The 144,179-nt window shown below is 36.5% G+C and overlaps 1 protein-coding gene across 2 annotated transcripts; it reads left to right on the forward strand.

Moving 5' to 3' along the window:
* Positions 1-29,449: 29,449 nt before the first annotated feature.
* Positions 29,450-112,241, forward strand: LOC111143016 (autophagy related 4C cysteine peptidase). Of its 2 annotated transcripts, none has more exons than XM_022496422.1 (11): positions 29,450-29,908; positions 53,092-53,229; positions 61,270-61,353; positions 71,453-71,686; positions 73,837-74,167; positions 76,161-76,231; positions 79,696-79,832; positions 86,430-86,508; positions 87,166-87,242; positions 95,526-95,645; positions 110,388-112,241. In XM_022496422.1, the coding sequence occupies exons 2-11, from the start codon at positions 53,154-53,156 to the stop codon at positions 110,553-110,555; spliced, it is 1,377 nt and encodes a 458-aa protein (XP_022352130.1). In that variant the 5' UTR covers positions 29,450-29,908; positions 53,092-53,153; the 3' UTR covers positions 110,556-112,241. The 2 variants fall into 2 exon arrangements, with proteins under 2 accessions (XP_022352130.1, XP_022352131.1); XM_022496423.1 differs by lacking the exon at positions 110,388-112,241 and adding an exon at positions 103,785-103,823 and having other exon boundaries at positions 29,720-29,908.
* Positions 112,242-144,179: the final 31,938 nt, after the last annotated feature.

The raw sequence follows: 144,179 nt of genomic DNA on the forward strand, positions 1-144,179 counted from the left end.
GTAAATAATTGTTTAATTTAATAAATTTAATAATAATAATTTAATAATCCAATAATTATTTAATTATTAATTATTTAATTTGTCATTTAGGTTGCTAACCACACCATCAGGGCAAGATGAAAACACTTCATCATGAAGTTCTCACTATTGTGAAAGATTCTGTTTTCACAAAACAAAACAAAACAGCACTCTTCTTAGCTCTAAATTCTACAGGAAATTTTCTTTTTAAGAATAAAAAGGAAATAAAAGGAGGAAAAAAAAGACATAAAAGGGACACAGTATTGCGATTTGTAAGTTCTGGTCTAATTAAAGTCCAGCAGTAAGTGAAACCCTCATGTCAGTGACCCTGGGCCTCTGTTCTGGTGTAGTATTTTGAGATAAGGAGAAAACTGAATATTGTGGTAAAAACCATATTGTGGAGGGACTTGCTGGCACTATAAAAGGGATAGATTAAAACTGGACCAAAAGTAGACATTTATATTTCACAAATTAAAAAAAAAAACTGTACTATTTATCACTGTGGTCTCGGCTGCTCTAATTTCTGATGCTCCTTTAATTTTTTTTTTTCTCTGAAATGCATTGGACAACATTACAAATTGTCTACTTCGCCAAATCTGGGTTCTTCCACAAAGATATGAATTTAGTTTTTCAGCAGTTCAAATATTTCCCCCCTTTTTCCTTCTGCCATTATGTCTGATAATGCTGTATTAGTTAATCCTCCCACTCAAAAGCAAAGAAAGACAATCCAAAGACTTCCTCCTCCAACTTACTTAGAGGAAAGAATAGAAACAATTCTATCAACTCCAGCTGGGGCAGCAAAATGCCAAGAAGCTTTTCTTAGATTTTTGAATTCTGTGTGACTGTCACTGTAGGTGCTTTCCAACAATTTGGTTTTATTTTTCTTGAATTCTGTTTTTGCTACAAAACCCTTCAATTGTCTAACACTGGTGACATTTAGTAATCTTAGCCAAGTTTCATTCCAATTCAGTCGCCTGGAAGGTTTCAGTGACCCTGGAATAAGCTTTTGTAAAACTTGTTTTGTGCAATGGGAAATTGCTCAAGGAAGTATGAGTCAGCCCCCCCCCCCCTTCCAGTAAAACAGATTGATTTATTTCTTTTTATTTCAAGATGGAAACAGAAAGCAAACCAAAAAAATATGACCATCACCCTTGCTCCTACTGCAGAACAAGTTAAATCTGCAGCATTGTAAAAAGCAGTGTTTGCCTCAGGGAAGTATCTGTCTCTGACAGTACCCAAGGTCATTGTAGCTGGTAAGCTGGCAAATTTTTTACTTTAAAAATTATTCCCTTAATATGTATTAAGAAAGTATGACAATGTATTAACCAATCATTTCATGGATATTATTATTTCAGATTAGGCTAAACAAAAAAGCTCCAAGAAAAATATGAAATAAATGATAACATGATTGTCATGCGAATCCTGAAAGTGGTACATGAGCAATGGTGTACAAACAGTTGATGGTTAAGAAACATTGTCCAATTAAAATATACAGGGATTTATCTGGATGGCTCAGTTGGTTAAACATCAGACTCTTGGTCTCGGCTCAGGTAGTGATCTCAGGGTCATGAGATTGAACCCCATTTTGGGCTCCGTGCTCTGCTTAAGACTCTCCCTCTGTCCCTCCCCTCCTCTCTCTAAAATAAATTAGTCTTAAAAAAGAAAAAAAAAAAAAGACGAAACTGTTTTGAAACCAGGATCCCTGCTAAGCTGCTCTGAGCTTTAGGCAAGTCCACAAACCTCTCTGAAACTCAATGTCTTCATCTGTAATTTAAGGAGAGTTCCTACCTTAACAGTTTTTTTGAGAGAAACCAGCTACTGAGTTTAAAGCAGAGTTTTATAGTGAGCATAGTGTGTACTCATTAAATGGTAGACATCTTTATCTGATTCCTCGTGACTCTGTTCATTGTCACTTATCTTAAGTAAAAATCTTGTAGCCACAAAGTCAGTAACCAGCTCTCCTGCCCAACATTAGTGTCAGAAAATACTGGTGCCCCTGAGAAACAGGGGACCTAATGAATAGGGCACTGTTTCAGGAATTGGGATATCTGGCTTTCATCCTGGACTTACTGCAGCCAGTGACTTAACTTACAAAGCAACTATGAAAACAAGCCTTGTGCCTGAAAAAATAAACCATCTCACTCTTTTCTTGATATGTTTGATTGCCATGGGATTGTTTTCAGAATTAGGGGAATATGGCTCAAGTTCAGTTCAGGTCCACAAACTTTTTTTTTTTTTTTCAGGACTTGAGCTGTGTCAGGCACTGTGCTAGTTCTTGGATATAAAAATGAATAAGGCAAGATTCTTGAGCTTTCATCCACTCATTCAATAAATGTTTATGGAGTACCTAGTACATAATAGAAACCTTGTAAGGCCTGAGGAATCAAACAAAAAGAGTTACTGTATTGAAGGAATTTATAATATAGAGAAAGTTATAGGCAGTGATGTATTAATACATGTTTAAGAACTAGCTCACTACGAAATAAATTTTAAAAGTGTGCATGTATTAAATTTTATTAAGATAAAGAATGTGTAGCCAGAATTTATAGATAATAATATACACTTTATTGTGAAGTCATTATAGCCAGTCAGTTCTCACTAAATGATTTTGTTGATTTTTGTAGAACTTTTAAATCCATGGCAGACCTATGGTTGTAATTGACAAATGAGTGTGGTTACACCTGAATGTTGGTCAATATTTTAAGTTAAAGATTAAGGTGAAGTGGAACAAAGGAGAAGAATGTCACTTGTTTGTCAATGACTGAGTGATTTCTTCTTGAATGAGATAATCGTTTTCAAATACTGAAAGAATATATACTCATATTTTTTTGTGCTATTGACAACCTAAATCCTACAGACAAAACACACTTTTAATTTTAATTTGTATTTTTTTAAAAAATTTTATTTATTTATTTATTTGAGAGAAAGAGTGAGCAAGAGTGAGCAGAGCACAAAGCCTGGGAAGGGGCAGAGGAAGAGAGAGGAGCAGACTCCCCAGTGAGCAGAGAGTCTGACTTGGGGCTCAATCCCAGGACCAAAGGCACACACTTAACCAACTGAGCCACCCAGGTGCCCCATTTTAATTTGTTTATACTATTAATATTCTTCTTTATCACTTTCTTTATATATATATATATATATATATTTTTTTTTTTTTTTTTTTTAGAAAGAGAGAGTATGAGAGGGAGAGAGAGAGAGAGAACCCTAAGCAGGCTCCATGCCCAGTGCAGAGCCTAATGCTGATCTCAATCTTACAACCCTGAGACCATGACCTGAGTTGAAACCAAGATTTGGACAGTTAACCAACTAAGCCACACTGGCACCCCTCTTTATCACTTTCTTAAGTCTAGAGAGAAGGAAAAGAACAATATTAACCCTTATTGTAGCATTTTCTTATATCTGTGATAAAAATACTGCCAGTATTGCCACTTTTTTTTTTTTTTTTTTTTAGTATTGCCACTTTTGCTTCTAATATGATTTTCCTAAATATGGGGTTGGAAAGAGATTATATATTATTTCCACCATATAAATAAGATAGAGATAAATAACTTCAAAAACATAAATAGTAGTAAAATTCACTAAAATAAGAAGTTAAATTTATTATCTTTTTTTTTAAGATTTTATTTATTTATTTGACAGACAGAGATCACAAGTAGGCAGAGAGGCAGGCAGAGAGAGAAAGAGAGAGAGAGAGAGGGAAGCAGGCTCTCTGCTGAGCAGAGAGCCCGATGCGGGGCTCGATCCCAGGACCCTGAGATCATGACCTGAGCCGAAGGCAGAGGCTTTAACCCACTGAGCCACCCAGGCGCCCCTATTATCTATTTTTAATATAATTTATTTCATTATAAGTTATAAGATAATAAGCATTATAAAGCCAACATTATAAACCCAACATGGGGCTTGATCCCAGAGCCCCGAGGTCATGACCCAAGCCAAAAGCAGACGTTTTACCCATTGAGCCTCACAGATGCTCCTTTAATTTAATTTTTAATAATGGTGTTTAAGGGGTCCCTGGGTGGCTCAGTGGTTAAGCTACTGCCTTTGGCTTGGGTCATGATCCGGGAGTCCCAGGATCAAGTCCCACTCAGGCTCCCTGCTCTGACCTTCCTCCCCTTTCATGTTTTCTCACTCTCTCTCTCTCTCTCTCAAATAAATAAATAAAATCTTTTTAAAAAATTGTGTTTAGGGGCGCCTGGGTGGCTCAGTGGGTTAAAGCCTCTGCCTTTGGCTCAGGTCATGATCCCAGAGTCCTGGGATCGAGCCCCGCATTGGGCTCTCTGCTCAGCGGGGAGCCTGCTTCCTCCCCTCTCTCTCTGCCTGCCTCTCTGCCTACTTGTGATCTCTGTCTGTCAAATAAATAAATAAAATCTTTAAAAAAAAATTGTGTTTAACAACTGGCTCACAGCATTTTAAAAAATAAAACCATCTATTCTTTTGAGCTAGTATAAGCTAGCTCCAGCACTCTTGGGAATGTTATAAGGTAATATCTTGAAATATTCATATCTGTGGGGTTTTTTTCTTTTCTATACTTTCTTGTACTTGATCTTTTCCTTGTAACTCAGAACTGTTGCCTTAAGAAGAAGCATGGCTATTTTAGTGAACAAGGAAAAAGGTCCTTATTATTCATGGTAGATTGAACACATGTGTTCACCACAGGTTTCTCTTGAAATCCCTATGAAGACATAAACAAGAAGAGCCAGAGAGTGGGAAAGGAGAAAATATAACAAAATTTGAAGCATGGAAGTAGATGAACAAGTGATGAACAAGTAGATGAACAAGTGAGAATAAATATTTCAGTCTAAAGAAAGTTAAAATCTGCAGAGGTAAAGTTAATAACAACAAACTGATTCATGGCTGTGGAATCCCAAAGGCTCAGGAATTTGAAGATAAAATTGAAGGAAATCTCTGAGAAAGTAGAATCAAAAAATAAAAAAGAATGGGAAATAGAAAAGAGAAGAAAATTAAAGACAATTCAACATCTAAATAATAAAAGTTTCAGAAAGGAAGGATAGAGAAAACAGAGGGGGAGATGATCAAAGTAGTAATTCAAGAGCAATTCCCACAATTGAAAGACATGAGTTTCCAGAGTAGGAGCACTCATTAAATGCTAAGCACAATAGATTTAGAAAGACCCACACCAAGGCATCTCATATGAATTTTTATTTACAAGAGACAAAAAAAAGTTCCTAAACATTTTCAAAGAGGGAAAAGGGAGGCCACAAACAGAGCTAGAATTAGAAAGGAATTGTCTCTTTCCAGCATACAGAAGACAACTAATCAATGTCTTCAGAATTCCAAGGAAAATAGTTTCAACCTACCATTCTATACTCAGCCAAACTTTCATTCAAGAGTGAGGATAAAATAAAGACGTTTGTAGATGTCCACGTTTTTAAAGATTGTATCTAACATGTATACTGCAGAATGTGTTCCACAAAGCAAGAGAGCAAAATAAGGAAGAAAGATATGACACCTAGAAAATAGGAGATCCAACGTAGGGAGGAGAAAGAATCCTCAGGACAGGGTTGGAGATCCCAGAGCCATATTTGAATATTGGTAGGGAAAAATCTATTCCTGTTGGGACTGGAGAGCAGAAGGCTTCACAAGGGATGTTGCCATGAGATAAATAAATAAAAAAAACCCAACCTGATGCATTTGAAAATTATGAGAGGAAATTTATAATTCTGGAGGAATTTTTGAGCATGAATTAGTTATAGGAACATAGAAAACTGAGCAAACAATAAAGATAATTATTAATTCCAAAAGAAAAAATTGTAGAAGAAAGGAAATACAATCATGGATGTTATTTAGGAAGATGGAAACAAGTACCAGAAGAATATTCAGCTACCATAATGGAAAAAATGTTTTGTTTTATTTTATTTTTTCTATTTTTTATTTTTTAAAGATTTTATTTATTTATTTGACAGAGATCACAAGCAGGCAGAGAGGCAGGCAGAGAGAGAGGAAGGGAAGCAGACTCCCTGCCGAGCAGAGAGCCCGACTCGGGACTCGGTCCCAGGACCCTGAGATCATGACCTGAGCCGTAGGCAGCGGCTTAACCCACTGAGTCACCCAGGCGCCCAAAAATGTTTTGTTTTAAAAGTGGGAATTGAGAGTAGTGGAGGAGGAACAATGTAGTGTTTTACTTCATTGTAAGTATTATAGCAGTATTTAATTTTTAAAGCTCGGTACAAAAATAAGCTATTGTTTTAGTTTTTATTTTATTTTTTAGGTTTTATTTTATTTATTTATTTGAGAGAGAGAGAGAGAGAGAGTATAAACAGGGGGAGGAGCAGAGGGAGAAGCAGACTCCCTGCTGAGCAGGGAGCCTGTTGCCAGGCTCCATCCCAGAACCCTGGGATCATGACTTGAGTGATCCAAAGGCGTACGCTTAACTGACTGAGCCATCTAGGTGCCCTGATAAATTATTGTTGTAAATAAAAAAAGTAAGAGGCACCCAATTGTCTTCTTTTTGTTTTTTTCAAATAATCTTTTTCAATTAGCAATAATTACGCCTCAGATAAATCTCATTGGCTACGATACTGCCACTGCACAAAGCTTGAAAATAGAATTCTATTTTGAAAATAGAGAGAATGCAGTGAGGAAAGTGATAGTGGCGTGTGAGGGAAAGCTTCAACCATAATGGTATGGTGTACTGGAGAGTGATAATTACCACCACTGTTACAAAAATAATCATACCCTTCACTGTTACAAAGAAAAACCAGAAGGGGTTGCCTGGGTGGTGCAGTTGGTTAAGTGGCTGACTCTTAGTTTTGGCTCAGGTTGTGATCTTAGGGTCATGAGATCGATCCCCGTATTGGGCTCTGCACTCAGCATGAAGTCGGCTTAAGACTCTCAACCAGGGGCGCCTGGGTGGCTCGGTGGGTTGAAGCCTCTGCCTTCGGCTCGGGTCGTGATCCCAGGGTCCTGGGATCGGGCCCCTCATCGGGCTCTCTGGGCAGCGGGGAGCCTGCTTCCCCTTCTCTCTCTCTCTGCCTGCCTCTCTGCCTGCTTGTGATCTCTGTCAAATGAATAGATAAAATTAAAAAAAAAAAAAAAAAAAGACTCTCTCAACCATATGGTTCCTGGGTGGAGAAGTTGGTTGGGTATCTGTCTTTAGTTCAGGTCATGATCCCAGAGTCCTGGAATCGAGTCCCAAATCAGGCTCCTCGCTTAGTAAAGAGCCTGCTTCTCCCTCTGCCTGCCACTCTCTTTCTCTTTCCCTCTGACAAATAAATAAATAAAATCTTAAAAAAAAAAAAGTTTCCTTCTTCCTTTGCCCCGCTCCACTTTATTTTTTTTTTAATTTTATTTATTTATTTGACAGAAAGAGAGATCGCTAGTAGGCAGAGAGGCAGGCAGAGAGAGAGGGGGAAGCAGGCTCCCCGCTGAACAGAGAGCTGGATGCGGGCCTCAATCCCAGGACCCTGATATCATGACCTGAGCCTAAGGCAGAGACTTAACGCACTGAGCCACCCAGGAGTCCCTGCCCCACTCCACTTTAAAATAAATCTTAAAAAATTATGAAACATTTATGAGGTACTAGTATTTCTTTAAAAAAAAAAAAAAGAAGAAAAACAAGGGGGAATTGTGGACCCTTATAATAAGGGTACTCAACCCCCTCTGGGGTTTGTGGAGGATTTCCATACAAGCTTACAGTTCAGCCAAAGAGACAGATTATGAGCAGATAATTTCAACACAGGTGGTAAGTAGAAATGATAGAAGTATACATAGAGGGGCTTGGAGCACAGATTGAGCATTTAGCCCAATCTGCATATATCAGGGACTTCTGGAGGAAAGAATGATTAAATATGTGCAGGAGGGTAATGAAAGATGTGGAACAATCATCAAATATTTCTGAAAGGTTTTGAACCTTTACATGCATAAGTTGGAAGGTTCTAGACAAATGTTTTAACCCGATAATCAGAATCATATATGGCTTTAATATTTTAATATCTCTTTATAGATTTGGTAAAAAGGGGAAAAAAAGATCAAATAATAGTAATGTTTATAACTAACTAGTACGGAAAAACCTCAATTTATTTGAGCATTACCATATTTCTTTCTTTCAAGTTATATTCCTTCTCTTGCCCTGGATTATAAGAAAGTAGGAGAATGCAGGGGTATTTGGAAATTTTCACCCTAATCATATTCTTTTTTTTTTTTAAACTTTAAGGCATTTATTTTAACCTTATTCACTTATTATATTTCTTGGAATGGGGATATATACATTATTTACCAATAAATTCTTTTTTCTTTTTTTTCCAATAAATTCTTAATGCCTTAATTTATAATTACCATTTATTTGCAGAATTTTGAAAACCATTCCAATTAAATGGAAAAAAAATGTACAGGGGCGCCTGGGTGGCTCAGTCATTAGGTGTCTGTCTTCGGCTCAGGTCATGACCCCAGGGTCCTAGGATGGAGCCCAGAGTCACCTCGGCTCCCTACTCAGCAGGAAGCCTGCTTCTCCCTCTCCCGCTCCTTCCGATTGTGTTCCTTCTCTTGCTGTGTCTCTCTCTGTCAAATAAATAAATAAAATGTACAAAAAATTATCTTTCTTTTGCCCTTATAATTCAAAGTACATTCAAATTAACATGGTGGGTTTCTTTTCTTTTCTTTTTTTAATATATAGAGAGATTGCACATGAACAGTTTGGGGGAGAAGAAAGGGAGAGAGGAAGAGAGAGAATCTTAAGCAAGCTCCGGGCTCAGCACAGAGCCCAACCCGGTGCTCAATCTCATGACCCTGAGATCATGACCTGAGCAAAAAACAAGAGTTCCATGCTCAACAGACTGAGCTACCCAGGTGTCCCTATAGCAATCTTTTTAACTAAAAATTCAGTGGCAGTTTTGTAAGTTTAACAAATGGCCACATTCTTAAGTTTAATTCCATTGGTAACACTGACTCTTCACACTAGTCTGATTGAACTGAGAAGTAATAGCTGCTAGCCAATGAAAAACATGTTAAAAGAACTCTAGTTGTGTTCGTAACTATTATCCGGGGCGCTCTAGGTTTCCTTCAGTCTGGCTCTTTATTCAGATTCCTTCTCTAGCAGCTTCTGGCCTTTGTCTCCTCTTTCTGGTCATGTGTTTCATTGCCTCCTGGACTTGATGAAATCTGCCTTCCTTACTTTGACCCCTGGCCTAGAATCTCACTGAGGCCAGCCCCATGGAACCATGGGAAAAGACTTCACTCTCTTCAACCAGTCACTTGCTCAAGTTTGTTTGAAGATAATCTTTAGGGTTTGGAAAAATATAGTCTACCCATAAATCCATATGCAGTGGAATTGTTAGTGATTCTTATTCTTTTTTTTTTTTTTTTTAACTTGTTCTTGTATTTCCCTAATAAACATGAGAAGGAGCAACAGTAACATTTTAAATTTGTATGATGGGCTTCTGCCCTTCATATCGTCTTCAACCAGGGCAGTTCGACTTCTCTGTGTTTTATTTCTTAACTTCCATAGTAAGATTTTAACAAATGACTCCTTCGTAAAAACAATGTTTTTCAGATCACATGTGCTTTGAGTATTTAATTTAATCCTCAAAACAACCCAGCAGGGCTGATAGTTCATTTTTTAAAATCCTACTTGAGAGATAAGGATATGAAAGCAACAAAATATTGATTGAACCTCTTTTATACAGCTAGTTAGTTTTACATCTGGCATTAGAATTCAGGGCAGAAGCAGTTATGGTGCAGGTTGCCTGGGAATTCACGTGGTAGTTTCTTGTGGTTGCCAACATATGAACACCGAATTAGATTTTTTTTTTAAGATTTTATTTATTTATTTGAGAGAGAATGAGTGAGAGAGAGTATGAGAGAGGAGAAGGTCAGAGGGAGAAGCAGACTCCCCAAGGAGCTGGGAGCCTGATGTGGGACTCGATCCTGGAAGTCTGGAATCATGACCTGAGCCCAAGATAGTCGCTCAACCAACTGAGTCACCCAGGCGCCCCTCAAATTAGATTTTTAATATCCACAATATTCATATCTCTCCTCAATTCTGCTGGGGTCATCAATACCACATTACCCTGCCAGAGGATCAATTGTTCCAACTCTGATGCTTTGGTAATTTTTAAAAAATTAATAATTGGGATTTGTAAACTAGCAAAATATTTTTTTAATTTAAATGCATGAATTCATTTATAGGAAAAATCTTGCAGAGACATAAAATTTAAAATCCAATAAAGGAATGACCTTTATTGTGGAAAAACAAAAGAAAGGAAAAAATCAGGTCTTTTCTGGAAAATCTGGGACATCAAATTATTAGGCATAAAATGTTTCTCCCTAGGGACATAGGTCACTTTCAATATTTGCCAAAGCATTAGATCAGCCAGGCACTGGGAAACATTTGTAAGCTTTAATAACTGAGCTGTTTCAATGTGTTTTGGTAGAAGTTTAAAATCTCTCTGGCCCCATTTTATTAAACATATACCTTTGGCTATACAACATCTCTCTCCTAGGATATTACTGAGAGAATAACCATCTACTTAACACTTTTTATTGTGCCTGCAGTATATGTACATTTGTATAGCTGTTACATTGCACAAATGCAATGATTAGAGCTCTGGAAAGGGAGCTGGAGAAAGAGGAGGAATTTGTAATCTGAGCAGGATAGGACTTAATTATTTAACTGGTTAAAAGTGTGTCAATCTCCTCTGCTTTGCAAATAAACCGGAACCCAGAGGTAAACTTTAAATAAAAACCAGAAACTCTGGAGTCAATTAAGGAGACATTTAAGGAATTAAAAACAAATAGTTGAAACAAATTTGTTGTAGAATAATCAGAATATACAGGTACTTTTAAAAAAAGATATATTGATTTTATTTTAGAGAGTGTGAGCCAGGAGAGGGGAAAGGGAGAGGGAGAAAGAGAACCTCAAGTAGACTCTGCACTGAGCATGGAACCCGATGGGTTCAATCCCATGACCTTTAGATCATGACCTGAGCCGAAATCAAGAGTCGGACACTGAGCTACCCTGGCGCCCCTGTACATATACTTTAAAAAAAAGAAAGAGAATAAAAACTACCTGAACTCTACCAACCAGAGATAAGAATTACTAACATTTTAAGATGAATCTTTCCACACTTTATATGTGTATATATACATATGTACAATAAAAAGCTATACATACTGGTATATAACTTGCCTTTTAAGATTCATCAATATCATAAACATATTTCTATGTCAAATAAGAAACTAAAATGTCATGTTAGTTACTATGTAGTATAGTATTTCATTAGACTATTTTATGAAAATTTGCACAATCTTTGTCTTGTTACTCATTTTTGAGATTTATTTATTTATATTTTAAAAATATTTTATTTGTTTATTTAAGAGAAAGAGTGAGCAGGGGGAGGAGCAAAGGGGGAGAGAGAGGAAAGAGAATCTTGAGCAGACTCCCTGCTGAGTGAAGATCCCCCCCCTCCACCTGGGGTTTGATCTCATAGCCCTAAGATCATGACATGAACCAAAATCAAGAGTTGGATGCTTAACCTACTGAGTCACCCAGGCACTCCTCATTTCTAAAATTTATAGACATTAACATGATAGACATTTTCTTTTTTTTTTTTTAAATGAAAGTCATTCTTATAACCAAAATCTTTGGACTCCTTTGTTAGTTCTTAAAGATAAACTCTGGGAAGTAAAATTATAAGGTATATTGGTTAAGATTCTTTGGTTGTAAGCAACAGAAATCTGGCCACAACTAGCTTAAGGAACAGGGAAGAACTGACTGACTCACATTCATCCAATAATTGTTTAAAAACCTTTAGAAGCTTTGTTCATTGGAAACTATAAGGATACATTTATCATCTATTTCCCAAGTTGGAACACACAGGCTTAAAGAAAACTATAAATATTTTTGTTTATTTCCACCTTAGTTCCTTATATCCATACTCTGATCAATACTAAGCTAAGCAATAGAGGTAGACCTCTCTAGATCTTCAGAGTACACTCTCTGTGCAATAATCTCTTCTTTGATATGCTGCCCTGAAAACTCTAGCCACCTTGTTCTCTCATGGCCCCAGCTCTATCTTCTCAACTCAGAGAAACCATGAGGTTCCACCTGGCTTCCCCCTCTTCGCAGTGCGGTATGGAACTCTCTCCAGACAATAAGTAGGGATATTCATAAGGCTCACTTTGTTTATTTCCTCCCTTTAGAAACCATACTGTTTTTTTTTTTAAGATTTATTTATTTATTCTAGAGAGAGATAAAGAAGAGGGAGAGAGCAAAGGGAGAAGCAGACTCCTCGCTGAGCACGGAGCCTGACATGGCTCAATCTCACAACTCTGAGACCATGACTTGAGTGGAAATCAAAAGTCAGATGCCCAACTGAATGAGCAACCCAGGCATCCCCCCCACTTTTTTTAAAGCAATCTCTACCCCCAACATGGACCTTGAACTCATGACCCAAGATCAAGTGTTGTGTGATCAGGTGCCTGGGTGGCTCAGTGGTTTAAAGCCTCTGCCTTCGGCTCAGGTCATGATCCCAGGGTCCTGGGATTGAGCCCCGCATTGGGCTCTCTGCTCAGCAGGGAGCCTGCTTCCTCCTCTCTCTATGCCTGCCTCTCTGCCTACTTGTGATCTCTGTCCGTCAAATAAATAAAATCTTAAAAAAAAAAAAAAGTTGTGTGATCTACCAACTGAGCCAGCCAGGTGCCCTGAAATCATACTGTCTTTTATCGCCTGATGTCCAGTGTCTAAAAACCATTTTTTCCTTATATTTTGTCTGCTTTTTTTTTTTTTATTGTTTTGGAAGGAAGTGTGAATGTGGTCCCTGTCACTTCATATTTGTCCAAAGAAAAGTCTCTATCTCAACATTTTTAGAACACCTGTCATGTGCCAGCACTTGGGATCCCCAGTAGAACACATGACCAAGCTACAGAAAGGTCAGAATTTGAGCTGCCTCCATGGAGAGCAGCGCCCAGGGATATAAATTCTCTCTGATTTTAAGATCTCTGTCTCTCCATCTCTATTTCTTCCTCTCTTTCCATATCTTATGTCTCTATCTTTTTGCACATTGGTGTTAATTTTTCCTTTAGATGTCTAATTCATAAAGATTAACAGGCAAAGAGACTTGAAATTGTATTCTTTCAAGCTTAGTTGTTTTAGAAAAAGGTAAACCTCTTTTTCTCAGCTTCATTATGAAGACTCTCTAGGAAGGAATAATAAACCCATCCCTTGGATAAATCACTCTGACTAGGGAAGTAAGGAACTTAAACTGACCCAGTCTAGAGCATGTGCCTTACATTTGTGACCAGGGATCTGGAATCTCTTACAAAACAGAGTCACAGGGGACTCATCAGGTGAAGAGCCATCACAATTTATGTCTATAATCCTGGGTATATTATTTTTTGTTTTGTTTTGTTTTAGAGAGAGATAGAGAGTATGAGTAGGGGGAGGGGAAGAAGGAGAGAGAATCTCAAGCAGACTCTGTGCTGAGCAATGAGCCAGACACAGGGTTTGATCCCACAACTCTGACTGAAATCATGACCTGTGCCAAAAATCAAGAGTCAGACGCTTAACTGACTGAATCCCAGGTGCCCCAGTGGTTATACTATTTTTTGATATTTACAAAAAACTACTTTAAAATAATTTCCGGGATGCCCATGTGGCTCAGTTGGTTAAGCATCTGCCTTTGGCTCAGGTCATGATCCCAGGGTCCTGAGCTTGAGTCCTGCATCAGGCTCCTTGTTCAGTAGGGAGCCTGCTTCTCCCTCTGCCTGACGTTCCCCCTGTTTGTGCTCTCTCTCTCTCTCTCTGACAAATAAATAAATAAAATCTTAAAAAAGAAAAGTCCAACTTCAACACATTTGCCAATGGGTAGCATTAAAGAGTCAGATGCTTGTCTAGTATAGTGTATAGAGAAGCTAAGTTAGAAGGACACTTAACATTTGATTAGTGAATATGGTTCAGAAAAGCAATACACTACAGAAAAGCATATGAGGGTCTGGAAGAACAACAGAGAACTCTAAAGGGTTTCTAAAAGGAAACATTTACAAAGGTAGTTAGAGGGACACCTGGGTGGCTCAGTTGTTAAAGTGTCTGGCATCGGCTCGGGTCATGATCCCATGGTTCTGGGATTGAGCCCCCATTGAGCTCCGCATCGGGCCCCTTGTTCGGGGGGAAGCCTGCTTCTCCCTTCTCCCACTCCCCCTGCTTCTGTTCCCTCTCTCGCTGTCTCTTTCTCTCTCTGTCAAATAAAAAATAAATAAAAATCTTAAAAAAAAAGAGTAGTTTAGAAAACATCCAAAAAGAACTTTATGACAAGGTAGGGAAATCTTTCTTCATTTTCTTTCTACATTTCTCTCATGTACCCATCCAGGAAATTCTTAAGACATCTAGGTTAACGTGTCAAAGTTGGGCAAGAAAAACTTTAATCTTGGAGTCATCATCTAGTCCCTCAGCTTATTATTCTCTCAGCCAATTAATTATCAAGTCCTATTCATTCTCTCCACACTCTTTGGCCTCTCCTTATTTAAGTCATCTATCGCTTGGATTACTGCAAAGGTCTTATAGCAGGCTTTCTTAATCACAACTTGCTGCCTATGATGGGATGCTTGTGCTTACTGCCCAGCAGCCATTTCTACTTCTTCTCTGTAGCTGCACCCAAAAATCTCCTTTTGGGAAAAATTCTTCTCTCTTACTCTGAACCATATAATTTTTATTTTATTTTATTTTTATTTTTAATTTATTTTTAATTTATTTTCAGCGTAACAGTATTCATTGTTTTTTGCACCACACCCAGTGCTCCATGCAACACGTGCCCTCTCCAATACCCACCACCTGGTTCCCCCAACCTCCCACCCCCCGCCCCTTCAGACCCCTCAGATTGTTTTTCAGAGTCCATAGTCTCTCATGGTTCATCTCCCCTTCCAATTTCCCTCAACTCCCTTCTCCTCTCTAACTCCCCTTGTCCTCCATGCTATTTGTTATGCTCCACAAATAAGTGAAACCATATGATACTTGACTCTCTCTGCTTGACTTATTTCACTCAGCATAATCTCTTCCAGTCCCGTCCATGTTGCTACAAAAGTTGGGTATTCATCCTTTCTGATGGAGGCATAATACTCCATAGTGTATATGGACCACATCTTCCTTATCCATTCGTCCGTTGAAGGGCATCTTGGTTCTTTCCACAGTTTGGCGACCGTGGCCATTGCTGCTATAAACATTGGGGTACAGATGGCCCTTCTTTTCACTACATCTGTATCTTTGGGGTAAATACCCAGTAATGCAATTGCAGGGTCATAGGGAAGCTCTATTTTTAATTTCTTGAGGAATCTCCACACTGTTCTCCAAAGTGGCTGCACCAACTTGCATTCCCACCAACAGTGTAAGAGGGTTCCCCTTTCTCCACATCCCCTCCAACACATGTTGTTTCCTGTCTTGCTAATTTTGGCCATTCTAACTGGTGTAAGGTGGTATCTCAATGTGGTTTTAATTTGAATCTCCCTGATGGCTAGTGATGATGAACATTTTTTCATGTGTCTGATAGCCATTTGTATGTCTTCATTGGAGAAGTGTCTGTTCATATCTTCTGCCCATTTTTTTATATGATTGTCTGTTTTGTGTGTGTTGAGTTTGAGGAGTTCTTTATAGATCCTGGATATCAACCTTTTGTCTGTACTGTCATTTGCAAATATCTTCTCCCGTTCCGTGGGTTGCCTCTTTGTTTTCTTGACTGTTTCCTTTGCTGTGCAGAAGCTTTTGATTTTGATGAAGTCCCAAAAGTTCATTTTCACTTTTGTTTCCTTTGCCTTTGGAGACATATCTTGAAAGAAGTTGCTGTGGCTGATATCGAAGATGTTACTGCCTATATTCTCCTCTAGGATTCTGATGGATTCTTGTCTCACATTGAGGTCTTTTATCCATTTTGAGTTTATCTTTGTGTACGGTGTAAGAGAATGGTCGAGTTTCATTCTTCTACATATAGCTGTCCAGTTTTCCCAGCACGATTTATTGAAGAGACTGTCTTTTTTCCCTGTATATTTTTTCCTGTTTTGTCAAAGATTATTTGACCATAGAGTTGAGTGTCCATATCTGGGCTCTCTACTCTGTTCCACTGGTATATGTGTCTGTTTTTATGCCAGTACCATGCTGTCTTGGTGATCACAGCTTTGTAGTAAAGCTTGAAATCAGGTAACGTGATGCCGCCAGTTTTATTTTTATTTTTCAACATTTCCTTAGCAATTCGGGGTCTTTTCTGATTCCATACAAATTTTAGGATTATTTGCTCCAGCTCTTTGACAAATACCGGTGGAATTTTGATCGGAATGGCATTAAAAGTATAGATTGCTCTAGGCAGTATAGACATTTTTTTTTTAAAGATTTTATTTATTTATTTGACAGACAGAGATTACAAGTAGACAGAAAGGCAGGCAGAGAGAGGAAGGGAAGCAGGCTCCCCGCTGAGCAGAGAGCCTGATGTGGGGCTCGATCCCAGAACCCTGGGATCATGACCTGAGCCGAAGTCAGAGGCTTTAACCCACTGAGCCACCCAGGCGCCCCCAGTATAGACATTTTAACAATGTTTATTCTTCCAGTCCAAGAGCATGGAATGGTCTTCCATCTTTTTGTGTCTTCTTCAATTTCTTTCATAATTTTGGAGAGATTAATTTCACCTACAGTTCCAGAAGTGGATTCTTGTGAGCTTAGCTACTTAGTGAATTTCTATTGAATTAATAAAATTATTGATTCACTTACTGAATTAGTGAATTCATTTATTTCCTCTGATCATACTGATTACCTTAGGCCAATGAGACTCAGTGAAATATTTGTTGGGGCCTCTGGAAGCTAACATATTTTTCCTTTGAATCTCTGTAGAAAAGTCATTTTCAAAAAAAAAAATGTCATTTTCATAGAGACAATTTCCCTAATTTCACAATTTCGGTTATCCTCCCGTTATACACTCCTGTAACTACCTTATGTAATACAAATACATTTGTAATTGTTTAAAATTTGCCTTCCTTTTAAAGAATATACACTTCCTGGATGCAGGGTTTTCTATCATACTATCATTCTATCATTGGTATATTCCCAGAGTCTAGTGCAGGGCCTGGGACCAAATACACGGTGAACAAATCCATAGACCGAGAATTAACATGGAGCAGAGAGAAGGCAAGAAAGTGTATTTTAAGAAGAAATGAGTATTTGACCAAACCTAATTTAAACATCAACCTAAAGTTACCTGATATTAAAGAATCTGAGTATTTGGGGCTAAATTCCAATTTAGACTGAGTTGAGAGAAGAAATGTGAAATCAGAGAGGCCAAATATTGTGCCTTTCAAGTAAACTTTTTTTAAGTTTTCTTGTTTGTTTGTTTATTTATTTATGAGTAGGCTCCACACCCAGTGCAGAGTCCAATGTGGGGCTCAAACTCACAACTGTGAGGTCAAGAACTTAGCTGAGATCAAGAGTCAGACACTCAATTGACTGAGCCATCCAGGTGTCGACCCAAGCTTATTTCTTTTTCTTAGTAATCTCTACACCCAGCGAGGGGCCTAAACTCACAACTTGAGATCAAGAGTTGCACATTCTTCTTCTTCTTCTTCTCCTTCTCCTTCTTCTTCTTCTTCTTCTTCTTCTTCTTCTTTTCTTTTTTAAGATTTTATTTATTGATTTGACACAGAGAGAGAGAATACAAGCAGGGGGAGTGGGAGAGGGAGAAGCAGGCTTCCCGCTGAGCAGGGAGTCGGATGAGGGGCCTGATCCCAGGTCCCCGGGACCATGACCTGAGCCACAGGCAGACACTAAATGACTGAGCCACCCAGGTGCCCCAGGACTTGCACATTCTTCTGAGCCAGCCAAATGCCCCTCAAATAAACATTGACTATACTTTTCTTAATGAGCTCTGTGAACTCATCCATGTCTATGCTTGTGCATTGTCTATCATTTTGGTGTTTTGTTACTCATTAATTCAATAAACATTTATTCACTATTTCCTTTATGTATGCACTGCTATAGATGCTAGAGATGAATGAGTAAAATGTGACCCTATAAGGAATTTACAGTCTAATTAGAAAGATAGATGTGTAAATAAATAAATTATAACATTGTGGTAAGTGCTGGAAGAAGAAATTAATGATTATTGCTTTCTTTAAACATATGGTATTATTAGTCAGGGTCTTTCAGTTGCAAGTGACAGGACCCCAATATCAGATGGCCTAAGCAGAAAATGGAATCTATTGACTTTTATAATTAGGAATTCCAGAGAGAGAGCTAAGCTGAGCTACTCAAATAATATTGTTGGACTTCTCTATTTCTTTCTGGGTTTATGTCCTGCTGTTTAAGCTTCATTTTCTTTTTCTGAAGATGGACTCTGAGATAGATCGCTGTGGTGCACTGCTCAGATGCCACCTTTAAGATGGAAGCACTGACTTCTCCCTGGCTTTTGGCAGTGTTGGCTGCTGATGGCTCAAAGCTGAGTCTCTCTCTGGGAATTGCTCTTACACAAAGGGAGCACCTCATTCCATCTCATTATGCTTCCTCTCTTGGAGCAACTTGTGTCCAGGCTGATCAATGAAGGGTTCCAAAGCCTGGTCTCTTGCCTTGATTCAAGACATTTCTGAAGGGCCATCTCAGCTTTAAAGCTATCCATGTGGTCAGTTGAAGAGTCCGAGGAACTTGAGAAGGTCTGACACTTGGCCGATCTATTCTATGAATAACAGGGTTGAATTTATTTTTAAATTCTGGTTATAGAGGAAGAAATGGAGAGAAGTAAAGAGGAGGAAATATGAAGTAAAATCAAAAGACGGTTCTAATTAAAGACCCAAGAGCCTTGCCCTGTGACTTCTCCTTGATATTCTCCTTGATATTCTACCTTCAATAAGTGCTTCTGTGTAAGTGGGTCTTTGTGAAAGTAATGAAGAGACTGGGCTTCTCCCTGGACTTGCCCAGGATGCGACAGAACCATAGAGCACAGGTATATTTAGGAGTTTAGAGACATCATCTGAAGAAATAAGTTCTAAAACTTTGCAGAGACAGTGAGTAGAGCTATAAACACTATATGTTATAAGGTCTAACTGGTGAATATCTGAATATATCTGTCATAGCAACAAATACCTTATAGGATAAAATATAGCTTTATTTCCCAAACACTCAAGGAAATAATAACAAAATAAGTTCTAATAAATCATAATAAAAGAAAGATAAAATGTCATAGCGATGAAAAGATCTTAAACAGCCAATATATTATAGAAAAGTTGGCTTTTTAAAAAGATTTTATTTATTTATTTGTCAGAGAGAAAGCATGACAGCGCACAAGCAGGGGGAGTGGCAGGCAGAGGGAGAAGCAAGTGTCCCACTGAACAAGGAGCCCAATGCAGGACTTGATCCCAGGATCCTGGGATCATGACCTGAGCCAAAGGCAGGTGCTTAACAGACTGAGCCACCCAGTCTTAAAAAAGATGGATTTTTATAAGTCATTACTTGACTGTTATTTTAAAAAAATGAGATAACAAGAAAAATTAGAAGCTCATTTTCCAAGAAAAATTTAAAAAATAAATTAGGTTCATCCATGTATCATGACATGTAAAAATAATCTAAATTCTTATCTCTGATTAAAACATTTCCCAAAGTGTTCCTTGAGGTTTTATTCATTAAACAACAACAGAGGCACCTGTTGGTTGGACATCAGACTCTTGGTTTAAGCTCAGGTCCTGATCTCAGGGTTGTGAGACTGAGCCCTGTGATGCTCTTTGAGCTTAGCATGGAGTCTGCTTGAGACTCTCGTCTTTCTGCACCCCCTCTCTCTTTCTCAAATAAATAAAAATAAATCTTAAACAACAACAACAACAACAACAACAACAACCCCCCACAACTATCCTCCAAAGAGGTACCTTTGCAGATGAATACAGTTGTGTATTTTAAGTCCTTCTAGAAAATAGACAAATGAATTAGATAATTTCTGGGGAACCATTCCTACCCCGTTACTGGGATTTTTTGATGGTTGTAACTTGACTGGGAAAAATCACAAAGCTGAACTGAAAATAAAACAGCAAATTAAGAGAGCCATCTACTGGCAGCTCATTGAAATCTGTTTAATTCATTAGGTTTTTAGGCTGAAGATACTTCCTAAGTTGATGATACACTTTCTTGGATAAATTTAATCTGACCAACTTTCATGCTATATTTTGTATGAAGGAGGATATCTGTAACATAATAGTTATAACCTGAAATACAGATACCCATGTTTAGAAGTTATTCTTTGAAATTTAGCCAACTTGGCAATTAAACGAAGAATGATGATGACAAGGTATATGATGTTTAGTATAGTGAGTATAATAAGAACAGACAATATAGGTCTAGCACTGGTCCATGGACTTCCCTTATATTAATTTTTATAATCTTTGCAACAATCTTATAAAGTAGGTGTTATTATTATCCTCATTTTGTAGATGAGAAGACTGAGTACAAAGAAGTTGGGTAGATATGTGGCCCATAAGTCAAACAGCCAATAAGCGTCAGCACTTGGAATAGAACTCAAGTAATTTGGCTGCTCAGTCCATACTCTTAAGTGTAACCAGATACAAAAAAATACTGAGTTCATATTATGTAATCAGCATTGTTATGCTTATAGAGAGACTCCTGAAATTGAGCTACAGATACAATTCCTATAAAAATTTTAGCTGAAGGATGCCTGGGTGGCTCAGTCAGTTAAGCTGCTGCCTTCAGCTCAAGTCATGATCCCAGAATCCTGGGATTGAGTCCCACATCGGGCTCCTTGCTTGGTGGGGAGCCTGCTTTTCTCTCTGCCTCTGCCGGCCACTCTGCCTGCTTGTGCCTTCTCTATCTCTCTCTCTCTGACAAATAAATAAATAAATACAGTCTTTAAAAAAAATTTTTAGCTGACTTTTTTTTTTTGCAGAAATTGACAAGACGATCCTAAAATTCTTAAAGAAATTTTGTAAGCAACTGGCAATAGCAAAAACAATTTTGAAAAAGAACAAAATTGGAAGACTCACATTTCCCAATTTTGAAACTTACCACAATGTTACAGTAATGAAAGAAAATATGGTACCAGCATAAGGATAGACATATTTCAAAAGAATATAGGGCCTGGCTGGCTCAGCCAGTGGAGCATGTAGGGTTGAGCCCCACGCTGGGTGCAGAGATTACTCAAAAGTGAGGTCTTTAGGGGCTCCTGGGTGACTCTGTCATTAACCATCTGCCTTCGACTCAGGTCACGATCCCAGGATCCTGGGATGGAGCCTGGCAGCCAGCCGGCATCGGCATCGGGCTCCCTGCTCCTCGGGGAGCCTGCTTTCCCCTCCGCCTACAGCCCTTTCTGATTGTGCTCATTCATAGGCACGTGCTCATTCTCTCTCTCTGACAAATAAATAAATACAATCTTTAAAAAAAAGTTTAAAAAAAGGAATAGAATTATGAGTCCAGAAATACGCTTAACATATTTATGGGCCAATGGATTCTCAACAGGAATGCCAACACAATTTAGTGGTGGAGGCATAGTCTTTTCTTTCCTTCTTTAAAAAATTCTTTATTTAGGGGCGCCTGGGTGGCTCAGTGGGTTAAAGCCTATGCCTTCAGCTCAGGTCATGATCTCAGGATCCTGGGATCGAGCCCCACATTGGGCTCTCTGCTCAGCAGGGGCCTGCTTCTCCCTTCTCTCTGCCTGCCTCTCTGTCTACTTGTGATCTCTCTGTCAAATAAATAAATAAAAATAAAAATTAAAAATAAAAAAAGATGTGTCTCCAAGGGCAAAGGGAACAAAAATGAAAATGAACTTAAAAAAAATTCTTTATTTAAATTCAATTTAGTTAACATAGTCTGTATTATTAGTTTCAAGTATAGGAATAGTCTTTTCAACAAATGGTACTAGGACAACTGGAAATCCACATGCAAAAGAATGAAGCTTTACCTCCTATTATATACCAAAAGGAACTCAAATGGATTGAAGTTCTAAATGTAAGACAAACAAACAAAAACAAAAAAGCTCTAAATGTACAAGCTAAAACTGTAATGTTCTATCTTCCTACCTTGCCAAAAAATACTTTTATAACAATAAACTGAAAATTTTGTTTAAATTTATGGTTTTATATAACTGAATATCATCCAAATATCAAAGATGATTGAACTTAATTACTATTATTGGACATGTTTGTTCATCCTGTTGATGAGTTGGGAATATTTGATTTAGTAATAAAAAAAATACATAACTCATAAATTATTGTATGCTGTATTAGCTTGCTAGGGTTGCCATAATAAAGCACCACAATTTAGCAGTTTAAATAACAAAAATCTCTTGTCTCACACTTCTGGAGGCAGAAGTCTGTGATTGTTTGAGTTGCCAGCTAAACTGGATAGTTTTTTCTTGAAACACCATTTTAACATGAAAGAGTAACCGGCAAAATATGTTTATTCAGACTTGACAGAATGAGACTATGTTACTTCAATAAAAACTACACAATATTTTCTGCTGACAGTAAAATTTGAGATTTTAAGTGAAAATTAGAATGTGGGAGAACTATCTGCCACAGTGAGCTTGTCAGCTTCTAAATACTTAAAGATATTTCTGACTAGAGAAGAGCACAGGTAAAGGCACATTTCCACCTTAGGGTTTTTATACTGCCTGTTCCCTCCATTTAAATACTCTTCCCTCCTATATGCTTGCCTTTCTCTCTTACTTCCTTAAATTTTCATTCACATGTCACCTTCTAAATAAGGTCTACCTCCAGTGCCATATTTAAAATGATAATCCATCCCTCAGGACTCTTGAGCTTTTCTCCTATCCTCTGTTTTTCTTCCTCTCTTCATCTCCAAAAACTCACCACCATCTAACATTCTACATAATTTACTTATTTTTTCATTTTTTGAAAGTTTATTTATTTTTGTTAGTAATCTCTACACCCAATGTGGGGCTGAAACTCATAACCTCAAGATCAAGAGTCACATGTTCTTCTGACTGAGCCAGTCAGGTGTCCCTATTTTATTTTTTGTTTGCTCTATCTTAACCAACTAAAATGTAAGCTCCTTGAGAAGAAGAACCATTGTGTTTGTTCATGGATATAACCCAAGCCCCTAAAATAGTGCCTAACACAATGTAGGCAATCCATACATATTCAGTATATTACCAAATGTTTGTAATAGTATTTTATGTTAATATATTCATAAAAAGCTAAGATTATACATCAAATTCTTAGAGGTCACTATCTTCATTGTAGTATGTTTCCTTAGTATTTGAATTTTTTTTATCAAAGACTTAGATTATTTTATTTTGAGATTTCATTTATCTATTTTACAGAGAGAGAGTACGCATCTGTGCACACAAGCAGAGGGAGAGGGAGAGGCAAAGAATCTCAAGCAGACTCCATGCTGAGTGTAGAGCTCAATGAGGGGCTCAATATCATGACCTCATGATCATGACCTGCGCCCAAACCAAGAGTCAGATGCTTAACTGACCGGGCCATATAGGCTCTTCAAAGATCTAGGTTATTTTAAAAATCAGAATATATATGTAGAGGAGTGCCTGGGTGGCTCAGTTGATTAAGCGTCTGCTTTTGGCTCAGATCATGATTCCAGGGTCCTGGAGTTGAGCCCCATATCTGGCTCCTTGCTCAGTGGGGAGTCTGCTTCTCTCTCTCTCTCTCTCTCTGCATTTCCTCCTGCTTGTGCTCTCTCTCCCTTCCTCTCTGTCAAAGAAATAAATAAAATATTTTTTAAAAAGAATATATATTTACATAAACATGTACATCCATGTATACACATAGATACAAAAGTGCACGTATATGTATATTCACACATGCATATCTATGTTCAGCCCAGCGCAAATTATCATCTACCCTGATATGGAATTTATTTTGAAGATTTATTCTTATTCTATGCCACAATAAGACTTTGTCTTTATTAAGTCCTATTCACATTCTGCCTTGTTTTATGATTTATGGTATATATTCTTGTCTCCCTCAAAAGATTTCAAGCTTTTCTACGGCAAGACAATGTCATGCTCACATAGGCCCCTGGCCAACTGAGTTTTTAGCCTTGCCTTAAAGACCAAACATTTTCAAAACTAGAGTAAATTTATTTTGAAAATGGCATTTGTCATTTAGTGGTACAAATTTGTGAACTTAATAAATAAAACTAAGTACTGGGACTTAATAAACACAATCCTTTCCAGCTTTTGTGTTTCTGTGGAGAAGTAAAAAAGAATAAGTATCAAAAGGAGTTCTCTTCTGGCTGCTTTTTACTTTAAGATATATCAGTCTAAGGTTTTTATAACTTTATAAACTACAGCTTTTGTGATATCAAGGTTTACTATTAATACCAACTTATTATTATTCTTAAATGAGTAACACCTTTATATTTATAAAATAAAATACAGGTTGTAGGGCACCTGGGTGGCTCAGTTGGTTAGGCTGTTGCCTTCGGCTCGGGTCATGATTCCGGGGTCCTGGGATCGAGTCCTGCTTTGGGCTCCTGGCTCAGTGGAGAGCCTGCTTCTCTCTTTCCCTCTGCCTGCCACTCTGCTTAATTGTGCTATTTCTCTGTCAAATAAATAAATGAAATCTTAAAAAAAATACAGGTTGTAAATCATTTGTGAAGTGTAGAAAGCTGTAAGAAAAAAATTATTCAAAATTTCATCATCTAAATACAACTGCTATTGATATTTTAATCTGTATATCTTGATATCTTTTCTTCTAAGTGTAGTTTTTCATTTGTTTAAAAGAGTTGTGATTTTTTTTTTAATTTTATTTTTCATAAACATATAATATCTTTTTATCCCCAGGGGTACAGGTCTGTGTATCGCCAGGTTTACACACTTCACAGCACTCACCATAGCACATACCCTCCCCAATGTCCATAATCCCACCCCCCCTGAGTTGTGATTATTTTACAAACATAATTTTTTATCCAGCTTTTTTCACTTGCCATTAAAACATAAAACACATTTCCATGTTTTTTTTAAAGATTTTATTTATTTATTTGTCAGAGAGAGAGAGAGAGGAGCGAGAGTGAGCACAAGCAGACAGAGTGGCAGGCAGAGGCAGAGGGAGAAGCAGGCTCCCTGCAGAGCAAGGAGCCCGATGTGGGACTCGATCCCAACACGCCGGGATCAATACCTGAGCCGAAAGCAGCCGCTCAACCAACTGAGCCACCCAGGAGTCCCTCACCTCCTGTTCTTAATGAATGCTGACTTTTCTCTGGATTTGGTCTCTCTGCAACTTTCTTGAACTTCTTTTTTTATTGTTTTTGTCGTTTTGTTCTCATTTATTCATGCACACCAGTTCCAGAGACAAGTTCAGCTCTCTCTCCATTCTGAAAATCCTCTGCTTTTATGTAAAAATCTGTTCCTTGAAGGATTTCAAGACAATTGTATATACCATTCTCTCCCTTACCTCATTCCTGAATTATAAGCTTATATCCCTATCTACGTAGCTCACAATCTTATCCATGCCCAGGGATGGCTGGTGGTTCAGTCGATTGGGCATCTATCTGTCTGTGGCTCAGGTCATGATCCCAGAGTCCTGGGATGGCGTCCTGCATTGGCTCCTTGCTCAGTGTGGAGCCTGCTTCTTCCTCTGTGCCTGCTGTTTGCCCTGCTTGTGCTCACGCTCTCTCTCTTTCTCTCTGACAAATAAATAAATAAATAAATAAATCTTCAAAGAAAAAAAAATCTTATCCATGCCCATGTTTTTTTCAATTGTCATCTGAAGTCAATTACTCCCAAAAGTATATATTGAGCTCAAAGTTTTCTCTTAAGCTTCATATCTAACTGTCTCCTGGATATAGCCATCTGGGAACTCTAAAGCATTTCTTTCTTATTTTTTAAGATTTTATTTTTGGGCGCCTGGGTGGCTCAGTGGGTTAAAGCCTCTGCCTTCGGCTCGGGTCATGCTCCCAGGGTCCTGGGATCGAGCCCCACATCTGGCTCTCTGCTCAGCGGGGAGCCTGCTTCCTCCTCTCTCTCTGCCTGCCTCTCTGCCTACTGTGATCTCTGCCTGTTAAATAAATAAATAAATAATTTAAAAAAAGATTTTATTTTCAAGTAATTTCTACACCCATTGTGGGGCTCAAACTCACAGTTCTGAGATCAAGAACCACATGCTTTTCTCACTGAGCCAGCCAGGTGTCCCAACCATTCCTAACTCAACATATGGAAAATTGGAAAAGCAGAAACCTGGGGGTCTTTCTTGATTCCTTCACCCCCCTCATACCTCCTCTTGATTCTATTATCCTAATATCCTAATAACTCTTGATCTCAAGGTTGTGAGTTCAAGCCCCACATTGGGCGTAGAGATTACTTAAAAATAAAATCTTTTTAAAATATCACTATTTACTTCAGATTTCCCATTTTAAAATGTGAATTATGAAAACAGTATCTTAACTGTTCTTTTCAGCCCAAGACATTCTCCATACCACTGCAGGCTAAAATGCAATCTAATTATGCCATTCCCTAAATGGTTCCCTATATAACCTGGTTAAAGTCCAAGATTCTTAACATAGTACACAAGTCCCCTTCAGGAAATAGCCCCAGTCTGTCTTTCCAGCCTTGTATCGTACCACTCCTTCACTCTCATGTTCCAACTGTAATGAATTTATGAGTTATTCTCCATTGGTTCAGCCACCTTCTTCTGCAGTTGGTTAATTATTTTTGTCATTTAAGTTATCTCAGGACTTTCTACTCTAAGGTCTCTCAATTTGAGAATAAGTGACATGCTTTATTCTCTTAATACCTTGTCCATACCTCTATCATAATGTTTATTACATTGTATTGTGGGACCATAATTTTCTTATCTGAAGTCTCTTCATATTTCCAGGATTTAGCACAGTGCTGGGTATTTGGTAGACATAGGTTGTGACTAGATCGTGTGTGCCATTTCAAGACTAAGGTTTACCTTGCTGCACTTGCTGAATGTGGCTATGTAATGAAAAGGAGGAGGGAATAATATTGCATTTAGGAGGGAAGCTGAACCCACTGAACTTGCTTTCAAAATTATGAGGATTCTGTAGCTAGTCTGAGGTACAGAGGGCAGTAGAGAAATAGAAAGAGATTGAATATGCAGGAGAGGTGACAGAAATAAGGTCATGTGGAAAGGAGGAAAGGTTTTAAGATTTCCTTAAAATAGGGGTGCCTGGGTGGCTCAGTTGTGAAGCATCTGCCTTTGGCTCAGGTCGTGATTCCAGGGTCCTGGGATTGAGTCCCACATCCAGCTTTTTGCTCAGCAGGGAGCCTGCTTTTCCCTCTCTCTCTGCCTGCTGCTCCCCCTGCTTGTGCTCTCTCTCTCTGTCAAATAAATAAACACATAAAATAGCTTATATTAAAACTACATAGTATGAATAAGAAGGGAGTTTCAGGGCCTCAGACATCACTCTGAACTCCCACAAACACTTATGGAGAGGGAGTTACTCTGAACAAAGTGCTGTGTGAGAGCTGAGAGGGACACACATATTTAAGATGTGGTTCCCGCCTCTTAGAAGTTATATTAGCTAGTCTAGGGTTCCAATGAACCAAATGCATAAGTGATTGTTAGTAGGCAATGTTACACATAGTTTACTTTCTGTTTTCCATTCTAATAAAGCTCTCTTATCTTCTTTTCATCACCCTTTAAAATCTTTCCTAACTATCAAAACTATCTGTGCTTCAGACATAGATGGTAGCGGCTAAGCAAAGTGCTTTGTCCCTAGCAGCACTAATTGTGTATTTGTTGAACTAAATTGAGTATCTTGTCCGGTTTTAACTCTCTTGTGCTTGGCAATTGGCTGAATTGGAGAGTCAAAGACACATTTAAAAATGAGGACAGAATATTGCTGAGTATTGCAGCTGCCAAGAATCTCCTTTCAAAACCTGAAAAGTCTGTTACATAAATTATGTACTCTTTTAACTCTCTTCCACTTTCATTTACACAATTGATCATTGAACTACTTTAGAATATGCATATCAATTATTTAGCATATTTTAAAAGCTTCCTTAATAACATCTTTAATAAGTGGATGCAATTATTTATTTATTTACTGCAAACAGTTATGAATAACAGATAACCTAATTATAGTTTATCATTACCTCTAACCATTCCAACGGAAAGGTTTCTCTCACTGTATTCATATTGTTGCTGCATGAGTATGGAAAGCAGCAGCTTGTTTTCTGTGATCATAGATTTTAAATATTTACTCGCTAGTGCTGCATAATTTAGCACACTGTAGTATGGTAGTGGATGCTTTGTCGGTGTTACAGAATACAGTTTCCCTCTGTGACTTCTATGTGAGATTGTAAAAATGGAAAGTATTCTACTTCGTTTTTCTAACCAATTAAAATCTGTTTAGCTGTAAATCCATAGAAAACTAATGTTTATAGTATATTTCAATTTTATTTTGTAGAATTACTATGTAATTTAAGAATTCAAGCATTGTTTTTCATGGGCTACTAGTGCACAATATCAAAAATAAAATATATTCATTCTTGGTAATGTAAATCTTTTTTTTTTTTTTTTAAAGATCTTATTTATTTATTTGACAGAGACAGCTACAGAGGGAACACAGTCAGGGGTGAGGGAGACACAGGCTTCCAACTGAGCAGGGAGCCCGTTGTGGTGCTCCATTCCAGGACCCTGGAATCAAGACCTGAGCAGAAGGCAGATGCTTAACGACTGAGCCACCCAGGCTCCCTGGTAATGTAAATCTTTATGAAACTAACAAAAAGGAATCCAGACAGCTTGTTTGATTCATGGTATCTGTCCTAGGAAATCAAAACAAAGTTCTGTATTTTAAAATATGGAACCACAGGCTATTTAATGAGGCAAGAAAAGTTATTTTGTTCTGTTCACACTAATAAATGTTACATTTATGATCCTGCCATATTCTTTGTGTGATTGGTTATTGGTTGCCTTACCACATAATAGAAAATAAATAGTTCCAATTACCTGTTTTTGTAAGAATAACGAAAATAATCCAAACTATTAGCACGTTAAAAAAGTGAAAAACACTTTAAAGTTTAACTTTGAACTTTCAACTCGGCATTCTGAACGATTTCCTTTGCCATGTGGGTACACAGTCCGGCAGTACAGATTGTTAATTTTTCACTTCCAGCTCTTACTATAATTTCTCATGCAGTTCAGGATCATGTCTGGTAGTCCTTGCTCCAACAGTCTTTCAGTACTGCAAAACGATCTAGGATTACACTTTGCAATAATTTATTATCATACCCCTTATGAATGTGGATAAAAATTTCCATTTCATAAAAAAGCTTTATACTGTCCTGGGTTTCAATCCTTGAAAATAACGGGAATATAAAAAGTGCACACGTTCCTTAGTATTTTGTAAGTATTTACCTACAGTCTCAACTACAGCTTGGCTTAGGGAACCTTCACAACAAGACAGTAAGGAATAGCGGCATTTTTATCAAAGTGGGTCTACATTAGTCCAAGGAATTTAGTGATTCCTCTGAAAGAACCTCTCTGCTCTGTGGGTATCAAGAGGAGCGAGAAGAAGGGGGCGCAGTGCATACTGGGTCTTGTAGTTCCGGCGCAAAGGAGAGGGCATGGTGTTGCGTAGCACTCTGGGAGTTGAAGTCCACTTGTCCAGTGGGAGCTCAAAGAAGGCATAATGTGAATTGTCCGTCAGAAACACCAGATACAGAGTGATACTTTCCCTTGGCTCTGCGCTTGCCGTATTGGTGACCTAAGGGCTGGGGTGGCGAAGAGTGGGGAAAAAGAATGAGGTGGCGCATGGGTCTGTGGGCTGCAGATATTGCTACAACAAATCAAAAGGCTTTCGTGCCCCGGAAGTGGCTGACCTACTCGGTTCGAAGGGGAGGCCTTTCCTCTTACTACGGTGGCCGGGGAGCTCGGGTCCCTGTGGCAGCGGCGCTGAGGTCGGAGCGTTTGCGTGTGTACTGGCTGCTTTTGGGGCGGCTTCTGCTAGAGCTGGAACATTTCCCGGGTTGGTGGCTCCTGCACATTTTTTACACTTTTCCAGTTCTGTTTCGGTGAGGGGCGCTTTGAGCCTGGCGGAATCAGGAGAAGGTTGGGACTTAGTGTTTCTGGTCCCCAAATGACCGGATTTTGGGGGGACCCTGCCCTCTCTGAAGATCCTGTGGCTAACCGTTTAGGCTCTCTCTTGAGAATTTTGGCACCTCCCTCATCTACCTTCTAGGGTAATTTGTCTTCTGACCCCCCCGTTCTTCCTGGGCTCCAAAGGCTAACCGTAAGCCTTCCTGTGGGCAGCTGTTCCCCTCTCCTTGTGGCTTTTCTTGGTGGTTCGAGATACGACCTCTTGTCCCCTAAGCTTTCGCAGCTGTTTAACTTTTTCCCATTAAAAAAAAAAAAAAAAAAAAAGAAGAAGAAGAAGAAAAGAAAAGAAAATCAAAACAAAAAACTAGATTCTCAAGATGTCAATCTTCTCATTCCTAAAACCTTTCCTCCTTTTTGGCCTTTGTTACTGCTGCGGACCTTAACACAGTCGCTCTGAGTATCTTAATATCTTTCCGTCCATACACTAACGTTCACTCACTTTACTGGGTTCTCACTCATCCTCAACGCTTCCACCTCCATCCACATCTAAGGGCTTTATAGGTTGAAGTTCGAATACATTCTTAGGATGACTGGTGAATCTGAGAGACGTCAATGGTCAACTCGGCATGCTTCTGCTTAGAGAGTTTATATTTCTTAAGATTTCTTTGGCTTGCATTTTTGTTTTGTGTTGATTATTTTCCCACAAGGGGTTGGCTGCTAGCTTATAGTTAGAGGAGAATACCTTGTCCTACGGTTCTTTGTATCTGAGTTACTTAGGTGGGATATTCCCCACTCTATTCGTAGTCGGAACATGTGTCCCCTGTGGAATTTGCAATGATTTTGTATCGGTTAAGAGCAGATAGACACAAGGGAATGCTCTTTCCTTATTGCTTGCTTGTGATTTGTAATTAGATTATGAGTCATTGAAAGTACCCAGAGGGATTGGAAAAGCTTTGAAAGGAAAGTCTATGTATGTTCCAACTTACAAATTAATAAAGCTTCTTTCCTGAACAAGGAAGAGTTTCTAATTGGTACAATAATCTCATGCTATATTGATTTATCAGTTCATTCTCTGTAAAATTTTGGGGACGATTTAAAGTTAAAAAGTAGCCAATAAAAAAAAAAAAAAAAGTAGCCAATATAAGGAATTATATAATGTAGTAAAAAAAAGTTTGAAAACCATTTAACTAATGCTCTTTTTCTGTAAAATGGAATGCAAATATGTTGAAAATTTTATTTGTTGTAATTGTGTATTTTTTTAAAATTTTTATTTATTTATTTGAGAGGGAGAGAAAGAGAGAGATAGCAAGAGAAAGCACAAGCAGAGGGGAGAAGGGAAAGGCAGGCATTGTGATTGATCCCAGGACCCACTGGGTCACGACCTGAGCCTAAGGGAGATACTTAACTGACTGAGCCACCCAGGCGCCCCTATGGTGTATTGTTATATATTTTGATAAATCTGGTAAAACTACATTGCATACTATTCACTAGTATTTTGTAGACAGAAATTTTTTTTACTTCCTGGCGTTTTGGGGACTGTGTGACTCAAATAAGTTTGCAGCTTTTCTTTTATTCTGATTATTGCTCTATGGAAATCCTAATAGTAAAACTTCATTCTTCCGTAAGCATCAAATATAATCTATACATGTCAATAAAATATAAATTTTTTTAAAGATTTTATTCATTTTTTGAGAGAGAGAGAGATCACAAGTAGGCAGAGAGGCAGGCAGAGAGAGAGAGGGAAGCAGGCTTTCCACCGAGCTGGGAGCCTGATGAGGGGCTCAATCCCAGGACCCTGAGACCATGACCTGAGTCGAAGGCAGGGGGGTTAACCCACTGAGCCACCCAGGTGCCCCAGTAAAATATAAATATTAATACCTGTACCCTGTTAAATTGGACTTATTCCTAATTAGTCAGAAATGGTTTCAGTCATGCTTATGATTTGGAGCTAAATATATATTTCAGATTTAATTCACTCATAGAATTCTTGACAGGATAGATGATAAGAGGCTAGATATTACACAAACTTTTTATATTTTTCCTGAGATTTTATTCATTTTGTAAGCATTTATTGAGTATGTCTTGCTACTTAACTATTGTAAGAAAAATCATCAGAATATTTATTGAGAGCATCCTCTTGTCCTCAGCTCTGTACTAGATGCTGTGAAAGCATTATTGCGTTTAATCAGTATAACGACTCAGTGAGATGGTGAGCATTATTTACATTTAGCAGATCAAAAAACTGAAGCTCAAACAGTTTAAGTCATCCAGTTCATTTTGACTCTTCCCACTCTACCACAGCTGCAAAGATGTGTTCTCTACCCTGGAATCTATAGAGAACATTAATTCAATAAGTATTTTTTGAAGTAGCTGTTATTTGGTACATGATATAGGTTATCTGTTGCTGGAGATATAACAGTGAACAAAAGACACAAAAGTCCCTGCTCTTGGGAAGCTTACAGTATAGCAGAATGTATGGGATGTAAACCTTGCCTTCAAGAAGCAGCAAGTACAACCAATATGCTGTATTAGATTTTATGTGTTTTAGAATGTTAAAGTTGAAAAGAGAAATAAACTAGGAAAGATTTAATGAAGAAGATGAGATTTAATCTAGAACTAAAGTAGTGACTAGGTTTGGTAGGTGGAAATGGGAGGAAAGTGATTCTAGCTTGAGGCATAAAAAGAAGAAAATTCTGAATTTTGGGGGCAAGAAAAGAAAGGGAGGGACAGGTAACTGGACTGCTTGTATCTTCAGTTCCTTGTACACACAAGTGCTCAGTGTTGGTTGAATTTGAAACAAATATTTAAATGAATGAAGCTATGACAGGAGTTCAGATATGAAGCAATGAGGAATTAGATAGATCTAGTATTATAGTGGGACTGGGAGAAAGGAATGGATTTGATAGCTGTTGGTGAAAGAACCACTAGGTTCTGTTAATTATTGAATGTTGGGAGTAGAACGGTGGCCAAAGGAGAAAGGGAGGCTAGATTACCAGGTTTGAACTGAGTGGACCAGGTGTGTTGTTGATTTACTTATTTCATCAAATAATGAGATTTAAAAAAAAAATTCCAAGATGCATCTTTGTTTTGTGAACAAACAGAAAAAAATATTGCCAATTTAACAAAGATCATCAACTCTAAGATGTATTTATTTTCAGAGTTAAAATGTAAATGTATGATCTAGAAATGATGAAATAAAGTACTCCTTATGGTTGGTGGACCTTATAACCAATTTTTTTTTCTCTTTATAAATAAACTTGCAGTCTTTGACATCAATTCAATCATTTAGCATTTACTTATTAACTGGGCACTCTCCTAGGTCACAATGATGAAATGGTGAGTAAATACAGTTTCTACCCTCATAGAACATATTGTATAACTGGAGAGGCAGACATAAATCAAATGTTCAAAGAAATTTAAAGTTCCAGTTATTTTAAGTGCTATAAGAAAGGACTTGATGTTCTACAGAGGAAAAACTATTTATAAGAGGGATAGCAGGGTAGATAGGGAGAGGCCAGATGAAAGATGATATCTTGGGCAAGATGGTGATGAAGATAAAGTGGGTAGATTAGAGATATTTAGGAGGTGGAAGTGGGTGATAGACCGGATGTGAGGAATGAGGGAGAGGAAGGTGGTGCCACTGCTAGCTTTTTGGCTTATGTAACTGGATGGATAGTAGTACAGTGCACTGAGAGAACACTGTAAGATGACCAGGTTTGGGGGACATGGTTTGTTTGTTAATTTTTTTTTATGGTGGCATCAATTTTCAAGGTTGATTTCTTATTTTTTTTCTTTTATGTCATTGTTTGAATTAAGTATACTTGAGGAATGTTGTACCTGAAATACATTTTTTTCAGGTTTTTTCTTTTTTAAGATTTTATTTATATTGATATGAGAGAGAGAGAGAGAGGGAGAGAGCACAGAGAGGCAGAGGGAGAGGAAGAAGCAGATTCCCTGCTGAGCTGGGAACCTGACAGGGGCTCCATCCTAGGATCTAGAGATCATGACCTGAGCCAAAGGCAAACGCTCAATCATCTGAGCCACCCAGGCTCCCTCCCCTGCCTTTTTTTCCTTGAGTGAGCAGGGATAACGTTCTAGATGAAAGCATTTGGAAATATGTTGGTATTTGTTTTGAATTTATATGTAACATATTCAGTCATACATATGAATAGGTATATGATCTTTATTTTCACATGCGATTATGGGCAATAAATTGGGCATCTGGTTAAATTCTAACTTCTTTCAATTAGTGTTTATGTAAATTTAAATGTGTATTAGGGAAGAAAGAAATGCTCTTGATTTTTCCTTGAAATGTCTCCTTTGTGTAAATTTTGATCGATATTGAATTAATGCAATCAGTTTATTTTTTAAATTTTATGTTTCATAGTAAAGCAGAAGAATGTGTAGAGCAGAGAGCATGGCCTCTGGAGTCAGACTGCCTAGATTCAAGGTGTGTTTTGCTATTTATTAGCAGTATGACCTTGTAGAAGTTATTTAGTCTTTCCAAGCCTTTTTCCCCCTTAATCTATAAAATGAAGATAATAATAGTATCTACATTATAGAGTTGCTGTAAGGATTAAATGAGATGATACATGGGCCTAGGTTAACAAAATTCCTGGTACAGAGTTTGTGTGTGTTTTTTTTTTTAAAGATTTTATTTATTTATTTGACAGAGAGAGATCACAGTAGGCAGAGAGGCAGGCAGAGAGAGGAGGAAGTAGGCTTCCTGCCAAGCAGAGAGCCCGATGTGGGGCTCGATCCCAGGACCCCAGGATCATGACCTGAGCTGAAGGCAGAGGCTTAACCCACTGAGCCACCCAGGCGCCCCTGAGAGTTTGTGTTTATTATTGTTATAGATATATGGCCTGAAATTGTCTGTATGTCTGTGATGACGTTTTAATTATAGAAATCCTTATAAACGAAAAGATCTCAAGTGGAGAAAAAATTTCCTTGGTTAGTCATATTTGAATTTGGAGTAAATATTATGTAAGATAGTTTTGCTGATTCATAATTGTCATGAGTTAACACATGTCCTCTTTTAAGCATTTTCATCAGAGATTGTGTTTAGTCTACAGCTGTAATAGGAAACTAATGGTGGGTTGGTTTGTAATTACGTATTATTTGTTAGTATTATTACTTTTATTTTTAGCCGACCTTTTCTGAACTTCACACTTGCTTTTAGTGCTTATGGATAGGATAAAAAAGTAGTTAGACTTAATAAAATCTGATCAGCTGCTTGAAAGTCAATTTAATTTCCACACTAGTTTTTTCTTTTGAAAGTTTCAAACCTAGGGCCCCTTGGTGGCTCAGTCAGTTAAACGTCTGCCTTCAGTTTAGGTCATGAACCCAGTATCCTGGGATTGAGTCCTGCCCTGGGCTCCCTGCTCAGCAGGGAGCCTGCGTCTCCTTCTGTCCTTCTGTCCCTCCCCCGCAACTTGTGTGCACATTCTCTCTCTCTCAAAAAAAAAATCTTAAACAAAGTTTCAAGCCTATTAAAAAACTGAAAGAATAGTATAACAAATACCTGTATATCTTTTACTTAGATTCAGTAGTTATTAACATTATATCTCAGTTGCTTTCGCTCTCTCTAAATACACACACATGGCATGCTTTCTTTTTCTTGCTGAACCACTGGGAACTAAGGTGGAGTCATCCTGACACTTCACTCTTAAGTTCTTCATTATATATCTCTTAAGAACCAGGACATTCACCTACTTGGCTATAATGCTATGTGCACACCCAAGTAATTTAACAGTGATTGACAATACTATCTGATGTATAGGCCATATTAAAAAAATATGAATTTGCTCAGATGTTTATCAGTAATGTCCCTTATAGCTTTAAAAAAATACTTTAAAAATACTTATAATTTGGGCACCTGGGTTTCTCAGTCAGTTAAGCATCTGACTGTTGGTTTCTGCTCAGGTCATGATCTCAGGGTCCTGGGATTGAGCCCCACATTGGGCTCTGTGTTCAGTGTAGGGTCTGCTTGTCCCTCTCCTTCTGCTCCCTCCTACCCCCTGTTTGCACTCTCTCTCAAATAAATCTTTAAAAAAAATAATTCCAATAAGAGATTATGAATTTTCTTAGTTGTGTCTGTTTTTGTTTATCTAGAGCAATTCCCATCTTTTCTTTTTCCTCCTTCCTTTTTTGTTTTTTTGGTCTTTCAAGACTGACAATTTTGAAGAGTCCAGGCCATTTTGTTTTGTAGAATGCCTCACAAAATGAATTTGTCTGATTGTTTCTCCACAATTTCAGGTTAAATATTTTTTTTTCCACGACTGTTAAGTAGGAGATATTGTAAACTTTCCATTTCACCACTTCGGGAAGAATATAATGGCAGTTTGTCCCATTATTGGTAATGTTAAGATCAGTCACTTAGGTTAGCCAGATTTCTACATCCTAATGTTATCTTTTCCCTTTTGAATTTAATAGTTAATCTGTGGGGGTAATACTTTCAACAGTGTTTTTTTTTTCCCTGTCCTTGGTTTTAGTAGCCATGGATCATCCTTACCTCAATCAGTCATTGCATTGGTGGTTGCCAGATAGTGATTTTCCAGTTCTCTCAATCCTGCATGTTTGCTGGCTATCTTCTCTGAAGAAGAGCTATTCCTCCTCTTTTCTTTTATTTTAGTGTCACTATGTACCCAAGGATTCTTTAAAAAAAAAAAAAAATTACCGGCTGTAAATCTATTGCCATTCTTCTTTTTATAAAAGATTTATTTATTTACTTATTTATCACAGAGAAAGCACAAGTAGAGGGAGTGGCAGGCAGAGGGAGAGGAAGAAGCAGGCCCCCTGTGGAGCAAGGAACCCGATGCAGGGCTCAATCCCCCTGGGATCATGACCCGAGCTGAAAGCTGATGCTTAACCAACTGAGCCACACAGGCGCTCCTTCTTCTTCTTTTTTTTTTTTTTGAAGTAGGCTCCATACCCTGTATGGGACTTGAACTCATGACCCTGAGATCAAGAGTTTCATGCTCCACTGACTGAGCCAGCCAGGTGCCCCACGATTATTCTTTTTTTTTTTTTTTAAAGATTTATTTATTTATTTGACAGACAGAGATCACAAGTAGGCAGAGAGGCAGGCAGAGAAAGGAAGGGAAGCAGGCTCCCGGCTGAGCAGAAAGCCTGATGCGGGGCTCAATCCCAGGACCCTGAGAACATGACCCGAGCCGAAGGTAGATGCTTTAACCCACTGAGCCACCCAGGCGCCTCACCATTATTCTTTTGATGATTAAATTATCTTAAATTTGATTAGTCAAGTTCAAGCCAGTTTCTTTGGCCTTTGCCAAAGGAACTGGCATTCACATTGGTATCTGGGCACATTCTTATTTTTTTTTGTACAATAAGAAGTTCCGGGCTCACCTTGTAAATTCCCTGCTTGAGACCTGGATTAGTCATTTTTACCATGGAGTCCTTGTTCAGTTTAGTGGGAAATGGTACTCAGAAACAAGATTTGGGCATTGAACTCATTGCTACTGGAGTACATTGCTTTTAGGATACACACATGCACACACACACACATACTTCTAAGATACCTTAATTCATACTCAGAACCACAGAATTCATCTTCACCTTCTGGCAGTTCATATTTTATCTCCCTTTTCCTACAGGGAATTCTGATTCAAAACCATATCAGTATATTTACTCATCTAATCTCTCCTATAAAACACTTAAGATAGTTTTGGTATTACTACTCTGGTACTCTCTCCAACAACAGATTTACCAATTAAAGATTTCTTTGCCATTTTATGTCCTTAGACTATATCCCACTAAAGACCTAGAGTCAAATTATGTGTTCAAAGTTATTTATATTATACTTTCTGTGTGATTTTGTTATCAGCTTAAAATATAAAGTTCCTACTAAACTACATTTTAATACACTCTGTAAAATAAGTTATCCGGTAAAATGACTAAAGTACCCATAGTAATTTAAACCTTTATCATAATATGTATATTGCTATAGGGAACTCTATAACAGTTATATCAAGTAGAAAATACGCATTTTTAAAATCTTTGTAAAGCTTTAAACCCTTAGCTTTATTTTCAAATTGATATACTTTGTTTAAAATTAGAAATGGGAAAATGACATCAAACAATTCCATTTGTAAGCCAAAACAATTGTGTTTGTGAACATTTTAAACAATGCTCTTTTGACCAATGATACAATTCAAGCATTAATCTTTAACAATAGACATAATTGTTGAGGGTACTTTAACTCCTTCCTAAGAAATATGCCTAGTGTTAGCCTTATTTACACCCAGAATAGTAAGATTTATATTATTTGTGTGTCCTTGGTCTTTGTATTTGAAGAATCCCAGTTGTGACTGTGTGTGATATTTTTCTTGTGTGAATATTCTCATTGGAAAGGGGAAAAATATTTTCCAGTAATTTTAACATTTTATATTTCTACTGTGGGACATAACCATATTACAACTGAAGTTCTGGTTAATTATAAACATCTTGCATTTTAGAATGTAAATTTAATGGGGACAGGAACTGGGTCTCATGGCTCATTTTATCTCCCATAGTGCCTTACAAAAGTAGCCACTCAAGTACTTGATGAATGAATAAATGTGATACTTTGTGTTTAAATGAATTATAATTACTAGTCTCAATAATATGGATGCACCTTTTTGTAGCAGAAGTAACTAATGGAATGGGACTTGAAAAAGATCCTGTCCATATTTACTTGTTAAACAAACCTCAAAATCACTATGTCATACTGAATTGATGTTGCTAGTTCTACCATCTCAGCTTGCTGTTTATATCTCATTTTTTATATCTCATTTCTTATCCCTTTATCTGTACCCTGATTGAGGCCTCGTTTCCACTCATTTGGCAGTCTTCTAATTGAAGGAATTGAGAATATTTAATGTGGAGAAGAGATGGTGCAGCGGGAGTGGGGAAGATATTGGAGGTCTTTATTTTTTTCCTTTTTTTTTTTTTTTTAAAGATTTCATTCATTCCTTTGAGAGAGAGACGCACTTGAGAGAGAGAGCATGAGTGGGAGGGAAGGGGCAGAGGGAGAGGGAGAAGCAGACACTCCCCGCTGAGTGGGGAGACCAATGCAGGACTCAGTCTCAGGATCCTGGGATCATGACCCCAGCCGAAGGTAGATGCTTAACCAACGGAGCCACTCATGCGCCCCTGGAGGTCTTTAAATACCTGATGGGTTATCGAATGCAAGGCAGATTAGTTTCAGAAGGCCCAACCAGGAACAGTTGGTGGAAATTCTAAGGACACAGATTTTTGGTTCCATGTCTTTTAAGCAACTGAAGTTGTTTAAAATTAGGTGGAATAATGTAGTGATGTGGATACTCTAGAACAGTGATGTTAGTGAAGAAAAATAGTTTAAAATCGTATCAGGCTTTTAAACTTAAACAGCTGTATTTTTAGCTCAGTACAGAGCTCATTAAGTACTGAACTTCCTGTTTTGGAGGCGTTCACTCAGAGGCTTGGTCAGTGCACTTGGCTAGGACATTGTAAAGGAGATCTTGCTATTATACGGGTGGTTGAACCCAATTAATAATTAGTGAGTGAATTTGAACCAGATAGCAGATTAGATTCCTGGGGATGGGAGTGATATATTTTTTAATCTTTTAAATTTACACATTTTCTTTCACTGCTTTCTTTCACTGTTCATAGGAGAGTTTAGGGATAGATTGGAGTGTATTATATGGGAAAATGGATAAAACCTGTTATTAATACTACTACTTACTGGCTAACTAGATACTTTGTAAATTCCCTTTCAATCCTGAGATTCTGACATCCTTCAGTTCTTGTAGAGGTTAGGTTAATTTTGTTAATGATTAAATCATTTGACCCTGTATGCTGCTGCTTATGCAGACTGCGTGTTTCACCACTTGCAAAGTTGCTTTGGAAGCTCCAAACATTCATAGTTATGTTGGACCAGTCAGAGGTTACCTGACATAATGAAAATTCATTTCTCAAGCTAGAGTAAATATTATATGCTTCTTAGAGATAAGATCAGGGAGATCAAGGAATGCTTAAAACAACCCAGATACCATTAATACCTCTCACTATAATTTTAAGTAAGTGATTGAAGTCACTTAAACTCTTTATATCCCATTTAGATGGTTATGATGACAACTTTATAATCTGTGAATGTGTAGTACTCCCTGCTGCACAAATGGAGGTTTTTTGTTTGTTTGTTTGCTTTAAGATTTTATTTATTTTGACATAGAGAGAGCACAAGCAGGAGGAGTGGGAGAGGGAGAAGCAGGCTCCCCGCTGAGGAGGGAGCTCCATGAGGGGCTCGATCCCAGACTCTGGTATCAGGACCTGAGCTGAAGGCAGATGCTTAACTGACTGACCCACCCAAGCACCCCTCTAATGGAGGTTTTGATTGTAGGACCTTGATACAAGTCACATGTGAAGGTAAATGAATGCTCAGTACTTAGTTTCTTTTTTTATTTAAGAGAATAAAGCATAAGTAGTACATATTGAGTTATCGTTGTAAAGATGCTGTGTATTGATTTAGTGTTTTTAACTGGAGGGTGTATTCCTGAGGAGTTTTAAGAATGTTTAGAAGCTATATTCTTGAGGCAAAACTATCTCATTAGTCCCTTATTAATCTTTCTGCTATAAGCTCTTTTTATCCCTCTTTTATTTTTATTTTTTTATTATTATTTTTTAAAGATTTTATTTATTTATTTGACAGACAGAGATCACAAGCAGGCAGAGAGGCAGGCAGAGAGAGAGAGAGAGAGAGAAGCAGGCTCTCTGCTGAGCAGAGAGCCCGATGTGGGGCTTGATCCCAGGACCCTGAGATCATGACCTGAGCTGAAGGCAGAGGCTTTAACCCACTGAGCCACCCAGGCGCCCCTTTTATCCCTCTTTTAAAAGTCAGTTTCTGAAGATGTGAGTCCTGCCCTTATTATGTTGCTGTTCCTTTGCTCAACTTTTTAACTCTTACTGCCACATACTTTGCCTAACCCATAGCTCTGAAAGAGGACAATTCAAATAAATATTACCAGCATTCTCCCTTTCTTCATATTTGTGACTTTTTAAAAGAGATAAACATTCTGGGTTTACAAACAACATTTTTAGACAACACATTCAGTGTATGAAGATGGAAGACTGGCAAATGTAGGAAAGGAGGGAAAAAGAAATGGATACAGTAATTGATGTTTCTGCAGACAAAGAATTGAGATGGAGAGAAATAAGAGCTGAAATGACAGACCAACATATTGAGAGACATTCAAGGTCAGACAAGGGATTAATATTTGTTACTAAAAATGCAAGCAGGTAGAAAAGGTTACAGTAGATGAAAATTTAGAATGGACCTCACAGTTCATTTTATTTGATGGTATAGCTAAAAGCACATAAAAATTTTTAAATCAATACCTATATTTCATCTTGCTGCAGAATACCATTTGGGGAAGATGCTCAAGCATACGCAAATCCTGTAAAGTCTGCAGTGTTTTTGTCGGGTGTACTATGTGACTGAGATATATTCTGTAGAGTCAGTCCCTAAAGTTCTGTCAGGAGCTTTTTCTTGGCTTTAAATTCTCAGTGGATAAAATATTCTTCTACCTATTGCCATAAGGGAGAGGCTGATTACCTTCATCTGTCCTTCGAGGACATTGATTTGAGTACCCTTTACATTTATCAGTTTATAATTTATTGATTGTCTTAGTGCATGGTTATGGTTAGAAAAGTGACTCTCTAAAAATGACATCTGGGTCTCAATCAATGATTTTCATATCAAATGTAGCTCTGCTTTCCAAAAGAACTCTGCTCAATGTTCACTCTGCTTTTCACATCATTAAAATAGTAAAATTTAGGAATAAACCTCATCTGGTAGCTTTATGTTTACTAAGATAAAATACAATAGAGATTTCTCCTCTTTATTGCTATTTTTTAATTAAAATGGATTTGTCAGAAGACAAGCAGTGAACAGAAATATGGGAATGGTGGATGGTAAGATTTATTGTAGTATCATTAATAAAGAAAGTCTACTTGAAAAAGTTACTAATTTCTCTAAGGTTTAGGAAATAACCATAAATCCCTTCTTAAAAAAAAAAAAAAAAAAAAAAAACCAAAACCCCCCCCCCCCCGCCTTTTTAAACCATAAATCCCTTCTTAAAAGTGTTTGGAGGGGCACCTGGGTAGCTCAGTCGGTTAAGCGTTTGCCTTCAGCTCAGGTCATGATCCTGGGTCCTGGGTTAGAGTCCTGCATCGGATTCCCTGCTCAACGGGGAGTCTGCTTCTCCCTCTGCCTGCCTCTCTCTCTCTCTCTCTCTGTCAAATGAATAAATACACTGTTAAAAAAGTGTTTGGAAGTTGCGAAGAATGTTACTTTGATGGTTTTCTAGACTAAGGTTCTGACATTATATAAACTAAACAAGAATTCTGGCGTATCAGTTTGATCACTGGAGCAGTGAAACCAGGTATTTCAGGTAACAAAAGAGACAAATATACTAGGTAATGGGTAAATCATCACTTCACTTTATACCTGATAGAATGAATTTTAATTCATTTTTAATTTTTTAAAAATCAAGAAAGCTTTTGGAAAGGGAATTTCTGGGTGAGGATGGTTTAGATTTTTTAATGGTATTACTATTAAAGTGCATTGTGGTTTCGTTTGTATTTTTTGCTAATTTGTAGTTAAACTAAAAGTACTGTTTGTCTTGCCTTTCCTTGGCTTATTTCACACAAGTATAAAATACATTTTAATAGACTGAATGGACTCAATTATTAATTTATTCCTTTTCCTCTTTCCAAGTCTTAACTACTATTTCAAGGAGAAAAAAAAATATGAATTAACTAAGGATATCCTCCCAGTCATTTTATTCAGCCAGAGCTACCCTAGGGAATTGCATTGAGGAAGTTACGTTTTCTACATGACTAAATAGCTGAATCTGATGTCTTTAAGAACCGGAAGAATAAAATTGTTGATCTTAAAAAGGAAAAAGCACTGGCTCAGCATTTTATTTTCCTTAGAAGCTGCTTAGGATTTTGTAATAGAATGTGTTCTCAGTAGGTTTCTTAGTCAAGCAGTTTTAGGCACGTTTGTAATTTCCTGTATTGTTTTTAATCTGAGCAATTTATTTTTGAATATTAATGTAAACAATAAATGTAAACAATTTAAATAAATAGAAGTAAAAAATAAATAAAAGATGACATTTCATCTCTTAGTTCCACTTTTAGCATGGACTTCTAGACATTGTTTTTGCATATTTGTGTGTGCGTGTGTGTGTGTGTGTGCAGCTCTATATACATATATAGTATATACACATACAGATATGTAAATTGTATTCATGCTATTCTCTCTTCCTTTTCCTCACCTTCTATAAAGTTAGTAAACTTTTATTTTTTATTTTTATTTAATTAACTTCTTTATAAAAAGATTTTATTTATTCATTTGAGACAGCAAGTTAGAGAGAGCATGAGCAGTGGGAGAGGCAGGGAGAGAGGGAGAAGCCGACTCCCCTTTGGGCCCAGGACCCAGATATCATGACCTGAGCCAAAGGCAGATGCTTAACCATCTGAGCCACCCAGGTGCCCCTAAACATTACTTTTTTAGAGCAGTTTTGGATACATAGCAAGATGGAGCATACAGAGTTCCTATATCCCTCCTGTCCCACAAAATGGAGAACTTTGCCCACTATCAACATCCTGTACCAGAGTGGTACATTTGTTACCACAGAACCTTCATTGACACATTGTTATCACTCCAGGTCTGTGGTTTATATTAGGGTTGACTTTTGGTGTAAATTAATGTATGATGACATGTATCTACAACTGTAGTACTATATAGTTTTATTGCCTAAAAATCCTCTGTGTTCTTCCTGCTCATTCTTTGCCTCTACTGCCCCATCCCTCAAAAACACTGATATTTTTGCTATTTCCATAGTTTTGCCTTTTCCACAATATCATTCTGTTGGAATCATACAGTTTGATTAAGATTGGCTTCTTTCACTTTGTAATACACACTTAGTTTTCCTTAATACCTTTTTATGGCTTGATAGCTCCTTTCCTTTAAGTGCTTGAGTTAGTTTGTTGTCTGGATGTATTATAGTTTATTTATTCATTCACCTACTGAAGGACATCTTAGTTGCTTCCAAAGTTTTGGTAATTATGAATAAAACTGCTATAAACATCTGTGTACAGGTCTTTGTGTGGATTGTTTTTATTTCATTTGCATAAATACCAAGGACCACAATTGCTGAATCATATGCTTAAGAGTATGTTTAGTTTTGTGAGAAGCTGCTGAACTGTCTTCCAAAGTAGCTGTAACATCTTGCATTCCTATCAGCAATGAATGAGAGTAATTATTGCTTGACATCCTTGTTGGCATTTGGTATTATCAGTGTTCTGGATTTTGCCCATTTTAATAGGTATGTAGTGTGATCTCATTGTTTTAATTTGATTTCCTTGATAACATATTTGGAACATATTTTCATATGCTTATTTGCCCATCTTTATATCTTTTTTGGTGAAGTGACTCTGTTAAGGTCTTTGGCCCATTTTAAAATTAGGTGATTCATTTTCTTATTGTCGAGTTTTAAATGTTCTTTGTGTATTTTGAATAGCAGTCCTTTAGCAGATATGTCTTTTGCAAATATTTTCTCCCAGTCTGTGGCTTGTCCTTCCATTCTCTTGACATTGTCTCTTACAGAGAAGTTTTTAATTTTAATGAAGTCCAGCTTACCAGTTGTTTCTTTCAGGAATTGTGCTTTTGGTGCTCTATCTAAAAAGTTATTGCCATGCTACAGGTCATTTAGGTTTTCTTCAATGTTATCTTCTAGGACTTTTATAGTTTTGTGTTCTACATTTAGGTCTATGATTTTGAGTTAATTTTTGTGAAGGGTGTATGATCTATTCTATCTCCTTTTTTTTTTTTTTTTTTTGCATGTGTATATCCAGTTGTTCCAGCACCATTTATTGAAAAGGCTGTGTTTGCTCTGTTGTATTGCCTTTGTTCCTTTGTCAAAGACCAGTTGACTATATTTATGTGTATCTATTACTGGCCTCTCTATTCTGTTCTGTCAATCTCTTTGTCTGCTCTTTTGCCAGTATCAATAATGTCTTTGTCTGATTTTGATAGTAGGGTAATGCTGACCTCATGGAATGAGTTAGGAAGTATTTTCTCTGCTTTTATCTTTTGGGAGACATTGTAGAGAATTGGTATAATTTCTTCCTTAAATGTTTCATAGAATTCAGCAGTGAAACCATCTGAACCTGATGCTTTCTTTTTTGGAAGTTTATTAATTATTGATTTGATTTCTTTAATAAATATAGGTCTATTTAAATTGTCTATTTCTTGTGTGAGTTTTTGGCAAACTGTCTTTAGAGGAATTGCTTCATTTCATCTAAATTACCAAATTTCCTCACATAGAATTATTCATAATACTCCCATATTGTCCTTTTAATGTCCATGGGATCTGTGGTGATGGCTCCTGTTTTATTTCTGATGTTAGTCATTTGTACATTCTCTTTTTCTTTGCCTGGCTAGAGGCTTATAGATTTCATTGATCTTTTCAAAGAACCAGCTTTGGTTTTGTTGATTTTCTCTACTGATTTCTTTCTTCCTGCCTTAATTTTTGTTACTTCCCCCCCCTCCCTTTTTTCCTGGCTTCCTTTAGATTTAATTTGTTCTTCTTTTTCTAGTTCCCTAAGGTGGAAGCTTAAATTATCAATTTTAGATCTTTCTACTTTTCGAATATATGTATTCAATGCTATTAATTTCGCTGTAAATTTTAAGAGAATTTTCTGCATCTCACAAATTTTAAATTGTATTCTCATTTTCATTCAGTTAAAAACTTTTCTGAATTTCTCTTGAGATTTCTTTTTTTTTTTTTAAAGATTTTATTTATTTATTTATTTGACAGAGAGAGAGATCACAAGTAGACGGAGAGGCAGGCAGAGAGAGAGAGAGAGAGAGAGGGAAGCAGGTTCCCTGCTGAGCAGAGAACCCGATGCGGGACCCGATCCCAGGACCCTGAGATCATGACCTGAGCCGAAGGCAGCGGCTTAACCCACTGAGCCACCCAGGCGCCCCTCTCTTGAGATTTCTTATTTGGCCTTGTGTTATTTCAAGTATTTTATTTAATTTCCAAGTATTTGGAAGATTTCTAGCTAACTTTCTGTTATTGATTTCTTGTTTAATTCCATTTCAGTGGGAATAATATTGTATGATTTGTATTCATAACATAAATGACAAATTTAAAAAATTTTGTCAAGAGGTGTTTTATGGCCCAGAATCTTGTCCATCTTGGTGAATATTCCATGTGAACTTGAGAATAATGTGTAATCTGTTTCTTTTGAGTGAAGTAATCTGTCAATTGTGTCTAGTTGATTGATGGCGCTATTCAATTCAACACTGTCTTTACTGATTTTCTGCATGCTGGCCCTGTATTTCTTTCTGTTAGAGGGGTATTAAAGTCTCCAACCTTAATAGAGGAATTATCTATTTCTTCTCACAGTTTTAGCAAGTATGTTGATGCTCCCCGGATATCTTTTTATGGTAATAAATATAGATCTATGTCATAATATGTGCATACCATAGTTTCGTCATCAGCAGATACTTGTGTCTATTAGCACACCTGTGTGCTGGTGTAAGGATACAGTAGTAAACGAGACATATTCTCTGTACTCATGGACTTTATTATTTGAGAAATTATTATGTAAAATACTTGTTTCTTCAGGCTCACCAATTTCATCTCTTATGATGATGAAAAAATATGAAATTCCTTTAATGTGCATTATTTAGTAAGTTTGAAAATATTTTCCCCATTTTTATTTGTCTTTTTCTTTTAGAGTGCCCAGATTTTTTTTTTTTTTTCTATTTGGTTGTTTTTTCCCTAATTGATTTATAGGAGCTTTTCATATATTAGAGACTTTCAGTTCAGTTTTGGGGGAGTCAAAAGTTACATGTGTATTTTCACTAAACAGGGGGTCAGCATCCCAGGCCCTGCATGTGTATTATTCAAGGGTCAACTGTGTATGAATTATTAAACTAGCAACAGCTTAACTAGTTTGACATTATGATAATAATTTTATTATTCTCATCTACCCTATGTACAATGGCAATAAAAGTATTCTTATAGCACAGTCAAGGATATGTTACAAAACATTTTCAATGTTTCATGTTTGGGGGGTATCGTTATTTGGAGTAAATAGTCAATAAAGCAGGAATTTTGAGGAAAAATAATAAAGGTATAACCTAACAATTTATTCTATTCTAAGTTCCTTGAGGTTTGAAAATTTTTCTAATTAATTTCTGAATCTGTCACAGCATCTTACCTTGGCTAGCTATTTATTATTTGTTTAGGAGCCATTGTCTAAGGTACAAACTTTTCCCATACAAAATATCTTTGTCTTTATGTTCCTCCCACCCACATTAACAGATCATTTTTACATTCCTTTTAAGGACTGTCCAGGGTATTTCTGTTAACCAGTGCTGCAAGCTTTTTGAACCAAAGTCTTCCCCATGACCTACTTTCTTTCTGATTTAGAAAGAAAATACATGTGTGTATATTCTCTTATTTTAAATATTTTGAATTTAGAAGACTTGTGGTTGGTGGCTTTTTTTTTTTCGAAGAAGATGTATTTATTTGAGAGAGAGAGAGCAAGTAAGGGGAGGGAGGGGCAAAGGGAATGGGAGAGAGAGAATGTCAAGCAGACTCTCCTCTGAGTGCAGAGCCCCATGTGGGACTCAATCCTATGACCTTGAGATTATGACCTGAGCCGAAACTGAGAGTCAGATGCTCAACCAATTGAGCCACCCCGGCACCCTGGTTGGTGGCTTTTTAACAATAAAAATTTTAAATTCTAGGGGCACCTAAGTGGCTCAGTGGGTTAAAGCCTCTGCCTTCGGCTCAGGTCATAGTCTCGGGGTTCTGGGATTGAGCACCGCATCGGGCTCTCTGCTCAGCGGGGAGCCTGCTTCCTCCTCTCTTTCTGCCTGCCTCTCTGACTACTTGTAATCTCTGTCTATCAAATAAATAAATAAAATCTTAAAAAAAAATTTAAATTCTAAAAATTACATCTGTTCTTTGTATAAGATTTGGAAAAGGTGGGCAATAGTGTTGTAAAAATAACCTCACACAATTTTACATCCAGAGAATCTTGTCAATTTTTTATTTCTTTCTAACTCTTTCCCTGCCACTTCTCCAGCTAGAATCATGATGCATAATGTTTTAGATTCTCTAGTGTTTCCCCATTATCACAAACTTTTGGAGACTTTATTTATTTATTTACTTATTTATTTTTAATGAATTATTATTATTTTTAAAAAGATTTTATTTATTTATTTGACAGAAATCACAAGTAGGCAGAGAGGCAGGCAGAGAGAGAGGGGGAGGCAGGCTCCCTGCTGAGCAGAGAGCCCGATGCGGGGCTCCATCCCAGGACCCTGAGATCATGACCAGAGCCAAAGGCAGAGGCTTTAACCCACTGAGCCACCCAGGTGCCCCAATGAATTATTTTTTTAAAAGATTTTATTTATTTGAGAGAGAGAAAGAGCAAGTGCAAGCAAGGGGAAGGGGCAGAGGGAGAGAAGGAAGCAGACTCCCCTTTGAGCAGGGAGCTTGATGCAGGGCTCGATCCAGGGTCTCAGAGATCATGATCTGAGCCAAAGGGAGATGCTTAACTGACTGAGCCACCCAGGTGCTCTGGTGACATTTAAAAAAAAAAAAAAAACATTTATTTATTGGGACATCTGGGTGGCTCAGTCCCACATTGGTCTCCTCACTCAGCAGGGAGCCTGTTCTCCCTCTGCCCATCACTCTCCCGACTTGTGCTTTCTCTCTCTGACAATTAAATCTTTAAAATAACCCATTTATTTATTAGAGCAAGAGGGAGTGAGAGCACACAGCAGGGGAAGAAGCAGAGTGAGGAGGGGAGAGAGAGAATCTCAAGCAGACTCTCTGTTGACCATGGAGCCCAATGCAGGGCTCGATCTAATGACTCCAAGATCAAGACCTGAGCTGAAATCAAGAGTCAGACACTTAACCAGCTGAGCCACCCAGACACCCCTCTGAAGACATTTTTAATGGATATGTAATCAGTCGTGTGGATGCACATTTTATAAACCTTTCTCCTTACTTTTCCAAATTTTGTTAAATTATGCAATTTTCTGGAGGAAGATTTTTCTTTTTCTTTTTAAAAAATACTTAATTTATTTATTTGCCAGGGAGAGAATAGGAGAGCACAAGTGGAGAGAGGTGAAGACAGATGCTTAATTGACTGAGCCACTCAGGCACCCCTGGAAGAAATTTTCTTTCCTTTTCTAGGTGTCAGTGAAAAAATTTCCAATTATTGATAGACTTTTACACCTTGTTAGAGCATTACTAGTGATATACCTTATTAATTTATCTATTCACTGATTCATTGAGTAAACATATTTTGAGAACTAATCACATGCCAGGCAGAACTCAACGACATGCCAAAAGTTGACCACCTAGTGTGTAAGAGGTAAGAAGTAATGATAATACAGTATGATGAATGCCATGATAGAGGAGGACATAGAATCCTATGGGAGCTAATAGCAGGACATCTGTTTTAATTTGAGGTATGGAGGTGCGTAGAAATCTTGTAAGTCTGACCAGAGGAGGTGAAACTTAAGCTGGGTCTTAGGGACTCATGATAATAAGGTAGTCAAAATTGAGGGTGAGCAGGGAGGGCTTTTAGGTGGAGGGAACAGCACATGCAAAGACATGGAAGCATGTCCAGGTTAGGAAGCTTTAATATTCATATTAAAAATGGCTTCAGTGAATGGTGCATGTGAGGGAGTGGCAAGAGTGGAAGCTACATAAAAGGGCAGATGTAATTTCTTAAAGGGCCTTGGATATTCTCAAGGCTGAGGTGTAAACATAAGGTAAAGTCATTGAGGAACATGTTTGTAGCTCTGATTCTCATTTATACATCAGCATTTCTCAAATTAATAGCTCTCACTCAGACCTCACCTTTAAGCTCCAGATCTATAAATTCAACTGCCTAGTTGGCCTCTCTAGAATATAGCAAGAGGGTAAGCTCCATGAGAGCAAGTATTCCACTGCTTTTGTCCTAAGCTGTATCTGCATTGCCTTGAAGAGTGCCTGGCAATAATTTCTTGAATAATTAAATAAATGGATGATTCTTTAATATATCTCTCAGATATATCTCAAACTACATATAAATTAAATTCATGATCTTCCGCCTCTAACCTGACCCTCTTCTGATGCTTCCTATTTCAATGGTCGGCACCTTTTATTTAGTTTCACAAGCCAGGAGTATGGGTGTATCTCTGGCAAAGCTGCCTTTCTTGCCTTCCATATTCATTTAATCACCAGGACATTGAATTTTTGACACATTTCCTTATAGGTCTAATTCTCTCCCTCTCTGTTCCTCCCTTTGAAGCTATTATCATCTCTCTTCTAGTCCTGGACAGGACTAGTAAACTCTAATGTACTCTTGTCCTTTTCAATCTATTCTTTTTGCTGCTCTGGGAGCCAAACCCACAGAATCAGATTCTAATATTCCTGTTTGAAACCAATTGTTCTTAGGATAAAAAAAATTCTTAGCATTGTGTACAAGAGTATGTGTGCTCTGGCCCGTGTCACAACTCAAGCCACAACTCAAGCCCCCCTTTTGGATTTATTGTGCTGTAGTCACACTGACTTTAAAATTTTTCCAACAGATCATGCTTTCTCCTGCCTCGACTCTTCTGTATAATTAGTAGCTTTTAGTGCATACTATAAAATGGAATGTCTATTGTTAGAGAATTAAATGTATCTATACTTTTGAGTAGATATTTATAACCCTAAAAGCGCAATGTTCTGTGCAGCATTCTTTTTTTTTTCTGTGCAGCATTCTTTTCTTGAAAAGTAAACTATCTGAATTATTGCAAAAAAGCACAAGCATTTTAAGATATAATTTGTTCCTCTTTCAGATTATATTGCACATCTCAACTTTCCCACAAGTCAGTTATAAAACAAATATCCGTGAGCTACATTTATTCTTATTTTAAAGTAAAAAAAATCTTGTAGATTTAAACCATTCTATTTTTTTTTTTTAAAGATTTATTTATTTGTGAGAGAGATGGGGTATGTGAGTTGGGTTGGGGGGAAGGAAGGGAGGGGCAGAAGGAGAGGGAAAGAGAGAATCTTAAGCAGACTCTGCTGAGCTCAAAGCCCCATGTGGGGCTTGATTTCAGGATCTGGAGATCATGGCCTCAGCTGAAATCAAGAGTCCCATGCCTATGGCGAGGATGTGGAGAAAGGGGAGCCCTCCCACACTGTTGGTGGGAATGCAAGCTGGTGCATCCAGTCTGGAAAACAACATGGAGGTTCCACAAAAAGTTGCAAATAGAGCTACCCTATGCCCCAGCAATCACACTACTGGGTATTTACCCTAAAGATACGAATGTAGTGATCCGGAGGGGTATGTGCACCTGAATGTTTATAGCAGCAATGTCCACAATAGCCAAACTGTGAAAAAACCAAGATGTCCATCAACAGATGAATGGATAAAGAAGATGTGGTATATACATAAAACGGAATACTATGCAGCCATCAAAAGAAGTGAAATCTTGCCATTTGCAATGACGTGGATGGAACTAGAGGGTATTATGCTGAGCAAAATAAGTCAATCAGAGAAAGATAATTATCATATGATCTGATATGAGGAATTTGAGAGGCAGGGTGGGGGTTGTGGGGGGTAGGAAAGGAATAAATGAAACAAGATGGGATTGGGAGGGAGACAAACCATAAGAGACTCTTAATCTCACAAAACAAACTGAGGGTTGCTGGGGGGTGGGAGAAGTAGGGATAGGGTGGTTGAGTTATGGACTTTGGGGAGGGTGTGTGGTATGGTGAGTGCTGTGAAGTGTGTAAACCTGGTGATTCACAGACCTGTACCGCTGGGGCTAATAATAAATTATATGTTAATAAAAATAATTAAAAAAAAAGTCCCATGCCTAACTTACTGAGCTACCCATGTGCCCCTAAGCCATTCTATTTTTAGCAGCATTTACAAGATGCTGCAGTATTGGGGCGCCTGGATGGCTCAGTGGGTTAAAGCCTCTACCTTCGGCTCAGGTCGTGATCTCGGGGTCCTGGGATCGAGCCCCACATCGGGCTCTCTGCTCAGCGGGGAGCCTGCTTCCTCCTCTCTCTCTCTGCCTACTTGTGATCTCTGTCTGTCAAATGAATAATACAAAAAAAAAAAAAAGATGCTGCAGTATTGACATAGGGAGGAAATGCCTTAAAAAACAAAACAAAACTTTAGGTTTTATATGAAAGTAGGGACTTAATCAGTTTTAAGTGGAGTCCTCCATTCTGAAGATAGTTGTCATTTATTTTTTTAAAAACTTATTTATTTTTATGAGAAAGAAAAAGAGAGAAAGAGCACACGCAGGGGGGAGTGGCAGAGGGAGAGGGAGAGCAGACTCTCCTCTGAGCAGGCAGCCCGATGTAGGACTTGATCCCAGGACTGCAGAACTACAACCTGAGCAGAAGGCAGATGCTCAACCAACTGAACTGCCCAGGTGCCTGACAGTTGTCATTTCTTGAGAGACTTAAAACCAACTTCCGTCATTACAAATAAAACAAATCTTGAATAGTCTCACAAGCACCAAAGCAGAGTTGTTTCACTAAACTAACATATTGTTCTCAATTGTGAGTACTTGGAAGAGGTTATTGTTTGGTTTTGTATGGTAATTTTTATTGTGTATTTGGTATTTGATGTTTTTTGTAATTAAAGTGTTCATAGAATATATATATATGTATATATATATACATATATATATATTTAAGATTTTATTTATTTGACAGACAGAGATCACAAGTAGGCAGAGAGGCAGGCCCAGAGAGAGGGAGGAAGCAGGATCCCCACTGAGTAGAGAGCCTGATGCGGGGCTCAATCCCAGGACCCTGAGATCATGACCTGAGCTGAAGGCAGAGGCTTTAACCCACTGAGCCACCCAGGTGCCCCTGTTTATAGAATATATTATATCCTGTTATGTAAAATAAGAAATTGGTTTGCTCACTTGCAGTTCAAATTGTATTCAAATTGTATTAATCATATATAAAACTAAAGCAGTAATATACCATATAATATATACTCATGACTTATTTTTCTTTAATTTTTTTCTTTTAGCACTAAAGATAACTTTACGGAAGAATGCAATCAAGTGATGGCTTTTTCTTTAGAATTTGAATATGGAGGCCACAGGAACAGATGAAGTTGACAAGCTAAAAACTAAATTTATATCTGCTTGGAACAACATGAAATATAGTAAGTATCATTCGAAAATTGTATAAATCTCAAGAAATATTTGAAGACATGTATCATCTGCCTTATTAAGTCACTCACAATTGCTTAAGTTTCTTTTGAATGAATATAAACATTGAATTTGGAAAACTATGGACACTGATTTTTTAAAAATTGAGATATAATTTACATACTAAAACATTTACCCTTTTATGATTCATTGGTTTTTAATATATTTTAAGATTGTGCAACCATCATCACTATCTAATTCCAGAACATTTTTTCACCTCCAAAAGCAATCCTGGACCCATTAGTAGCTCCCTACTTCTCTCCAGCCCCTGGGAACCACCAGAAAGCACACAAGAGGCAGAGAGGCAGGCAGAGGTGGAGAGAGAGGCAGGCTCCCCGCTGAGCAAGGAGACTGATGTGGGACTCAATCCCAGGACCCTGGGATCATGACCTGAGCCGAAGGCAGCGGCTTAACCCACTGAGCCACCCAGGCGTCCCAATGTGGACATTTCATATAAATGGAATCATACAACTTGTGGCCTTTTGTGTCTGGCTCCTTTCATTTAGCATAATGTTTTTGAAATTCATCCATATTGTAGCATGTATGTATCACTACTTCATTCCTTTATGTGACTGAATAATATTTCATCATTGAATAATATTTCATATGGCCATACTACATTTTCTTTACTCACTTACTAGTTGATGGACATTTGGGTTGTTTTTGACTTCTTGGCTAATATGAATAGTGCTGCTATGAACATTGTATATGAGTTTTTGTGTGAATATATGTTTTCAGTTCTCTTGGGTATATACTTAGGAGTAGAATTGCTAGATCATATGTTAACTCTTAAGTTTAATTCTGAGGAACTACCAAGCTGTTTCTCAAAGTGGCCTCACCATTTTACATTCCCATCAGCAGTGTTCGAAGTTCTGAATTTCTCTGCATCCTAACCAACATTTTCTATTGTCCATCCTTTCTAAAATTAAGTATTTTATTTATTTAAGTAATCTCTAAATCCAGTGTGAGGCTCAAACTCACAAACTGGAGATCAGGAGTTGCATGCTCTTCTGACTGAGCCAGCCAGCTGCCCCATATTGTCCACGTTTTAAAAAACTTTTTTAAAGATTTATTTTAGAGAGAGAGCATGAGTGGTAGGGGCAGAGGGTGAAGGAGAGAGAATCTCCAGCAGACTCTGTGCTGAGTACAGAGCCTGCACACAGGGCTTGATTTCACAACCCTGAGATTGTGTCCCCAAGCAAAATCAAGAATAGGATGCTCAACTGACTGAGCCACCTAGACTCCCTGTTCATCTTTTTTATTAGAGTCATTCCAGTGGGTGTGAAGTATCTCACGAAGTTTGATTTGTATTTCCTTGACGAATAATGACATTAAGCATCTTTCCATATACTTATTGGCTATTTTTATAATTCTTTGGAAAATGTTTATTTAAATCCTTTATACCTTTTTAAATTGGGTTATCTGTCTTTTTATTATTGAGTTATAAGTGTTCTTTGTATATTTTAGATACAAATCCTTAGCAAATAAATGTATGGTTTGTAAATATTTCTTCCCATTTTGGGGTTATCTTTTCACTTATTTGATAGTGTCCACTGAAGCACAAAACTTTCAAATTTTGATGAAATCAATTTATATATTTTTTTCCTTTGTGCTTTTGGTATCATATTTAAGAAACTTTTGCTTAAATCAGGATCATGAAGATTTGTACCTATGTTTCTTTTTAAGAATTTTATTATTTTAGGGGCACCTGGGTGGCTCAGTGGGTTAAAGCCTCTGCCTTCGGCTCAGGTCATGATCCCAGGGTCCTGGGATCAAGCCCCGCATCGGGCTCTCTGCTCAGCGGGGAGCCTGCTTCCCCTCTCTCTCTCTGCCTGCCTCTCTGCGGACTTGTGATCTCTATCAAATAAATAAATAAAATCCAAAAAAAAATTTTATTATTTTAGCTCTTATATTTAGATCTGTGTTCCATTTTGAATTAATTTTTGCTTGTGATGTGAGTTATAAGTCGAATTCATTTTTGTACGTAGCTATTTAGTTGTCCCAGCCCCATATTTTGAAGACTATTCTTTCTCCTTTGAATGATCTTGATACCCTTGTCTGAAATCAGTTGACTGTAGATGTAGAGATTTATTTCTGGACTTGCAATTCAGTTCCATTTATCTACACATCTGTCCATGTGCAGGTACTACACTCTCTTGATTACGTTAGCTTTTTGTAAAATTTAAAACTGGGAAGTGTGATTCCTCCAACTTTGTTCTTCTTTTCCAAGGTTGTTTTGGCTATTCTTGGACCCTTGCATTTCTATATGAATTTCTTGATCATCTTATCAATTTCTATAAGAAATCCAGCTAGGATTTTGATATAGATTTTATATGGAATCTGTAGATCCACTTGCAGAGTATTGTCATCTTAAAAGAGTATTGCCGTATTAAGTCTTCCAATCCATGGACATGGGATATCTTTGCTTATATTTAGGCTTATAATTTTTTTCAGTGACATTTTGTGGTTTTCTACATATAACTTTTGCACTTTTGGGTTAAAGTTATTCCTAAGTATTTTATTCTTTTTGATGCTATTTTAAAATGAATTGTTTTCTTAATTTTATTTTAGTATGTTTATTGCTGGTTTATAGAAATACAGTTGTTTTTTTGTAATCTGATCCTGTGTCCTGTAAGCTTGGTGTTCTACTTTATTAGCTCCAACAGTTTTTTGTGTATTCCTTACCATTTTCTGAATGTAGGATCATGTTCATCTGCAAATAGAGGTTTATGCTCTTTTTAAGCCATTTAATCTGGTGAATAGGTTGTGTGATGAAGATTTCATTTGTAAGTTGAAAATTGTCATATAGGGGGGTGCCTGGGTGGCTCAGTGGGTTAAAGCCTCTGCCCTCAGCTCAGGTCATGATCCCAGGGTCCTGGGATTGAGCCCCGCATTGGGCTCTCTGCTCAGCAGGGAGCCTGCTTCCTCCTGTCTCTCTGCCTGCTGCTCTGTGATCTCCGTCTGTCAAATAAATAAATAAAATCTTAAAAAAAAAAAAAAAGAAAATTGTCATATAGGTACTAGATAGTAGTTCAGGGTAACTAAGTGTTCTAGATAGCTTCAAGTTATGAAGTAGTATTCTTTGTTTGATTTTATTGGTGAAAATCATTCTAAAATGTTTTATGTATTTTCCTTGCTTAGAGTTTGTGTAATATGGGTGGTGTAGGAAGAACTAACATTGATTGAACACCCATTAGCATATTAGCATTTTGTAGATAATTTATGTACCTTCTTATGTAAATCTCATATATTTCTTTCTGGTGGGGTACCTGGGTGGCTCAGTGGGTTAAGATTCTGCCTTCGGCCCAGGTCATGATCTCAGGGACCTGGGATTGAGCCCCACATCGGGCTTACTGCTTGGTGGGGAGCTTTCTTCCCCCTCTCCCTCTGCCTGCCTCTCTGCCTACTTGTGATCTCTCTCTATGTCAAATAAATAAATAAATAAACTCTTAAAAAAACTGATAATCTTTCTGGGATTTTTTTTTCATTAGAAAACTGAGATTAAGGGACATATTCATGGTCATATATCTAAGTTATAACTCTTGAAACTGATATTCAAACCCAGCCTCTCTTGCTTCCCCAGTCTTGCTGTTTTCTTAATACAGTAAACATACTTAGGATTATTTATCAATGTCAGTGTTATGAATTGATGAAGAAAGAACTAGGAATGGCATAGCACTTAAGACTTAAAAGACTGTGGACTTCGGGACGCCTGGGTGGCTCAGTCAGTTAAGCCGCTGCCTTCAGCTCAGGTCATGATCCCAGGGTCCTGGGATCGAGTCCTACATCAGGCTCCTTGCTCGGCAGGGAGCCTCCTTCTCTCTCTGCCTCTGCCTGCTTGTGTGCTCTCTCTCTCTCTCTGACAAAGAGATAAAATCTTAAAAAAAAAAAGACTTACTTTTTTGTAAAACTCATTTTTTTTGCTTTTTTCCCCGCTCCCCCCTTTTACTTACATGACATTATGAGGTATGTAAACTTGACTTCCTTTTTAAAATAGTAATAAGTAGGGGCACCTGGGTGGCTCAGTGGGTTAAAGCCTCTGCTTTCAGCTCAGGTCTTGATCTCAGGGTCCTGGGATGGAGCCCTGCATCAGGCTCTCTGCTCAGTGGGGACCCTGCTTCTCCCCCTTTCTCTCTGCTTCCCTCTCTGCCTACTTGTGATCTCTGTCAAATAAGTAAATAAAATCTTAAAAAAAAAAAATTGAAAAAAGTTAAAAAAATAGTAGTAAGTAAACCATCCTTCTGTGTGTTTCTGATCCTCCAGAAGATCATTGTCATCTGTTATTTCTATATTCTTTGGCTTGTTTGCATCTTTTAAAGCCTTGTGATTTTCAAGCTGCTGACTTAATGGACTATAAGGTTTTTTGTAATATTCTGTTTATGGTAGCTAGGCTCCAAAGATGGTCCTTAGTAAGGATCTTTAATCACATTTGTGTTGTTTCTTTTTTTGTTGAGTCTGGGCTGGCCTATGCTTTATATTAACCAATAGAATGAGACAGAAGTGAGGCTCTGTCAATTCTAGGGCTGGTCATTAAGAGGCAACTTCTTGCTCTGTTTTGGAGCTCTGAAGTCTTATGTAACCAGCTTAGATATTCAGCTGGAGAAATCGCATGGAGAGGCCACACAAAGAAGAAAGGCCCTGAGACTATATTAGAGAGAAAGCATTAGCCAATGCAGTGTCTCAGTTGAGCCTCTCCATCTGATTTTTATGACATTAGAGACTCCAAGCATGACCAGTGGGAGAACTGCTCAATTGAGCCCAGTCAACCCACAGAACTGTGTGATATAAGAAAAAAAGTTGTTTCAAATTATTAAGTTTGGAGTGGTTTGTTAAATAGGAACAAATAACTGAAACACTGTTCTAGTTTATCTCTTGATTTCTTTTTGTAATTAAGAGAAAAGTAACAGTGAGATGAACAGATCATAAGTATATAATTTGCAGAGTATGATACATGTTTATATCTATGAAACTAACAATTTAATCAATATATATAAATTTCCTTCACCCCAGAAAATTTCTTCATTCTTCCTTCTGGTCAATGCTCACCCCTCATAAACAGTAACTACCTTATGTCAACTTGTTTAATGGCTTTTTGGCCAAACTTACTTACTTTCTTAATTTATTTAGTTTTATTTAATTAGTTTTTATTTAGAAATCATAATGACATTTAGTATGTCTCTGTCCCACCTCTCTGCTGCTATAAATTGAGATTTAGAGGTAAAAAGTAGGGGAAATTGAAGAATAAAATAAAAATATATACTTGAGTATGAAGAATTCTGATGAATATATATTTTAAATGTATGTGTAAGAATTTATTCATAATCATATTTCTTACTCATGGCTCTTTCCTATGCTCCAGGCTCTGTTATCCTATACTTCTATGGATTTTACATCCTTCATTTTTCCATCTCTGTGTGCCAGAGAGTCCTGGTTCAGCATCAACAAGCTAGGTTAGAGATTGTAGTACATTGCTTACAATGCTTTTAAAAAGAGGAAATGAAAATTGGTCAGCTAAAACTAAATAATCAAAAAAAAAAAAAAAGAACTTAAACTAGTTACTTGGCATACTGGTCTAATTCAGCTCTGACATGCCTGTGGAAAAACAGAGGAAAATGGCTGGGCCTTATCAGAAGTCCTGAGTCATCTTTATGTACCTAGCATCATGGAGTATTAAAGGAAGTCAGTCAGTCTATTATGAGGGTTAGGTCCTGCCAGGATTTGCACAGGAAATACAAAAGTAAGAGTATGTACCATATGAATGATGGTTGAGCTTTAAAGCACTGTAAATCTGTGCTCATGTAAAATGTGGATCCTTGCAGTGCCCCAGGCTCTCAGAAACTAGATTCGCAACTTCTGTTTTCTTGAGGAAGGACTGGTAACTTTTTAAAGAGGGGTAGGCAGAGGTTAAAGCATAGAAGTTCCTCCTTAAAGATTATTTCCTTTTATTTGAGGTTTTTGTGAAGTTCTTCAAATTTGCCTTAGAAATGCTGTTGGAGGGGAGGGAGTTATTAGTATTTTGGGGATTAGAATTATTTCGGTACAGTAGTAATAATATTTCTAAGACATAATGTTTGTAAAGTACTTGGTCTAGCTCCTGGTATACAGTAAGTGGCCAGTGAATACTAATTTCCCATTAGAGTTCAGAGAAGAACATCAAAGCCAAGCGAGAAAAGGAAAAAATGGCTTAGAAGTGCATCCACGAGCCAGAAGAAGTAGGATTTAGATAGACTGATGTTGAGGAGGACATTTTTGTCATGGTAGTATGACCCACATAGCAAGCCCCACTTTGAGTATAAGTGAAAAGTAGTGGTAAAGATGGCTGTAAAGGTAATTTGTATCATATTTTGGAAACTCTTTAGTATTACTGAGAAGTTCATAATAAATCTGTTAAGTAATGAGTCACTGAGGATGGTTTTTGGGCTGAAGAGTTACCTAATCAAAACTGAGCCACAGGGAGATTAATATGGCAGTGACATGTGGCATATGCTAGAGTGAAGAAAGACTAATGGCACAGAAATCATTCTGGAGAGTACTGAAATAATCCAGGCTGCAGGAAAACCCGATTCCTGGGTTTGATTTTCCATTCTGTTCTCCAGCAAATGAAAATACTTGCATCATCTTTATTGTGAATACATATTTTTATTTGTTTTTTTGTATTTATTTGCTTTATAGCACTTTGCGGAGTACTTTCATGAGACTTACTGATTTTAAATTTTCTATCAGTTCTTCAATATGAATGGCAGATAGTCTACCTAAGAGTAGACCTGTCCGGCAACCCTCTTGGGTCCCCTCCCTCTTCAGGAGCTTTTTTTTTTTTTTTTTTTTTTTTTTTTAAAGATTTTTTATTTATTTGACAGAGAGATCATAAGTAGGCAGAGAGGCAGGCAGAGAGAGAGAGGAGGAAGCAGGTTCCCTGCCAAGCAGAGTCCAATGTGGGACTGGATCCCAGGACCCTGAGATCATGACCTGAGCCGAAGGAGAGGCTTAACCCACTAAGCCACCCAGGCGCCCCTCAGGAGCTTTTCTATTCAGTAAACTTTACTATCGCTCAATAAACTTTGCTTTGCTGGCCAAAAAAAAGAAAGAAAAAAAAAAAAAGCAGACCTAAGTTTGTTGACTCCCAATTTCAGATTCTGTTTATATGCTCTTGCATTTCAGAAGTGGCTCTTAAGGCTACCATTAGCAGTCAGGAATTTCGTATACTTGGGAATATTCAGGAATGTAATGGACAGGTTTTTTTTTTCAGGAAATCGAGATCTACTAATGGTACCATAAAAAACCAAGAGGAGGGGCACCTGGATGGCTCAGTTGGTTGAGCAACAGACTCTTGGTTTCAGCTCAGGTCATGCTTTCAGGGTCATGGGGAAAAAAACAACCCAAGAGGATACTCCCTTTTAGACACATACAGTTTAGTAGGAAGAAAATTGGAAGGATATCTGAAAGATTTATTCACTATTTCAGAGATCCTCAGGTGGCTGACATGATGGGGTTATAACATTTTCCCAGGAAACTTCAATACACATTTATCAAAAGCACTGGTGTATTTTGTTACCTTGTCCCTAAATTACTCCATTGGAATACTCAATTTCTTTAAATATTTTAATTATCTAAGATGGAAGGAAATATAATAAATTGGTAATATTTGTTGCATTTGGGAAAAGAGATTGATGTCAGAGAAACTGGAGTAGAATTTGTACTTTTAAGTTTTATACCATAAGAACATTGTGACCTGTTTGAAAAGAAATTAAAATTAAATTCTTTTCTTTCTGTGTCCTTTTTGTGGATAGAATATATATAAAATACTTGACTGTATTTGAATGTCACATAAGTGGCCTGTATTTTCAGTTCATTGTCCATATATTTTGCTATTCTTGCAAAAAAGTCATGTCCATAGTTGAAAATTAACGATTTGAAATTAAGAAAAAGGAAATGCTGCTAGACTCTTAGTCTGAAATCCTTTAATTGCAAAACAACTTTTTTCTTTTCTTGTTTAGGTTGGGTGTTGAAAACAAAAACATATTTTAGTAGAAATTCCCCTGTATTATTGCTTGGAAAATGTTACCATTTTAAATATGAAGGTAAGTGCTAAATTTGTAATCCATTTAAAAATCTTTGTAGAAATTCATTGTGTAACTGTTTTCATTGTTTTATTTCCAGATTAATCTACTTTTGGCATATTTCTTTTTGCTTCTTACTTATACTTTTTTTTATTGTAGCAAAATACACATAAAATGTACCTTCTTACTGATTTTTAAGTATACGGTCCAGTAGTATTAAATACATTTATAATGTGGTGCTAATAACATTACCACCACTTATCTCCAGAACTTTTCATCTTGTAAACTGAAACTTGACCCATTAAAAAAATAGCTCCGGGTTGCCTGGGTGGCTCAGTGGGTTAAACCTTTGCCTTTGGCTCAGGTCATGATCCCAGGGTCCTGGGATCGAGCCCCACATCGGGCTCTCTGCTTCCTCCTCGCTCTCTGCCTGCCTCTCTGCCTACTTGTGATCTCTTTCTGTCAAATAAATAAATAAAATCTTAAAAAAAAAAAATAGCTCCCCAACCTTTTCTTTCCCTCAGCCCTGGCAACCACCATGCTACTTTTTATGCCTGTGTTTTGGCATATTTCTTTTAAGAACCTGTATTTTATGTAACACAAAATATATTGCCATATGGTTTGGGTTTCTATTGAACTCCTTGAGGATGAAAATCATGACCTCTTTTGTTATATCCTTCATAGTTTTGGACTTATGATAGTGTGAATGCTAAGTAAATATTATTGATATCCTAATATCCCTATCAAGTTCTCAGATAGCTTTAAAGTATAGCTAATAATTAAAAGTAGCATCTTAGTTAACCTAATAATGGTAGATTTTCCAATTCTTTTTTTTTTTTTTTTAAGATTTTATTTATTTATTTGACGGAGATCACAAGTAGACAGAGAGGCAGGCAGAGAGAGAGAGAGAGAGGGAAGCAGGCTCCCTGCTGAGCAGAGAGCCCGATGCGGGACTCGATCCCAGGACCCTGAGATCATGACCTGAGCTGAAGGCAGCAGCTTAACCCACTGAGCCACCCAGGCGCCCCAGATTTTCCAATTCTTAAGGATGCTCCAATTTCTGAAATTAATTGACCTTATTTGATATTTTTAAGTTTCCACATATACTCGTTCTCTTAATAATTATATGTTTTCTTTTAATAATTATCATATATTTTCTTTTAATAATTTATGTCACTTAATGAGCACCTTCTATGTGTTAGGCATAATGCTAAGCTCTTTGTGAAATGTCTTTTATTCTTACGAAAGCCTACAATGTTGATTCAAATATCCTTACCTTATGAATATGGAAACAGGAGCTTAGAGAATTTAAGTAATTTGTCCAAAGTCACACAGGTATTAAATGGCAGAGCTAAAATTTAAACCAAGACTATGTCTCACTTTATGATGGATATTTTTCCTACTATATGTCTTTGCTTGGTTTTGTGTGTATGAGTGTGTGTATTTTGTGTGAATGGGTGTGTGTGTGAGTGAAAGAGAGAGAGAGAGAGGGAGAGTAGAGAAAGAGAGAATGTATGTGAGAGTATGTCATTATCAAGGCTATTATTTTTGGTTGACCTATTTTGGCATATCATTTATCAGCAGTTTTCTAAAACCCTGTAAATGTCTTGTAATAATAACAGCTACCATCTTTTATTATGTGCTAGGCAGCATTTTAAGTAATTTACATGTTTAACTGATTGAATCCTCATAGCATTCTTAAAGGATGAATAGGAAGGTGATGGACAAAGAAGGGATGCATTTTAGTAAATAGAATGGCACAAGATATTAGAGAGTATATTTCAGAAACAGAGACATCTAGTGTAGGTATGGTGGGAGAGGATTCTGAAAATAATCAAATTATGGAAGGGTTCTTGAATGCTATACTAAAAAGTTATATCATTTGTTTATAGGCAGAGGAGAATATGGGCTTTGGGGTCAGACATAAGTGCTTTGAATTTGGCTCTTTTTCCTAATTAGTTGTTACTTTAGGCAAATTATTTATTCTTCCTAAGTATTAAGGATAACTGTTTCATAAGGGTTTAGTGATGTGTCTGATACATATGAGCATCCTAAATAGTATTATTATTCATGATATAGGAAATTGGAGAAAAAGTTATTAAAATTTTTAAAATTAAATAAAAAATTTTTAAAGTAATCTCTGCACCCAATGTGGGGCTTGAACTCATGACCCCAAGATCAAGAGTCTCATGCTATACTGACTAAGCCAGCCAGGCACCCTTTATTAGAATTTTTTTTTTTAAGGATAGCATTATAGATTTTTTGGAAGAAATACTTTGAACAGATCCTTGTAGTGGGCTCTTGGAGGCCCTCAACTCAAGAGACAAAAAGTAAATAATGTAGGAGGTATGAATGAGACAAATAGAAGACTATAGTTGACTCTCAAACAATGGGTTTGAATTGCACAGGTCCACTTATATGTGGATTTCTTTTTTTTTTTTAAGATTTTATTTATTTATTTGACAGACAGAGATCACAAGTAGGCAGAGAGGCAGGCAGAGAGAGAGAGAGAGGGAAGCAGGCTCTCCGCTGAGTGGAGAGCCCGACGTGGGGCTCGATCCCAGGACCCTGGGATCATGACCCGAGCTGAAGGCAGAGGCTTTAACCCACTGAGCCACCCAGGCACCCCTATATGTGGATTTCTGCAATAAGTACAGTACGGTACTGTAGATATATTTTCTCTTCCTTGTGATCTTCTTTTTTTTTTTTTTTTTTAAAGATTTTATTTATTTGACAGAGAGAGATCACAAGCAGGCAGAGAGGCAGGCAGAGAGAGAGGAGGAAGCAGGCTCCCTGCTGAGCAGAGAGCCCGATGCGGGGCTCGATCCCAGGACCCTGAGACCACGACCTGAGCCGAAGGCAGCGGCTCAACCCACTGAGCCACCCAGGCGCCCCTCCTTGTGATCTTCTTAATACTTCTTTTTCTCTAGCTTGTTATAAAAATAGAGTATATACTACATATACAAACATGTGTTAATTGACTATGTTATCAGGTAAGGCTTCTGATCAGCAGTAAGCTATGAGTAGTTCAAGTGTTCAGGGACTCAAAGTTCTGCATGGACTACAGGGTTGGTATTGGAGCCCCTAATCCCACATTGTTTAAGGATCAACTGTATTTTGCTTTGGTTTAGGAGTGGTGATAGAGAGAAGGAGAAAGGTGTGGGGATCTGCAGGGAGAAAGGAGAGGACCTAGAAAGGTGGTAAGAGGCTGCATGTCCATTGAGACATTCCCTGTTGACATCCTCTGATCTTTAAGTAAAGTTGGGTCAGCTTATGAAGTGCTTGTTCTAAGAGGAGTTCTTTTGGAAAGGGGATAAATTTGACATGTGGAATAAAGAAGACAACTCATATTGTAGTGGCTGGACACAGGGAGGACCATTAAAGCTAAAGCTATGGAGAATTAGCAGAAATCTTGGAGGCTAGGTTTGGACTCTTACAGGTCACAGAATTTTTGGCATGAGCAAGTTGTCTACATTTTCAGAGAGATAGTGGGGTGCCCAGTTGGCTTCCTAATTACAGTGATTGTTACTTTCTTAGATTTTTGAGCAACAAAATGCCAAATTTCATGAAATTATTTTCAGTGATTATATATTGAGAATGTACTGGTTAGGACATTGATCTTGCCCAGAATGAGCACATAATAATCATAACTAATACATGCTTTGGAAGAATAACTGATAGAAGAATGATTGGAAGTCAGTTAACAGGCAAGATACAGTGACTCTGATATAGGGTAGTGGAAATGGAAAGGAGGGGATGGATTTGAGATATTTTAAGAGAGTATCAACAGCATTTAACATGATTGGATTTAGTAACATGAGAGACAGAAGATAAAGAAGACTTAAAAACTACTATCTTGGATGATAGGTAGTATTAGTAACCAAATGTGCTATACTAAAGGAAGCATGGGTTTGAGGGTACATGTAGTATTTGAAATACAATATTTAGAAATGGACAGTCTGAGTGAAGTTGGCTGTTTAGAATTTATTTGTATTTATTTTCAAAGAGGTGGCCTTTGAGGCCAATGGGTAAAGTCATATTGATGGAAAGTATAGGCAGAGAACATCCATCTTGAAGGATATCCTGATGAGGAAGAATTAGTGAATGAAATTAAGAAGGAATAGGCAATATATAGGACAAAACCCCACAATGGTATATTATCAAAGACCAAAGGAAAGAGATTTTCAGAGAGAAAGAGTTGGACAAAATGTTTAATGCTCAAAAGAGGTTGAGTAGGAAATAGCCTCAGTAGAGGCTCTAGGATTTAATTGCTGATGACTTTTGAGAGAGCAGTTTCACTGGAGTGGTAAAGATAGAAAAGTAACAGCGGCTAGCCTGCATTTACTCAGCATGGGTATGATATTTGGTAGAGAAGAATTTTTTTTTTAAAGATTTTATTCATTTATTTGAGAGAAAGAGAGAGACCGAGGGATCATGAGCAGGGGTGGGGCATAGTGAGAGAGACATGCAGATTCCCTGAGTGGGGAGCCTGACACCAGGCTCAATCCCATGACCCTGAGATCATGGCCTGAGCCAAGGTCAGATGCATAACCGACTGAGCCACCCAGGTGCTTCAGAGAAGAACTTCCTATATAAAACATAACATTATAGGGGCACCTGGGTGGTTCAGTGGGTTAAAGCCTCTGCCTTCGGCTCAGGTCATGATCCCAGAGTCCTGGGATTGAGCCCCACATCGGGCTCTCTGCTCTGCAGGGAGCCTGCTTCCTCCTCTCTCTCTCTGCCTGCCTCTCTGCCTACTTGATCTCTGTCAAATAAATAAATAAAATCTTTAAAAAAAAAACACATAACATTATCACCTATATAAGAAAATATTGATCAATTTGACCAAATACAAATTTAAAATATCTATATGACAGAAGACACCATAAACAAAATTTCATAGCAAGCAAGATAGAGAAGACATTTACACATACTCTTTCATTCTCTTTTCATGTGTGTAGGTGTCTTATCTGTGTGTGTATCACATGATGATCTTTCTATCTCTCCATCTACATCTTAAACAAAAGGTTAGTCTCCAAAGTAATAATGAACTACAAATTTAATATAAAGCACATAAACAATCCAAGAAAAAAATGAGCCAAGAAAATCAACAGGCCAGGTGCTTTTTAAGTAGAAATTTGAACGGCCAAATATGGAAAAGTGCTATGCCAATAATAAAGGGAGTGCAAATTAAAATGAGATGACTATTTCTTCTTAGTCATCGGATTTTCAAAAATTGAAAGGTTTCATGATATCAAATGTTAGCAAGGATATGAAGAAATAAAAATGCAAGCACGGGTGATGAGAGCGTAAATTGGTACAACCTCTTCATGAGAAATTTGAGAGTGCTTAGAAAAATTGAAAATATATACAACTTGGGACCCAGAAATTTGACCTTTAAGTATTTACCATAGTGAAGTTCCCCATATGTGTGAAGAACACACGTACAAGGGTGTTTATTGTAGCTTTATTGAAATAAGAAGTTGGAAACAACTTAAGTATTCAGTAGTAGGAGGTTTGATTAATAAGGTTATTTATTTATTCCACAACTATTTATTGAGAGTCTTATAATGTGCCAGATGCTGGAGTTGATGCTGAAAGTATGATAGGCACAGTCTTTACTGTCAAAGAACTTACTGTCCAGCAGATAAGACATTAAACAAATAAGTACAAAAGTCATCCATACCATTATATTTGTGATGAAGCAGAAGTACAGGCTGCTATAAAACTACAGAAGGAGACCAAATTAGAAAAGTTGCTAATGGATGTATTTCAAAATAGTTTAAAAAATAAGGGGATGTATTAACATACACAAGCAGAAGTCCCATGTAGGGATGGCTTTAGGTTGGTTAATTCAGGGCCTCTGTGACATCAAGGACTCATATTCTGTTTATCTTCCTACTCTGCTAATCTCAGCATGGTGGCCTTATCTTCACCTACCACTCCTTAAAGTATCAAGTGTCTGTTTCAGCACCAAGCTAGGATATATGACCAAAACGACAGAATCCAGTGGAAGAAAGACTTTTTCTTTGTATTATTTCTTTATTACAAATATTGAGTTATTTTAATAATTTTATATTAAATCTTTAGAATTTTGAAATTATGAATTATTCACACATAGAGAAGATAAAAACCTTGTGTATATACTTTTAAGGAGTATAACAAAACTGAACTCAACACAAGAAATATAATATTATTTTATTTAGCTTTAATTTGATATGACATAACACTGTATGTTAATTATATTGTAAGAATTCTACTTGCTCTTATGTCACCATTACTTGATATTTTCCTTTTTTATTAGAGCTACATTTTGATTTTAATTTGCATTTCTCTGATAACTAAAGGAATGAGCCTATTTTCATAAACATTTTTGCATTTGCATATGTCTTCTATTAGATTCTCTTTTACTTATTGATTCATTCCTAAGTTTTCTTTATGTATTCTAGATGTGAATCCTTTTTTGAAAATATCTGTAGGAAATGTCTTCTTCTAATCTATTGGTTACTTTTTCACTCACTTAATATTATCTTTCAAAGAACAGTAGCTCTTAATTTTAATATAGTCTGGTTAACTATTTTACCTCCTTACATAGTTACTGCTATTGTGTTCTGTTTAATAAATTCTTGGTTACCTTAGGACAAGAACATGTTCTCGCCAGTATTTTGAAGCTGTCATTTCTTTGTTCTCTCTGGTTGTTGTTTTGTTTTGTTTTGTTTTTTGAAAGATTTTATTTATTTATTTGACAGACAGAGATCACAAGTAGGCAGAGAGGCAGGCAGAGAGAGAGGGAAGCAGGCTCCCTGCTGAGCAGAGAGCCCAATGCGGGACTTGATCCCAGGACCCTGAGATCATGACCTGAGCCGAAGGCAGAGGCTTTAACCCACTGAGCCACCCAGGCACCCTCTCTCTGGTTGTTTTCAAGATAATTTTTTTTTTTTTTTTTTTTGGTCTTTCATGTGAACTTTCTTTTACTGTACTTGGAATTCATATCTTTCTTAAAATCTGAAATATTTTCATCACTTTTAATTTATAGCTGTTCCCCATTCTTCCCATTCTCTCCAGCATCTCTGATAAATCTTTGTTAGATTTTTTTCGAGTCTCTGAAATTCTTTGTTTTTTTTTTTTCACATATTCTATTACTTTGTCTCTCTGTGCTGTATTCTGAGTAATTCTTTAGCTCTTAATTCTGGTTTCTTTTTTTTTTTTTTTTTAAAGATTTTATTTATTTATTTGACAGAGAGAGATCACAAGCAGGCAGAGAGGCAGGCAGAGAGAGGAGGAAGCAGACTCCCTGCTGAGCAGAGAGCCCCATGCGGGGCTCGATCCCAGGACCCTGAGATCATGACCTGAGCCGAAGGCAGCGGCTTAACCCACTGAGCCACCCAGGCGCCCCTTAATTCTGGTTTCTTAATGATCTCCTGAGCAGTATATAATTTTCTGTTTAATCTTACACCAAATTTCCATTTTTAGTTATTATATTTTTCATTTCTAGCAGTTCCATTTGATTTTCTTTCCTATGTGCCTGATTAGTTTTAGTAGTCTGGTTTTAGTTATTTGTCTAACTTTTAATACTCTTCTATTTTTTAAACATATGCATACTTATTTTATCCTGTACTTTGATATTTACAAGAGCTGTAGTCTTTGAGGGTTCATTTTATAATTTGCTTACTTATAATTATTTCTCATATTAACTTGTTTAATTGTGATAGTCAGCCTTGATTGAACCCTCAATGTTAATAGCAGTTCTCTTCTGTTTCCTTTATCAGCTTTCATTTCATTCTTTGTTGTGGTTCTTTGAGATTTTCCATGCTTCGTAGAGCTCTGCTCTCACATCTCTCCCATCATAAAAAACAAAAGCAAAACAAAAGTTTAAAAACCCCTCTTCCTGGGGCGCCTGGGTGGCTCAGTGGGTTAAAGCCTCTGCCTTCGGCTCAGGTCGTGATTCCGGGGTCCCGGGATCAAGCCCCGCATCGGGCTCTCTGCTCAGCAGGGAGCCTGCTTCCCTCTCTCTCTCTCTGTCTGCCTCTCTGCCTACTTGTGATCTCTGTCTGTCAAATAAATAAAATCTTTAAAAAAAAAAAAAAAAAAACCCTCTTCCTTTGGTTCCACTTATCTTACGTTCACCTGACAAATGTTTATTGCATCCATTATGAACTGAATGAACTCTCTGCTAAGTCCTGGAGCTTTAGGGGTGCAGAAGAAAGCATTCCTTCTCCTCTAGTGTACTTGAAATTTGGAAAGAAGGCAAATGTAGATAAATATTATAGATTAATTAAGATTGTGAAAAGAAAAGCCAGTAAAAGAATGGAATAGTAGGGGCAGGATTACTATAGTGGAAAGTCAGCAGGACAATGAAGTTCATTTAGTATTGGCAATTTTCCAATAATATTTAGAGTAAATTTTTTTCGGGGGCAGAGTGGGGTAGGGGCAGAGAGAGGGAGAATCCTAAGCAGGTTCCACGCCCAGCATGGAGCCCTAGTAGGGTTCATCTTCTGACCCTGAGAACATGACATAAGCCAAAATCAAGAGTCAAAGGCTTAACTGACTGAGCCACCTGGGCACCCTGTAAATTTTAAATTTAGAGTAAATTTAGAGAATAGATCTTTTTTTTTTTTTTAAGATTTTATTTGTTTATTTGACACACAGAGAGAGAGAGAGTACAAGCAGGGGGAGCAGCAGAGGCAGAGGAAGGAGCATACTCCCCGCTGAGCAGGGAGCCCAATGTGGTACTCGATCCAAGACCCTGGGATCATGACCTAAGCCGAAGGCAGGCACTTAACTGACTGAGCCACCCAGGTGCCCTAAAGACTAGATCTTAAAAGGATAAAGAATTAATCACTTCATCAAGGTAGGAGATTAGGCAAGCCACAGGATGAGGGTGTGAGAGTTATGTACTATTGTATCAGATTTCAAACAAATTTAAATGTCTCTAAAGTAGAAATTTTGGACATATTTGTGGGGCCTTGTTAAATTTCTAGGCATTTCTATTTGTAATTAACTTCAAATATTGAGAGAAATTCATTGATCATGGGGGTTTGGTAGTCATTCTTTTTATTGTCATTGAATCTGTATGCCACAAGTTACCTTCATTAAGCTGAATATTATGAAGTTCAGGTGACTGTGATTTTTTTCAGAATGAACTTGAAGGAGGATAGGTGCAACAAGAATAAAGAATAAAAGCATGATAAAACTGCTTTAACATCCTGCAGAAGGGCATTGGAAATTGAACTCCTTGGAATTGAGAGTTGTAGGCAGATTTATCTCTTCACCTGTCCACTCACCTAAACCAAGCAACGTTTATTAGGATCTACTTGTTTTAGACACTGTGCTGCATGCTGAGGTTGTAAAGGTGACTAAGATATTCTCTCTTTTTCGTTTTGAGAGAGTAATCAAGGAATGTTAGTTCATTTGAGCCTCAGTATTTTGTAAATTATTGGGCAAACAGTGACCACAGTTTTCACATAGAAATTGTATTATAGATAATCAATTTGAAAAGGCTTTTTAAAATGATCTATGTGGGTCAGAGCAGTTTTTAAAAAATTGTATTTTAACATGAAAGGATAACTATATAGTTAAGAATTTTATATTCTTACTCTTCAGCTTCTTAGTTTTGATTTTATAATTTGAGTATAAATATTCGTGACAATAAATACAATGTGCACCTTTTATTTGATTTTAAGAACGAGTTAATGTGATTACATTCAGTCTTACATATTGACAAATCATGATATTTTATTTGCAAATCTCATTTTAGAGAGCACTAATATGTATATCCTCAGCCAAATGAGGCAAAAAGAAAAGGTATTTTTATATTATCCCCTCATAAAAGAGTTGATTATATTTGGAATATAGGATATTATTATTAACAGTATTATTGATGATACCTTTTATTAGCTAGTTCAAGAGTGTACAAAACATTTCAGCATCCATTCGCATTTTGATTTTCATAATAGCCTGATTAGGCAGAATAACATTTATCTTCATTTAAATTGAAAAAAAAAACTATTAGAAAAATTTTAATATACTCCATATCTAATGGACAGTAATGGGGACATAATACCATTATTGACATTTCTTTGTATATATTTAGACTATAGTTTATATTTTTATTTTGTAGATGAGAATAAACTGTTACCTGCAAGATCAGGATGTACAATAGAAGATCATGTAATTGCGGGAAATGTAGAAGAATTTCGTAAAGATTTCATTTCAAGAATATGGTTGACCTATAGGGAAGAATTTCCTCAAATAGAAGGCTCGGCTTTGACAACAGACTGTGGTTGGGGCTGTACATTAAGAACTGGCCAGATGCTATTGGCTCAAGGACTCATACTACACTTCCTTGGTAGAGGTAAATAAAATCTCTGTTTTTGCACGGAATTTTTGTTTTGGGGAGCCAGGGACAGAGGAAGAAGGAGAGAGAGAATCTTAAGCAGGTTCCATGCCCAGCGCAAAGCCTGACGTGGGGCTCAATCTCAGAACCCTGAGATCATGACCTGAGCCAAAATCAAGATTCAGAGGCTTAACCGACTGAGCCACCCAGGCTCACCTGTTTGTTTTTTTTAATTTGAAGTCCAGCTTATAAACTGTGTAAAATTTTGTATAGTTAATTTCTTGACTTCCTTATGTCTTCTAAAGGTTGTAACTAATCTAGCATATTCCATCTTTATTGAACTAGGGTGGGTATGACTTACATGTATGAGTTTTTAGTAGCCTTTGGTTTTTTTTGTTGTTATTATTTAGGTTTTTTGATTGAATTATCTGGATTATCTCCAGTTCAGTAAATCTTGAGCAGGTCAATAGCAGTGACTTTGAGCAGGTAGTTGATATTTGTATATTATTTAAATCTTAAGAAATTTAAGGCATTTCTTTATTTTCTCTCTACATATCAATAATGCATTAAAATGTTTTTATCTTTACAAATATGATTATAATGAGTTAACTTGATTACGCATATTCTTAATAAGGTTATCATGCTTCATCTTAAGGTTATCATGTTTCATCTTTTAGACTCTCAAAAATATCATTGATACTTCTTACATATATCTATTTTTATTTTTATTTATTTTTTTTTCATATATCTATTTTTAAAAAAGAAAAACCTTTCTTACCATTTCTGTTAGTCCATTTTTTTTATAATTTGTACATTTGTAGGAAGATTTTAGTTTGGTATTTTAGCCTATCATATATGGTTATTACTAAGTATTATCATATTTTTAAAGTGTTAAATAATTTCCCTGCATTGCATGGCAAATATTTGGTAACCTTTCTGTAGGGATTATTGATGAGATTATTTAGAGAGAATGTTTATTCAAGAGTGGTATGGATAATACAAAGAAAAAGAATTTTTAAACTTTCTCTGAGATGATTTATTTATAGTCTTGTGCAGTCATTGGCAAGAATTGGGATATTTTTCACAGTCCTAATTAGTTCTCTGAGTCTACGACTCATTTTTTTAACCTAAAGTTACATGTGTGCTTGAAACTGTCTTATCATAAAAACTGTGAAGTAGTGAATATAGTTGGTTTGGGGGGGATCTTTGATCTTTAATGACTTCTGTTTATCAACTTTTCATTTACTAGAAAATTGATATTACTCTCTAAACAATGATTATTTTGAAAGGATTGTTTGAGAAAAAAACAAAAGAAATTTAAAACTTCCATGGTTAGACTTATATTTTAACATATAATCAAAATCCTCTTTCTGAAGTTATTCTCTCATTAATGTTAGTGATTATGTTTATTGTGCCTTTGGGTAGTCAAGACTGGATATCTGATAAATAGTACTGGTAAGGGAGTACAGATGTCCTCATTCCATTTCAGCACTGTCAAAGAAAAGAAAAAAGAAAAAGAAAAGCATTTTCTGGAGTTGTTTATTTGTACCTGAGTTTACTACTTTTTAAAAATTAATCTCAATACTTTTTTTTTTTTTTTTAAGATTTTTTTATTTATTTGTCAGAGAGAGAGGGAGAGAGAGTGAGCACAGGCAGACAGAATGGCAGGCAGAGGCAGAGGGAGAAGCAGGCTCCCCGCCGAGCAAGGAGCCCAATGTGGGACTCGATCCCAGGACGCCGGGATCATGACCTGAGCCGAAGGCAGCTGCTTAACCAACTGAGCCACCCAGGCATCCCATCAATACTTCTTTTTAACATATCTCAAAGCTTTATTGAGATATAATTTATATAACATAAATTCACTCAGTTAAAGTGAACAATTCAGTGGTTTTTGGTATGCTTCCAGGGTTCTGCAACCATCACCATCACCGAATTTTAGGACATTTTCATCATCCCCAAAAGAAACCTCCTATCCTATGACAGTCACTCCCAATACCCTGCTTGCCATATGCAACCAATCTACTTTCTTTCTCTATAAATTTTCCTACTTCTGAGTTTACTATTTTAGTTTAGTAATCTATATGACTTTAAATGCTATCTACTTATTTTAGTAGAATTGTTAAAATCTATTTAAAAGATCTGAACACCTTGCTTTGGAACTACTATAGCTTGGACGTGGCCTGATGCTTTGAACATTGAAAATTCAGACTCTGAATCATGGACTTCCAACACTGTAAAAAAATTTACTGCATCATTTGAAGCATCACTTTCAGGGGAAGGAGAACTCAAAACTCCAACAGTTTCTCAGAAGGAAACAATCAGAAGATATTCTGATGATCATGAAATGCGAAATGAAATTTATCACAGGAAAATCATCTCTTGGTTTGGTGATTCCCCTTTGGCTCTCTTTGGTTTACATCAACTAATAGAATATGGAAAGAAGTCTGGGAAAAAAGCCGGAGATTGGTATGGACCAGCTGTGGTTGCTCATATTTTAAGGTAAAATTGTATTGAAATCTTTCATCTTACGACAGAGGTCCTTAGGCTTAGAGATACTGATTTTTGCAGTGCATATATAAAATTGGCAGTTTTAAAGTCTTACTGCTTGAGAATATTCACAAGGAAGCTTTCATTTGCTAATAAGGAAAAAACAAGACCTTGCAACTCTAGTTGCATTTAATTTATCTATGACAAATTTTTCTTTTGTTCATTGGTATAGATACCCAGGGTTTCTGTCTAACCAGGTTTTCATTAGACCATCTTATTGGAATGTTCTAAAAACTAACAACTCTTTCAACCTTGGAACATGCATAACATTATATATATATATTTTTTTAATAGTGTAACCTGGGGCCTGTAATGTACTGATAGTGTAATGAAATGTCAAGAGCTAAAATTGATGTTTTCAGCATTTCTTTGCACACATCAAATTCTTGTGAATTGTAAATGTAGGGGACTATTAATATTATAATTATATCATAGTAAAAGTAAAGGGTCTGTGACATTCAGAGTAGTTAGAAAAAAGTCAAAAGTCAAATTTCACTGTACCTCAGCCTTTTATGTGCCATTTGTTTAGATATTGCTTGATTTAAAAAAAAAATTGTCTTATTTGTTGTGTGTTCCATTGTTGTAAATGGAATCACTAATATATCATCCAGATATAGTATATTATAGTAAGTTTACTCCATTTAAAATCATATATAAATTAGAAATTATAAATTTTTTTGCATATTAACAGGCTTTTATATTTTATAGGCCAGATGCTTACAAATGGAAATGTATTTGCCTAATGTTATTAAATGGATTGTTAATAATAATATCAAGTCCTGCTTGGTATGATATTTATAAAAACATAATTATAAAAGCTTAGTTTCTACTCTCCATGATACTATGTTCTGACACCAGGGATCAGAACACTTTTTCTGTAAAAGGCCTCATGGTAAATATTTTAGGCTTTGCAGGCTATAAAGGGCTCTGTTGCCTACTTTTCTTTTCTTTTTTTGTTTTATAACCCTTCAAAACTGTAAAAACCATTCTTAGCTTACGGGTTGTACAAAAACAGGCCACAGGTTGTATTTGGCCTATGGCCCATAGTTTGCCAGTCTCTCTTCTAAATTAACACATGCAAACATAAATAATAAGTCATGTGAAATTAAAAAATTATAAAGATACAGTTAAATAAAAATATTTATATTTTTCCAATTTGTCTAATTTCCTTTTACAGATATTATTGTGGCTTTTTTCAAATCATGTGTGCCATTGAGAACACAATACTCACTCAAATATTTTTCAGCTTGCAATTTTACTTATAGAATTCTAAGACTCAAAATCAGGAAATTCATTTGTTCAGGTTACTTAGGTTTTGTTTTTTTTTTTTTTTTTTTAAATTTTATTTATTTATTTGACAGACAGAGATCACAAGTAGGCAGAGGCAGGCAGAGAGAGAGGAGGAAGCAGGCTCCTGGCCAAGCAGAGAGCCCGATGCGGGGCTCGATCCCAGGACCCTGGGATCATGACCTGAGCCGAAGGCAGAGGCTTTAACCCACTGAGCCACCCAGGCGCCCCAGGTTACTTAGGTTTTTGAGTGAAGGGAAAAATAGTCATGCTTGCATTTATTTATCTATTTATTTTAAAAGATTTATGTATTTATTTGAGAGAGAGAGAGAGAAAGAATCTCCAGCAGACTCCCCACTGAGCATGAGTGCATTTGGGGCTTGATCTCATGACCCTAAGATCATGACCTGAGTTGAAATTGAGTCCAAGTATTAACTGAGGTGCCCCTGTAACTTATATTTTAATGTTCTTTGAGTAAGTTAGTGTAAGGATTGACTTGATTTAGATATCATTCAGATAATAGTTTTGAGAGCAGACACTATAGGTTAAATAAGAAGGTTAAAAAAAAAAAGATGATGGCTCTTTCCCCTTAAATTAAACCTTTAACTATTAACTGAAAATGTTAGGCTTTTAAAGGATGATATATGTTGTTTTTTAGAAAAGCAGTTGAAGAAGCAAGACACCCTGATTTACAAGGAATAACTATTTATGTTGCACAAGACTGTACAGGTGAGGAATATATATAATTCTAATGTTTATTATCTATTATCTGGTTATACTTTTTAATTTAGATATAATTGACATATAACATAATAGTTTCAGCTCTACAATATTATTTGTATATATTGTAAAATGATCACACAGTAAGTCTGATTAACATCTGTCACCATATGTAGTCGCAAAAATCTTTTTCTCGTGATAAAGACTTTTAAGATCTATTCTCTTAGCAACTTTAAAAAAAATATTTGAGAGAGAGAGGGAGCACACAAACGGAGGGAAGGGCAGTGAGAGAAGGAGTGGGACAAGGACAAGCAGACTCCACACTGAGCAGGGAGCTGGATATAGGGCTTGATCCCAGGACCCCAGGATCACCACCTGAGACCTGAGCCGAAGGCAGATGCCCAACCGACTAAGCCACCCATGTGCCCCTCTTAGCAACTTTCAAATATAACAACAAGGTATTATGAACTGTAGTACCCATGCTCTACATTACATTCTCCTGACTTATTTATTTTGTAGCTGGAAGTTTGTACCTTTTGACTCCCTTTACCCTCTTCACCTTCTTCCCCACCCGCTGCCTCTGGAAACCAGCAATCTGTTCTCTGAAGGTGAAGCTCATTTGATTAAAGTATATATATTAGTACAAGAGTCAGAGATAGGGATGGTCATGTGTGTGCTGCCTCAGAAAAATGAGAGAACTTAAAGGTTTATAATGAGAAGCCATTACTGAGTAGTTTGGAAAAAGTGAGATGATAGAATTGAAACATGAAAAGAACTCTTGTTGCATTTTTGTATCTTTGGTTTAGATTGACTATGGGAGATAGGGAAACTGCTGAACAGAAGAATTTGGTAGCTCTTAACCTAAATTTGAAATTTAAAGGGAAGAAGTCGGGCACAAGTAGTAGAATTTGTTAATTAGCTAACTGTGCAAAAGCAGAAGAGTTTGGTTTTCTTCAAACAGGGAGTTTGAAGAAAGCTGTTTTGTAGTTGTTAAACAAAACAAAATAAAGTTTTGTCTGTATATGATTCTACAAAATCCCTCCATTTTCTCTTGAAGTATTCTACTTAGGCTGTCAACACCCATCACTCTACCCAGACTGCTCTTAGAATAATTTAATCTTGCTAAAAATCCAGGGGTCACTTCTCAGTCCTCACATTACATAATTTACCAGCAGCCTTTGACACAGTCGACCACTTTTTCCTCCTTGTAATGTTTTGTTTACTTGGTTTTTAGAATGCTGCTTTTCAGGTTTTCCTTCTATCTTGTCTACTCCTTCACAGTCTTCTTTGCTGGTTTTCCTTACCTTGGTGATCTCTAAAATTGCACTCGGCCTTTAGACCTCTTCTCCTGTACACAGATTTGAATTCACCTGGTCTCATGGCTTTGCAGAACCATCTGTGTGCTATCAACTCCCACATTTATAGGACCTCTCACCAAATCCAGGCTTTTATATCCATTACTGCCTACTCATCCTCTCTGCTTGCATGTTTAATATATATCTGAGACTTAGCATGTCTAAAACTGAATTCCTGATTCTCCTCTTCTTTCCCCTCCTATGGTTGTCTATAGTATGTCTTTGTAAATGGTATGTCTCTTACTCTGTTTACTTATACCAAAACCATTCAAATCATCTCTGACTCCCTTTTTCCCTTCTCCCATCTTGCCTTTAACATATTAAGGAGTTCTTTAATTTACTGATCACTTTTAACCAGCTCCAAATGACCAGCCCATGACTAGTCCCTACCTTCACAATTACTGCCCTTGTTTGAGCCACTATCATCTCATGTTAGATTACTGCAATTCCTTCCTTCCTTCCTCTCTCCCTCCCTTCCTTCATCTATTTCTTTTGTTCTTTCTTCCTTTCTCTTCCTCCCTCCTTCTTCCTTTTCTTTTCCTCCCTCCCTCCCTCCCTCCCTCCCTCCCTTCATCCCTCCCTTTCTTCCTCCCTCCTTCCCTTCTCTTTCCTTCCTTCCTTTCTAGATTCATTTATTTGAGAGAGAGCATGTGAGCATGACGGGGGAGGGACAGAGGGAGAGGCAGGGAGAGAATCTCAAGCAGACTTCCCACTGTCTGTGGAACTTGACACAGGGCCTGATCTCAGGACCCTGAGAGCATGACCTGAGCTAAAATCAAGAGTTGGATGCTTAACTTACTGAGCCACCCAGGTATCCTATTTTCTAACTGTTCTATATGCTTCAGCCCTTGTCCCTACAGTCTATTATCAACACAGGAAACACAAGTAAAGTGTAAGTCACATTAGGACATTCCTTTTCTAAACTCTTCAGTGGCACGCTATGTCACTCAAAGTAGAAACTGCAGTCTTTACAATGACCTTTAAGAGTTCACCCAGTCTTGTGCTTGCTTTGGCAGCACATACACTAAAATTGGAAAGAGTTCACCCATTCTGGGTCACCTAGGTGCTCAGTCGGTTAAACGTCTGCCTCTGGCTCAGGTCGTGATCCCAGAGTCCTGGGACTGAGCCTCACGTTGGGCTCCCCGCTCAGTGGTAAATCTGCTTGCCTCTCTCCCTCTGCCACTCAACCTCACTTGTGCTCTCTCACTCTTGCTCTGCCCTCTGTGAAATAAATAAATAAAATCTTAAAAAAAAAAAGAAAAGAAAATGAGTTCGCACAATCTGTCTTCATTCTCCCCCAGTGTTTTACTTTATCTCCTAACCTTATTTCCTATTATTTTACCCCTTGCTAACTTCCCTCCAGAGACACAGCCCTCTTGTACTTGGAATGTGCTGGTTATGCTTCTGCCTTAAGGCATTTGCATTGATTGATCTTTATACCTGGAATGCTCTTCCTCCAAGTTCTGACATTCTTGATTTCTTACTTTGTCTTGACTTCACTGTTAGGTTTCTCATAAGGCCCTCCTCCCCACCTTATTTTAACTCCCACCCCCCACGCCTGCATTTCCTATCCATCTTTCTCCCTGTGTTTTTCTTCAAAGCACTCATCACCATCTGACGTATCTTTTTTTTTTTTTTTAAGATTTTGTTTATTTATTTGAGATAGAGAGAGTGTGCATAAGTGGGAGGGGGTCGCTGAGGGAGAGGGAGAAGCAGACTGCCCAGTGAGCAGGGAGCCTGATGGGGCCTGATGGGATCATGACCTGAGCTGAAGGCAGACGCTTAACCAGCTGAGCCACTCAGGGGCCCCAAACCATCTGACATACCTTATATTTTACTAATTTACTGTCTGTTTCCTTATATTAGAGTATATGATCTATGCGGACAGGGTTTTTCCTCTATATTGCTCACTGGTGAAGTCCTTGGTACCATATAGTAGCTACTCAATTAAGTATCTGCTGAATATATAAATGAGGTAGACATTTTTTAACTCATTGAGACCTTGATAGTGATATCAGAAATCAGATGACTGGACAATGGGGAGGAGGGATGAGAGTAAAAATGTTTCTGAAAATCATTTTTATAAAATTTAATACATATTTATTATATTTTTCTCAGTTTACAGTTCTGATGTAATTGATAAACAGTGCACTTCCATGGCCTCTGATAATACAGATGACAAAGCCGTTATTATTCTAATCCCCGTTAGACTTGGTGGGGAAAGGACCAACACCGACTACTTAGATTTTGTAAAGGTATGAAATAACTAATTTTTTTTAACATAATGAGAGATAATATGAAAAATACAGAAGATTTGCAGTCTTTTTTCTATGAAATGGATAGTCATGTACAGCTTGGATTTTAAATTTCAGTACTGTAAGATCAAATATGATTTAAAGGGTATGGTGTTCTATGACCAAGTAAAAAGCAGCAACAGTCATAATATGTAATATGTCTACAGTTCCCATTACCCCTATTTGTGATTGTTTAGTAAAGTATGTACCTTTATTTATAAAACCCACATTAAACTATTTTGAGATAATGATTGAAACAAACTGAGTTTTCTATTATTGCTATATTATCTCTTAACTTGTTTCCTGTGCCACCAAAGGTCAATAAGTAGAATGACTGTTTTATATAGACAGAAATGATGAAGATAGTATGGGGGAAGGTTCCACCTTGGTTTTTTTAATATTAGCCAGTTAAAAATCTGTTCTGTTTGAGAACACATAATTCTTTCTTCCAGATGAACCTGTCTAATTATGTTATCTTGTTTTGGGCAACAAGACATTCACTTGTCACAAAACTTTAACTTAAAAGAATTTTTTTTTTTTATTTGAGTATAGTTGACACACAATGTTACATTAGTTTCAGATGCACAACATAGTGACTCAGCTTCTCTGTGTTATTCTTGTACTCCCCACACCGGTAGCTACCAACTGTCATCATAAAACGCTAACGCTTTTACCATATCATTGACTATATTCCCTATGCTGTGTCTTCTTTTTTCTTTTAGTTTTTTCTTTTTTAAAGATTTTATTTATTCATTTAAGAGAGAGAGAGAGCACAAGCAGGGAGGAGGGCAGAGGGAGAGGGAGAAGCAGGTTCCTTGCTGCAGGCTCCCCACTGAGCAGGGAGCCTGATGCGGGGCTTGATCCCAGGACCCTGAGATCATGACCTGAGCTGAAGGCAGTTGCTTAACCAACGGAGCCTCCCAGGTGCCCTATGCTGTGTCTGTTATTGTGACTGTGACTTATTCGTTCCACAACTGGAAGCCTGTATCTCCCAGTCCTCTTACTCATTTTGCCCATCTCCCCCACATCCCTTCTCTCTGTTTATAGGTCTGATTCTGCTTTTTGCACAAAACTTTAACTTTTGAAATACTTAATTTTGGTTAAGATTATAGTATTTATATTATTTTCATAGTTTTAATAAAGTTCTCATCTTTTTAAGGCCAGAGATGGAATTCCTCTTTGAATGGAGTGTTATGGCATATAGTAATCTTGAAATTTGTCTCTTGTGTTTCAGTAACAATTTGTTCCCCACATGAAGCATCATGGTCCATGTGTATATGAGTGAAACATATATCCTCACTGTAGATTGTGCTGTTTCTAAAAATCTAGAGCAGTTGTTTTCAATACATGAGATATGGAAGTTTTCTAGCTGGTATATTGGCTTTTCATAATAGTTACTAAAATTCTGCAGGCATACCTGTTATTAATAATACCAATACTGTACTATATTGATTACATATGAATTCCCTAGGTAGAAGTGGGGTTTGCTTTCTAATATGTGGGCTCTTTAGTAAAGTTAATGGTAGAATGTGGGAAGTTATGAGCCATTTGATCTAGCAAATCCATTGAAGGTTTTGGGACTTCTGGCATGTTGCCATGTCTCAATAGGTTGTAATCACGTTTGAACTGGATTCTCTATGTCTTTTCTATAACCATGAAAAGATTAGAAACTGAGACAATCTTGAAATTGACTCCTTTAGCCAAACCCCCATTTCTGGTAGAATGGGCTGCAGATGGCTTCAAGGCATGTTTCATATAGCTGAGGGCTTTGCTACTTTGTGGTATTAATATTTCTTATCAGGTGGCAGGATTGTCTCATGCTATTGAATGATTCACAGGAGCCTGAAGTGTAGTGAAACAAACCATGGTTAGCTGTTAAGAGTGATCCTCAGTACCTAGCATATAGGAGTTGCTCAACAAATACTTGTTAACTCTCATATTTGTGTAACACTTTTAATACAGATATATCTCATTTTGCCTTCACAACAGCTGGGAACTATCTTATCTTCATAAAACAGAAAAGAGAGATGTCAAGTCATAAGTTTAAGTTCAGATAACTGGTAATGACCACAATTTTTGTTATTTTCATATTTTTCCCTAAAATATGGACTTTTTAAAAAAATGTTTTATTTATTTATTTAGCATGAATGGGGGTAGGGGCAGAGGGAGAGAGAGAATCTCAAGCAGACTCCCTACTAAGTGCAGAACCCAATGTGGGCTCACAACCCTGAGAGCACAACCTAAGCCAAAACCAAGAGTCGGGTGCTCAACCAACTGAGCCATTCAGGTGCTCCTAAAATATGGACTTCTAAAAATGTAATTTTTGTTTAATTTTTACATTTTATACATTTTAACTTTTCAGTTATCAGCAAAAAATGGCTGAAATAGCTAAGTAGAGTAGGTTATATGCTATGTGTCATGTTTGCTTGGGTTTGGTTGGGTCAAAAGCCAAAATGATAACTTATAAAGAGGCATTCATTTGGAAGTGAAAAAATAGAGTGATAGTCCTGAAAAAAGAATAATCTTCCTCTTCCATTTCTTCTTCCTCCTCTGCTCCCCTTTCTCTTTCTTCACCTCCTCCTCCACCACCATTCCATGCTTCCTACTCCATCTCCCTCTCTCCTTGCACTTCCTCCTCCTTCTTTGTCAGCAGTTGTCTTTTTTCCTGCCAAACCATTGTGCATTGTACTCTCTACAATTCACCACTCAGTTCTATTTTTCAAATTTATTAATCAAGGTAATTCCAATCTTTCAGAGATGGTACCATCCCCTGCTACATTCTCTGAGTAGAAAGAAGTTTGGTGTGGTGCTTTGTCAGCTCTTAGCTCAGGAAGTTTATATATATATATATATATATATATATATATATATATATATATATTTTAAAGGACCTGGGATGGGGAAAATCTAATATGTTCTTCTCCAGCAAGACAAATTAGGACTTTTCTTTTTGACTGATTACTTCAGTCTTATTTATTGCTTCCTGATTACAGCTCAATAAATTCTCACCACTAGATAACCGTGAAGAAGCTTTTTTAGGAGCTGAAAAGTGTTTCAGGTTTCCAAAGGTGCAGTCTTTTAGACTTTTTTTTTTTTTAAAGATTTTATTTATTTATTTGACAGAGAGAGATCACAAGTAGATGGAGAGGCAGGCAGAGAGAGAGAGAGAGAGAGAGAGGGAAGCAGGCTCCCCGCCGAGCAGAGAGCCCGATGCGGGACTCGATCCCAGGACCCTGAGATCATGACCTGAGCCGAAGGCAGCGGCTTAACCCACTGAGCCACCCAGGTGCCCCGGTGCAATCTTTTATATGTAATGGCATTCTAGTTCCTATTCTGCTTCTAAGTGTTTATTGCTAAATGTGCTCTAGACTGTTGTAAAGGAAATATAGATGTCAGGAACCAAAGTCTTTATTCCATTACTTGGAGTCATTCTTTTTTTGCTGAGGAGAGTCACTGATGATGATTCTTGCTATATATTTTTTTTTCTTCTCTTGGCTATGAGGGACTTAGAACTTTCACTTCCTGGTGGCTGTCTTTGTCAGAAACATTGTGTGTCAGCTGATCAGACTGCTTCAACTTGAAGTAAGGCACTCTCTAATTAAGGATTTTTATTTTAGGGGAAAGGGACAGAATAATAGACTATTAATGGAATAATAAAAATAGAATAATAATATTTTATTGTTCATTTTCTGTATAATTTCATCTTAATTTGTTAGCTCTACAATTTTAACCTATAATATGTGTTCTTTATTATATTTGACTTTTTTAGTTGCAGTTCTCCTTTCCAGAAAAACCTCTATATTTTCACATGACTGAAAATATACAAAGTTGTTGTTTTCTCTAAAGGTTTATTTATAACAGTGAGGACCTGGAAACAAATATTCATAATGGAGATTTTAAAGCATGCTGTGCCATTTTCATAAAATTGAGTATTTTACAGCCATTAGATATTGTATTAGTGATCTGTATTTATTGGTAGAAAAAGATGTTTATAATATAATGAGTGACTAAAGTTAAAACAGCATATGTAGTGTGATGCCACATACATAAGACTGTATTCAATAAATCTTTATGTGAATATATGTAACATAGATCGAGTTCAAGAAGGTGTTTCCCAAATATTAATAATGATGAGCTCTTAGTGTTAGGGTTTGGGGAAATTGTTCATTTTTTTTTTTTTAAAGCTAGTTTATTTAAGTAATCTCAACACCCAATATGGGACTTGAATTCATGATCCTGAGAACAAGAGTCACATGCTCTTTCAACTAAGCCAGCCAGGCACCCAGGAAACTTTTACTTCTTTTTTTTATTTTTTATTTCTTTAAAATTTTTAAAATATATTTTTTTAAAGATTTTATTTATTTATTTGAGAGAGAGACAGTGAGAGAGAGCATGAGCGAGGAGAAGGTCAGAGGGAGAAGCAGACTCCCTGTGGAGCTGGGAGCCTGATGCGGGACTCAATTCCAGGACTCCGGGATCATGACCTGAGCTGAAGGCAGTCGTCCAACCAACTGAGCCACCCAGGCATCCCAACTTTTACTTCTTTTTTAAAGTAGGCTCAATGCCGAGTGTGAAGCCCAAAGTGGAGCTTGAACTCAGGACCCTGCGATCAAAACCTGAGCTGAAATCAAGAGTTGGATGCTTAACCCACTGAGCCATCTAGGCCCTCCCAATTTTTACTTTTTAAAATACATCTATGTTTTAAAAATAACAACCACATATTATTATTTTTTAAAGATTTATTTTATTTATTTATTTTAGAGAGTGTGCATGTGTGGGGAGGGGCAGAGGGAGAGAGAGAGAGAATCTCAAGCAGACTCTGTGCTGAGCATGAAGCTCAATGTGGGGCTCCATTTCACAACACTGAGATCACAACCTGAGTGGAAACCAAGAGTCAGGCATTCAACTGACTGCACCCAACCACATATTATTTTTAAGAAAATAATTTTAAAAATACTCTATGGTTCGATTACTTGTTAAAGGGAAAAAAGCATTAGTTCATATACTTTGTATTTTTATTAATTACTTAATTTTAAAGATTTATTTATTTTGAGAGAGAGAGAAAGCCATGGGAGGGGTAGAGGGAGAGGAAAAGAAAGAATCTGGAGCAGGCTCACTGCTGAGTGTGGACCCCAATGCGGGACTCCATCTCACAACCCTTAGATCATGACAAGAGCCGAAACCAAGAGTTGGATGCTTAAACAACTGAGCCACCCAGGTGCCCCATGTACTTGTTATTTTTATATCTTCTAGATTTCAAAACATCCTGTCGTTTAAGAGAAAGAAAGTTTATTATTTAATACTTTGTGGTTTTATAATGTGCATTTTATCAATTATTAGTGTTTTCTAACTTTATATATATAAATAATATATAAAAATATATATAATATATATTATATATTATAAAATATAAAATATAAAAATATAAAATAATATATAAAAATATATATAAAATATAAAGTTTATATATATAAACTTTATATATATATATATATATATATGCATAATATAAGCTAAACTATTTACAAGACTTTACATGATTCCACTGGACATGTGTTTTAAAAGGTTCAGAATTATTGGGGCACCAGGGTGGCTCAGTTGGTTGAGTGTAGAGCTCTCGGTTTTAGCCCAGGTCATGATCTCAGGATTGTGAGATCAAACCCTATATCTGGCTTTGTGCGCAGCTTAGAGTACATTCCAGATTCTCTCTCTCCCTCTCAGCCCCCCCTTCCCCCCCCCATATAAATAAATAAATAATAAAACACAAAAATAAATAATCTTTAAAAAAGATTTAGAATTATTTGGCCCACTTAAATAGAATTCTACTTAGAAGTGGATCTGAGGGACACACTAAATAATTTATTGAAGTATCCTTGATATTTTATAATGAGTGAATTGACATTAAATATAGTAACAATTATTATTTGCCTTGGATTAAATTATTTTCATCTTTGTTTATTCCAATAAATTTATGAAATAGCATAAAAATGTGTTAAGTGATAATGATGTACTGTATGGTGACTAACATAACATAAAAAAAATGTGTCATGTGAATGTTGATTAGAAAATTGTTTGTAGTCTAAGACTCGAGGTTCACTGAAAACAGTAGTAAGGTCTAAGGACTATTTCTAGTATTTCAAAAAGTGTGATGAAAATACTGTGTTGATCATGATAAGCCTGCATCAGCTAACTGAAAGGTCAAGTGCTTGGGCTCTGGCAGGAGTTTTATTGCCTTTAAATGCTGACCTTATTTATTTCTGTATCTGGCACACAGTAGTTGTTAATGTTGTTGAATGACATGTTGATCAGAATAGTTGATTTAGTCATGTTAATGTTGAGTGATGTAAAGAAAATAGAAAATAGTGTGGTAGATGAAAGGATTTTAAAATATGGAGCATATGTAATAACCATAAAACTGGTGGTGAAATTTGGAAACTGCTGGTGGTGGAAAAATTTGGGAACTGCTATACATATTAATACTGCTAATAAAAGTTTGGTTGTTTTGAATAATTACCATTTTCCTCTTGACTCTAAATCTGAATTAATTTTTTTTGGCAGGGTATTTTAAGCCTTGAATATTGTGTGGGTATTATTGGTGGCAAACCTAAACAGTCATACTACTTTGCTGGATTTCAAGGTCAGTGATTTAATAAAACATATTTCTTTATTTTTTCTTTTAAAAGTCGGAAAGTTAATTTGGGATCATTTGGAAACAGGATGATTAACAGAGCAAAATGAGTACCTTATAAATTCATCAGTCCTACCACAGCCACTCATTTGTCATTTGGTCCACAACATAATTGGATTCTGTAAAATGTATGTTTAATTTCTGTTATTGCATAAACAGGCATAATTTATTGGTTTCACTAAACTTCAGAAGACATTGCTGCCACATTCTGGCAGTTACTATTTACATATTTACTTTTTACCAGTTTTAGTGGTGCTAGTTGATGATAAAATGACAAGCAATATGTTCTTCCTGTCAGGATAAAGTAGTGCAATACATTTTTCATATGCAAACTGTAGAATATAATTGTGTGTTTGTGAAAGTAATTTTATGACCAAAAATTAAATGACAGTCTCATCACTTTATAAAAATTCTGCTTATACAAGCATATTTGATTATGCAAAAGTTAATCTGTCCTGTGCAAACCTATGTTTCAGTCAATGAGTATCAGTCTGGCAAGCTGTTATTTCCAGGTTTTTTTCAGCTATTCTACATAGAAATTGGATTGTAAGCCGTGTAATAATAAGGTGTTTTTTGAATTACTTGTCTTCTGTTTTGTCCTTGTAGATGACAGTTTGATTTACATGGATCCTCATTACTGCCAATCTTTTGTAGATGTCAGCATAAAGGATTTCCCTCTTGAGGTACTATGGATAAAGAGCTGGTACTGTTTTCTTACAATATGAAGCAAACTCAAGTATGTAGAGATGTGCTAGACAGCTATGCTTTTATGGTATTACAAGTTAATAATATTTTACTGATTTATAAAACCACACTCCACACAGTAGTCAAAGGTTAAATAATTTGTTGCTGAATTTTAATTTATGACACACTTTCTTCTTCATTTATCTTTGTCTCTAACTTGTTAGATATCCTAGCCCTACCAAAATAAATGATCAAGCCTCTAAGTTATTTTGTAGATAAGCAGCTGAATATTACTGAAAAATTTAAAATATTAGGTATGTTTAATAAAAAGAAAAAGGGGGAAGAAAAAGATGATGGAGATGGGTTAGAATGACAAAGTGTCTTGAGACTCTCTGTTGAATTATTTTAAGTATAGTGGTTGAGGCTTAGCCCCTAGCTAAGTTTTTCAAGAGCTAAGTTGTGTTTCTAATATTTGTTTTAGCTCTGATTTTTTTTTAAGATTTTATTTATTTATTTGAGAGAAGGAGAGCATCAGTTGGGGGGTAGAGGGCGAGGGAGAATCAGACTCCCTGCTGGGAAGGGAGCTGGAATTGGGGCTTGACCAAGCTGAAGGCAGACCTTTAACTGACTGGGCCACCCAGGTGCCCCTGTTTTAGGTCTGATTTCTTAACATATTCTTTTCCTTTATGTTGGGTCATTTGTGATCCAGTATTTTATTTTATTTTTAAGTTTTATTATTATTTAAAAAAATACTTATTTAGCAATCTCTTTGCCTACTGTGGGGTTCAAACTCACAACCCTGAGATCAAGAGTTGCATGCTCTACCACCTGAGCCGGCCAGGCACCCCTGTGACTCAGTATTTTCATTCAGAAAATTTTGAGAGTGCATAAGTGAGGTATGTAATTATTATACGGTTTTGGTTCTTGTTTTCTCAGTTGTTGCTTTTACAGACTTTTTTTTAAAAAAGATTTTATTTATTTTTTTTACAGAGATCACAAATAGGCAGAGAGACAGGCAGAGAGAGAGGAGGAAGCAGGCTCCCTGCTGAGCAGACGCCCCTTTTACAGACTTGTAATATAACTGTAATCAATTGAGGGGCATGGATCACTATTTCTCAAAGGCTTGACAAATCGGAAATATGGTTTAATACTTGTTTTAGTAATAGCATCCTAGCTAATATTAATGTCTAGTGGTATTTAAATGATAGGTTATGAAAATAAACTGTAAGATTAAAATCTGGTTTTGAGGGGCGCCTGAGTGGCTCAGTGGGTTAAGCCTCTGCCTTCGGCTCAGGTCATGATCCCAGGGTCCTGGGATTGAGCCCCTCATAGGGCTCTCTGCTTAGCAGGGAGCCTGCTTCCTCCTCTCTCTCTCTCTGCCTGCCTCTCTGCCTAATTATGATCTCTCTCTCTGTCAAATAAATAAATAAAATCTTTAAAAAATAATAAAATAAAATCTGGTTTTGAAGGGCGCCTGGGTGGCTCAGTCGGTTAAGCATCTGCCTTCGGCTCAGGTCATGGTCCTAGGGTCCTGGGATCCAGCCCTATGTTGGGCTCCCTGCTCGGCAGGGAGTCTGCTTCTCCCTCTCCCTCCACCCGCTGCTCCACCTGCTTGTGCTCATGTGTTCATGCGCACTCTGTCTCTGTCAAATAAATAAATAAAATCTTAAAAAAAAATCTGGTTCTGAAAGATACATTATAAAACATCCTAGTGTTCTTTGTTAACTATTACCTGAACTAAAAGTACAAGTATCTTGAGGCCAGAGATAAGGTTTGCTTTCTGTTTTCTTCCTTCATAGTATCTTGTATGTAAACCTTAATTAATATTTCTAGTTGACTGACTGATACTGTGGGAGGCACGACAGAATTGTGCTGTGTGAACCATGTTGTAATTCTCTTTCAGCTGTGTGGTGGTGGTCCTGTGGCACTGATTCCTATGTCTAAGTTACATTTCCACTGTATCTGTGCCACACTAACTCCTTAAAAAAGTAGATATTTGAAACTCAGATGGAAAATTATTCATAGCATTCTAGTATTATCTAAAATAGGCAAATTAAAAGATTATAAGTGTTGATTGTTCCAACCAGTAGAGAGAGACTGTTCATCTGATATTTTGACAGATTCTACAAAGAAACCAGGTGAGTGAGTATCCTGGTTGTGTTTGCACTAGCAATGTTAGGAAGGCTGCAGCTCACTGTGTTGGGAGGCAAGTGCAAAACTTCCCAGGTGCATCAGTATAAGCTTGACGTAGGGTGTTGGTGGTGAGAATGGAAAAGAGGAAATGATCTTAAAAGACTTTGTAAAGTCTGGTGAAGTTATGTAATTTCTGAAATGCACAGAAGCATTTATTTCTTATACAGTAGGACACTGAGAAATTGGGTTTAGATTTATATATATATATAAATATATATATATATATATATATGTATATTTTTTAAAGATTTTATTTATTTATTTGACAGAGAGAGATCACAAGTAGACAGAGAGGCAGGCAGAGAGAGAGAGAGAGAGGGAAGCAGGCTCCCCGCTGAGCAGAGAGCCCGATGCAGGACTCAATCCCAGGACCCCGAGATCACGACCCGAGCCGAAGGCAGCGGCCCAACCCACTGAGCCACCCAGGCGCCCATAGATTTATATTTTTGAGATGCTGGTAGAGTATCTCCACATGTCTGGGTAATTCCTCTGGACAGTTTTTCATTTTTCTCAGCTTAGGGATGTATCTTAGGCTATTTAGTGAATAGTATCATTTATTTTTCTATGAGAGTATAACATAAAAACTATAGCAAAGGGGCACCTGGGTGGCTCAGTGGGTTAAGCCTCTGCCTTCAGCCCAGGTCCTGATCTCAGGGTCCTGGGATCAAGCCCCGCATTGGGCTCTCTGCTCAGCGGGAAGCCTGCTTTCCCCTCTCTCTCTCAGCCTGCCTCTCTGCCTACCTGTGATCTCTGTGTCTGTCAAATAAATTAAAAAAAAATAAAATAAAAAAAAAAACTATAGCAAATTGCTTGTGTACAGAAATGAAATTTCACTTTTTGCTTTTTAACATATTTTAAGCTTAAAATGCTCCAGGTGAATGTATTTTAACTGCCCTATATTAGACATCCTTGGCTTCTTATGTAGGTTGTGTGTATTTATGCTACTGAAATTTTGCAGTTGATTGACATAATTATACGAGCATTCTAAAACCACGTTTATACCTCAGTGATCAAAATTATTTTTTTAAAGATTCCATTTATTATTTGAGGGAGGGGGGCAGAGGGGAGAGAAAGAATCCAAGCAGGATCCATACTAAGCATGGAGCCTGACATGGGCCTCACTTTCACAACCCTGAGATCATGACCTGAGCCGAAATCAAGAGTCAGTTGCTTAACCAGCTGAACCACCTAGGCACCCAAAATTATTTTTGAAAGAAACTTTTTTGATCAATACTTGTTTTTGGTCAGTAGACGGGGAAATTAAAATCTTAGCTCTTTTATTCAATTCCATGTAGTAATCACTGGTAGTCCTGATACTTTGAGTGAATGCCTTGAATCCAATAGGATTATGAAAATTTAAGGAAGTAGTATGATATCTAAATATTTGAGATTGAAGAGGAAATTTAGCAGATTACATCTTTTTTCTTTTTTTTTTTTAAAGATTTTATTTATTTTATTTGACAGATAGAGATCACAAGTAGGCAGAGAGGCAGGCAGAGAGAGAGGGAGGAGGAAGCAGGCTCCCTGCCGAGCAGAGAGCCTGATGCGGGGCTCGATCCCAGGACTCTGGGACCATGACCTGAGCCGAAGGCAGAGGCTTTAACCCACTGAGCCACCCAGGCCCCCCTTGTTTTTCTTATAGTATTGAATTCCTACATATTTAGAGTTGAACTTTTAAAATATTGAAACCAAATCAGACCAAGTATTCTATTTTATTTTTATTTTAATTTTTAAATTTTATTTATTTGAGCTAGAGTGAAAGAGAGAAAGAGAGAGAGAGAACACAAGGCGGGGGGCTGGGAGAAGGAGAAGCAGACTCCTCAATGAGCCGGGAGCCCAAGCGGAACTTGATCCCAGGAGCCGGGGATCACAACCCAAGCCGAAGGCAGATGCTTAACCAACTGAGCCACCCAGGCACCCCTCTTTTTTATTTTTAAAAAAAGATTTTATTTATTAGGGGGGTTGGGGAGGGACAGAGGACAAGGGAGAAACAGACTCTCCACCGAGCAGGGAGCCCAACATGGGGCCCGATCCCATGACTCTGAGATCATGCATGACCTGAGCCAAAGTAAAACACTTAACTGACTGAGCCACCCAGGTACCCCCCAAGTATTCTTTTTTAAACTGCCATTTATTGAACTCTTTCCATATGCAAGGCACTCTCCTAAGCACATTAGTTAGTTGTTTGTTGAATTGTTTTCTTCCCTATAGTTCCAAATGCTTTATGTATATATTTGTACTAATTTTCCATTCTTGTGGGATACTTTCTTATAAAATATATTAGTTTATACTATTGAATTTTTGTTAACTTTGTAGAAGAGAATTTCCTTCATCTCTATCTATCTTCACAGAGTTTTTAACACTGTGAAATGAACGTACGTAGTCATGAATGCGTATATGTCTATAATTTTCATATAGAGAATAGGGTATAAAGGAATAGCAATGAGCACCTTAAGGAAAAAAGTTGTGGAAAAACAACTTGAAATTAAAAGCGAATGAGAAGAACACAAGTGGCTTCTAGCAGTGAGGGTATGTTGAACTGTGGGTTCCCACTATCAGTGGTTCAGGCAGAGTATCAATTGTTGGGATGAGAGGACTAGAAGATAATGTATCTTCAGTGTATATACGTATATGTACGTGTGTGTGTGTGTGTGTGTGTGTGTGTGTGTGTGTGTGTTTGATAAGATTTCTCAAACCAGAGACTGTTGTTTCATGTTATTTATGATATACTTTCAGAATTACAGATTATAACTCTTATATAACAAATTCTATTATTAAGGCAATATTTGATTTTCTAAATACTAATATTCCACTAGTAAGGCAGGAAAAGCCTTATTAATAGACATGTTAGTCTGTTGTGATTCCTAGGCCCTCAGTTCAAGTTTCAGATTTTAGAATGTCCATGCAGTGATTATTTTAATCTACCCTAGTAAAATCAGAGAATAGTGGCATTAAAGATTTAAGAATGATGTGATTGATTAGATAGATGGATGAGTGAATTCATCAGTGAAACATGTACCAATTATGAATTACACATGTGGACTGCAGTTAGTAGGATGTGTTTTGTAGTAAGGGTATTCTCTATCTTAGGAAGCTCCACCTTAAAGTATTTGTTTCAGTATTATTTGTATGTTTAGGTTATAGGATCAACTATTCCAAAAAATAAGCCTAGAATAGTACCTGGCATTTAGTAGGTGCCTAATAACTATTTGTTGAGGCAGTGAATAAATAATGTATTGAAAAATGAAATAAATGGGAATTGACTTTTTTTCAGTCATATATTTTTTTCAGAAACATATTTCATTGTCACAGAACTGTATCTAGTAAATACTCCCTAAAATGTGTTTGTAAAGTAGAGGGTGCTACTTCAGAATTGTAAAGATTAAAAAAACATCATAAGTACATAACTCAAAGAATTATCACAAAGTAAATATAGCTGTGAAACTCCCCTTGGAAAATATTTTAGTCTAACTTGTTCTGCAATAAATAGAAATGATTCTGAATTATAAATTAATGTTGGCTTGACTTCAGAATCTTCTTGGGTGAACGAAAGAAAATAGTTTTAAATTTTAATGGTATAAAATGCCTCTTTGTAATATGAATCCTAGTACTCATATAGTAACACCCAATAGCAGTTTTAGTTTTCAGTCATCGGAGATTTATATCTGTGTTTTTGCAAATAATATAAAAAGTTCTTTGTAGATATCAAAACACTATGAATAACAATGTAGTGTTTGTCATTACTATCTATGATCATTGAGGTAATACAGTGAAACAACACTAAAACTATTTGGTTTAGTCTTGTCGGTTCTTACATGAAAATAATAATTTAGCAAAACATAGGACATCCTCGTAGGTGAATTTAAAAAATATTTTGTTGGACCTTGTATAAACGTTTGGTCCTTTCTTATCCCTAAGTAGTAAAAACTAAATAAACATTCCTTATTATTGGCTTTGGAAGGAGTTGGACTGTTTTTAGATAGCTTGTATGTATGCAGAATAACTTCTTTTTTTAAAGTATTTTTTGGGCGCCTGGGTGGCTCAGTGGTTAAAGCCTCTGCCTTCGGCTCAGGTCATGATCTCAGGGTCCTGGGATCAAGTCCCGCATCGGGCTCTCTGCTCAGCAGGGAGCCTGCCTCCTCCTGTCTCTCTCTGCCTGCCTCTCTGCCTACTTGTGATCTGTCAAATAAAAAAAAAAACAAAACAAACAAAAAAAAACCTTTAAAGATTTATTTTTTATTTACTTATTTGAGAGAGAGAGAGAGAATGTAAGTGGGGAAGAGGGGTAGAGGGAGAGGGAGAAGCAGACCCCCTGCTGAGCCAGATGCAGAGCTCCATTCCAGGTCCTGGGATCCTGACCTGAGCCAAAGGAAGACGCTTAACCGACTGAGCCACACATGCACTCCTGGAATAACTTTTTGTAAATATGACCTAGAGCTGTCTGTGCCATGTACACTAATCTATTCCTGTGTATTGTTAACAAGTCTATGTAGTTTCTGTGCCTTTTCAGATCTGTTTTCAATAAAACATAAATAAAGCAGGTGACACAGTGTTGAAAAAAGTCCAACTAAGGCAATACTTGTGTTGACTTGTACTTTGGAGACTCCAGTTTAGTTAGGTTGGATCTCACTATATAAAGTACTAGTTAAGCATTTTATAGAAGTCATAGTTTTGAAAACACATTTGTTTGGCCTGTATTTACTGCAGTGATAGGGGATTTGAATATGATACATGATTGAACTATCTACAAGGGGAAAAAGGAGCTTGAATATTCTTGCATATTCTCTAGTGATAACATGGGACACTAATTGGATCACTGGGATGGATATAGGGGGAGGGAAAAGAGAGATTTTGACTGATTTACCATGAACATAAATATGAAAGCCTATGTTTTTCTGTATTTTGATAATTTCAGGTTAAAATCCCTTAGTTTTAGATATTAAATGTAGGGAAAATTTAAGTTTATGAGTTCAGATTCAGCCTGGATCATTTCTTTTGAGAGAAAGAACATGTGTGCACAAGCGAGTGGGAGAGGGGTAGAGGGAGAGGGAGGGAGAATCTTAAGCAGGCTCCATCCCCAGTGTGGAGTCAGATGGGGGCTCCATCTCACAACCCTGGATCATGACCTGAGTGGAAATCAAGAGTCAGTCACTTAACTGACTGAATCACCCAGGTGCCCCCCAAGATCATGTCTTAATTGAGCTTATTCTTCAATTAAAAAATATAGAATATACAATAAAGAATTTCTCATACCTGTCTACCATTTACCCAGTTTTCTCTCTCTTCCCTAAACTTGTTAATTTTGGTATATCCTTACAGTTCACTTATACAAACATAAACAAATTTGAATATATATATATATATATATATATATATATATATATATATATATTTCTAAGGCCCTCCTTTTTTTACATATAAGCATTTTTTTATACACAGAAAAACAGACTTTGGTAGCCTCAGTGATTTTTAAGGACAAGATATCTGAGCATTCAGGATGCCTGGATGGCTCAGTTGGTTAAACGTCTGCCTTCAGGTCAGGTCATGATCTCAGGGTCCTGGGATAGAGCCCTGCATGGGGCTCCCTGCTCAGCAGCGAGTCTGCTTCTCCCTCTGCCCCACCCCCACCCCGCTCCTTCTCTCTCTCTCAAATAAATAAATAAAATCTTAAAAAAAAAAAAGCAACAAAACCAACCCAGGTTTAATTGAACTATCATAGAAGCAACTAACTTGATTCTAAACCTTGTACTAGCTTATGTATGTCTTTTCCAGTGGCACATTTTTCCTCCCTTCTGCAAGTATTAAAAATGCATATCACTTTGACACACTTGTTATCTTTTACAGAATGGCACTAATGCCACAGAAGGTGGAGATTTGACTTGAATGTAAATAATGGTGGCTGTCATGTTTTACAGCTTTGGAGAGTGGAAAGGACCATTTGCAGAGGATAGACTAAAACACTGTTTGAAATATGAAAGCATATTTATGAGAAAAACTAGAGGGCAAATTTTAAATTAAGTAACATCTTGTATATATTCAAGTCCATCAAACAAAACTAAATTAATCCTAAAGAACTTTTAAAATTGCAGACATTCCACTGCCCTTCTCCCAAAAAGATGTCATTTCGAAAAATGGATCCTAGCTGTACGATAGGATTTTACTGTCGAAACGTTCAGGACTTCAAACGAGCTTCTGAAGAAATCACTAAGGTACTTTTATTTAAAATATTATAATATTTGCAAATGACCTAATTTTTATTAGACATAGCCTATCAGAGGACAAAACTCTGTAAATAATTCTTTTGTAAAATTTCCTCTTGAATGTTAATATTATTAGGACTATAGTGAACCAGAAAATAAGACTATTTGGGGACTCCTAGTCTTTGAGACTAATGAAACCAACTAGTGACCAGTTGAAAGTATCAATTGCTCCACTAGGTGGCACTGTTGAAATAAAAATCCCTTTGCAAACTAGCCATGTGCAAGCAATTAGGGTTATATTTTATTTGAAGAGGATTTTAAAAGGGCAATACCTTAGGGGGTAGAAAAAAATTAATGAAGTATTTGATCAAGCCAAATCGAGCATTATTTCTTGTTAGTCCAAGTGCTTCCTTGATTTTTTTTAAAGAGAAATGGTATTTTTGGATTTCTCAGAACTGCTTTATAAAATGAGCTGTGTTGTTACCTTCCAATAAGCTTGTCTAATCTGATCTATTCTACTTACAGGATCTTTGAAATAGGTTTATTTAACTCCCTCTCATAAGCTTTAAGCTTCTGCATTTTTTTGATCTTTGAGTACTGCTAAAACATTTATAGAACCTTAAGATCTATCTATATTTAGTACTTTAGAAAATAAAAAAGATTATTTAGGAAGTAAGCATAACTGGAAGGCTGTCTTTATTAGTATCAGTAATTATAGGCTATCATTTTAAGGTAAGTAAAACCAATACTAGATTCATTTTTTTGAATTTTCAACTTGAGTTCAGGTATAATAGTATTCATTACTGCTTTAATTTCCAGTTAGTTTCCTTCTGGAAAATGGACCCAGTGGGTTGAAACTTGATTTTTACAATGTAAAAATAGAATAAAAAGTTGAATAAAAAGTTTCATATAAGCTAAGTTTAGTTTACTTGACCTGCCATGTAAAAGAGGAAATTTAACAGGAAAATGACAGAAAAATGAATGAGATGAGAAAATGAGATATGTGAGAACCTTTCCTTATTCTTCATTTCTCATAGTTGTCGTCTTTTCATTCTCCTTTTTAACCCAGAGGGCCAAGTGAATGTAACAAAATGTGTCTTCGCTATTTCCCCCCTTTTCTTGTTTGAAGTTAGTATATACATTTGTTTAATTTTTCTTTGGCAATTCTGTCTTTATAAAATATCATGTAAAATATGTGCTAAAATATACAGTCCAGATGATATTGTAATACAGATTTATGTTGATGAACATTTCCCTTTTAAAGCCGTTTCTGTTTCTACCAGTTTATTTTCTGTCTAGGTGAAAATAAGTGTGTTTAAAATAGTAGTCTATTCCTGGAATAGAAACAAATCAAATTATCATTACCAAATTAAAAAAAACAAGATGAACAAATGAGTTGCATTTGATATTTTCTGATTAAAACTTAGTTTTTGTCGGTTTTATATATTATATATATATACACACATACATAATATATATTGCCTATATATTTATATATATATTGTTTTTACATGGGAAAAATACCTAGAAATTATTGCTTATGATGCATCAGAGTAATATGCAATATTAAAATAAAGGAAAACCATATTGAAATGTCATTTTGAAGTACTGAGAATTTTTCCAGAGTCAGTTAACTTTTTTTAATAATAGTGTTGTTCTTAAATTAATAGCTTTTCATAACAGTATCAAAAACTCTATTTGTTTATTAATAACTTGATCATTTACTTTTGCTTGGAAAGTTGTAAGTGAAATAGTTTTCCTTTTCATCTTAAAAACTGAACTTGGCATTTTTTTCTTTTTAAAAATTAATACATTTTATATTATTTGTTTCAATGCAGGATATAATTTCAGTTGTCTCATTTTGAAAATAAAGCTAGGTAGCCTAGATTCTCATGTTTAATTTATAATGTGTGGATGAGTATTCTAATGCCATATACTACGTGATTTTTAAAATGTTAATAAAAATTGTGAAATTAATTCAGTGTTTAGCACAGCTCAGCCCAGCAAGTATCTGAATAACTACCATGTCGAGAGCATAAAACGACCTAGCCATAATACTGCTTTTGAACAGGTATAAGGTTTCTGCCCTCAAGTAGCATTTGTAGGCCAGGAGAGGGAATAAGACAAGTACACATACGTTACATTGAATATGATAAGCACCAGCACAGAAATAGAAACAAATTGACAGCAGAAGGAAGGATGTTGAAATGAGAGCAATGTCACATCCCAGTCAAAGTTCTTTATTGTGATGGTGATATTTAATTTGGGCCTTAAAGTGTAGGCTTAATTTTTACTGCCTTAAGGAAAAGAAAGGTTACTTCAAGCAGAGGAAATAACAAGAGGAATCGTATTGGAAAAGGAAAGTGTAGAGCTTGACTAGAGAATGGCAAATAGTCCAATTTGTTAGTGCCAAGGGTACATGTAGAGTAGGATTTCTGTCTTCTGACTCCCTAAATTAGAATCCTCTATGGCCTGAGAGTCTCCAGTTTTAACAAGCCTCCCAAGTCTTGTATTCCAAATTTGAGAACCATTGGTGTAAGACTGCAAACCAAAGTGTGACACTTGATGTTTTTAGGTAGCACCAGGATACATATTTTAATCCATATGTATTTATTTATATTCATATTAGAAAAATATAACTGGCATATTAAACATGTGATTTCCTGTTAATTAGTGATTTGTACAAGGCTATTTAAGTTAAAAACTATGGAAAAAAAAGAATCATTAATCGTAACAGAGATGGCGTACATAAAAAAATAATGAAGATGAAGAGGGTATATGTGTGTCCAAGGCTTGGAAAACACTGCTGTAGGAAATAGCAAAGGATGAGGCTAGAAAAGGAAGTTGGATAATATTGTGGAGAGTCTTGAATGCCAGGCTGAAGAGGTTTGTAATTTAGCAATATGTTGATTTTATTAAATTAGTTTTTTTAATTTTTTTTAATTTCAAGCATACAGAAATATAGAGAATAACATAATAAATACCCATGTGCTACCATTGAGCATAAGGGAAAAATATACATATATAACTGAAGCATTTTGACCTTCCTCAACCTTATTCTCTTCCTTTCTTCCCAGTGGTAACTATTATCCTATGTTAGTATATTATATTCATACTTTATATATATATCCATAAACAATATATACTACTTTGTGTGTTAGTAAATTTATCACAAATGATATGTTTATATGAAAATGTATATATCCTGCCATTTGCTTTTTCATTTAATAGTGACTTAGAAATTAGATCTCTATGGATTGGTCTAGCTTATTCATAACTGCTGAATAGTAGTACATTTTACAATCTACTACTTTTTATTTAAACTGTCTTTTGTTAATGGTCATCTAGCTTGTTTCATTTTCCAATTACAAATAATGTTTTTAAGAATATCCTTGTTCTTATCTCTTCATTTACATGTACTATGTTAACTGGGATTATTACAGTAGATACCCTAGACACAGTAGAGTAGAACTGCTGGGTCTCAGGGTGTGCATATTTTTAGATTTGCTAGATATTGTCAAATGCTCTCCAAAGTGATCATACCAAGGAGTATATGAAAATTTCCAAAGATTCACATCCTTATTAACACTCGATATTGTAAGACTTCTATACTTTTATCCATCTCATGGATATAAATATAAATATGACTACAAAGTATTTTTTTGTAGTTTTAATTTGTATTTCCCTGATTAATAGTGAAATTGAGCATCTTACCAAAGTTTATTGGTCCTTTGGTTCCCCTTTTGTGAATTTCTTATTTATTCCCTTTCTCTAATTCTCTGTACGGTTATTTGAGTTGAAGGAAATCAAATCAAATTTATAATTTTGGATACTACCATTTGTTGGCTGTATGTGTTGTAAATATATTCTCCCAGGCTACTGTTTTCACTTGTTAAGGGTGTCTTTAATTTTTGTCAAATTAGTAAATCTTTTTCTTTATGGGTTTTGAATTTTTTATCAAAAAAATCTGTAATAACCAAAGTCATAAATAGAATTCCTAAATTCTCCTACATTTCTTCCAAAAGTTTTATGTTTCACATTTAAAACTTGTATATGTCTTAAGATCTGTATCTTCTTTGGGAAAAAATGGATAACTGGTTGTTCTAGCATTATTTATTAAAAAGCTAACCTTTCTTCATTGATTTGTAATGCTTTTTTCAAAGACTTGGATGAGGACAGAGCTGTGGGATGGGAGAGGAAGGAACTGTTCGGAGAGTTTGTGAAGGTAGAATCTATAAGATCAAGAAGTTTTGAGGGCAAGTGAAAGGCGGAGCCCCAAAACAAGTCTGCTTTACATCTGAGTGTCTAGGAGAAAAAAATTATTAGTTCATTAATATGGCAGTTCAGGTAATCAACAAGATTTGAGTGCTCTCACCCCTACCATTCTGCCAAGGCTCCACATGGCTAAGTCCATGGTCATATCTTAGTCTTCATCCCACGTATCCTGACATTAATATTTGCCATAGCTGAACATTCACTACACCTTCATACATCTTCTTCATTTGGCTTCTATAACCACTCTCTTGATTTTTCTCATTCTTCACTAGTTTTTCCCTCTCATTTCTCCTTTGTCTGCTCTTCTCCCCAGGCTCTTAATGTTGGAACACCCCATGGCTTAGTCTTCAGTTCTCATGTCTTTTTTTTTTTTTTTTTAAAGATTTTATTTATTTATTTGACAGAGAGAGAGATCACAAGTAGACGGAGAGGCAGGCAGAGAGAGAGAGAGAGGGAAGCAGGCTCCCCGCCGAGCAGAGAGCCCGATGCGGGACTCGATCCCAGGACCCTGAGATCATGACCTGAGCCGAAGGCAGCGGCTTAACCCACTGAGCCACCCAGGCGCCCCTCATGTCTTTTTTATCTTGGTGATCTCTTCTAGTCCTATAGCTTTAAATATCAAATATAACTAAAACCAAGATCATGTCTTCAACTCAAACCTCTCTTTCCAGTTATAGATTACACATGTCCAGATGCATTCAGCATCCTATGTATGTCTGATGCACACTTCCAAAATCAGATTCTGATCTTCCTTTTCAAGCCTCTTTCTGCTCATAATTTTCCTCTTCTCATTTAAGGACAAATTTATCTGCTAAGCTTGGGGTTTAAAAGCTTGGGGTTATCCTTACCTTCTTACTCTCTCTCATATCCTATAACCAATTAGATGTTAATTATATATCTAGAATCAGACCACTTTTCATATCTCTGCTGATAGTATTGCAGTCTGCGATGGCCTAATTTGTTCCTAAACCCCCTCCCCCAAACCTATTCTTTTTTTTGTTTTTAAGATTTTATTTATTTATTTGACAGAGATCACAAGTAGGCAGAGAGGCAGGCAGAGAGAGGAGGAAGCAGGCTCCCTGCCGAGCAGAGAGCCCCACAAACCTATTCTTGATTTAGCAGCCTTGCTGATCTTTTAAAAACCAAAGTCAAAGCACACCACTCTTTTCCTCAGAAACCTGCATTGACTTTTTAGTTCACTTATAAATAAAAAGTTCTTACCATATCCTCCAAGACCCCAGATGATGTATGTTTCCATGCCCCATTCCCTTACCTCAACCCCACATCCCTTACTCTACCCTCTTTCACTCTGCTTTAGTCATGTTGGCCTCCTTGCAGATATCTACCCTAGTTGCGATGGACTGGAATGCTTTTTTCCTCAGATTATCCGTAGGACTGATAATCCTTGCTTCCTTTAAGGTGGTTCAGTGAGGCCTAATCTGACCACCTTATTTAAAGGTGCAGTGTCCTCCACCATTCCTTCTTACCTTAGTCATTTTATTTTTTTCTTAGCAGTTACAACTTTCTAATACACTAATACACTATAAAATTTACTTATATTACTGTTACATTTATTATATTATATATATATTATTATATTTATTATTACCTGTCTTCCCCAGTAGAATATAAACTTCACAAGGGCAGGAATGTTTTGCCTGTTTAGGTCACTGATGTATCCCAAAGCATCTACAAAGTGTTGTTGGCCCACTATATTGAATGACTATTTGGTGCTGGGTATGCACTTGTGAACAAGAAAGTTATGACTTCTAGCTTCATGAACATACAGTCTAAGTGGACAAGATGAACATTAAATCAACAAATAAGTGGATAACAAAAATTTTAAATTCCATAAAAATAGAGTGTTATGGACGAGAAAAACAGGAAACATATAATTTAATTTGGGGAGTACAAATTTTATAAAGTATATCCATTTCATTTTCCTTAATGTCCAGATAAAAGTCTTACATGGTCCACAGTATCTGCCCTATTTAAACCTACTACACTAAAATTGGTAAAAATCTGCAAGAGAATAGTGAGGGTCCTCCTAATTACAATGAACCTAATTGATACATCTTCATGACTTGCTTTTAAGAATTTGAAACCTTGAATTGGGAGCAGATAAGATGAGCAATAGAGTCTGGCATGATAGAGATGGCAGAATTTCTGGTAGAGTTAGGAGTATCTTTTATGTCATTGAAATGGTCAATCATGGATTCTCTCTGGATAGGGAAGCAAATGGTCTGGGAGAATTGAGAGAGGTGGAAAATTTGGAAGTCAGGTGAATATGATGAAGTCAGGTTTACTGGGAGTGCATCTAAAACAATACCTCTTCCATCTTCCACTTCTTTAGATTTTAGGATCTCTATGGAACAGTTCTGTTTAATCCTGTCTCTGATCTATTAACAATCTTCTCCTTCCCTCCCTCTCTCGTCCCTCAGTAGTTAACTGTGTTGTTAAATTTTTTCATGTCCTTTTTGTTCCTGCATAGTATGTAAGATATGTGATAAAAGTTTCCAATTGTAATTGTGGGTTTGTTCATTTCTCCTTCAAGTTCTCTTGCCTTTCGTTTTGTATATTTTGATTACATACAAATTTAGTATTGTTAGGTCTTCCTATTGAATTGACTCTCCTAGTTCTGCAGGGTGAACTTGCTCACTTTTCATAAGTATCCTGCCAACACATCTCTTTGCCAATCCCTGACTTAGATTATGTCTCCACTGCTCTGCTCTCTTATAAAAAGGACTGATGTAGATTATTTTTATCTTATCTCACATCCCCTATTCTTTTTTTCACTGTTCTCAGCCTAAAGATAATTGTAAAATAAAATACTATTTTTTTAATGATAAAACTTAACTACCTAATAGTACTGATGTTTGAGCAGAAAATCTCAAATAAAAATGTGAGTATTAGGAAATTGTTTGATTATGGAATGAATGTCCATACAGGAAAAAATATTTATAAGTATCCAGCTGTCCTCTAGCTATAGAACAAACATTATTTACAGATATCTGAATCCCGGATATCTAAGAGATCTTAGGGCTTATTTTTAATAAAATAATAAAAATTATAAATTTTTAATTTATAAATTATAATAAAAATATTTATAAGTATCCAGCTGTCCTCTAGCTATTGAACAAACATATATCATAGCCATTGAATCCTGGATATCTAGGAGATCTTAGGGGTTATTCAATCCAAAGCTAACATCTGTGGAGTCCTTACCATATGTTTGATATTATGCTACACACCCGATATATATTATCTCATTTAATCTACACAAACCTTCTGAGGTAGATACTGTTATCCCCTTGTACATATGAGGAATCTTACTTTGGTGGTAGAGCTGCCTTCCATGACGAATCTTGTCCTTATAGAGGTTCAGTAACCTTCATAAAAGGTCACAACTAATAAATGATAGTGCTGAGATTCAAACCTCAGACACTTTGACTTTGAGAATATGTGCTCATAAACACTATTCTCTATAGTCTCCTCTTTATCCATCAATCCACCTGGTCTGAACAGTTGACTATCTAATCTTCATTTCAGGTAATGGTGAGCTAAGTATTTTCCTGGAGTCTTTTCAATTTTTGGACAGATCCTTATTGTTAAAAAAGCATTTCCTATATTGAGTTGGAATCATTCTCTACATACCTTTTACTTCATCTCACAAAGCAAGAGAATAAGTTTGCTTCCTCTTCTAGAACAAACATTCCTTTTTCTCCAGTGGTATGCAGTTTCTCATACCCATTGCTATTTCGTAAATGTATTTTTGTAAACACCTTAGTGTGTCAGGTTTATGTTCATGATTATATTTCCCCTCCTAGTTCTATACTTTCCAAGTGAAATTTGAGGGATATTTTTCTTTCATAGGTCTTTTTCTAGGTTTTAATGATAAGAACTCTGATTTCTTTTAAAATCTTCAGGGACTTATTGTTTATTGGGAAGACATGAAGTGGATATTAAAGATAAATGACTGTAAAAATATATTTAGTAAATACTAACATTGTGATAATAATGGCAGCAATAATAGCCAACATATTAGAGGCCAGGTAATCTTCTGAGTGCTTTCATCACAACAACTTTGTGGCAAAGATGCTATCAATACTGACATTTTACAGCCTAAAGAAAATGAGACAGTCTAGTTAAGTAACTTGCCCAGGGTCATATAGTTTGTAGTATTAGCCAGGTTTTTAGCAGAGACTAAGTTCCATAGTCCATGTTTGTAATCCTTGTGCTACACAAATCTGTAGAACTTTGGAAAAAGTCATAAGCTCTTCAGAATGAGGTACTTGACAGTGGATTTTGGGCTGGAACTTTGAGGACTGAGTTTGTATGATCAGAAAGGAAGTAGGAAGGGCAGCTGGATGATAGGAATATCATGAGCAGAAACATTACAGTAGAGTGTTACTGAATGTTTATGGTTGAATGTTAGGAGGTAGAATGTTTAATGTGGCTAACAAGGGCCTGGATCATCCGGCTTTCATGTACCAACCATTCTTTCTTTTTTCCTCTATCCTTGAGCCACACGAGCCTTCTTTCTGTTCTTTGAACATGCTAAGTGTACTGGCATCCTAGGCCTTTGTACTAGCTGATTTTCCTACCTGGAGTGTTCTCCTAGAACTCTAATGTGTGATTGCGTATTATTATTATTTGGGTCTCAGCCTGGCCTTTTCTGACCACAGAACCTACAGAAGCCTTCCTGCCTTCCTTACCACATTACCCTGTTTTATTTTTATCATAGTTCTCCTCTCTGAATGGTGTGTAAGCACCATTAGTTAGTTACCTGTTCAATATCCACCTCTCTTTTTTGTTGCTTTGCTGAGAGAATCCTGCTGTAATTTGGGGGAACAGTGTGCTCAAATATTCATTTTTCTTGGTCTCCCTTGTATTTAAGCACAGTTTGGCCAGTGAAATACAAAGGGATGTGTGTTGGAAGTATCTGGGAAAAAATTTGCTCTTCTGATAAAATGGTAGATTTAGATGTGGTTCTGTCACTCCCTTTATATCTACCTGCCCCTGCCTTGAATGTGAACGCAACACCTGGGGTTTCTGTAGTTCTTTGTGACCATGAGAGAAAGGCCAAGAGAACTGTAGGAACTGTTTGACATCAATTAACCAAAGGTAGCATTGTCATACTTTTTGTTACGTAATCACAATTCCTGGTACCTAAAACCATTGCTGTATTTTATCTTTTTGTCAGTTGGCACAAAAACCATTCATAACTAATAAAGATGACGTTGTCAATGGTAGAAACCTGGAGAAGTTTGGAAGGGAGCTAATATGGGGAGGCAGAAATGATCATCAGTTTGAGTTGATATTGCAGCATTCCTCTACTTACTGTAGGAGGCAGTATAGTATAGTGGTTATAACAGTACCAGCCTGCTGAAGTTTAAATGCTGGTTCTGTGAGTTACTGGCTATGTGAACTTGCACAAGTCACCTAACCCCTCAATATTTTTCCGTTCCCTCAACTGTAAATTATGGATAATAACAAAGCCTAACAGAGAAATGGCTGAAACTAAGAGTAGATAATATTTTTGAGAATATAGAATATATAAAGAAGATAAAGGATCAATAACTGATTAATATCTGCATTTTGGGATGTAGGAATAAATAGAGTCAATGAAGGAGATAGAGAAGAAGTAGTTTAGAGAATAGGAGAAACAGGAAAGCAAAATATTGCAGAAATCAAAGGAAGTGAGTATTTTAAGAAAGTAATGCTTAACAGTGTTGATTACTATAAAACTATCAAGAGAATAGGGACTAATAAAAGCTTTTTTTATTTGAGAACCAGAAGAGAGTATTTTCAGTATGGCGAGGGGTAAAAGTTGGGTTACAGTAATTTAAGATTGAGCAGAGAGAAAACAGAGGCGAGTGAGTATCACATGCTCATTTAACTTACTTCAGTTCAACTACATGAACTCTTGCAATAAAACAGGAACGTGTTTTTCTTTATTACATACTCTTTATTACATACTCTAAATTAATATAGGCTATAGTGTATTGTACACATGTTATGGAATAGGGTTGTACACCCAAGACTATGTATAACACCCTTTAAACAATTTAAAGGCCTTTTGAAGATAATTTTAATTATACTGATTTTGACTGATTTTCACATAGTGGGCTGACTTTAGAACCTAACCACTACATAAAATGTAGCTCCACTGTGAATATAGTTTTGATATAGACCACATAGGTCTCGATTGCTCTGTACTGGTTATAATTTTACATGTGTGGTGGCAGAGGCTAGAGCTAATGGTTTTAACCTGGGGAGAAGAGGTTATCTCCTTGTTCTATTTCTGTTCTTCCTTACACCTACGAGCATTATGGAGGAAGAAACTGCTTAACTTCTGTCCTCCAGCTTTTTCCTTTCTAGATTTTGAAACCTGTCAACTTAGCACATGGGAAAAATGTGATAAATTATTTGACCTCCTGAAAAATGATTTTGCCTTTTAGATAATAAAGCCGCTTTAGTGTATCTTTGATTATGTTATTAAATTACAACAGAAGACTTGCCTATTCTAAAATTATTGTTGAGCAAACCATTGAATCACCTTTTGAAAAGCAACCGTGAAATAGTAAACTCCGTTATCTTAAATTTTTTTAAAAATGGTTTTCTCCTAACTATCTAAGATATATATGTTAGAAAGTTTGGAAATGAGAAGTCTAACAAAAAAATCACCACTAAGTCTTTCGTTCATAGAAAACTTTATATTTTGTTGTATATCTTTCTAGCCTTTTGAAAATACATATTTAAAATGATTTTAACATAATTGAGATTAAATTTTATATATAGCTTTATATCCTATTTTTTCTTTTAACATTATATAATTTCCCAAATTATTATCTTTTATTTTGTATAATATCTCAATTGATAATACCCTGTGTCATAGATAATCTAGTTTAGATTTTGTAGCTTTTATGTAATCCATCATGGAGCGACTTTAAGCTTAGTTTTAACTTGTAATATAAGAAAGGAAGACCAAAGTTTTCACTTTTGATAAAAGTTTTTAGAATCAAATTTTCAAATCAGTTTTTTTTTTTTTAACAAGTCTGAAAAAACATTCTTGATAGGGTGCTTAGGAGCTGGGAAAAATGTTTAAAAGGCATGTTGATAAGTGGTTGAGGCCTAATATCCCCAATAATTCCTTATTAGTTGATCTCTTTTTATTGTTGCTGCTGCTGTTGTTAAGTCATCTTGGGAAAGTAATTTAAATCCTTGGGAGCTCAGTTTTCCCATTTATAAAATGAGAGTAAGCTCAATAATTTCTAATGTTTCCTTTGGCATTCCGTATTTATGTTCTAAAATTATTTCTTCCCTGTCATATCATATTTATGTACTGATAGGTTATCACCTACCTTACTGCCCAACTCACTTGTCCTTTAATATATATATTTAAAATAGGCTTTATTTTTTAGAGACATTATAGTTTCATAGCAAACTGAGTGAAAAATACAGAAAGTTTCTATATACTTCCTTCCCCATCAAAATTCCCCACTAGACATGTCTTATAATTGATGAACCTACATTGGACACATCATTATTATCACCCAAAGTCTACAGTTTACATTGTGGTTCACTCTTGGTATAATATATTCTGTGGGTTTGGGGAAAGGTGTATAATGATATGTAGCCACCATTATAGTATCATACAGAATAGTTTTCCTGCCCTAAAAATTCTTTGTATTCCACCTATTTATCTCTCCCTTCCTATTAATCCCTGATAACCATGAGTCTTTTTATTACGTACATAATTTTGTCTTTTCAGAACATCATATTGTTGGAATCTTGCAGTTTGTAACCTTTTCAGATTGTCTTCTTTCACTTAGTGACACACACTTAAGGTTCCTTCATGGTTTTTATGGCTTGATAGCTCATTTCTTTTTAGTGCTGAATAATATTCCATTGTCTGGATGTACCAATTTATTTATCCTTCACCTTCTGAAGGACTTCTTTGTTGCTTCCAAGTTTTGGCAATCCTGAATAAAGCAAGTTTTTGTGTGGATATAAGTTTCAGTTCATTTGAATAAACCTTTAATATATTTTCATTTGATAATCTTTAAAACATTTTATTTTTTAAAGTTTTTTTAAAGATTTTATTTATTCATTTGACAGACAGAAATCACAAGTAGGCAGAGAGGCAGGCAGAGAGAGAGAGAGGAGGAAGCAGGCTCCGGGCTGAGCAGAGAGCCCGATGCGGGGCTCGGATCCCAGGACCCTGGGATCATGACCTGAGCCGAAGGCAGAGGCTTTAACCCACTGAGCCACCCAGGCACCCCTAAAATATTTTAAATAAATCAAGAAAAGTTAGAAAAACTTGAAACAAGATGGGATCAGGAGGGAGACAAACCATAAGAGACTCTTAATCTCACAAAACAAACTGAGGGCTGTTGGGGGCACGGGATGGGGGGTGGTGGTTATGGAGAGGGTAGTTGGGTTATGGACATTGGGGAGGGTATGTGCTATGGTGAGTGCTGGGAAGTGTGTAAGCCTGACGATTCACGGACCTGTACCCCTGGGGCAAATAATACATTATATGTTAATAAAAATAATTAATAAAAAAAAGAAAATATGGTGTCGGGTAACCAAGTTCAAAAAGAAAACAAATGTCACATTGGTCAGTTTTAGAAAGAAATAAAGATATTTTCCCCCCTTAAAAAAAAAAAGTTAGAAAAACTATAGTTCTTAAAGCCTAAATCAATAAATACATATAAGGGGGCCTTAACACTACAAGTGAGTTTGCAAAAAGTAGGTATATTTTGTAATTAAAGGACAAAGAGCTCCTTTCTGACATTTTGCCCTGGGTCACAGATTTGAATCTTAGTTGATGAGCTGCTAATAAACCTAAATGACTTCTTTATTGATCTTGAAAGAAAGGATGAAGAGATGATAATATTAGCTTTGTTGTGCTGATTTGAAAATGATACAATGCCCATTAGATACTAACTTTTATAAGTAACATTAAATGAATATAAAATGACAACAATTTTCAGCTGTATTCCAGCCATTAGCTGGAGGTGAAAGAGGCTTGATCACATTATTTTTATCTTCTGCACTTTTCCTTCTTTCTTCCCCTTTTTTTATAGAGTGTAAATAAAATAAACTTGAGCAATGTGTACTTTAGGAGAGCAATTTGAATAATAGGTTATGATTTTCATTACATCCAATTTTTTCTAAGTACTTAATTATTTTTAAATGGTTCATTCCCATTCAATTTTAAAAATGTATTTCATAGTAACCGTCTCATTGAAACATTTTAAGTTTAACATTGTATCTGTATGCTAGAGCTATATATTTATTTAAGCCACATTTCAAGAGAATCTATAAATATATATAAGAATTTGATGATCCTTCAGTTGAATATTGACATTTGGGAGAATTTAGTTTTTACCCCTGAAATTATCCTTTAGAAACAAATTTAGAAACAAATTATAATTAATTGATCATGATTAATGATGTGTAAAATCTGTTGGTATTTTTTCAGCATTCTCTGTAATTCACATAAATTTCTTAGAATCCTTACAGGTGCTGGTTATCCATAGAAAAGTTTGTTTCTACCACAATGTCATTCAAAAATTTTATTCACTCTTTAATGTTTTAATTTTTTAATAGAATTTATTTAAAAGAAAGTTTTAAAGTGGTTTAGAATGGGTTGTTGGATTGTTAACGAATCCCAAATTGACAAAGGTTATAAGGTTGTTGGGTCTTGCCACAAAATTCCAGGTACTGCTTTTTTCACTTTTGAATTATGTAGCTTTAAGAAGGTAATATGTAAGGTATGGATTATTATTATCTATAACAACACTATTTTTCATGTTTACCAAATTATTGAAAAAATATTTTTTCAAATATGTGACTATGAAAAGACTAAATTTTTAAAATAGCTTTTTATTACTGCTTTTGGCCAATTTAACAATTCTCTGAGTAAGAAGATTGGATATCTTTTGCTGCATTTTATAGATGATAGTCAGGTAGAGTGATTTTGTCCAAGGTCTCATCAAGGTAAGTTGTAGAACTGAGTTTAGAATGGGCCTTCTGACTCCGTTTAATGGTTTTTCTTCTGTGTAATGGTAACAGTCTTTCATAGTATTTTACCATAGTCAGTAATACCATTTTGTTTTATTGTCTGTTACTACCAAAAGAAGAGAAATCTTGATTCTTTATAAACCTTTAAATCACAGAAGGTGATTCGAAGACTTACTTTGGCAGGGTGGGGGGGTAGGAAGTGAATGATAATGTACTTAATTTTGATGATCTACTCTTAAATGGAGAAGCAGGTATTTAGCTATAAGTAAACTCTGCAATGCTAATTAACCTTTTGTCTTTTGCCAGAACAGTGAAACAGTGGTACTGGATAAATGTAAATGAGAGAAACTAACAAGAGAGATTCAGGGCTAAAACATTAGATTTCGTCGTGTGGTCCTAGTGTGCACTTTTGCATAAGTGATTTTTCTGTACTTTCTGTTACAGATGCTGAAAATTTCTTCTAAGGAGAAATATCCCTTATTTACTTTTGTAAATGGTCATTCCAGAGACTATGATTTTACATCTACTACAACCAATGAAGAAGACCTTTTCTCAGAGGATGAAAAGAAAAGATTAAAAAGATTTAGCACAGAAGAATTTGTCTTGCTCTAAAGATTAGTGTATTTGTGCTTGTTGAGAAGAACTCCTCTGCAGGGGGAACAATGAAGAGAAACAAGTTTACTTGAAACTGGCTTATTTTCACAAATATCTTAATTTTATATGTTCTTTAAAAAAAGAACATTTGGAAATATACAAGTTTTAGAGATATTTTTCTGAAAGAGAAATGATTTAATGAATCTTTATTTCTAATAAATATCAAGTGATTCTGGCTGCATTCCTATTTCCCTAAGATCTGCTAACCTTAACTCTAACTTAATTGTAAGCCTTCCAGTCTTCAGATTCTTCCACCTGAGGCCACTAGTCTCCTGAAGGGTTTGTGATAAAGGTCCCAAAATCGGAATCACCAAATAGGTTTGGAAGCTTCCACTTAGACACTAACAACCAGAAGACCAGAGAATGAACCTTCAGTGCTGCATAGCCTCCTCATATTATTGCAACCAAAGGATACTTATGGATGTATCTGGATATATTAAATAGCAGTTGTTAGCTGTGATATGCATACAATTATATAAGTAGAATTGTAAGTTAATGTAATACTTAGCAATATGATTTTATAATGGCTCCTCATTTTGCTTGCTATCAAGTCTTCTCTGAGGAGTGAATATAAAGTATTGGTGTTCCCCAGAAATTTAAAGGTTATGTTATTAATAACTTCATCTAATCAAATCAGATAAAGGCAATTTTAAGGCAGTAGTACTGTTTGTTTCCTGTCTCAAAAATGGAATTTTATGGGAATTCTGCTTACTATGGAGTTTTTTAATCTAAAGATAAGGACTAAGAAAGATATCAGTAAATGCTCCTCAATGTGATTTTTGCTATTTGTATGAATCAGTGTAGTGGTATTTAGAAGTTGAGGCTATCTATAAGGTAATTCTGCCTTAAGTGTGTTATGTGTTATTGAAAGGCAAATATGTGATATAAAAATATAAGAGTTATTATTCAGCCAGGATTATGTACTTTAATAAAGATGTGAGAACATAAAGTACCTTTGTTTGGTTTTAATAGGATTATTTTAGTTCTTTAATTTGAAAAAATCATTGTCTCATATGAAGTCTATTTATTTATAATGAAGGCAAGTAATATTGTTTCTCTGAAAGCAAAATATTAACTTACTTTATGGAGCTTTCATGTTTCAGTGCAGAAAGGTGACTTATAAAGACATAAAATTGTGTATCTTTTAAAGTCATTGATCTCTTCCATCAGAAAGCCTATTTGTTAGGTTTAGAGTTGCATACAAAACAGAAACAGAGGGGGCAGTTGCTTTAATATGCCTGATGAGAGAAATCAGATTTGGCATTTCCCTGCGAGAACAGTTTACTACAATGATAAAAATGGCCTGAAATCTAAAATTTTCCTTTATTCCAGATAAAATCTGGACAAATTAAGTCCAGTACTAATTTTCCTAGAATGTCAAAGCATTACAGGAATACGAAGCCAGTATTATGCCCGATTATATGCGCTGCAGTTGTATTGTCTAAACTATTGCAGTTTGTTTTTTATATGCACCTGCAGTATTCACAGGATTTTACAACAAACACATCAAATGAGAGTACCTATACGTTCAAATGAATCAGAACTGATTGTAAGTATTCTCTTACAAGAGCTATATAAAAGTTTAGACTTATATTCTTGCATTCTATTATTTTCTCACCATCTTTGGGGATCATTTTCTTTTTTAAAGATTTTTTTATTTATTTGACAGAGAGAGATTACAAATAGGCAGAGAGGCAGGCAGAGAGAGAGAGGAGGAAGCAGACTCCCTGTCGAGCAGAGAGCCCGATGCGGGACTCAATCCCAAAACCCTGAGATCACGACCTGAGCCGAAGGCATAGGCGAAACCCACTGAGCCACCCAGGTGCCCCCATCTTTGGGGATCATTTTAAGTAGGTTAAAATTAGACCTGGCCCATTGGGAAGGGTATGTGCTATGGTGAGTGCTGTGAAGTGTGTAAACCTGGCGATTCACAGACCTGTACCCCTGGGGATAAAAATATATTATATGTTTATAAAAAACAAAATTAAAAAAATAAATTAATTAAAAAAAAATTAGACCTGGCCAAAGTTGAGGTGAGAGGAGGCAGAAACTTCCTTTACATTGAATTATATTGGAAATACTCAGAATACTGTACAGAAAAAACAAACCAATCTTGTAATACAGTCATCCCCATGACTGAGAATAAATGTGTTGAATCGGAAATGATCAGCATAATATGTACATTAAAAAGTATTCAATAATGTGTATGAATGAATGCATGCATTCATGAAAATTGAGATAGGCTGATTGATTTATCTCCCCTGTTAATTCAACTTCAGCTGAGGACCAGCCAAAAGTTGTGCTAATCTTTTATTGGAAAGGCAGCAACAAAACTACATCATTAGATTTAGAATAGAGTTACTGTATATTCTGGTTTCAGACTTTGTTTTGAACACAGATTTCATTTCAAGTTCTGACAGCCAGTATACTTGGTCAATAAAGCTTACGGATGATCTCTTTCAGACTGGAATAAAGGAAAGTAAAAAAAAAAAAAAAAAGACGATACTAAGATGGGTGTTCTGTTAGAATTATTAAAGGAGGATCCTGCATTTAGACATCAATATTAAGATACTAGTTTTACCATTAACATTTCAGAAATGAATTTTAAAAATTCTTAATGTGACTTTTTGATGGCAAAGGTTTCTTTTCTCTCTTCCTCATAAGATTTGACACTTTGAATCCCCTTTTGTCAATGTATTAACCACCAGCAGGCAATGTTGAGAGTCATTTGCTGAATGAGTGAATGAAAAGATCCTTTACAGTACAAGTATATCCAAAAGGATTTCCCAAGGTATCCATTTTTCTGTTTTTATATTAAACTAGCCCCATTAAATCTATATTATTGAGAAGACAATAGTATTAAAAATTTAGGTCACTTTAGTGTTCTGTTAACCTTAGCATTGTCCAAGGGCAAGCATATCTAAAAATATGTATGTTAATTCTGTCTTGTTTTTAGAATTAAAGAAATAAAACAGCAAAAATGACTTATCTATATAATATATCCAGTGCTAGGTCAGAAATCTTAATTTTTTAGAGATCTCTAGTTACTTTCTATCATTGCATGCTGGAAAGCACTATATTTCTGGTCAAATCATACTAATCTAGTCCCTCCCCCCCCCCTTTTCTCTGCTAATTATTTTGGAAGTAGGAAAGTTGTATTTTCATGCTTTATCACAATCACCTTCAATAGCTTGCATTGTACACCTAAGTCTTTTTGACTATATATTTATATATAACCAAAAAAAAAAGCACAGTCTAAGAATTTTCCAGAAGCAGGAAATGAGGAAGAACAGATAATGAAAAACACTTTGAAAATATTAAATAAGTATATGAATTTCCATTGAAATAGACATAAGATAAGGAGGAAACTAGAATTTTTAGTGAAACTGAAGCAAGATATCCAGAACATATTGATAGAAGCAATTTCTTGGAAAGGATTAAGGGATTACTGTTTTCTATAAAAAGAAGAGTACATTTCTTTCAAAAAAATTTAGAATAAATATTTTGTATTATTTAGTATAGCCTCAGTACTGCCAATCACCACAATTTAGTAGTACTATATTCATTTGAGGATTTAGACTGAATATTTTTAGATAACTGAATTGAAACGGTGAAACATCCGACCAGAAAAAATTGGAAACATCTGATCCTATGCCAAAATATAAATTTTATATCATTTTATAGTTTGAATCTTAATTCAGTTTAGAAATCTTAAGCATTTCTGTGTGGTTTTCATGGTTATATAAAGACTTTCTCCTTGCCTATAAACTTTGAAAAATATTATATTTAGAGTCAGTATTGCAGACACATTTTTGAATTTTCTTCTCTTTCTTTTTTATAGTCCTCCTCAACATTATTGGTGGCAAGCAATGGCCCAAAACATTCACAACTACAGTTATACAATTTCACTTATTCTCTCACAATAAGAAAAATATATTAAAAATGAAGACTACATGTATGTTATTAGGTAGGAAAATTACTGTGCTACTCTGTAACCAGTTCCTCCAGAAATTTAGAAATTCAACCTTCCTTTATTTATTTATATATTGAAGTATAGTTGACATACAATATTATATTAGTTTCAGGTATAAAATACAGTGACTCAAAATTTATATACATTTTGAAATGATGACCATGATAAAAATGTAGTTACCATCTGTCATCATACAAAATTATTACAATATTGTTGACTATATGCCCTATGTTGTACTTTACATTTCCATGACTTGTTTTATAACTGGAAGTTTGTACCTCTTAATGCTCTTCACCTATTTTGCCACTTGCCCTGTCCCCCTGTTTCTCCAGCAACCACCTGTTTGTTCTCTGTGTTTGTGAATACATTTATTTGTTTTTTAGATTCCACATATAAATGAAATCATGTTGTCTTTCTTTAATATATATACACACATATATGTGTATCATATCTTTATCCATTTATCTGTTGATGGACACTTCCATATTCTATGTTGTAATGAACTTAGAGGTGCATATATTTTTTTGGATTAGTGCTTTTCTTTTCTCTGGATAAATACAGAGAAATGGAATTGCTAAGTGGTATGGTATTTCTATTTTTAATTTTTTGAGGAATTTTCATAGTGGCTGCACCAGTTTACAGTGTAGGAGGGTTCCCTTTTCTCCATGTTTTCTCCCACACTTGGTATTTCTTATGTTTTTGATACTAGCCACTCTGGCAGTTGTGAGGTAATCTCTTTGTATCTTTTTTTGGCATTGCCCTCATGATTAGTGATGTTGGGCACATTTTCGTATGCCTGTTGGCCACCTGTATGTCTTGGGAAAATGTCTATTCAGGTCCTTTGCCCATTTTTTAATTGGATTGTTATTTTTGGTGTTGAGTTGTATGAATTCTGTATATATTTTAGATATTAACCTGTTATATATTATTTGCAAATATTTTCTTCTATTCAATACGTTCCCTATTTATTTTGTTAATAGTTTCCTTCACTGTACAAAAGCTTTTTAATTTGATGTAGTCCCAATTATTTATTTTTACATTTGTTCTCACTGACTGAGGTGACAAAGCCAAAATAAGTATTTCTAGGGCCAGTGTTCAGAGTTTACTGCCTATGACTTCAGTTCTTACATTTAGGTCTTTAATCCACTTTGTTTTTGCACATGTTATAAGAAACTGGTCCACTTCCACTCTTCTGCATGTAGCTGTTTGGTTTTCCCAACACCATTTGTTGAAGAGACCATCTTTTCCCCGTTGTATATACTTGCCTCTTTATCATAGATTAATAGACCATATAAGTGTGGATTTATTTCTGGCTCTCTATTCTGTTCCATTATTCTACATGTCTGGTTTTGTTCTAGTACCATACAGTTTTGATTACTATAGCTTTGTAGTATAGTTTGAAATCTGAGAATGTGATACTTCCTGCTTTGTTTTTTCTCAATTGCTTTGGCTACTGGGGGTATGTATGGAGGTATTCTGTGGTTCCACACAGATTTTAGGATTTTTTTTCTAGTTCTGTGGAAATTACTACTGATAAGGATTGCATTGAATCTGTAGATTGTGGGTAGTATGGACAATGTTATTCTCCCAGTCCATGAGTATGGTATATACTTCCATTTATTTGTGTGATCTTCTGTTTCTTTCATCAATGTCTTAACAGTTTTCAGAGTGCAGGTATTTCACCTCCATGGTTAGATTTATTCCTAGGTATTTTATTCTTTTTGATGCAATTGTAAATAGGATTCTTAATTTTTCTTTATGATAGTTTGTTGTTAGCATATAGAAGCACAATTTTCTGCATATTAGTTTTGTACCCTGCAACTTTGCTGAATTCATTTATTAGTTTCAGTAGTTTTTATGGTGAAGTCTTAAGGTTTTTCTATATGCAGCATCATGTCATCTGCAAATAGTGACAGTTTTTCTTTTTCCTTTTATTTTTCCTGTCTATCTGCTGTGTCTGAGACTCCCAGTACTATGTTGAATGAAAGTGGCAAGAGTGGGCAGTCTTGTCTCTTGTCTAGTTCCTGATCTCAGAGGAAAAGCTTTCAGCTTTTCACCATTAAGTATGATGTTAGCTGTGGTATTGTCACATCTAACCTTTATTTATGTTGAGGTATGTGGTATGTTCCCTCTATACCCACTTTGTTGAGAGTTGTTATCACAAATGAATGTTGGATTTTGTCAAATACTTTTCCTGCATCTATTGAGAATATCATATGATTTTTATCCTTCATTTTGTTAATGTGTGGTGCATCATATTGATTTGCAGATACTAAACCATCCCTGCATTCCTGGATTAATCTCATTAATCATGGTGTATGATCCTTTTAAAGTATTGTTGAGGGACTCCTGGGTGGCTCAGTCAGTTAAGCGTCTGTCTTTGGCTCAGGTCATGATCCCAGGGTCCTGGGATCAAGTCCCACATTGGGCTCCTTGCTTAGCACAGAGCCTGCTTCTCCCTATGCCTGCCTCTCCTCCTGCTTGTGAGCTCTTTCTCTCTCCCTCTATTTTTCTCTCTCTGAAAAATAAATGAAAATCTTAAAAAAAAAAAAAAGTATTGTCGAATTGGGTTTGCTAATATTTTGTTGAGGATTTTTGCTTCTGTATTCATGAGGGATGTTGGCTTGTAGTGTGTGTGTGTGTGTGTGTGTGTGTGTCTTTGGCTTTAGTATCAGGGTCTTGTAGAATGAATTTAGAAGTTTTTTTTAAAATACTTGTTCTTCAGTTTTTTTTAAAATAGTTTGAGAAGGATAGGATTAACTCTTCTTTAAGTGTTTGGTAGAGGGGCACCTGGGTCGCTCAGTCGGTTAAGCATCTGGCTTGATTTCAGCTCAGGTCTTGATCTTGGGGTCGTGGGATCAGCCCTGTGTTGGGCTCCACACTCAGTGTGGAGTATGCATGAGATTCTCTCCTTTTCCCTCTGCCCCTCCTCCCCCACTTTCTCTCTCTAAAATACATATATAGATACATACATACATACTTCAAAAAAATGTTTGGAAGAATTCACTTGTGAGGCCATCTGGTCCTGGAATTTAGTTTGCTGGGAGTTTGCTGATTACTAATTCAATTTCATTACTAGTAATTGGTCTGTTCAGATTTCCTATTTCTTCCTAATTTAATGTTGGAAGATTATATATTTCTAGAGACTTATCCATTTTTTGTAGGTTGTCCAATTTGTTGCCATATAGTTGTTTGTAATAGTTCCTTATAATCCTTTATATTTCTGTGGTGTCATTTGTAACTTCTCTTTCATTTCTGATTTTAAGTCCTCTCCCTTTTTTTCTCTTGATGAATCTGGCTAAGGTTTATCAATTTTATCTTTCAAAACTAGTTTTTAGTTTAGTTGATTTTTCCTTCTCTCCTTCCCTCTTAACCCTCTTTCCTTCCTTCCTTCCTTCCTTCTTCCAGCTCTTTTTGTTTCCACTCTAATCTTTATTATTTCCTTCCCTCTGCTAACTTTGGGCTTCATTTTTTCTTCTTTTCTTGTTCCTTTAGTTGTATGGTTAGATCGTTTATTTCAGATTTTTCTTGTTTCTTGAGGTAGGTCTGTATCACTATACACTTCTTTTTAGAACTGCTTTTCCTGTGACCCATAGATTTCAGAACATTGTGTTTTCACGTTCATTTTTCTCCAGATATTTTTGATCTCCTCTTAGCTTTCTTTGCTGATTTACTGTTCATTTCATAGCATGTTATTTAGCCTCCACATGTTTATATTTTTTCCAGTTCTTTTTTCTTGTAATTGATATCTAGTTTAATAGCATTTTGGTTGGAAAAGATGCTTGATATAATTTCAGTCTTAAATTTATTGAGACTTGTGGCCCAACATGATCTATCCTGGCGCATGTTTCACAGGCATTTGAAAAGAATGTTTATTCTTTTTGGAGGGAATGTTCTGGGAAGTCCATCTTGTCCAATGTGTCAGAGTCACTGTTTCCTTATGGATTTTCTGTCAGTATCAGTGATGCCAGTGGGGTCTTAAAGTCATCTATTATTGTATTACTCTCAGTTTCTCCTTTTTTGCCTATTAATATTTGCTTTATGTATTTATGTGCTCCTAAGTTGGATGCATAGGTATTTACAATTGTTATATCCTCTTGTTGGACTGATCCCCTTATCATTCTATAATATCTCCTATTAGAGTCTTTAAGGTCTGTTTTGTCTGAAAGTAGTAGTGCTACTCCAGCTTTTTAAGTATATTCATTTGCATTTGCATAGACTATCTTTTGCCATCTTTTTACTTTCAGTCTGTATGTGTCTTTAGGTCTAAAGTGACTCTCTTGTAGGTAGCATATAACAGGTTTTGGTTTTTTTACCCATTCAGTCACCCTATGTCTTTTCAGTGGAGCATTTTGTTCATTTACATTTAAAGTAATTACTGATAGGTATGTACTTATTGCTATTTTATTCATTGTTTTTTGGTTAGAAAATTTTATTATTTATTTTATTGTTTTCTGTTTTTGTAGTTCTTCTCTGTTCCTTCTCTCTTGATCTTGTCCCATATAATTTGATGACTTTCTTTAATGTTATACTTGGATTCCTTTCTCTTATTTTTGTGTATCCATTATAGGACTTGGTTTGTGGTTACCATAAGATTCATATATAATATCCACTGTATACAGCAGTCTATTTTAAGTTGATGATCATATAAGTTCAAACTCATTCTATTTTTTTATTTTTTAAAGATTTTTATTTATTTGACAGAGAGAGAGAGAGTGAGTGCGAGTAGGCAGAGCAGCAGGCAGAGGGAAAGGGAGAAGTAGGTTATCTGCTGTGCAGGGAGCCTGATGTAGGGTTTAATCGCAGGACCCTGAGATCATGACCTGAACCGGAGGCAGTGGCTTAATCGACTAAGCCACTCAGATGTCCCCACATTCTATTTTTTAATATAAAAATCTCAACAGTTTTTAATGTGTATTGAGTAATTATTGAATTCAAAAATTGTAAACATATAAAATACAAGTTTTTTTTTTCCTTTTTTCGCCCAAGTTTTTATTTAAATCCCAGTTACTTAACATATAGTATAATATTAGTTTCAGGTGTAGAATTTAGTGGTTCATCACTTACATATAACACCAAGTGCTCATCACAAGTGCTTTCCTTAATACCCATCACCCATGTAACCCATCCCCCAGCCCATATCCCTTTCAGCAAGCCTGTTTGTTCTCTCTAGTTAAGTCTGTTTTATGCCTCTCCCCCAACCATGTTCATGTCTTGTTTCTCAAATTCTATATATAAGTGCATTATATTGTATTTGTCTTTCTCTGACTGACTTATTTCTCTTAGCATAATACTCTTTTGCTCCATCCACATCATTCCAAATATAAGATTTCATTCTTTTTTATGGCTGAGTAATATTCCACTATATATATATCACATCTTCTTTATTCATCATCTGTCAATGGACATCTGGCCTCTTTCCATAGTTTGGCTGTTGTGGACATTGCTGCTTTCCATAGATTGGCTATTGTGGCTATTGCTGCTATAAACATTAGGGTGCATGTATCCCTTTTAATATTTTTTAATGACATCTTTTAAAAAAATTGATTTATTTATTTTAGAGAGACAGAGAGCAAGAATGCATGCATGAATGGGGGGAGGGCCAGAATGGGTATTTTTCTATCCTTTGAGTAAATACCTAGTAGTGCAATTGCTGGGTCATAAGGTAGTTCTATTTGTAACTATTTGTGGAACCTCCATACTGTCAAACACATTCTAAAAGGACTACATTTTCACTCCTCCTTCTATGTTTTCTGTATGTCATATTTTATATCTTTTTATTGTGTGTATCTCTTAACTAATTATTGAAAATAAAATTGATTTGACCACTTTTGTCTTTTTTTTGTTTTTGAAGATCTAATTGGCTTTATTTGATGATCCATGAATTGGGCAGCATCCCATCTAGCAAGTAGATAGGTGCTACTCTTGTTTCCTAATCTTCATATTAACTTTACAAGTAGTTGATCCACTGCATTTACTAAATGTTTGCTTTCACCAGTGAGATTTTCCTCTTTCATAATTTTCTTACTTCTAGTTATGGCCTTTTCCACATTTGTTATAAATCTGGTTTAGAGCAATAAGCTCCTTTAATTTTTGTTTGCCTGGAAAACTCTTACCTCTCTTTCAATTCTAAATGATAATTGTGCCAGGTAGAATATTCTTGGTTGTAAGTTTTCTTCTTTCAATACTTTGAATATATCATGCCACTTTTTTCTGGCCTGCAAATTTTCTGCTGAAAAAGTAGCCAAGAAAAATCAGCGAATAGTCTTATGGGTATGCCCTTGCATAACCAGTTGCTTTTCTCTTGCTGCTTTTAAGATTCTTTACTTTTTTTTTTTTTTAAGATTTTATTTGTTTATTTTTCAGAGAGAGCAAACAGAGGGAGCAGCAGGAAGAAGGAGAAGCAGGCTCCCCACTGGGCAGCAAGCCCAATGCAGGACTTAATCCCAGGACTTGACCCTGGGATCATGACCTGAGCTGAAGGCAAACTCTTAACTGAGACACTCAGAAGTCCCAAGATTCTTTAATTTTTGACATCTTAATTATTATATGTCTTGGTGTGGACCTCTTTGGTTCATATTGTTTGGGGCTCTCTGTACTTCTTGGACTTGGATGTCTGTTTCTTTTCCCAGGTTAGGGAACTTTTTAGCTACTGATTCTTTTAAGTTTTCTGCCCCCCTTCATTCTCTGGTCTCCTTCTGGGACCCCTGTAACATGAATGGCTGGTGTTGTTCTAGAGGTCCCTTCAACTATCCTTATTTTTTTAAATTCTTTTTGCTCTTGAGCTTAGATAATTTCCACTACCTTGTCTTCCAGATCACTGATTCTTATGGATCTTCTGATCTGCTATTGATTCCCTTTAGTGTATGTTTCTTTTCAGTTATTGTACTCTTCAGCTCTGATTTTTTTTTTAAGATTTATTTATTTATTTATTTATTTATTTGACAGAGAGATCACAAGTAGGCAGAGAGGAAGGCAGAGAGAGAGGGGGAAGCAGGCTCTCCGCTGAGCAGAGAGCCCCATGTGGGGCTCGATCCCAGGACCCTGGGATCATGACCTGAGCCGAAGGCAGAGGCTTTAACCCACTGAGCCACCCAGGCGCCCCTCTGATTTTTTTTTTAAATGTATCTTCTTCTCTGTTGAAATTCTCACTGTGTTCATCCATTCTTTTGCCAAATTTGGTGAGCATCTTTAGTACCATTACTTTGAACTCTTTATCAGGTAGTTTGCTTATCTCCACTATTTCTTTCTCTAAGGTTTTGTCTTTTCTTTCATTTGGAACATATTCCTCTGTCTCTTCATTTATCTTGACTTTCTATGTATTAGATAGATCAGCAAAATTTCCTGGTCTTGAGAGAGTGGCCTTATATAGAAGGTGTTCTGCGGGGCCTGGAAGTACAATCCCTCTTGGTCATCAGAACCAGGCACTCTGAGGTGTAGACTATATGTGCTCTCTTGTGGCTGGCTGAGACTGCCATGGGTGCACTTGTGGGCAGGGCTAGACCTAATGTGACTTCCTGCAAGACCCTGCCTCTACTCTTGTGGGCTTGCTGGTAGGCAGGGCTATCTCCATTCTATGGGACAGGAGAAGCTTTGGAGGAGTGCCAGCCAGGGAAGGCAGGTTGGGCGGGGTGGGTCTGGAGGGGAATACCAGGGCAGGGTAAAGTGGTGCTAGCAAGGTAGATGGAGAATGTCAGCATTGGTACCCACCAATGTTGGCCTAAACAGGAGGGCAAGAAAAGTGGCACCCACAAGCGCTTCTGTTACCAGAGAAAGTTCCTACAGATCTTTGCCCCTCTAGCACTTGCCCTAAAATTAGTCAATAAATCTTCATGTATAGCTCAGGCACTTTCCAAACTGCTGCCTCTGTGCTGGGTCTTGGGAGTTAGTTTGTGCATGGGCTGTTTAAGAGCAGAATCTTGATTTCCTACAGCTTTCTGGCTGTAATGGAGTTAAGCCCCACTGATTTTCAAAGTTCCTGGAGTTAATCCCTGCTAATTTTCACAGCCAGATATTATGGAGGCTTGTCTGTCTGGTGTAGGTCCTCAGGGTGGGTGGTGCCTAATGTGGGGCTTGAACCCCTCACTCCTCAGGGAGGATCTCTGCACCTGTGGTATCCTTCTACTTGTGGGTTGCCACACTGGGGTTGTAGGTCCTGACCAGATGGCATCTCTGCTCCTACTATCCTTTTTTTTTTTTTTTTAAAGATTTTATTTATTTGACACAGAGAGAGAGCACAAACAGGGAGAGCAGCAGGCAGAGGGAGAAGGAGAAGCAGGCTCCCTGCTTAGCAAGGAACTAGATGTAGGACTTGATCCCAGGACCCTGGGATCATGACCTGAGCCAAAGGTAGACGCTTAATGACCGAGCCACCCAGGCGTCCCCTCCTACTCCCCTTCTTGATGTAGTCTTTTTTTCTTTATATCTTTAGCCATGGAAAAGCTGTTCTTCCAGTTTTCAGGCTATTCTCAGAGAAAGTTGCTTTATATGTATGTGTAGCATGTCTGTGGTGTGTCTGTGGGAGGAAGTTAGCTCAGAATTCTCCTTTTCCACCATCTTAAGTTATTCTTCCTATTGGCTCTTCCTTTATTTTAAGTCAACAATCCAGATACTGACTGTCATTCAAGAGTAAAACAAAATTCCATGGAGATTCTCTTCCATTTAAATGATTTAAATGGAAATTACATTAATAGTTATAAATGTTTTTGTGTAATATAAGTTAATAAGAATTGAGAATTCATGGGTTTAAAAAGAAGTTATAAGCAGAAAAGGTAAACAAAATTAGAAATCTCATAGGCAAATACAGTATAGTAGTAAACTGACACAGATTAAAAAAATATGAATTAAAAAAGTGAATTAAAAAGGCTTGTAGGCTGGGGTGATTTAAAATTTGATGTAGGCTTTGAAAGAAAGTAAATACTGACCAATACCAGGAATTGGATATGGGCTGCCATGTTGCACAACTCCAAGGGACACTATCTTTTGTTTATGTTATGTGAATGACACTACCTGGAGTTACACAATGTGGTATCCCTGTAACTAATATTTATATACTACTTGCTATTTACTCAGCATAATTGTGATCAATTTACTTGTATTAAATTATAGTTAGTGAATCAAAGATGGGGAATTAGATCTGGGATTAAGGTAACAATTAATAAGAGTCCTTGGATGGATGATCACATAATGGAGGAGGAGGTCAAGAGATTTTATGGTCAGGAGTGTAGTTAATAATCAGGGGGCTTTAATGGAGAGATCCACATATATATTTAAATTATTTCCAAAATACCTTAAATAAATACCACAGGAAAAAAAAATCTACCTCACACTTCTGTTCTCTTAACATACTTTTGGGTGCCTGTCTGGCTTAGTGGAGCATGTGACTCTTGACCTTGAGATTGTGGGCTCGAACCCCACACTGGGTATAGAGATTACTTAAAAATAAAATCTTAAAAAAATACATATATTACTTTCAATTGTCTACATTCCCTTCTATTTCATGTTCATGTTTACATTAAGCATGTTTAATAGGTTGAATTTTGGGGCGCCTGGGTGGCTCAGTGGATTAAAGCCTCTGTCTGGGGCTCAGGTCATGATCTCAGGGTCCTGGGATCGAGCCCTGCATCGGGCTCTCTGCTCAGCGGGGAGCCTGCTTCTTCCTCTCTCTCTGTCTGCCTCTCTGCCTACTTGTGGTCTCTGTCTGTCAAATAAATTAAAAAAAAAAAAAAAAAGACTATTCTTTAAATAGGTTGAATTTTGATTCTTATTTTTTAAAGATTTTTTTTTATTTATTTGACAGATCACAAGCAGCAGAGAGGCAGGCAGAGAGAGACAGGAGGAGGAGGCAGGCTCCCTGCTGAGCAGAGAGCCCAATGCGGGACTCGATCCCAGGACCCTGAGATCATGACCTGAGCCGAAGGCAGAGGCTTTAATAAACACTGAGCCACCCAGGCGCCCCAATTCTTATTTTTTAAATTTAATTGTGTTTTGGGGCATCTGGGTGGCACAGTTAGTTAAGCGTCTGACTCTTGGTTTCGGCTCAGGTCATGATCTCAGGGTTGTAAGATTGAGTCTGGCACTGCACTCTGTGCTCAGCATAGAGTCTGCTTAAGACTCTCCTCTTCCCCTTGCCTCTCCCTGCCATGTGTGCTCTCCTCTCAAAATAAGTAAATAAATCTTAAAAAAATTTTAATTGTGTTTAATGGAGAAAGCAACCATTTATTCAAAATACTTATATTTTGGTTTGTATACTGACATTGTCTGAAGGCTCTGATTTGCATGATAGTCTTTTTTTGTGTGTGTCTTGTGACTGGTTCCTAAAACTGACACACTGTGCTTGGCCAGTTTCATGCCTGTACTTAGAGAGAGTCTTATTTTTTGTATATTTGATCCTATAAATACTTGAAAATAGTTGAATCTCAAGGAACTAAACCATAGATGTTTCCAAACAATGTTTTAAGGAAGGTTCTAAGAGAGTATAAAATATAAAAATATTAAAAACATTGTAAAATGATTTTTAATCATATAAGTTTGACATGATCTTGGATGATACAGTTATAACATTTCATAGATGTTCTTTATTTTTATTCTTTTATAGTCAAGCATATAGTTGACTGACAAAGTGAGCATTTCATTGAGGCTAATAATTCTTTTAAAAATATATTTATTTATTTAGAAAGAGTGTGTGCAAGCAGAGGAAAGGGCAGTGGAAGAGGGAGAGAGATAATCCTCAAGTGGACTCCTCTCGGAGTGCTGAGCCCAACATGGGGTTGGACCCAGGACCCTGATGTCACCACCTAAGCTGAAATCCAGAGTTGGCCACCTAACTGACTGAGCCACCCAGGTGCCCTCAGGCTAATAATTATTTCTATCTTTGTGTTAATTATATCATATTAAGCAGCAAGACCTACATTTCTTATCATGACTTTTAGCACCTTACTGTGGTTTTGATTTGTATTTTCCTAGTGACTAATGATGTTGAGTATCTTTTCATGTGCTTGTCGGTCATTTGTATATTTTCTTTGGAGAAGTGTATATTCAAATTCTTCGCTCATTTTAGGATTTGATTTACTTATTTGACAGAGAGATAGATCATAAGTAGGCAGAGCAGTAAGCAGAGAGAGAGGAGGAAGCAGGCTCCCCGCCAAGCAGAGAGCCCTATACAGGGCTCGATCCCAGGACCCTGAGATCATGACCTGAGCTGAAGGCAGAGGCTTAACCCACTGAGCCACCCAGGCACCCCTTTTTGCTTATTTTAAATTGGGTTATTTGTCTTTATGTTATTGAGTTTTAACAGTTCTTTGCATATTCTAGATATAAGTCCTTTATCAGATATATAACCTACAAACATATCCTCCCATTCTGTTCACTTTCTTGATGGTATTATTTGAAACACAAATGGTTTTAATTTTGAGAGAGTCCACTTTATCTATTTTCTAATTTCTTTGGTTGCTTGTGTCATATTTAAGAAACCATTGCTTAATCCAAGGTTACAAAGATTTATACTTATACTTCTAAGAGTTTTATAGTTTTAGCTTTTACATTTGGTTTTTTTGTTTTTACTCATTTTGAGTTGATTTTTGTATAAGATGTGAGGTAAAAATGTCCATACTCCTTTTTTTGCATGTGGATATCCAGTTGTTCCAGCACTATCTGTTGTAAAGTCTATTCCTTTCCCATTGAACGGTCTTGGCATTCTTACTGAAAATCAACTGACCATAAATATAAGGTTTATTTCTGGATTCCCAGTTCTATTCCATTTATATATATGTCTATCCTTATGCCAGTACCACACTATCTTAATTACTATAGCTTTGTAGTAACATTTGAAATTCAGAAGTGCATGTCTTCCAACTTTCTTATTTTCTTTAAAGCTTTTTTTTTTTTTTTAAAGATTTTATTTATTTATTTGACAGACAGAGATCACAAGTAGGCAGAGAGGCAGGCAAAGAGAGAGAAAGGAGGAAGCAGGCTCCCTGCTGAGCAGAGAGCCCGATGTGGGGCTCAATCCCAGGACCCTGGGATCATGACCTGAGCCGAAGGCAGAGGCTTTAACCCACTGAGCCACCCAGGTGCCCCAAACCGACTTTCTTATTTTCAAGATGATCTTGGAAATTCTGAATTCCTTGTATATTCATATGAATTTTAGGATCAGCTTGTTAATTTCTACAACATTTTTGTTCATTTTCTTTTCAGTTTCTGTTTTTACAACAATAAAGTGTTACTGAATTTTTACATAGTATAAAATTGGCCCAAAACAGCAAAGATACATGTTTGGAAAGGAATATACCATGTAAAACACATGTGGGGCACCTGGGTGGCTCAGTTGGTTAAGTGTTTGACTTAGCTCAGGTCATAATCTTAAGGTCCTAGGATTGAGCCCTGTATTGGGCTCCTTGATCAGCAGGGAGTCTGCTTGTCCCTTTCTCTCTCCCTATGCTCTTCCCTCCACTTGTGCTCTGTCTCTTTCAAATAAATAAAATCTTAAAAAAAAAAAAAAGTGTAGGGTCGTTTGGGTGGATCACTTGGTTAAGTGTCTGCCTTTGGCTGAGGTCATGATCCCAGGATCCTGGAATTGTGTCCCATATCAGGCACCTACTGAGCAGTGAGCCTGCCACTCTCCCTGCTTGTGCTCTCTCTCTCTCTCACAAATAAAGCAATAAAATCTTAAAAGAAAATAAAAATAAATTTTAAAAACATGTAAAACATAGGTCTTATAATTATGGGCATATGTAAAATTACAGATTACGTTATAGCCAAGCGGTGGTCAAGTGCTTCAAAAGTAAGACTACTCATATTCACTTAAAACTACTAGTTTGGAAAAAATTATGAATTCTTGTCTTTAGGAAAAAACAGATACTTAATTTCCCTGTCAAGCTTCAGTGTTATACAGTGGAGATGGCATTAATAAACTGGTTAAACTGTAGAGTCAGATTGGCTCTGCTCAAATTGTGACTTTAGCACTTACTAGCTACATGGCCTTGAGCATGCTACTTAATCTCATCTATGAAATATGGATAATGGTAACTATTACTTTGGGCTATTGAGAGGATTAAGTGAGGAAACATGCAAAAACACTTAGAAAAAAAATCCCTGGCCCATAGTGAATACTCAGTAAGTATTAGCCTTTAAAACTGTTGTCAAGATTTCATTCATGTCGCCTTAAGATCTGAAAAGGCTTTAAGAGTATTTTTTGTGTGTCAAGTGGCACTGGAGAACAAGACTTAGAAAAAAAAGAGAGAAAACCCAAATCCCCTAAACCTTTTAATTCTGTTCCAATATTGAATGTCTGTAGGGTCTATAGAATTTATTGAGATAAAGTGACACTTCTGTCAGGGAACTTAGAAATTTACTTAAAGGTTGGGAAAATACACAAAAAACTCATACTTGGTAGGGGAAGAGAAGACTTAGAAGTTCTACAAAATAAAATAATATTTGGTTTCAAGAGAGCTTACATCTGGTTATGGGGGTTAGGAAAGTCTTCGTGGAGGCGGCGGCATTTGAGGTGAATACTGAAAGTCTGGTATGATTTACATAAAGACAGGGATGAGGTAAATATTTGGGCTAATAAGGAAATAGCACAAGGGCCCAGAGAGAGGATCCATAGACATGTTTTCTAAATGAAAGTGGGGTCAAGGTGGAGGGCCATCCCCCTAGGGTGCATTTGAAACACATGTGGATGCCTAAGGAGCTGGTATTTAGTAAGGAGATGATGATAAACATCCTGCGATGATGGATATAGACAGAGAATGAAATGTTTATTGAAGGCCTTGAGGGACTTGAGTATCAGGCTGAAATTTATACTTATGTAGGCAGATGGCTGGGAGAGAAACACAGGAGAAAAGACAACAAAGGAAGGAAGAAACAAAGAACTGGGATTTAGTTCTAACACTTTAAAATGTGAAGATTTAAAGTTGGAAGATGATTTCTAAAGCCCTACCTCTAGAGTCTGTTTTACCTAGATAAAATTCTATAGAGTCTATGGATGAAGTCAGTGTATTTCGATGGGGCTGAAGAACAGTAGGTCATTTAATGTACAGGTTCTTAATTTGAACCCAGTAAAAGAATTCAAGAGTCTATGAACTTGGATGCAAAAAAAATTACAACTTTATTTTTCGCTAACATCTAACTGAAACTTAGTATTTCTCTTCCACTAAGAATGTAGGCAACAAAGTACAGTTGTATCAGCAGTACCTAGGACTGTCACTAACAGAAATCATAAGTACTTTCAAATCATAATTAATGCAATTATTTTGAAATATTTACACTGCTTTAAATTATGGTAGGACTTGTTGCTAGGACTTATTAATGTGTTGATAAAGAAGTCAATATGTATGTCACAAGTTTAAAAATATTTTAACAACCATTCCCTTTGTAGCCATATGTATTTCATTTGTATTTAAAAATATGTATTTTTTAAGATTTTATTTATTTATTTGACACAGAGAGAGAGATAACAAGTAGGCAGAGAGGCAGGCAGAGAGAGTGGGGGGAAGCAGGCTCCCCCCTGAGCAAAGAGCCCGATGCGGGGCTCAATCCCGCGACCCTGGGATCATGACCTGAGCTGAAGGCAGAGGCCTAACCCACTGAGCCACCCAGGCGCCCCTATATTTAAAAATATTTTGAGAATGGGTCCATTGACTTTACAAGATTACTAGAGGATTTAGAGTGACAAAGTGGGGGACGTGGAATGATAGGTCAAAAGAATGTTAGTCAAGACAGTTCAGGCTGCAGGCTGGAGTTGGAGCATTTTGAGTGTCTGAAATAGATGGTGGGAGCATTAGTGGAAGGTGTGAATGTTGACAGAGCCAGCACCTGAAAGTGGGAATGTAAAGCTACCCCTCCGCATCAGAGAGGTTTAAATGGAAGGAGGAGTCTCTGCTGGTGAGTTTAGGAATTCCTTAGTATTGTCAGGAAAAATAAAAGTTTGAGCTGATGTGAAGAGACAGAGGACTGATGATTGCAGTAATGATACTAATGGCAACAATGGCCTTTTTTTTTTCTTTTGGCACTTGTTAAGTATTTTATAACCGCATAAAATAGTATATTTAGTTTAATCTTCAAAAAAATCCTGGAAAATTAGTTCTTTTTACTGTTTCCATTTTAGAGATGAAGTAACTGAGGGTCAGATATGATAATGTAACTTGCCAAGTTAATGCAATTGGTAATTTGTGGAACTGGGATTTAAACCTCTCCAGACTCCAAAGCCTGTTCTAGTTTTCCATGCATCATAGAGAGGTTCCAAAGGACGGAGGAGAAGGCGCAAGCAAAAATAGCATAGAGTGGAGAGGAACTGCATGGGAATGAAAGCAGGGAGGCTGTGGGAGGGAAGTCTTTGACCTAACGTGGCCAGAATTTTGGAGGACTGAGATTCAAGACATAGGCGGTGTGGTTGGTAGACTGGACAGGCTGAAGAGAGGAGACAGCACTTGACAGATTTGCTTATATTTTATTGGCACTGAGAATTGGGTTCCTGTTGTTTCAGAAATTTCAAGATAGATGGGAAGTTTATGTAAGCTGCTCCCTTTCTCTCTTCCCTTTGCATGGTACATCCTGCCCACCCTGAGGTGAAGAGTCTGATCCCAGTAGCTTTATGAGGCAACATTTTGAGCTTCTCTCCTTTCCCTGGCTTTCAGACCCCAATTTTCCAGAGATTGCAATTGAGAAAGAACCTTTTGTTACTGTACAATAGGAGGAAAACTCCCAGTGGTATTAAGCAGACTGAGGACTTTGCAAAATATAGCAAGTTCATGTCTGCTAATATGTTAAGTTATTTGGCCTCCCTAGTTTAAGTAGTGATTTGTTGTTTTCATGCTAATACAAATTCTTGTATTAATAGGAGCATGGCCTGGGTTTCTTCATCCGCCTGGGAAAAAATTACTTGTTTGATGGTAAACAAAGAACAGAAGAATTGATTCACTGTCCTCATTTTAAAAAAAGATGGTATGAAGCAATAGTGGAATAATTTTAATTGTAACCCTCTAACACTTGCGATCAGTAAGATCATTTGTGTTCTGTTTTTAGGAAATGGAGTATTAAAGAGGACATAGTGCATTAGAAATGCAAAACATGACCGCATGTTCTCAGGATTTTGTCAGTGTTACATGAAAGAGCACTTGTACTGGGATGCTCAGCTCTGAGGGTATTCTCTGTTCAGTGTGTATTTACAGAGATGTATGAATATTTGATTAATGAGTCATGGTCTCTGGAGAAATTTAATAACTGTGTTGCTGTACAAAGCCAGGCCCTTAACTGTTAACACAGCTGCCAATAGTGTCATTGACACTCAACCCCTTCTGAATCTAATATGTTCTGTGGAGTGAATTCCTTGGTCAAAAAGGGATCTGTGAGAGATACTATTCAGTTATCTTTTTTGAACTTTACTTAATTTGCAGGCTCTGATTTGTAAAGATTTTTCCAATGAAAATAAGCAGTGACATGGAAACTTAAAAATGACCTTTTTTAAGTGATTGCTTTTCCCAGAAATTAGTTGAAAAATCACTGGTAAATAAAAAGCAGTTGATTATCCTCTTCAAGATGATGTTAGCAATTCAGAAATAATTTTTGTCTTGTTTATCATATAAGAAACATCCATAAGAAGTAGATATATGAGATTTGTGATTTAGATATAGATCTCATATCTATTTGAATGCTATAAACTAAATTCATTATTAAACATAATTTAATGCTTTCTTAGGAATTACTGAAGGCTAATCTATCCTTTCTCTCTCTCTTTTGTGTGTGTGTGTGTGTGTGTGTGTGTGTTTTAATATCTGTGGAGAAATCAATTCTAACTTCCAAAGTTAGGTAGGTATTTTAGTAATGTTACCTCATTTAACTGCTTGAGTAACAGGGAGAAATGTCAGAAAAAGATAAATTTAGTGCATGAGCTTTTGCTGGAAGCTGTAACTGCAGGTTAGAATTATCCATGCTATGCAGAATTTCCTGCAACACTTCTCCTTAGGGCCACAATGCATTACAGCAGACGTATAATGAAGCTGCTATAAAATCTCTGGTAATTAAGGGGGATTTGACAGTAATTGCAACAGTGAATCAACTTAATTATTACCTGCTTCAAAGAGAGCTAACCTGATGTTATAATCTAACCTTTTCTACTTTTAAAATGGGAGATTAAACAAGTATATGTAGCATTTAAGAATTAAATCTGTTGAGATAGAATTGTATTAATATACTTATAATATACATTTTATGCACAGGTACACATCAGCCTCTCAAGAAGAACTAGCATTAGCCTGTCTGTGATTTCCATTCAAGTTATTTGGTATGCTCTGGAAACTGAACCAAACCCACAAGTCTGCTTCAAGTCAGCTTCTCTTCAAACCACAGACAGACCTTGACTGCGGTTTACCTGACTTCCATAACTTAGAAGAAGGGTACTTTCTTAATATTAGCATGTGAAGAAAAGACACCAAAACAATTGTTTACATTTAGATAGATTAGCTCTTAGAATCTTAAATCCCATCAAAAGCTACAAACAAGCTGATAGGAAGGTGAAGATTTAGAATCAACTGAGAGCTCTTACATAACTTGGAATATCCAACTCTGGGTACAAAGAACAAGACACCCAAGTTTTCAGCCAGAGTTCTGTCTGTGGTATGTTTCTTCTAAACTATCTCTTCTCATTTCCTATTGCTTGCTATCTTCCTTCTCACAGGAATGCGAGTGGAGAAATATGAAAGTAGTCACTGTGGTTTTGATATGAGTTCATGTCATAAACTATCATCAGGTACCTAGAACATTTAATGCCAGGTTCCATATTTATAGTTTGGCCTCCTCTCTGTCAAATTCCCTTAGCTTTCTCTTCTGCTTTTAAGTCTTGTATATTCATTGGCTTTAACTTTATGAATAGCCATATTAACTTCTGTAATTATAGGAATATCAGAGTGTAGTAGTTTTATCTTGGAATGTGAATCTTTTTGTATGGTTTTGTGTTTGCCATATGTAGAGACCCAATAATCTGGCTCAATTCACAGGGGATGGTTGATTAGGCAGTTTGGGGATGGGACAATCACATCCTCTACCAATGTTTGCCACACTAAAAATATGCTCATATGAACGTGAACCAGAATTGATTCTCCATCTAGGGTGGCAGGACCCATGGGCAGATTTTGATCATTGATCTTTAGCTATAGATTTATAAGATTTGTTGCAAATTCATCCTGAATTCCCTGAGACCACACATTACATACCTTGTTTTCTAATGCTGCTTCATACCACTAACCAAATTCTCTCTCAAAACAGGAGGCAAATAAGTATAATCAATAATTGAATAATAATTAGGAAATTAAGCAATGTGAGTTCTAATTTCAATCTGATCAATGACTGACCTGGAACAAATTGTCTAGAACCTCTTTCTGTTTTATTCCTCTATCAGACTGAATTACAACTATTCCACAGGGATCCCTAAAACCCAATTTACTTGTTTGTCTGTTTGAAAACTTTCACCAAAGCAGAAGCTTACCAAGAATAGTGGCCTTTTGTAAAGGTAGTTAGGACAACTTTCAAAGGTACCTATTTTGTGATGAGGGATTCTCCTATTCTGTGTGAGTCATGGTTGTCTTTAGTTCATGCTCATAACTTTTCATTTACCAGGGATCAGCGATCTATGTAGGGTTTCTCCCTCTGACTTTTCTCTTTTTGATGGCTCAAATTAAAGGGCATGAAATTCAAACCATGTGATTTCTACATGATAAACAATGTAGCAAGACCACCAAAAGAAGTTGGAGCTGTTGGCCAGAGTAGTCATCTTTTAATGCAACTTTTCTGCGCACTCGAGATAGAAAGGTGAACAAAACAAGCAAGGTTTCTGCAAAATCTCATGGAGCTCACATTTAATTGTAACTTATATTTACTGGGTACTTACTATTCTAGGCACTTTATATGCATTATCTCATTTTTATGCCATAAACAGAAATCTGTGCTTTGTAGGGAAGAAACTTGAGATTCAGAGATTAATCAAATCGCCTAAGGCTACCCAGTTGGTAAATGATTCATTCAAGATTCCACCCCAGATCTATTTGATTCCATATATGGCTGAAACCACTAAATTTTGGAATTGTCTGTGGAATTAATGAACCATACTGTTCCTTCCCTAGATATTATAATGAAAACTAACTTTACCATACCAAATATTTACCATATTTTACTATAATAATGCAATAAGATAAAGCACCCTAATTTTTATTTTTGCTTATTTGTTTTTTCACTAGAATTATACTCAAATTCTGTTTGTGACTAAACCCAGAAGTTAGCAAGTTTTCATGAAGACCCTTTGGAATACAAAAAATTTTCAGTCTCAGCATTTTCAGCGTCTGAAGTAAGAACCAGGAAGTTTTGAAGGTATTTTGTTCCATGATATAGCTATTACTCTCTCTCAGTTCCTACCAGATCTTTCCCACAAGCAAAACATGTACTAACTCTTTATGAACTTTATGAAGAATGGGTATCCATTTAGAGACCAGCATGGTAAAGACAAATTGTCATACTTCTTTGTTCTTATAGAATGATGGAGTAAAAAAAATTAGGATTATGCTTTCTGAGAGAAAGTTAATTAAACAATCACCTCAATTATTCAGGGGTAGAATATTAGATTAAGGATATACTCATTCCTGCCTTGGGCACTACAGAAAGACTTTTTAGTTGACACTAACGTGATCACAATAAGGTATAAAGAGTGAGCTGGTACTACCTGAAAAATGACATATATCTTTGAAAACTGGCAAAGTTTAAGGGACCTTGAAGAGTATCTGATCCATTATCTTCTTTTTATAGGTGAGGAAACTGAGGCTGAGGAAGATAAAATTAGTTGCCCAAGTTACACACTGATATATGACAGAGCTATGATTGCAATCTAGTTTGTTCTTTTAGCTGAAAGAAAATTTATTTTAAAGAGCTAATGTTTGGTGACTTTAATATAAATTGCAGAACATCTCCTGATGTCTTTTATTTTTTTATTTTTATTTTTTTAAACGTTTATTTATTTATTTGTCAGAGAAAGAAAGAGAAAGAGAGAGCACAAGCAGGCAGAGTGGTAGGCAGAGGCAGAGAGATAAGCAGGCTCCTTGCTGAGCAAGGAGCCTGATGTGGGGCTGGATCCCAGGACGCTGAGATCATGACCTGAGTCAAAGGCAGCAGCTTAACTGACTGAGCCACCCACGCGTCCCTTCTGATGTCTTTTAAAAAGTCTACTCTAGGGGCGCCCGGGTGGCTCGGTGGGTTAAAGCCTCTGCCTTCGGCTCGGGTCATGATCCCAGGGTCCTGGGATCGAGCCCCACGTCTGGCTCTCTGCTCTGCGGGGAGCCTGCTTCCCCCTCTCTTTGCCTGCCTCTCTGCCTACTTGTGATCTCTGTCTGTCAAATAAATAAATAAAAAATTAAAAAAAAAAAAAACATTTTAAAAAAAAAGTCTACTCTATTTAAGTAAATTGGGTCATTGCACTGACTTTCAAGACCAGAATCCTAAAAAGGGTTGGAGTTCTTGTTACAAAAATTGTCGTTCCTTTGGTGTCCAATTTGAGCAGATATAGACTTTGGATATTGAACGAAGTTATAAAGAGAGAAGACAGAAAACTAAGAGCAGAGGGAATCAGTCTGAGCTCCTTTTTAAAAAGAATTCTACCCCTGCCCCAGTAATATTTTGGCTTTTTATTTTATTGTTATTGGGTCACTTCTGCAAGAGGCATAAGAAAATAGGTGTTGACTGCTAGTTGGCCTAACTTCAAAAGGAGAGTAGGACAGGAAAAGAAAAAGAACAGATTTTTATTATAAAATCTCTGTTTTGGTTCTCTCTTGCCATGTGACATATAGCCTGAAAACTTCATGGCTAAACCTAATAAGGATTTGTTATTTCTGATGATTCTGTGGGTTGACTAAGCTCAGCTCGGAGGTTCTGCTCCACATGGTAAAGCTACAGTCACTGGGGCAGCTGCTATCAGCTGGGAGTTCATTCGCCCAGTCCTGGAACACCCAGGATGGTCTCTTATTTCCCATGACGACTCTCTAAGTTAACCAACCACTCAACATTTGGTAGTCTAATCTGATTTTTTTTTACAGCATGGCAGCTGATTCCTAAGAGAGTACAAAAGCAATAGCTTCCAGACCTTCTCAAGGGCTTGGCCTAGGGTCTTGCATGGCATCACTTCTGATAAATTCTATTGAGTAAAACCACTCATAAGGCCAGCCTAGGTTCATGTGTCAAGGAAACAGACTCCACATACAGACATGAGAAACGGCAAAGAATTTTGTGTCCATCTTTAATTCATTATAGTCTCAATCTTTTAGAATCTTGATTTTTGTTTCTCACCCAATCTTACTTCTTAATTAACTTTCTTACCACTTTAATGTCTACATCAAATAGTCAACAAATGCCAGTATTTCCTTAGCCTGTGCAATAACCTGTATCTTTCCTCAGCTTCCCACAAGACAGAGCAATTCACAGAGCTGCATGACTCAAGAGAATACTAGGACTATGACTTTGTGAACTCCTGGATTTCGGAGGTTACAAAAAGATCCCTAATTATTCACATTAGAGCTGAGGTAGATTTTCCAGCCCCTCTTACTTTTCAGTGGTATAAAAACAAAGCTTCAAGTCCTAGGAAATTCATATTTTGGAATAAAAAGAAATATGAATATGTGAGAGTGAGCCAGAGAGAGAATTTTGGCTGGACAGTTAGATGTGTAATTTGGTTCAGCAAGAAGACCCAATCCATTTTCCCTTTGGCTGCTTAATTCTAATTTCTCTAATAGAGTCTGAATTTAGAGAATCATCTTCTCTGACCAGGTACTCCTCTGCCAGAACAACAGAAAGTGCCAAACTGCCTCAGCAGTGATGGCCAATTTGACATGGAGACATTGTGAAAACAGGAATGAGGGATCAGCTCTGATTTCCCTAAACTTTATTTTTTAAATGCTGACAAAGGCCCTCTCCACAGGCACTCAGGTCTGCTTTTCTGCTGAAAATGCAGTGACTGCACAGCCAGCAGGGCCCTCCTGCTAAAGCATTTGGACAATGGTGGGAATGGGCGTTATGGAGTGGATTACACTGTAAAGATAGCAATGTGATTTCGAATCCCCTTTTCCCTGAAGGCACCAGCAGAATCACCAAGAGGCAGCCTATTCCCCCTCAAATGAGATACAGCAGTTTATCATGTCAGACTACGCCACAGAGGGTTAAGGCTATAGGGCTTCTGGCTGTCAGGAGCAGGATTTCATCTTGGGGCCCCTCAGGCCATATGGAAGAAGCCTAAAAAGTTCATTCTGCTTTTTCCATTGTCCAGCATCTTGTCTCCATTCTCTATACTAGTGTCCTCTTGACCAACCTTATAGCTCAAATTCCAATCATGTGTACAAAATAAGCATCATAAGATTTTTCCTCTTGTCGATTTAGAGGAGCTTTCCAATTATATCCACACAAATTTAGGGAAAAAAAAATAAAGGAATGGATTTTTATTTTAATTTATAAATTTTCATATACTTCCACAAACTTAGAGAACTATCCTTTAACATTCGGAACAATTCGAAAAGAATTTGAAATTATTTCTGCCTAAAAAGAGACATAATTGATGGAAACAGGATCATGAGAGAAAAATATACATATGTAATTTTTTTATGGAGTTACAATATTAAGATTCTGTTCACAGCTCCTATTAGAGTTCATCACTACCTATTTCAGATTTTGCACACAGTAATTGTTTCATTGTAAAAATCTTTTGTGTCTATTTTCTGAATTGCTATGTTGTCTATAAATATTTAGTGATAATTCATGATTGGGTTGTATTTACCCCTGTAGTTATGTATTACAAATGAAATGACAGCATCTGCTGAAATTAAAAGTGGCCACATTTTCACTGGAGCTTAATTAAATGCCAAAATTTATCTACATTAACAAAAAGTAGTGAAATTTATTGATCAATTCACATGATATAAGTTGACAAATGGCTTAAGCAATTTCCATAATTTTCTACACGTGTTAAAATTTGTAATGAAAAAGAACACTATATTAACATTAAATGAGAAATGAAAGGGAGGTTTTGTACTGGGGCCAGTGCCCTGGAGCAGTGTACTTTGTTTTCCGGGCCCTGTCCAGGCTTGCTGTTTGAGCTGTGTACAGATGGGTCTCTGACAGTCCTACAGCTGTTCTCCTAATTGTCCATTAAGTGTTCTATTGATTCTCTGATTCAAAGTACATGTCTTTCAGCTCAAGCTATCGTGTGAAGTGGCAGACACATTCCTTGTAGAATGACAGAGCTGCTTGAAACCTAAAAATGTGGTCTGCCAGTTTCAATTGAGGATCCTGCTTTCAAAGGAGAAGGCTTGGTTAAAGGCGCTTTGTAATAGCTGGTTAGGTTTTATTTTCTAAACTTTTAGCATCAATCAATTAAAGCAGCAGCAGCATGAAGAGTTTTAATTCCTGGTTAAGCATGTACAGACTGCACCTGGCTGATTCAGGGCAGGGCAAGGAAATCAGTATTGCTAATAGAAGATCAGCCTTGTTTAGCTATATGCAGATTTCTTCCCCTGTGCATCTGACATGCGCAAAGTCATTTTCATTGACTTGCAAGTTCACTTTTAGCATTTTTTAAAAAATTGAGATCATCTGCAATTCCAGATTATGCCAGTCAGAAGCCTGTTTAAAATCATCTCTCTTTAATCTGGAAAGTGAGAGATAAGATGCATATCTGTTGCGAGGACCATAAATCTTCAGAGAAACAAATAACCATAGATAAAACTGTAAAAGTTATTTAGTTCTCCACTGGAAGAGGTTTATTAATCTAAAATTTCCAGTCCACTGTGTCATGATTTGGTTAACACTCTGTATCTCATTTTGTGCAATTGCACCTCAAGCAAAGAGCTGATGCTTCAGAGTTAGAGCTTTACCAGTTGTGTAATTCAGTTGTGATCTAAGTGTAAGGAATGAAATGAAATCCATTATCAAAAAAAATTTAAAAAGTCCAAAACTATGGTGTAGGTCACCCCAAATGGTATTTGCTTTATTGTCTTAACAAAATGACACATCTGAATGTTTTCACCATTTAGGTTTAGCTCTTGGTATTTTGGAATATAACATTTTAATAGTCTTACTATGTAGTAAACTTTCACCTACAAATGAAATGAACAAATAATGTTTGTTGCCTCCTGTGATTAAGTTTAGTGAGGAGCTACCCCAATGGCCCTAATCACAGTTGAGGTTCTCCAGTGTGATTTTAGTTATTAAATAAGTACTGAAATTCATCTAAGACTTTCAAAGGGAAATAAAACATACACATGTGAATGTGTTTAATGTATTAAATATTCATATTTAAATGTATAAAAATGAAAAATAGGGATTATACTAAGGAAAACACATTAAGGGAAGGATGAATTAAAAACCGCGCTGTTTCCCACAATTAGCTGTTCCTTTTTTTTTTTTTTTAATGTCTCCTTTGTATTTCTCACAATAGCCCCTTTTAAAGAACACTCTCTTTTCTTTTCCTCTCATTATTGTTGGGTAAAGGAGCATGGCCATTAAACTAGTGTTCCTTTTGTCAGAAGCAAGTGATTTGTATCCTGATGCTCTGTCTGAAGTATGACTCTCTCTACTCTGACCCTCCCAGTCTATAAGCCTCCATGATGTAGCGTCCTAAGTAGGAAGTGAGTAGCCTGTGGTGAGAGCTGCTGAAACAGGGTGACAGACCTGGTGTACTTTTAATTTTTTTCTAATGTAACAGATTTTGGATTTGGAAGCATTAGGAGCATAATCTGTTTGTTTTTAAAATTATTTGTTTTGAAATAATATAAAATACATGAATGAATGAAACATGGTATTACTACCATAATATGTGGTATTATCTAATCTGAAGTTAGGGATTTATATTTTTTCAGAATATGGAAGCTTCAACCAAAATGTCCTCTTACCAAAGGATGATAAATCCCCCCATCTGCTTTTTCGTGGGAAACAAGTGAAAAATCTATTTCTAACATAGTAATATGGTATATATTGATACCTGCAAAACATTATGTGAATCTACTTAGACGCCAGCACTTTCAATTACACTGTTAGCCAGTTTTTTAAAAAGATTTTTAGAAGCTTTCAACTGTAGACTTTTGTCTTGTTGAATGAACTTCAGCTACACTAAATTTTAAGTAAATTTGTGATGACTGAGCAATATACATTGGCTGAGCTAGAATCCAATAACCCACAGGACAAATTAATTTTCAACAAAAAGGGCAGAAACCTCAAGTGCCATGAGTATATGGAGTCTCATTCTATCTCTCTGGAGCCATTTTTGCAAATCACTACAGCTATTCATAATCTAAATCAGTCTCCTTTAGCAGCAGAAAGATCTTTTTTCATGACAAAACAGAAGATGACATTCATTAGTGCCTAACTTGCATAAGCTACCTTAAATTTATTGGTGCTCTTCTACTTATCCGAGTAAGAATTCCTTTGTCTACAGCTATAGGAAAATTCCAGTTGTACTACTTAAAAATATAAATTGTCACTTTTATCAGAACTTTTGGCAGTTTACTTTATTTTAGAAGTAAAACTGGTGGTTAAGGTTTTAAGACTTCCAATGGGCGTTGTTTCAATCATATTTAACAGGTGCCTAGGATAGTAATAGGATTATGTATAAGCTTCTCTGCTGAAAAAAAAAAAAAAAATCCGCATTTCCAACCATGTACTGCTACTAGGAGGTTTGTGGAGAAACCAGCCTCTGTGGTGGCAGACACAGTTAAATGCATCATAGTTCCTGCCAATTATGGCCAGACTTAAAACCACCTACCCTGTTACATTAAAGGGTTACGTGTGATTTTAAAAGGGGCAGAATGCTTATAAGACATCATTTTGAAGTGTTCCATAAGCTATTTTAAGCCTTTCTACCTAAAAAAGCACCCAGAGAATGGGAAACTTAGTCTTATGTTTAAATCTTCTGATTAGAGCACTTCTTTTGTTGGTCAAATGTTCTTTTCAACTTATATGAAGCAGCCATGCATCCATCTGAAAAAACTAAGCTGTTGCTATGTCATTAGGGCTGTGTTTCTTGCTTTTTGTTCCCTCTATCATCACTCATGCTGGTTAAAAAAAAATAAAGAAAAACTGAATATACATAAATTTTGCAGTGATGGTTTTTGTTAGTTTGTTTTTGTTCCCCACCCCCCCTCCCCTTGACAATCAGATGCTTGGCCTAGTGAGACAGTTAGGAGAATTACCCAGCAAGAGCTATTTTGGCAGGGCAAAATGGCACCATGGTGCATGCATCTATGTAGAGCCAGAGGAGAATGTGGATGTGACCTTGACTGAACCTGGTTTGGCTATGGGTTGATAGCCAGATCTTGAAAAAATCTTTCATTACAGCTTCTTTTTTCTGTGTCTACATAGCATCTCTAATGCCTGAATTCACATTTTTATCTGTTGCTGGTTATCATTTATCGTAGGTGACAACACTGAGGAAAGCCTTGGATGTGACCTGGAATGAAGGGAACACTGAATAGTACCACAATGGTGCGGTCTATGAATGGGAAGAAGTCTTGTACTCTGATTACAACAAAACAAACAGTTATTTTCACTGTGGGAATTGTGGGGAAATTGGAATTTAAGGGAGATGAAAAAAGAGAGGTACAGATACTTTCTAATTATATATTTGCATGGGGATTTCAGAGTACTGATCAGCAATACTCTCAGATGTAACCAGGCTTGACAAAGACTGCCAAGTGGTCAAAACCCCAAGTTAGTGGGTCAACATGTGGAATGCAAGTTGAAAGTGGCCACTTTTTTTTTTTAAAGTGACCACTTTTAATAAAGTTTATTATAAATTTCTCATTACCTCCAAAAATGTAGATAGAGTAAATCAATGTGGGCAGAACCAAGTTTGGCCATTAGATCTAAATAAAAGTCAGATGGATGCTGGGACATGATTACCTGAGGAATAAATTTACTGGGTGAGGTCTTGGAAGTTTAAATCGCAATTGACACACAGAGATTTTTATCAACCAGTATCAGCTGCCCAAAGCCTTGTAGATTACTCATTAGGTAATGCTCCCTCAAAAGGTAGAGCTGATTTTTAAAATTATATTAAACACTCAGTCAAAATTTCTCTTCTCCAGATTTATTCAAAGATATCCCTGAATACTGGGCTCTGTTTCTTGCTAATGCTTTATTCAGGTTTGGTCTCCATCTGACTGGTTCCAGAATACAGTCTATCCCATTTTTATAAAGAGCAGCTATTTACTCTCCAAAATACAGACATTAGTTTACAAATCTGAGCTGTTGAGGATGCTATCATGTGAAGATGTAGACATAGTAAACAATCCTCAGCACTGAAAAAGAAAATAACATGTCCTCTAAACAGGAAGAGGTTCTACTAATATATTGGCAATAGAACACATACTGTAATTATTTTTTCAGGAGATTAACTACCACACTGAACCTGTATACAAGGTATTTATCCAGAGCAAAAAATTTAGCCCATGTCCACGAAACAAAGTTGTTCTGGTAAAACTGCCTAGTTCATGTCAAAGAATGCATTTGCACCCCTGGTGTTAATCACTGTGATCTAACTAACTGAGCTAGGTAGGCTAGTCATGGTTATTAATTAAGCACTGTAAATTCTCTATACAGATGGGCTTTTAAAGTCAATCAATGCCTTTTTCCTGACGTGGAACAAAAAACTCTATAGCAGATTAAGTCAAGGAGTAGGATCAGAAATAGAGCTACAGCAGAATAGGTTAGAAGGAACATTCTAGGGTTTTCTTTTCTTTGCCATGTAGTCAAACTTCCCACAAAATGTCTCTCTTCTGTTTTTCCTATTTCCCCAGGCAGGGAGTGCTCGAGAACTACACAGCCTAGGTTCAAATGCCAACTCTGTCATTCTCTTGCTGTGTGACCTTGTACAAATTACTAAATGTTCCTATGTTTTAGTTTCCTTCTTTAGGGGAATAATCCCTATCATTGAGACTTGCGAGTCTTAAATGAATCAATAGTATTAGTGTCCACCTACTTCTCTTGTGTCCATGTTGTCAAATGCAATGATCAATTCTTAGTTTCCTTCTCATTTGATCAGCACAATTCAGTACAGTTTATCACCTTCTCTTTCTGAAACACTCTTCTCTTGGCTTGCAAGTTTCTTTGCTGTCCTGACTTTTCTCCTCCTTCACTGCTCCTCCCAAAGTTCTCATCTCTCTAATCTGGAAATGCTGGAATGCCCTCGAGCTTAGTCCTTAGTATTTTTCTCTTCTCTTCAGTGTTTAGACTCCTTTATGATTCCCTCTAGGTTCATGACTTCATAAATATCTATATGGTGGCTACTCCTCAATCTGCAACTCCAGCTTGAATGTCACCCTCACCCCTTCCCCTGCCCACAACTTTTATATCTCTAGTTGGTTATCCAGTAGGTGTCTCAAATTGAACACAAAGTTCGACCCCTGATCTCTCCTCCCTACACCCACCCCACAAAGCTGCCTCTTCCACAGTTTTCTATCTCAATAAATGGCAATTCTATTCATTGAGTTGCTAAGGCCAAAAACCCTGAAGTCATCCCTGACTCCTCTCTCTCTCTCTTTCTCTCGTTTTGTATCAATTTCATTAGCAAATCCTGCCATCTCTACTTAAATACACATTTTGAAATCAGTCTCTCAATACCCTGCTGCTACCATCCTGTTCCAAGCCTGTCATTTCCCACTTGGATTATTGGAACAGCTCTGTACTTCAGTCCGTCCCCTCCCACAGTCTACTGTCAACATACCAAACGGAGTGATCTGTTAATAATCTGTCACAACCCTCAAATGGTGTCCCACATCCCTCAGCATAGAAACAGAAGTCTTCATAATGGTTCACCAGGCCCTTGGTTACTCCACTGACATCATCTCCACCTGTGTGCCCTGCTCACTCTTCCTCAGTAATCTGGCCTCTTGTTCCACAAATATGCCAGACAGCCTCCTGCCTTGGCACCTACTCTGCCCTCTGCCTGGAATTTTATTCCTCAAGATACTCTTATGGTTTGTTTCCTAACCCCTTCAGGTATGCTTACATATCACATCCTCACTTATGTCTTCTCTGATAACCTCACTGAAAACTGCCACCCCACCCCCCACATCCTTAGTATCGAACTCTTCCTCTTTCTACTCTGTTTTACATTTCCACATAGCACTTAATCACCATCTATTGTTCTGTATGTTTTGTTTGTTGGTTGTAGCTTCCCATACAGAATGTAAACTTCTAAAGAGCAGGTGTTTTGTGTTTTGTTTCCTGTTGGATTCCTAGAAACTAGAATGGTGCTGATCATATATATTAGACATCAATAAATATTTCATTCAATAAATATTTACTAAATGAGTTAATGAAGTGCTTGGAGTAGCCCTTAGCATGTAATGAGAACTCAATAAATATAAACTATTTGATCCCAATTATAAAGTTGTCATTGTGCATATAGGATAAGCCTATGCAGAGTTCCCTAATGCAGATTAAAAATACATTTTAGTAACTCCATAAAGTAAAAGCTCTTCTATTATTTCACTTTAGCTTCAAAATTTCCCTTTTGGATTACTGCAGTACTTAGCACCATGCTTTTTTTTTTTTTTTTAAGATTTTATTTATTTGAGAGAGTGAGTGAGCAA

This window comes from Enhydra lutris, unplaced genomic scaffold (genome assembly GCF_002288905.1).
Source record: "Enhydra lutris kenyoni isolate GAN:26980312 unplaced genomic scaffold, ASM228890v2 scaffoldscaffold9, whole genome shotgun sequence".
Lineage (NCBI taxonomy): Eukaryota > Metazoa > Chordata > Mammalia > Carnivora > Mustelidae > Enhydra > Enhydra lutris.

Coding starts and splice junctions, on each gene's coding strand:
- LOC111143016 (XM_022496422.1), top strand. CDS start 53,154: ATGGAGGCCACAGGAACAGATGAAGTTGACAAGCTAAAAACTAAATTT. Junction 53,230..61,269: donor TTGGAACAACATGAAATATA/GTAAGTATCATT, acceptor TTTCTTGTTTAG/GTTGGGTGTTGAAAACAAAA. Junction 71,687..73,836: donor ACTACACTTCCTTGGTAGAG/GTAAATAAAATC, acceptor GAACTACTATAG/CTTGGACGTGGCCTGATGCT.